The sequence below is a fragment of the Euleptes europaea genome, chromosome 1 (genome assembly GCF_029931775.1).
Source record: "Euleptes europaea isolate rEulEur1 chromosome 1, rEulEur1.hap1, whole genome shotgun sequence".
In the NCBI taxonomy this organism is placed as follows: Eukaryota; Metazoa; Chordata; class Lepidosauria; order Squamata; family Sphaerodactylidae; genus Euleptes; species Euleptes europaea.
Genome location: NC_079312.1, coordinates 112,224,884 through 112,369,062, shown reverse-complemented (window position 1 = coordinate 112,369,062; position 144,179 = coordinate 112,224,884). Strand labels below are relative to the sequence as shown.

General features: G+C 42.7%; 1 protein-coding gene across 2 annotated transcripts; it reads left to right on the top strand.

Moving 5' to 3' along the window:
- The first annotated feature begins 23,623 nt into the window (after positions 1-23,623).
- Positions 23,624-125,723, top strand: GABRG2 (gamma-aminobutyric acid type A receptor subunit gamma2). 2 transcript variants are annotated; one of them, XM_056857276.1, is made up of 10 exons: positions 23,624-23,758; positions 56,777-56,925; positions 60,689-60,756; positions 61,844-62,064; positions 63,321-63,403; positions 67,818-67,955; positions 116,363-116,515; positions 121,374-121,579; positions 123,908-123,931; positions 125,337-125,723. In XM_056857276.1, exons 1-10 carry the CDS (start codon positions 23,652-23,654, stop codon positions 125,610-125,612), a joined length of 1,425 nt encoding a protein of 474 aa, XP_056713254.1. In that variant the 5' UTR covers positions 23,624-23,651; the 3' UTR covers positions 125,613-125,723. The 2 variants fall into 2 exon arrangements, with proteins under 2 accessions (XP_056713254.1, XP_056713264.1); XM_056857286.1 differs by lacking the exon at positions 123,908-123,931 and having other exon boundaries at positions 125,337-125,722.
- The last annotated feature ends 18,456 nt before the right edge of the window (positions 125,724-144,179 follow it).

The window sequence follows — 144,179 nt, the reverse complement described above, 5'->3', positions numbered from 1 at the left end:
TGTTTTGAATCTCTCACCCTCCAGCTTTAGCAGATAACCCCATGTTCTAGTATTATGGGAGAGGGAGAAAAACTTCTCCCTGTCCACTCTCTCCAAACCATGCATAATTTTATAGATTTCTATCATGTCTCTCCTTAGCCGCCTTCTTTCCAAGCTAAACAGCCCTAAGCATCTTAACCGCTCCCCATAGGACAGTTGCTCTAGTCCCCTAATCATTTTGGTTGGTCTTTTCTGCACCTTCTCAAGCTCTGTAATATTTTTTTAGATGTGACCAGAACTGTACACAGTATTCCAAGTGTGGTCTCACCATAGATTTATATAAGGGCAGTATGATATCAGCAGTTTTATTTTCTATTCCTCATCTAATTATGGCCAGCACAGAATTTGCCTTTTTTACAGCAGCCACACACTGGGTTGACATCTTCATTGAGCTATCCACTACCACCCCAAGATCCCTTTCTTGGTCTGTCGCTGCCAGCACAGATCCCATCAGTGTAGGATTGAATGAGTCTCAGTAGCAAACATGGCTTGAAAAGAGGGTTGCCAAAATGTAACGTTTGAAATTAAAATATGAATATTGTTATTTTTAGCACTGAAAATTGTGTCTTAGACATTGTTTTGAGGGTTCAAATGGTAATACGTTATTGCCAACCCACGTTCACCTGAATCATTGTTTCCCCACAGTTATGTTGTCCGATACTTCTTGAGACTGGCACTGAATATGAATCTGATGTTTTCGATGAATTGTTATTACAAGCCCAACTTGTTTCCAGAAATCACACCTATTTTCGGTTCGATTTGCATGTATGGGAATTTAGGATTCCTTTGTTGTCTTACTATGTATGCATTTATATACTTTGTTTACAGTCTGTCTTTCTCATGAGTATGCATACTTAAATAGTGCCAATTGCAACAAGATCCTTGGGAGACTCTTATGCTTATTTTCCTGACTTCCCTTTACTGAAGCCATATGAAAATGATCTATTATTTAGACAAGATCAAATTGCAGACACTGATTTATAATTTTGGAAGAGGCTATGTTGAATTATTATCACAGTGGATGTCCATTGAGATTTCCATTAACTAAAGTTAACACACCTTAAATTTGTACCTGTATTATCTTGGATGAATTGAAGTTGTGGTACCAGCTCCACATTTTCCCCCCATGCATGTATTTTTTTATACAAAACTAGGGACAGTTTTCATGATTATGGCACAATTTCATCGAAGCAAACTGTCTGCCACTCAGCGTGGGGAAGGTTATGGATGATGAAGAAGAAGAGTTGGTTTTTATATGCCGACTTTCTCTACCACTCAAGGAAGAATCAAACTGGCTTACAATCACCTTCCCTTCCCCTCCCCACAACAGACACCCTGTGAGGTAGGTGGGGCTGAGAGAGCTCTAAGAGCCCAAGGTCACCCAGATGGCTTCATGTGTAGGAGTGGGGAAACCAACCCAGTTCACCAGATTAGAGTCCTCCGCTCATGTGGAGGAGTGGGGAATCAAACTCGGTTCTCCAGATTAGAGTCCACTGCTCCAAACCACCGTTCTTGATGCACACTACACACGCTGGCTCTTGATGCCAAGAGGTAGCATGTCCTGCCTCACTGAAGGAACCTTGGAGGCTCTGGCAGTGTGGTTTAATAATGTCATGTGATACAGTATTCTGTGTTCTGTCACTGGTGCAATTAGCATTGCTTATTTGAGTGAATTATGGTATTCAAGTCTTCCTGTCTTCAACTTTTGCCACGGCTTTCCTTCATTTCCCATGACTCTTCCTTTCATACATGTCCAATTTGTATATTCTGTCTACCAGTTTGGACCAGAGGTCCTGTACTTTGGATTGTTGTCACCACTCACTCAGTTTAAGAACATGACTCAGGTGTATATATGTATGTAAGTTCTACACAGAGAGAGGCCATTATTGCATGGTCAGTTTTGATACTCACTCACAGCTCTTTTTAAAAATGTGACTTTAAAAATGCCTATTCACGGTCCTGGCGCAAAAAGAGAAATTCCACCCCTCACTTGCTTGCTCCTTCGTTCCTGTTTGCAGAGCCATTAGCATGTGCATAGCTAATGCGCCACTATTGTTTTGCATGGTTCTTTCAGGGGATTCTTCTCAGCTGCGGCAGAGCAAACAGAAAAGGTCACGTTATAGGGGTTCTTAAGTAATGCGAAGCAGGTATGTGCTGGCTTTGCAGTCACTTCTGGAATTACGGCTCAGCGTGAAAAATGCAAAAGAATATGCAGGGCAATTCAGCCTGGAACGCGCTGCTAATTACCATGCAAAAAGGGCCAGAGAGAGGTTTTACTGCAATTTCTACAATTCTTGTTTTTTCCCCATCATTGGAGGGAATACTGTAGATATGGAAGGGTTATAAAAATCTGGAAAATATGTATGCATTGATACAATATAGCCTTGGTCACCTGTTCTATGTAGGGCAGCACATCCTGAGTAACCTATAATCTTTTATCAATTTAGCTTTAAATAGTCACTTAATCCTTAACAATCACAGCTTTAAAATATAGGCATTTAACTTGATTTTCATAATGATTGGTCTTTGACATGATTTAAGTGTTGTGAGAACAAGAACACATTCTTCTGATAATGGAAATGCAGGGGGAAAATAGGAAGATCATGGATATATTTTTTTAAAAGGAACAATTTGCCCAACTTGTTATGCCAGCCTTGTATTTAAATACCCCTGTGAGAATTAGACCACTGGCCAGTAAATTCTTGCGTTACCAAAGGAATGAAGAATTTGTTTCCCAGAGGCATAATTTGCTTTTTCAATCAATTGTTCATTAACCTGATGTTTTAAAAAGGCATCTTTCTTTTAAAAGGGGATGTTTTGCTTGAAGATCACATGGTCTTCCTTTCAGACCACAACTCTGGCTCTTCACCATGGTGATCTTTTTTTTCTGAGCTGCAGGACATAGAACAATACCAACAAAAAATGCCTAAACAATAAGATATTTGCAGTTCGAAGAAACACATTTCCCCTGAGGTAAGGCTGTCTTTATTGAAACAGTGCGAAGCCAAGTTTTAGAAACTTCAGAATTAAACTTTTCGCATCCTATGTGGGGGGCGGGGGCAGCTCCAACCACAGGAACCTGCCCAGCCCCTGAAATGGTAATCTAGAGCCTTGCTCTGAGCCTGATTTTAAAGTAAGAAGATACTGCCTGGTACTGGCACAGTTTTGGCTTGGATCCAGTGATGAGCAAGCAGAAATATAAATGGAAATATAAATAACATGTGTAACACTGTGCACTTCCCTCCCTATAAATTATAGTGCCCAGAAATCTGTTACACAGTGCCTTCCAAGAAGTAGAAATGCAAATAGGAATACAACAATGACAGGTTAGTGTAAGTAACTACTGCACAGTAGCTACTCTGTGGCCATTTATGCTTGGTAATTAGCAGCGCGTTCCAGGCTGAAGTGCCCCACATATTTTTTTTTAGTTTTTCACACTGAACCATCATTCAGGAAGTGACTGCGAAGCCAGCGCATACCTATTTCACATTTCTTAAGAGCCCCTTTAACGCGACCTTTTGTGTTTGCTCCACCCCGCCTTGAAGAATCCCCTTAAGGAAACATGCAAAATCACAGCCGCACGTTAGCTATGCAAACGGAGGTTGCTAATAGAAGGAACGAAGAAGCAGTCGAGTGGGGGGTGGGGTGGAATTTCTCCTTTTGCGTCGGGACAGTGAATAGGCATTTTAAAGGTCGCATAAAAAAAAAACAGCTTTGAGCGAGCATCAAAATTGACCCTGCACAAATGGCCTGTGTGTATGTGTGTTTCTGCTGCTTGTGCAAGAGCTTTAACGCAAACAGAAATTTTGCACTGGATCCAACCCCCTTCTCTGTGATAAGCCCAGTCTTATGGAACCAATTAAATCTTGGGACCTGCATTGGTCTCTCATACAGATTTTTTTTACATAGCTTAATTTTAGCATATTTGTTATTTGAAAGTTTTCATTTATTTGTAGTAATGTGCTGAATACTGCGCATTTGTATTTTCATTAGCTATTGTGTTCTCAAATTCCTTTAGAGTTTAGAAAGCGCTTCTGCCGAAGAAGTAGTGTATGGTGGATTGTGATTGCCTTTGGCCAGAGACAATAAACTTTATAACTATCATTAGCTATTGTGGCTAATACTCATTGATAGGTCTATCTTCCATTAGTTTCCCTATGGCCTTATAAGCTATTGGCCATCCGGCAGTGGCTCATGTGCTGGATGTGGTGAGGTTTCCTGGTCCCACCATTGACTACCACTGATGGGGAAAGAGATATGGTGAGAGCATCAGCAAGTGGCCCTCGAGTTATTGATTCCACAGTTATGGTACCATGCAGGCAAATAGCTACTGAATGGATAGCAGAACCTAGCGATAGCAAATGAAACACCTGTGTGTGCAACCAAGATCCATTCAGTAACTGTGTTTCTTCCTCACTGCCTTCTTATGCTCTCTCATGAAGCACCACGTACCTCTCCCCCTTCAGTGGCACTCAGCAATTGGAGCTAGAATCTTCCTGGTGAGCTGCCTTGCAAGCTGTTGATATGGCCATCAACGTAAGTACTTTGACTGCCTTCAATCTACTGTCAGCTTCATTCAATTTGATCGATGAGGGAGAAAAATCCTCTTTCTACAACGACAATGTTATAACCCTCTTTCACCGCCCCCCCCAAGACAACTCCTTTCTATAGAGAGCCAGCAGGGTATAGTGGTTAAGAGCGGTGGTTTGGAGCGGTGGAGTCTGATCTGGAGAGCCGGGTTTGATTCCCCACTCCTCCACATGAGTGGTGGAGACTAATCTAGTGAACTGGATTTGTTTCCCCACTCCTACACACGAAGCCAGATGGGTGACCTTGGGCAAGTCATGCTCTCTCAGCCCCACCTACCTCACAGGGTGAGGAGGGGAAGGGAAGGTGATTGTAAGCCGGTTTGAGTCTCCCTTCAGTGGTAGAGAAAGTTGACATATAAAAAACAACTCTTCTTCTCCTTCTCCTTCTCCTCCTAAATGCTTTCCTCATAGATAATTTTCCAGCCCCTTTCCAGCTCTATAACATCTTTTTGGGAGATGGGGCAACAAGAACAGTCCACAGTACTGCAAATGTGGTTGTCTCCTTGTGCGACACAATAATGTAATTAATCCTTTTATTTTCCGTCTCTTTCCTAACAATTTTGGATACTGAATTCGCCTCTCCCCCCCTCCCATTATTGCTGAACACTGTGTTAATGTTTTCAGTGAACTATCTTCTACAGGCCCAAGGTCTCATTGCTAAATAGTCAGAGCCAGTTTAGACCCCATGTGAAGTTAGAATTTTTTGCCCGAATGTGTGTCACTTAGCACTTGATTACATCTTGCCTTCTGTTTTGCTGACTGGAATGTTGTCTCAGGAGTTTGTGCAGAGAGACTTTTCAAAGGAAAGGAAATTAAGACATCGAGAACAAAAGCAGAGCTGTTGCAACCTTATTTAAATGTCATGCTGTCCCACATCTCAGCTGCAATTGTTCTCTTGAGCACCATTCTTTTCCTTGTAGTGCTTTTCCACAACCACACTGGTCCTTCCATCAAAGTTTTGCAAAAGGTCATTTAGAAAATAGCCAAATCCTACAAAATAATGCAGATCAGGGAAGAAAATCCAATAGGAACACTCCAAGGAGGGGCGAAATGATAGATCAACAACTAGGATCAGGGGTAGCATGTAACATTTCTTCCAGGCTCCCATTGTGGTTGCCAACCTCCAGGTGGTGGCTGGAGATCTCCAGCTATTATAACTGTTCTCCAGGCAACAGAGATCATCACTGATCAGGTCACCTGGAGAATATGGCTGCTTTGGAAGGTGGAATCTATGGCATTATACCCCATTGAAGTCCCTCCCCTCCTCAAACCTCACCCTCCTCAGGCTCCACCCCAAATATTTCCAGGTATTTCCCAACATGAAGCTGGCAACCCTAGCTCCCATAGAGGTTGGCAAGCTGAAAGTATCCACCTCTCTGAAATGCTTCCAGCGTGCACAGATATATCTTAATGGTATATTCACCAGTATTTGGTAGCAACCTTCAGATATCCTTCAGATATCTGATATTCCAGCTGAAGGATTTTATCCCTACACATCATAGATCTTTTACAAGTAGGCTGGGCCCACATTAACAGCCCTTTCCTGAGAGGAAGGGCTGCACCAGTGACTGAAGGCAGCACAGCTGCACTGTCTCCAAAGGAGGTTTCAGGGCCCCCCCCAACACACTGAGGCTGAAACCTTCCCCTTCCCTCAAAAACCCATGCAACCACTCCATAGGGTTGCATGGGGATATGCCACCTAAAAAGGTGATGTAGCTCTGTGGAACTTAAAAAGGTGGCGTATCTTGAGAAAATGGAAAAGGGGCGTTCCCAGGCCAAATGGGCTTTGGAGGAAGCCTAAAGGTGGCCCCTCCCCTGGCCCTGTGCCAGAACACCCGGGAACGCCCCAGGAAACCTCCCCCCCCCAGGAGGATGGTGCATGGAAGTGCACCATCCTGACACTAGTGTGAGGCTGTGCCAGTGTCCCTGAGTGGCGCTGCCATGGGAGCGCTGGGAAGATGGCATCCAGGTCCCCAAGCCACCCTGGCCACCCTGGGTGGTGTAAGTGGTGCAGGCACTGGGGCAGGGAGCTCAAATGCTGCCACAGCCCCTTCCTGGCCTCCAAAGGACTTTCATCCTTTAGGCTCAGGAATGGGCTGTAAAAGACATATATGGTGTATGCACATAGAAGGGTGCATTGGGCCTTCCCAGCATCTGCATATAAGGTGTATGCACATAGAAGGGTGCATTGGGCCTTCCCAGCATCTGATAATTCTGCTGAAGATCTATAATGAGCCCTATGTGTGTATAGGTGAATATGACCAGCATTCTTAGGAGTACATGAAATAGCCTAAATTCCACCACAACTGAGGGCAGCCACTAGTTGTCCATCGTTGCTGACCTCTCCATCTTTCCCTCCACGCTTCTCACCTGTAAGGGTGAAATCTGCTTATCCGGTGCCATGATGGCTACTATTGTTTTACTTGAATGCCATTTTGTTTTTAGTGTTTATCACTGCTGTGTTTTAAATTTTGATGTTTAATGATTTTTATGTGGTTTTAAAGGTTGTTACCTGTCCTGAGCCTGGTTTGACTGGGAATGAGGGTGGGTTATAAATTTGAAAAATGAACGAATGAATGAATGAATGAACGAACGAATGAACGAACGAATGAAGGGCTCTTTGCAGATGTTCTCCTGAATGTGTGGACACTAGGGCAGGGCCAGGAGGTGCGATCTCTCTCCCTTTTATTACAAACAGTGTATGTTGTCTCCAATATTTCTCTTGAGGTCCCTTTAAGTAGATATTCTTTTTGCAGTGCCAATGAAGGCTAGCTGTTCTGTTGTTAGAAGAATAAGTTGTCATTTAATTTCCTTGTCCTATTATGGATCAGGTTTCATGTACTGTTCCCTTTTATCACATCATCCAATTGTGCAACAAATGGAGGCAGGCCATGTGTCTTCCATCCCCTTGAACTGATTGCTAGAGCACAGCTTGAGTCGCTTAATTACAGTGACTTTGCAGACTAGTGAACAACAAATTGGTATCTCTTGGAATGAACTGGGACAAATATATATTGGGAGTCTCATGCTGAGACCACTCGAAAACATTCCTTGAAGCAAGCCAGTGTCACCACAGGCCCAAAGTGCATTTCTCCATACCATTATGTGTTATTTTATTTATTTATTAACATAAATTTGCTCCAAGTTTTCCTAGTTACAAGGGACAGTTTCTATTTTCAGCTTCTCATCCCTGGTGAAAGGCAGTTGCTATGTGCCTCTGGGGAAGAAGTTCCATGGGATTTACTCCACTTCTCCACTGAGAATCAAAGTAAACGTTTTTTCAGCCATGGTTATGCCCTCTGATAAATGAGAGGCAAGACAACACATCTTGTTTGACCAAAGCTGCAATCATATGCACACTTACTGCCGAGTGAACATGCCTAGAATCATGCAAAAACATGTGCAGAATGAATGCACATATTCAATGCATTGAATATAAAACACATTATGGGAACTTTATTAACAAGCCTGCTTTAGAAGCCAGTGAAAGACCGGCTGATGCAAAATACATTCAGCACACAGTAACTAGAGAAAAATTGTCTGCAATGTGCAATGATAATGGGGGAGGGGAGAGCAGTGATTAGTTGTACAAGAACTGGGATATTACACATTCACAAAAGTGACCTATTCTCATAGGGGGAAAGGTGGTAGGTAAGCCATGGCCATGCTGGCCCCTAACTATGCAGATGCAATTGATTTGCATGCTGGGTATATTAATGGCTTGGTGTATGGTGATAGTTAGCATGTGGAGTAATGTAAAGGGGCCTTCAGATGGCAGCCCTCAAGAAAGATCTTGCCACTGGGGTGGTAACATCTAGCTTACTGCAACATAATCTTTGTGGGGCTGCCTTTCGAGACTGTCAGAAGCTACAGTTGGTTCAGAATGCTGTGGCCATAAGTGCCATACTACTCCAGTCTTATTCCACTGGCTTCATAAGTGCCATACTACTCCAGTCATAAGTCATAAGCGCCATACTACTCCAGTCTTATTCCACTGGCTTCCAATTTGCCTCTGGATCCAATTCAAAGTGCTGGTATTGACCTCTAAAGCCCAATATACAGCTTGGAGCAGCATACTTTAAGGACTGCCTTCTTTTACATGAACCTACCTGGTCACTCTGGTCATCATTGGAGACCTTGCTTCAAGTGTCCCCACCACCTGAGGCTAGATGGATGGCAACCTGAGAAAGTGCCTTCTTGGTTGTGGTGCCAAAACTTTGGAATTCCCTCCCCAAAGAGATTTGTCTGTTTCTCTCTATATCATTGTCTTCTGTGAGCAGGTGAAGACTTTTTTGTTGTGTTTGGCATACCCCCAGTAACTGTTATTGGCCCTCCTCCTTTATTATGGTATGTGTTTGTGTGTGGTGTATGCTTTTATTGAATCGTTTATGTGATATGTTCTTTATTTAAATGTTGATTTAATGTTGAAATGTTTTAATGTTCTGATTTTTCCTGCCTTGGTGACCCTATTTGGGTGAAAAGGTGCCATAGAAATGTTTTAAATAAAACCTAAGATAAAGTAAGCACTGCATATATGGAGCATTTGCAAGATGGTCTCCTACGTTATCAGCTGTAATGTGTACCCCATACCAACCAACATAGTGTTATGTGATGCTAACACCTCAGGGGTTAACATCTATTTCTTTCAGATAATTATAGTTATAGAACTTTCTGGGATTGTAAAGTGATAAAAATAACTAAATATGGCTATACATGATGGAGCAAGTCCCTAGACAGATTTGAGTGTCTGGCATTGGCCCTTTAATAATTCCCTTGTGCAACCTCTTTTGAGTGATAAAAGAAAGTCCCTTCCTCGCCCTACAGATACAGATAGCTTGGATATCTTACATATTTCATTTCCACAAATGGAATAACAATTTCTGTTTCTTTTCACCCTGCTTAGATTGTATTTTTAAGTACTTTCCAACAATCTACTTTGACACACTGTGGGTGAGGTAGAATAGCTTCCATGCCCTTTCTTTATGCACACAAGTTTTGAAATAGAAGTCTGTGGGAAGAAATGCCCTGCAAAGATCACAGTTGTATTATTTACAGATAATGAAACATGTTCCCAACTTAATTTAAATTTGACAATGTTAGCTATACTAAAATTAGGGATAATATTAGCAGTAGCAATCACCAAAACAGCCTCAGCTTTTAAACATCTTTAGGCAGCTTTGAAGATCATTACAATATCACCTGTAAAGCTGAAATCGAAACCCTAAAGGAACAACTGATTAAGAAAAACATGAAAGATGAAAATAATGCAAATAGCATGTGCTAACTTAGAACAGATTCATTATAACTTACAGTCCACATTCATTATAACTTACAGTTCACATATGATTATAATTGTATAGGAGCTTTCTCCTGACTGCTAAGTACTATCTAGTAAGCACAGAGAAACACATGCATGCCACGGGGTTTTAAAAACAGGAGTGTATACACCGTAGGGGAACCAAAAAAAAATTCCAAAGGAGCAAATTAGGACTAGTTCTTGTAGGTTATCCGGGCTGTGTAACCGTGGTCTTGGAATTTTCTTTCCTGACGTTTCGCCAGCAACTGTGGCAGGCATCTTCAGAGTAGTAACACTGAAGGACAGTGTCTCTCAGTGTCAAGGGTGTAGGAAGAGTAATATATAGTCAGAAAGGGGTTGGGTTTGAGCTGAGTATTGTCCTGCAAAAGTATTGTCCTGTAAGTATCAAGATAATGTGCTAATGAGGGTATGGTATGTTAATATGGAACCATTGTATCCTGAAGTGATCTGTTAATGTGTGTAATCCAAAACTAATCTGTATGGCTATTGTTGAATGTTGTCTTTGTCTGGAGGTTTTTCAGGGCAGGAAGCCAAGCCTTATTCATTCTTAAACTCTCCTCTTTTCTGTTAAAGTTGTGCTGATGTTTATGAATTTCAATGGCTTCTCTGTGCAATCTGACAAAATAGTTGGTAGAATTGTCCAGTCTTTCAGTGTCTTGGAATAAGACCCTGTGTCCTGTTTGTGTCAGTCCATGTTCAGCCACTGCTGATTTCTCAGGTTGGCCAAGTCTGCAGTATCTTTCATGTTCTTTTATCCTTGTTTGTATGCTGCGTTTTGTGGTCCCGATGTAAACTTCTCCACAGCTGCAAGGTATACGATATACTCCTGCAGAGGTGAGGGGGTCTCTTTTGTCTTTTGCTGATCATAGCATTTGTTGTATTTGTTGTACAATCAGCAAAAGACAAAAGAGACCCCCTCACCTCTGCAGGAGTATATCGTATACCTTGCAGCTGTGGAGAAGTTTACATCGGGACCACAAAACGCAGCATACAAACAAGGATAAAAGAACATGAAAGATACTGCAGACTTGGCCAACCTGAGAAATCAGCAGTGGCTGAACATGGACTGACACAAACAGGACACAGGGTCTTATTCCAAGACACTGAAAGACTGGACAATTCTACCAACTATTTTTTCAGATTGCACAGAGAAGCCATTGAAATTCATAAACATCAGCACAACTTTAACAGAAAAGAGGAGAGTTTAAGAATGAATAAGGCTTGGCTTCCTGCCCTGAAAAACCTCCAGACAAAGACAACATTCAACAATAGCCATACAGATTAGTTTTGGATTACACACATTAACAGATCACTTCAGGATACAATGGTTCCATATTAACATACCATACCCTCATTAGCACATTATCTTGATACTTACAGGACAATACTTTTGCAGGACAATACTCAGCTCAAACCCAACCCCTTTCTGACTATATATTACTCTTCCTACACCCTTGACACTGAGAGACACTGTCCTTCAGTGTTACTACTCTGAAGATGCCTGCCACAGTTGCTGGCGAAACGTCAGGAAAGAAAATTCCAAGACCACGGTTACACAGCCCGGATAACCTACAAGAACCAATGAACTCTGACCGTGAAAGCCTTCGACAATAAATTAGGACTAGTTGTCTCACCTTCAGAATCCAGGGCTAAAAGACCTTGATGCTGGAATAACAAAAGCAAGATTGCTTGTACTTTTGTGACCTTTCACATGAAACTACTTTATACTGAATTAGACCCCTGGTTCTTAATGTTAGGTATTGTCTACTCAGACTGGCAGCAGCTCCCCAGAGTCTCAGGCAGAGGGCTTTCAGATCACCTACCACCTAATCCTTTTGACTGGAGATGCCGGAGATTGAACCTGGGACCATCTGAATGCAAAGTAGGAGTTCTACCACTGAACTACAGCCCTTTCCTTTTGCTGAGCAAAATCATGAATACTTATAAGTATCAAGTATGACTGGTATGACTTTTATTTTATCAAGTATGACTTTTATTATAAATTAAGTATCTGCATTGAATGTTAAACCATAATGTTATTATCAGGCATAGCTGAAGGGCTCCAACACAACTAATGATTGAAGGAGGAGCTGTTGATCAGAAGTAGAGTTTATGGTTTTCATGTACATGTTTCCTAGTTCAGTTCTTGGCTTCTTCTGCTAAATGGAAACAGGTAACAGGTACTGGGAAAGAAATTTCTCTGCCTGATACGCTGGAGAGCTGCTTCTAATCAGGAGAGCCAATACCTATCTCAATGAACCAATGGTCTAACGTAGTATAAAGGAGCTTCATATGTTCAAGAGCTTGGTTCTATGGGCACTGACTGAGTTTGTGTTAGTGGTCGAGAACAATTATTCACTGGATTGTTGTTGTTGCTGCTGCTGTTTTAGTCTTTTTGTAGTTTGTACTCTTCAGAAAGGAAATGAGGGTAAGTTGTGCTGTGTAAATGGATCTGTGAGGGACCAGAATGTTGTTCTAGGTTGGAAACAGCCAGTTAAATAGAAAGCTTTTCTGGGTGTGATTCTACTGCTAGTATCTGAACTGGAGACATGAATTCATGTAGCAATATCTTAAGTCTGAACAAAATCTTTAAAAAAAATCCCCACTCAAAAAACTGAAGGTACCTTGGAAGTACTACTTCTAGTAGAAAATCAAATTATTTTACAAGAACATAAGAATTGCTTTACTGTATCAGGTAAAAGATTCATCAAGCTCACCATTCTGTTTGCTACAGTGTTGCCAGGCAGATATCTCTGGGAATCTCACAAGCAGGGTGTGCTGATGAGGATCCATTTGATCCAAAATTTCGGTTACCAAGAACTGTAATCCTTGCTTATAGATTCTTCTTGTTTCATTATACTGGAGTAACTTTGATAGATTTATAAGAATACTTTCCTGGGATTGAGCCCCATTGAATAGACTTGAGTAGGATTCTGAATAGGATGTTATCCTAAGGATGTGATCCTAAGAAAAGAAATGGTGTTTTATTTAATGGGATTTACTCCCAGGAAAGTGTTCTTAGGATTGCATTCTTAGAGTAGCACATTTTATTTTCCATGGCCACTTGTAGTTGTGAATGGAAGATGTCGTAATATCCGGATAAATGAGCTTTCTGATCATTCTTTCCATGATCATTTTCATTACTGTTTTTTCTTCACTCGCAGTGATGAGCTAGCCATCAGATACTCCCACTAGATAAGGGAGCTGAGGGAACAGGATCACACTGGGAACAGGTAGGAGTGGACATGGCTGCTTCCCTCTCTCCTGTTTCAAGTGGTAGCTTAAAGGAGGGATATCCTCCAAAGTTTTCCTCATGTAGATTTCTCCTTGTGTTTTTTTCTAAAGTGATTCGCATTGTTCTATTCTTTAAAAAATGTTCATAGAGTACAATACATTACAGAAATGTGTATAGAGAACAATGTGGTGTAGTGGTTAAGAGCGGTGGACTCTAGTCTGGAGAATCGGGTTTGATTCCCCACTCCTCCACATGAGCGGTGGACTCTGATCTGGTGAACCGGGTTTGTTTCCCCACTCCTTCACATGAAGCCAGCTGGGTGACCTTGGGCTAGTCACAGTTCCCTCCAAACTCTCTCAGCCCCATCACCTCACAAGGTATCTGTTGTGGGGAGAGGAAGGGAAGGTGATTGTAATCCAGTTTGAGACTCCTACATGTACAAGAACAGAGGAAAGATCTATGAGCTTTGTGCCAATCAGTCACTGGGTCCAGACCACTAGCTTTAGTTTCCAGAGTGGTGGCATGAATAAATAGTAAAAATAGTAAATGCTAATAGTAAGAATTAACAAAAATACCAACTGTATATATGTTTTCAAGTCATGTATTTACCTCAGGTAAATATTCACTAAAACAACTTTTAAATCATGGGGCCAGACAAATAAATAAATTGTCAAGCTGCTGATTGATATGATCCACTGATAATTTTATAGGGTTTATATAGGTATATGATTATACATTAGGAAGTAGCTCCCAGCTCATATCAAATGTACTCGTTTTATATCATAGTATTCATTTCTACCATGTAATATTGCTCTGCCTGTTACCTGTAAGATATGTCTGTAACATTCTGGTTACTAGTATAAGACTTTCTGATAATTTGCATGCAGGTGAAGCAGTGAACCCATTTGGCTCCAATATTTATGAGATCACTTGTTCTCCATAACCTAGAAAGAGCCCTGGATGGTTGGGACAGTATCTCAATATAGGCAGTTGGACAGGTGGTAATAAAATCTCTTTTTTAGAGCAAGAAGGAACATGGCACATGATCAAAATCTTCTGGATGAATCTAGAAACATAACAAAGTAGAGTCAGAAGATCACTGCTTGTGGCTGTGATTGCTGATCCCCTTGTTCTTTCCCATAGTTACCTCCTAAGCTAGTGGCTCCATATTGCATTCCTAGAGAGGAGATGACAGCTCAAAACGTACATATACCAGATGGGAATACTTTCACTTTTCAATTAATAATTGAGCTGATGCCAACCAAGAGATTGGTCTCGAGCTTTCTTGCAAGTATACGTTATAGTAATGATATGTAGCATCCTTCTTCAGAGCATTCCAAAAGCACTTTACAAACTGATACACTGAAATAGCTGGGATTGTTGACGTGCAACTCCTTCTTGACTTCATATACTAACTGTTTGGCAGTACTTGATTACAAACATAACGCCACTTCATCAAGTGACTTTTAGGCTTCATAAATACTTGTATGAATTCACTCTCATAGAAAAGAGAGAACTTCAAAGTGAAGCAAGGATCAGAAAATTGTAGCCTCTACTTAGAAACGTCAGTGCGTTGAGCAGGTTGGAAGTCTGCTGGCCTCAGAGTAACAAGAGTTAGTGGTTGTGTAGTGCAACTGGAGAAAGAAAATGAAAACAAATGTTCAAAGAAAGTCTCAGAGACTACAAAAACTCTTTAATGAGGCCAGAGTCAGAACTGGAAAGATACAAGAAGCGGACATCAGTAGCATTAGTCACTAATGTCTGTGAAAATCAATTATCATTTTTTTATTCAGCACCGGGAGCTGTCCATTGCCCTCTGCCTATGATAGAATTTCTGACAGACTCCTGTAAAGGTGCTCCACATGAGTGGTGAACTCTAATGTGGTGAACAAGGTCTGTTTCCCCACTTTTACACATGAAGCCTGCTGCGTGACCTTGGGCTAGTCACAGTTCTCTCAAAACTCTCAGCCCCACCTATCTCGCTGGGTGCTTGTTGTGGGGAGAGGAAGGGAAGGCGATTGTAAGCTGGTTTATTATTTCAATTTCTAGCCTGCCCTCCCTGGCCGAAGCCAGGCTCAGGGCGGGTAACAACAATAAAATCAACATATTTCCAATATAAATATTGGAAGTTTGTGACTCCATAAAGGTAGAGAGAATCGGGGTATAAAAACCAACTCTTCTTCTTCTAAAATTGTCACAGTTAATTTTGAAATTCAAAGAGCTAGGATAACAGTTGTTTAAATAACATTATGTTTAAAGACAACCTCAGTTTCCATATGTATTACATACCATCATTAATTCCAGGTCTTGTGGAATTAAATACATGTGGGAAGAAACTACTGCTGCCCATCCTGAAGAAGAATTAATTTAACACGTGACATCATTACTGCTGGTGACCAGATGTTGTAGTACTAACAAATACAGCATAATCCAGGATCTGTTTTACAAAGGTCAGATATAGAGGCATCTCCCACGAAATCTGGGGAAAGAATCTCCTGATGCATGTTCCATTAATTCTCTTTAGTGGTGTTTTTGATCTGTGCATTTTTAACTTGCACATTTTTTAACCTGTGCACTATTTTTATCTTGTCAATGGTAAAAGGTAAAGGTCCCCTGTGCAAGCACCGGGTCATTCCTGACCCATGGGGTGATGTTTACTAGGCAGACTTTGTTTATGGTGTGGTTTGCCAGTGCCTTCCCCAGTCATCTTCCCTTTACCTTCAGCAAGCTGGGTACTCATTTTACCGACCTCGGAAGGATGGAAGGCTGAGTCAACCTTGAGCCGGCTACCTGAAACCGACTTCCGTTGGGATTGAACTCAGGTTTTGAGCAGAGCTTGGACTGCAGTACTGCCACTTACCACTCTGTGCCACGGGGCTCGGTAGCTTGTCAATGGACTGCTATGTTATTCTGTCCTTGGAACTTTTTTTTTTTTTTTGGTAGCTGCTTTGAGACTGAGCAGATAAGGGTGGGGTATGATATTTTAAATGGATTGTTTGAGGAGAATTTCGGCTATGAGTAACAACCCACCAAAAGAATGTTCAACGGGGAACAATATGTCATTCTTGTGACTATAGCCCTGGCTTGTGCCATTATAGTTCCAAGGGAAGGAGTAACAATATTAAATATTTTTTTAAAATGGAGAATGAATAAGCATTAGATGCTATCAAGGAAAATGCTCTGTCACACAGTCCTTGGGCAGAGAAAAAATACAGAGATCTCTTCTGAAGTTTATTATATTTAATTTTATTTATAAAATATTTACGCTGCTTCTTCAGAGACCTGCTCAAGGCAGCTCACAACAAAAACAACACAATAAAACTATACGGCCATTAAAAACAAACCATTAAAGGAAGCCAGAGCATAAGAACAAGCCATTTAACACTGAAAACAGTCCTCAGACTAGAGCCCACTATAAAAATAATTTTAAAAAACCAACCTCTTAATGAAAGGCCTGAGTAAAAAGAAATGTTTTGGCCTTCCCTCAGATCCACAGAAAAATATGATTTTTTTTTTAATGGAATGGTGATGTTAAAAAACACCCATGTGGTAGAGGAGCAAGTGATGGTGGAGGAGGAAAAGCAGAAGGGATAACCTGTGGAGTATTTTGGGGGCACTAACAATGTGAAAATGTGGTGACAATCACCACCTGGAGCAGGCGAGGAAGGGAAGCTGCTGCTGGTTCCAATTTGCCTCCCCATCTCATTTTCTGAGGTGAGTGAGATGCAGGTAGGCGGAAGGATGATCAATTGGGTGGGTGGGCGCAGTAGCTGGGATGGACAAGGCCCGGAGGGAAGGGAGAATGACTGAGTGGGCAGGCAGGAGATGTGGAGCAGAGGGAAAGTGATAGGATTGCCAGGTCCGGGTTGGGAAATACCTGGAGATTTTTGGGGCGGAGCCTGAGGAGGGCAGGGTTTGGGGAGGGGAGGGACTCAGTTGTAATAGCAGGAAATCTCTTGGCAACCCTGGAAACTGTGTAGGTGGTAAGTGGAGGAAATAGAATCAGAGGGAGGGGTGAAGGTAAGAAAAATGAAGTGAAAGCTGGGGGCAGAGCTGGAGTGGGATTTCCCCTCTCTAGCAACTCCTTGGCTGTCATCCTCTTGCATCCTACCATCTCTGAAGTTAGAGGATAGGCATGTGAAAAATGTTCTTAGTGCATTTTTTTAACTACAGACTGACATGACTAATGATGTCACAGAAATCTGTTAACTACCTCATTCACCATACAAATTCATGTAGTCTGTGATGTTTAGCTGTATCACAAATTGATCCTTGTATCTTCAAGTTCCTTTCCAGCTCTGAATATTACAAGGCCTTCTAAGCGTACATGAATAGCATTCAGCAAACCACAACCAATACATCTGCTTTTGTGCACATGCCAAATGTTCTTTAATATTAACTGCTTACTCTTGATCAACCTCCTGTAGATCACTGTGACCTTTTTGTTTGCTGATTATCTTCTTAATTTGGTTTATTCAGTTCTCTTGTTACTTACAAATGTTTTCTGTTGGTTATTGTCACCCATCTAAATCTTTCTTCCCTGGTGTGTTTGTCTGGGAGTCAGGGGAAAGGGTAAATTCCCAGGGAGGTGAAACTAAACTAAAGTTCCATCTGAGCAATACAAATGTGTGCAGAACCATCCATGTGCATTATGAGCTGGAAGAGAACTCTTGGAAAATGGACAAGCATTTTGTCGTGGCCCACTGAGAAAGCTTGTGAACATACAGCCAATTCTAAACCAAGCAGAGGAGAGTTTGCCCAGCACTGGAAAGAAGTATAAATGAATTGGGGGAAGTGTTGGCTAAAGCCTAGTTTTCTGCCATGTGAGGTATCAAATCATTTTCTTTGATAATCACGATTTCCAAAATATGGGACAAATTTCTGTATGGAAGCCTGGGTAGTTTCTAACAATAGCACGGTCTTTTCTGTGCCTCTTCCTAGCCATGTTTTAGATAACTGGATAAAAAAAATTACATGTAACAGTGCAATGTAAGGGACTCTGTGGGGGGCCCTTAGTATGCCACATGCAGTAATTAAAAACATAAATAATGGTTTTTTAAAATAAATATCAGGTGACTTTTTGCAATTCCTAATGATGTCAGCATTGGGAAATTAATTAAAGCACACTGAAGCAAAAAGAAAAATCCAGACTTTACCAAGAGTGTGAATATTACTAGCAAAATTTCTTTTTTTTTTCTAAGCAGAGTTCCCTCCATTATCCTTGCCTTAAGGCAAGGTGGAAACTTCTCAGATGGAAACACCCACCATCACAACACAGAATTTCCTTTGCTCATAAGGCTAGTCCAATTATTTACCCTACATGGCACAGTGATGCTCAAAATCAGACGATTACATACCAATCTTCTTCAGAGGAAGTAGTACTTCACCTAATCTATACATAATTCTCCATTATCAGTCATTTCTTCTTTTCTGTGGTGTCTTAAAATTAACAGTTGCCTATTTTTGTTAATAATATTCCTGTTATTGTTTTTTGTTTGTTTGTTTAATGGTTATATTACAAGAGCCAGTGTGGGGTAGCTGTTAAAGTGTTGAATCCCTGGCTCTGTTATGGAAGCTCACTGCATCATCTTGGACCAGTCACACAGTTGCAGCCTGATCTACCTCACAAGGTTGTTGTGAGGATAAAATGAAGGAGAGAACAATATAAGCCACTTTGGGTGCCCACTGAAGTAAATGAAATAAATAAAAATAAATAAAAATACATTGTCCCTGTTGGTTTACTCCCTGGTCAGTCACACCAAAGGAAAACAAAACCTCAAACAAAACCAGGGTGTCCTGTTTTCTGAGCTGTGAGACACAAAGAAATGGTCTAAGTAACAAGATATCGGCAGATTTTTAAAACATAATGAAGGCAGGCTTTTAAAATAGTATGAAAATTACTTATTTAAGTAGGGACACTTTTGGCATTCTGTGTGGAACCAGATGGTGTATCTCTTCAAGTAAGAGCTTATCTGTCCCTCAGCTTAAGGTAGAGCCCCACTCTAAATTCCTATATAAAACAAGAAAAGCCTGGCTAGTACTTAGGCGGGATCGTTTTTAGTCATTTATTCAAAAAAGCCTATATAGCACAGAGGCCTTTAGACAAAATAATATAACAATAATTCAAATACAAGAGAAAAAGGGACAACAGGATCTTTCATGTGTTGGCTCTCGCTTATGGTCCCAGTGTAACTGGGCAACTATGCAGACTCTCGAGTAGGGGTGTCGAGCTCATTTGTTACGAGGGTTGGATATGACATAAATGTCACTTGGTCGGGCAGGGCCATGTGTGCCATATACCGGAGATACAAACTTTATAGAAGACACAGGCAAAGCCAATTAACAATATGTTTTACTTAATTTTTTACTCAAATTACAAACATACTTAAAGCAATAACATTCTTACAGCATTTTCTTTTATTGAACAGTCTTTGATAATTGACACCTCGGGACTGGGGCAATTGGCTGTCTTGGGTGACTCACAGGCCAGATAAGAGCCCTCAAGGGGCCGGATCCAGCCCTTGGGCCTTATGTTTGAGACCCCTGCTCTAGAGATTTTTTAAAAATTGTGCTAGCATTTTTTAAAAAATTATAATCTACCCTTCCCAGCCAAGGCCAGGCTCAGGGCAATTCACATAAATATAATTATATAATAAAACAGTTAAAACAGTAATTCAAAACAGCCCATACAATCCTAACAATAATATTATTCTGAGGTGCAACTAGTGTGATATATAGGCCGCAGAAGAGCCTGTGGTACTCCACATCCCCCAAAGATAACAATTCAGATTCAAGATTTTTGAGGCTTAAGGGGCTACCATAGATCAGAAGTGTCCATGCAGTGCTAAAACTGTCCAGGTGTTCTAATCTAGATTAAGTAAAATAATTCAGTTATTAAAATAATGGTAATATAATGATAAGGAGCCCCGTGGTGCAGAGTGGTAAGCTGAAGTACTGCAGTCCAAGCTCTGCTCATGACCTGAGTTCAATCCCAAAGAAAGTTGGTTTCAGGTAGCCGGCTCAAGGTTGACTCAGCTTTCTATCCCTCTGAGGTCAGTAAAATGAGTACCCAGCTTGCTGGGGGTAAAGGGAAGATGACTGGGGAAGGCACTGGCAAACCACCCCGCAAACAAAGTCTGCCTAGGAAATGTCGGGATGTGACGTCACCCCATGGGTCAGGAATGACCCGGTGCTTGCACGGGGGACCTTTACCTTTAATATAATAATATATGACATGACTGTGAGTCTTATTTTGCACACCAAGTTTGCCAAGGGTGGCTACTTTTATTGCCCCCCCTCTAGTTACACTGATGGCTCGTTTGAGAATTTATAAGCTGCTTCTTATCATGCATCCATTTGTTTATTTATAGCCCCTTCTTCCGCCAAAGAGTCCAGGCATGTTTTCCTCTCCCCATTTTATCCTCTTGACAATTCTGTGGGGTTGGTGGAGAAAGGATGGCTATCCCAAGGGTGCCCAGTGAGCTTCATGGCTGAGTCAGGATCTGAAACTGGGTCTCCTCACTTATTCAACACCCTAACTACCGACTCTCTGTTCCAAAGCCACGTACAACAAAGTCAAGCTCAACCAAACACACACATACACACACAAGCAAAGAGATGAAATTTGAAAGTAAAGAGGTGGCACCATGGCTCTGGGAGAGAACATGTGCTTTGCAGAAGTCCCCTGGTTCAAATCCCAGCATCTCCAGCTAAAAGGGTTAGGTGGAAGAAGATGAGTTGGTTTTTATATGCCTACTTTCTCTACCACTTAAGGAAGAATCAAACTGGCTTACAATCACCTTCCCTTCCCCTCCCCACAACAGATACCCTGTGAGGTGGGTGGGGCTGAGAGAGCTCTAAGAGCTGTGACTAGCCCAAGGTCACCCAGCTGGCTTCATGCATAGGAGTGGGGAAACTAACCGGGTTCACCAGATTAGAGTCTGCCACTCATGTGGAGAAGAGGGGAATCAAACCCGGTTCCCCAGATTAGAGTCCACCGCTCCTAACCACTGTTTTTAACCACTACACCACGCTGGCTCTCTACCTTTTTTCGTGTCCATTAGTTTTAGTATTAATAACATGAGATGAGCAGACAGCAAATGAAAGGCTTTGATGAATGTGAACAATGTCATTTAAGCTCTTTCTCTAGACACTATATGTTTAAATACATTATACCTTAAAAAATGCAGTGATATGTAGGTGATGGATATCTCTGCCTAAGACCTCTGCCTAAGACCCAGGAGAGCTACTGCTAGTATGAGTAGACAATACTGACCATGGATGTTTGTGTGTATGTTAGGGTTACCAACCTCCAGGTAGTAGCTGGAGATCTCCTGCTATTACAATTGATCTCCAGCCGATAGAGATCAGTTCACCTGGAGAAAATGGCCGCTTTGGCAATTGGACTCTATGGCATTGAAGTCCCTCTCCTTCCCCAAAACCTCCTGCTGGTGGCAAAGAGGGACCTGGCAACCCTAGTGTACAGGGCCGGATTGAGGTTTGATGAGGCCCTAAGCTATTGAAGGTGATGGGGCCCTTTATATGTCCAGCTGTCCTTTGTCAACAACAAATTGTCGCTGTTTTTTGTGTTGAATATATGCTATATGGTCATTTATGGACCTAATAGGTATCTAAAGCCATTTACACATAACAAAATATGTATTTTTATCAAAGTAATTGTTGAACTGAAATACAATTAAGAAGTATATTAATAGTGAAATAATTATTATTTCCTTTAATTTTTTGGGAGGCCCCCAAGAGTGTGGGACCCTAAGCTATAGCTTGTTTAGCTTATATGTAAATCCGGCACTGCTAGCGTATGTGTTAGGGTTGCCAACCTCCCGGTACTAGCTGGAGATCTCCTGCTATTACAACTGATCTCCAGCCGATAGAGATCCGTTCACCTGGAGAAAAGGGCCACTTTGGCGATTGGACTCTATGGCATTGAAGCCCCTCCCCAAACCTCAGGCTCCGCCCCCAGAAGCTCCCGCCGGTGGCAAAGAGGGACCTGGCCGCTCTAGTGCATGTGCCCATGGCACTCTTCTCCCTGTGTGGTTCTGACCATGATTGGGAAGAGCAGATCCCCTTGAAAGGCTGTCTCGCTCCTACACCCCCCCCACCACCACCAAAATGCCCCTTCTGCTGAAATCCAGGCCTCTTTTCTCTGTTGTGACAAACCGGGGGTTTGGGGGAGAGAGACCCAAAGACCATTGTTTCAAGAAACAGTTATTTATTTGGAGCAGCTGCGACCCAGAGGCCCTAATGGGCAGAAATCTCTGAGTCCCGATTGTACTGAGGGAGAGATATTTATCCAAATTCAAGATCTGACAACCCATCAACATTCAGGGTGAAGCTGATAGCACGACAGACATAGAGGGGGCAGTAAAGTAACAGTTTCACCCAGTTCTTGTGATGGTTCACTGTAACCCTCCGTGACTCTTGCCCCAATGACTAGCCCACAGACCCACAGAGATACCCTGCCCGGCAACAAGCTCTTCCCTTGCGGTCCTGATACGTTTCAACACATTTACAGCAAGGGAAAGAGATGATTACAAATTGCTAGACCAGCGGATCTTCCCTAGTCAGGGGAAGTCTACCTTGCTGCCTCATGTCAATTACGCGAGTTGCTAAGCAACCGTCAACATTCTCCCTCTCCCCAACCCCCCCCCCCTCACCCCCGCCAATAAAACGCTTCGAAGAGCAGGGCGCCCCCCCCCCGGGCGGCCCGATCTCGCTCCTCTGCTTGGGAAGGCGGCCAGGTTTGGCTCTCCCCCCCCACCTGCCCCCGTTTTGGACCCCCCCCCCGCCGACGCCAGCTGGCTCCCCCAACCCAACCCAGCCCCGCACATGTGCAATCACACGATCGAGCCGGCGGGGACCACGCATGTGTTGAGCTGGGCGGCTGCCGACCCGTGTGCAGCGATTCCCCTTTGACCCCCCCCCCCCCGACTGCAATCTGCAGCGAGGCTGACGCTTGTCGGCTTCGCTCTCCCTCCCTGGGCGCTTCCTCGGCCACCCCTTGCCCACCCCCTGCCTGCGATGGATCTCCCGGGATCCTCCTTCCCTTTCCCCGCTTAGCCGGTGTCTGCTTGAGCATCCTCCCTCCACCCCCGGTTATGTTATTCCCCTAAATTTGCAAGGGGCCGCCTGAGCGGATGCTTGTAGCACCCCAGGCAGCGTTTGTCTTCGCAAAGGGTGTTGTGTCGGTCTGGGTTGTGGTTGTTTTGGACACCCCCCCCCTCTCCCAGTCTTCGATTCGACCGAGCAATGTCTCATTCCACCGGGGGGACCCGGTAGCAGGCGAGGGGAGGGGGGGGGTCACCACCTCCGCCACTACCACCCATCGCCAAATAAGAAGGGGAAGGATCGGTCTGCGGCTAAGAAGAGAAAGGGGCGGGAAAGTGTGTGGGGAGAAGAGAGAGAGCGAGAGAGAGAGAGAGAGGGCGGGAGAGAGAGAGAGAGAGAGAGAGAGATGAGTCCTCCAAATCCACCACGCCAAGGGAGCCTTCCTCTCCTGGATGCAGCATCGCCTCTCAAAATGATGCTGCGGGCGCTGCTGGTCCTCTCTCTCATCCAGGGGTAAGCGGAGCTTTCTGTTTGCTATGGGGTATGGGGGGGGGGAGGGAGAAAAAATGCCGATTCTAGAGCTGGGAGCAGCATGATGGAGGGCTGCGGAGAAGCATCTTTAAAAAAAAAAAAAAGGCTTGTCTAACTGTATGCGCTGCATGTGCTGCTCGTAGTAATAATGCATACATCCATGATGCTCGTGATGCCCTTCTCTTGATGCATGAAAGAAGGGATGTGTGTGTGTGGGGGGGGGGGGAGCGCTTTTGCAATGAAGGCTTCTTCTTTTTTTCCCCTCCGCCGTTTCCGAGGGGAGGAATTACAGCCCAGCTTGGCTGGGAGGACAGAATGTGCTGCTGGAGCAGCAGCCATAGTTGGCTTCCCTCCCCCCCCCCCCCCCCGCTGAGTGCTCTGGATTCTGCTGGGCCGAGAGCACCGAGCAGAAGCCAGGGAAGGACAGGGGGGGTGCTTTTCCCTGGCCGGAGCCCTGGCCCTGAGTGGGGAGTGATGGCATGCCAAGCATCCCTGGAGGAGGCAGCGGCATCTCTCCTGATGTTAGCCCCCCCCTCTCTCCCTCCCTCCATATCGTCCCATTAGGCTAATGTTTACACTGACGTTGTGATGGGTGTATTGCTTTCACACGGGCTTTGTCAATGACAGGGTGCGTACAAGCGCCACGCTGGCTGTGTGCATGTGTGTGTGTGTGTGAAACAGATAAATGGGCACAGCCGCAGGGCCGAGAAGAAAACAGGCATCCTACAGCAAGGATGTAGGGTGGGGGTGGAATGGCCAGTGCTTATTACCGCAGTGCCAAGCAGCTCCGGGCTGCTGAACTAGGCATTTTGGGCACACAAATTGTGGACTGTGCAGGTAAAACATTTTTTGCCACCCCCCTAGCTGGTCATGGCCTGGCTGCCTTCCCCATAGTGACACCCGCTGTCGTTCCCTGGGTGCCAGGCAGCAGGAGGTACCCCCCCCCCATCCCTTTGGTTCTAATATCTGATCGCGGTAAAAGCAGATGTGATCCTTTTGTGTTCACCGGCTTGCTTCACTTTTCTTGTACCTGCCATATTGGAGAACTCCCATGATTGTTTGGGAAATGAAAAGCACAGTGTGCTGTTCCGGGCTTAGAGTATAGCACTGTCGTGACTTCCTAGCACAATGGAACAGGAGAAAAAGAAATTGAAATACCGATTTGTTTTCTCGTCACAGCCATGCAAGTATTGTTATTATGCTCATATCTGTAGGACAGCTGTGTACAAAGTGCTTTACCAGGTTTGTTGTTCTCATATACACACTGCCCTTAATGTGGGAAGCTCTGACATACAAGGGGAACACTGTTTAATGATAAATCCAAAAAAGGAATTGAGAGAATGGGGGAATGTATTTCTCTGAGTCTGAGGAGTATTGGAGGTCTGTTTGGTTTCCTGAGGAATCAAATATTTCTAGCTAAATTTCCAGCAGAATTTCCAAGTGCCTTAAACAAACATATGGGCCGGCCTTTGGGTGCCTCTGTTTGAGCTATTTTTTTTACTTAACTACTATTATATCTCTTCCCACCCACCCCTAGAAGGAAGGTGTTGCACACAAGAGTTCCAACTTAAAAGAAAGATGCGTAAATGAAGAGAATATCTGCTGGCTTGTTTCTGTAGCCATTTTGAACCCATTCCATTAGTCTTGATGATAAATCTTCTAAAACTGGTTGTCCTGAGAGCTGTAGGCTGCAAGTTGCAATCACCATCCATTTGGCTTCATGAGAAACTTGCTGAAAGTTCTCACTCCCCCCCCCCTTTAGCGACTGCAGCCATTCATTTCCAGTCCACTCCTGGAAAGGAAGATCTAATTACACTTTTCTCAGCCATTGTACACAACATGATATTATTTGAAAATGATTTCCCCTGCTCCTGTGACCTTCTTTACCTCCCTGTATTTGAGAAAATGAAGATGCAGTAGATGGTCGTCCTCAAACTTTACGGCATTTTCAGCAAACCAGCGTTTGTAAATTTCAAAACAGCATGCTAGTATTTTTAAGAAGAAAAGAAATCAGCACAACACTTTAATACTATTATGCTATTATTCCTCATTTGTATTTTCTTGTTCATCAGTTAAGCACTTAAGCCCTATTGATTTCTACGCAGGACATATGAACATATGCTATAAAGTACATAACCTTGGCTTGATCATGATTATTTGTAATAATAATGCATTGGGACACTGAGGCTGCTCAGAGCACAAAATGCCAGATCTGATCCCTCCAAAGTTAAGAACTGTCAAGTCCCATTGACAGCCAGACCCCAGTGTAGGGAACGTAACTCCTCATCTGTCCTCTCCTTTGTGTATGAAGTTACTTAAAAACCTCTTCAGCTGAGAAATCCCAGTACTCCCTAAACTACTGCCAATGTACTTCTTAGGCCTTTTTTTTTTTTTTTAGTTAGGACCTCTCAGCCACATGATTTTCCCCTCCAGCATTTAATCACAGGTGAGGCTGTATTAGTCTGTTCACTTGAAGTCTCAGAGGGCCAGCATGGTGTAGTGGTTAGCGTGCTAGACTGTGATCTGGGAAACTGGTTTGAATCTCCACTCTGCCATGAAAGCTCGCTGGGTGACCTTGGGTCAGTCACTGTCTCCTAGCTTGAACACACATGAACACACATGAAGCTGCCCTATACTGAATCAGACCCTTGGTCCATCAAAGTCTGTATTGTCTACTCAGACCAGTAGCAGCTCTCCAGGGTCTCAGGCAGGAGTCTTTCTCATCACCTACCTGCCTAGTCCCTTTAACTGGAGATGCCGGGGATTGAACCTGGGACCTTTTTCATGCCAAGCAGATGCTCTACCACTGAGCCACAGCCCCTCCCCGACCTCACAAGGTTGTTTTTAGGAGAATGAAATATAGGAGGGGAGAATGAGGCAAGCTATTTTGGGTTCCTTCTGGGAAGAAAAGCAGGATATCTGTAACTTAATAAGTCAACAAAATGTCTCTAAAAGGTTGTGTAGGGTGAATGCACAGTGGGGAGTCATTCTTTCCCCTATTCTCCCCAGTGGGTATCAATTGCCCTCACTTATTAAGGTCCCTGACAGTGTGGTATCAAGAGAAGGGAGCAACTGCTGAGATAATAAAATTGAATTCCAAGGCTATATTAAGTTAAGAACCAGGGTTAGGTTTCTGTACGTGTATGAATTCTACTATTTAACCCCACAGAAATAAAGCAGCTCCTGGGATTTTGTCATCAGTGCATTGGACTAACAATCTGATCCTGGGTGTACTGATTAAAAATGAAATCTACAAAGTTTGAATTGAACTGTCCTCAAATAAAATATTTTCCCAAACTGCTGTCCACAGTACCCCAAATTTAGTAGATCTACAGTGCTATTTTAACCAGAGTGACACCCTTCAACCCCCATTGACTTTAGTGGACTCTGAAGGGTGTAACTCTGCTTAGGATGGCACTGTTATTCTCGTGTATGTAATGCAGTTATTACACAGTTTTTTGTGGAGGGAAGTGTATAATGAACTTGCTGCCCAATGAACCTTCTTTAGCTGTGAGGGCCTTGTTGGTCTTACAGACACATCGTAATTCCTTCTGAGGTCAGGCAGTTGGTGACCAAGGACAGGGTCTTTTTTGTGGTGGCATTCTTGTTGTGAATTGACTATTCAAATGCTCGTATGGTTCCCACTTGATTTTCCTTCTGGGTGATGTCTTTAAATGTCCTCATTTTCCCCCAGCTTTGGTTTTAGTGTTTCTGATCTAATTGCTCTCATATGTGCGTTGTATGCTATTGTGTGTTCTTTTAATATGGTATCCTTGTTGTGGCCTACCTGAAGTGTGTGTAGTGGGTATACATTTTCTAATGAAGCACAAAACACAAAATATAAATGCTTTCTCTCAAGGTAGTGCTTCAGTTGTGAGGAAATGGCATTTTCCTAACACTCAGAATGTATGATTTTGTTACTAGGTGAATGCCATCCCATGTAGTGCAATGCTGAGTGGGCTATAGTTGCATGAATACTATGGGCACCGATAGTGTTTGTGACATCACTAATTATGTGTGACATTAGAGAGCCAGTGTGGTGTAGGGGTTAAGAGCGGTGGACTCAAATCTGGAGAACCAGGTTTGATTCCCCACTCCTCCCCATGAAGCCAGCTGTGTGACCTTGGGCTAGTCACAGTTCTCTCAGAACTTACTCAGCCCCGCCTACCTCACAAGGTGCCTGTTGTGGGGAGAGGAAGGGCTTGTGATTGTAGGCTGCTTTGAGACTCCTTAAGGTAGAGAAAAGCAGAATATAAAACCCAACTCTTCTTCTCCTCTCCTGAAGCCCATACTATTTAATGTACTATTAATAAGTTTTCATTTTTGATTATGTTTAAAGTTTTCTTTCAGACATGGCTGTAGCGGGGAAATGCCAATAGGAGTGCTGCCCCACATGGTGCAATACTTTGTCCCATGAGGCAGCTTCAACCAGTAAAAAATGCTGAGCTATGGCCTTGTCTGCTGCATCACTCAAATGCTCTCAAATCATTCAAACAACCTGGAAAGTGGCAGACACCAACAAAACTACCTCCTGCCCCTGAACCAATGCTCTTGCAAATCCACTGATTTGTCCCTTCTTTATATGTGTTTTTAACTAGTTGTTAAGTAGGATTGCCAGGTCCTTCTTTACCACTAGCGGGAGGTTTTTGGGGCGGAGCCTGAGGAGGGCGGGGTTTGGGGAGGGGAGGGACTTCAATGCCATGGAGCCCAGTTGCCAAAGCGGCCATTTTCTCCAGGTGAACTGAACTCGATCGCCTGGAGATCTGTTGTTATAGCAGGAGATCTCCAGCTACTACCTGGAGGTTGGCAACCTTATTGTTAAGGGTTTCCTGTGCATTTTCTACTTCTCCTGCCTCAGACAGGTCCGCTGCATGTGAAAAACCGAGCTATTTTGCTTCCCTGTTCAAATGAAATAGACAAGGCTCCGCACAAAGTCATTCCTCTCAACATAATCTGTTCTGTAGGAATTGTAAACTATAATATTATGGCTTGAAGGAAGATCATGCAAAGGAAAGTACAGCCAGTGTACAGTTTGCAGGTTTGTGTGGATAACCTTTGAGGGCGATTATATGTTAATGGTAAAGATGTGTGCTGCTTCTACTTGTTCTGGTCTCATGCCCAGACACCTAGAAATTTGGACTTCTTTTTATTTATTTAGTACATACTTGTCCTGCCTTTAGTTCATGGAGTTCAGGGTGTGGTACATCCATCTCTCCTCTGACATTTTATCTTCTCAACAACCCTGTGAGGTAAGGGTGCATAGATACTACTATAGATACTGCATAGATACCGCATAGATATTACCACCCACTAAAACCTCTGTCACACAGGTTCAGGGGTATAGGTAGGTCAGGCAGTTATAGTTCTTTACCCACTTTTGTTTTTTGGCTGCCAAGTCACTGCTGACATGGCAACCCTGTAAAGTTTTCAAGGCAAGAGACGTTCAGAGGTGATTTGCCATTGCCTGCCTTTGCATCATGCCCCTGGTATTCCTTGTAGGTCTTGGGGGCCCTGACCCTTTCACACACACTCTCATTCCCAGAGACACTACCGAACAGGGCAGCCCAGTACCTTTATCCAGCACCCCTCACCCAGATAGTTCACAGAGCTATTAGTGTTCGGAACCAAGTACTACTCCCCTTTCACACTTCCACCATTTGGATGGATGGATGGATCGACAGATGGATAGATCGATGGATCGATAGATAGATGTGCATGTGTAAAGTGCCGTCAAGTCACAGCCGACTTATGGCGACCCCTTTTTGGGGTTTTCATGGCAAGAGGCTAACAGAGGTGGTTTGCCAGTGCCTTCCTCTGCACAGCAGCCTTGGTATTCCTTGGTGGTCTCCCATCCGAATACTAACCAGGGCTGACCCTGCTTAGCTTCTGAGATCTGACATATCAGGCTAGCCTGGGCCATCCAGGTCAGGGAGATAGATAGATAGATAGATAGATAGATAGATAGATAGATAGATAAAGTTGTTCCCACTTCTTGACAGCTTTTAGCTCTTCCTCAACTCACCTAATGGTTCTAACTGCCAGTTCTCCCTCCAGTATTCTGTCAGCTTTCGTTGGCTGTTCTAATAGAAAGGTCACAGTAAGTTAGGCTGAGAGAGAATGACTGGCCCAAAGTCACCCAAATGAGATTCATAGGTGAGTAGGGATTTAAATCTGGGTCTCCCAGATGCTAGTGTGATGCTCTGACCAGTACACCAAATTGACTACAAAGATTAAAGTCCTGAATTTCATTCCAGCCTTTGGAAACTATCAGGGGCAATGAGAATCTCGCTTGTGCAAAGTCACAGAGAAGGGGAGAAGGGTGGAGTAAAAAGGGACTAAATAAACAAAACCTACTCTGCATATCAAAGAGAACTTGGAAAGTGGCGTATTTTTCTCTCCCACCCAGCACACAGTAACCCCCCCCTGATGCCTCTGCAATACTGGAAGAATTCAGGGAAATAACAGGGTTCCTCATCAAGTGAGGGAGATGAAGATAGTTGGATGCTAGGGGGGAAATGTGGCAATGGAAGGCCCCTTAGTGAGTACATTTATGGAACTCTGCCCTGTGTAATGTGTGTGTGTGTGTGTAAAGTGCCGTCAAGTCACAGCCGACTTATGGTGACCCCTTTTGGGGGTTTTCATGGCAAGAGACTAACAGAGGTGGTTTGCCAGTGCCTTCCTCTGCACAGCAACCCTGGACTTCCTTGGTGGTCTCCCATCCAAATACTAACCAGGGCTGACCCTGCTTAGCTTCTGAGATCTGACGAGATCAGGCTAGCCTGGGCCATCCAGGTCAGGGCGCCCTGTGTAATACCACAGATTTTGTTCAGGAATCACTTGGGGTTGGTAGATGGTGCAGTTGCTTCCTGTCCCAGAGTCACTAGCTCCCAGCATCATACACCCATATCTACATGGTGTTGCATGAGGCCAGCTGCTCACCTGTGGCTATCATGCTGCAGTAACAACAAATGAATTCATTCTCAACATGCTCAGGATAGCAACCAAGTTGGCTTCTGAATATGATGTGCAAGATTGTACATCATGCTATAAGGCTATCATCCAGCATCCATCCTAAGGAATGTTGCTCACTGGTTAGATTTTGATGGCAGTTATGGTCATGTAAATAAACTACAGAACATTGGAGCATTCTTCAAGAACTGTATACTGAGATTTACAAAATGTTCTCGTGGACAGCAGGTAGCAATATAGTAGTATAGCCCAAGTTACGTATATGATGTTGAATAGCCTCATGCAATTTAAATAATGTTAAATATAAGCAGTATTCATAATTTTAAAATAAGCCAGGCACTGGTCATAATGATTATTAACTTAATGTGCCCTAAAAAATCTCATAACTAGAATTCAGAATAAGGCAATGTTTTGAAAACCCAAAGCATAAAATTGAACTCTAAAACCATAAAGCTTTTAAATTAACAGTGTGCCCAAACCCCAGACTATTCACATGATAACTAGCCCAGTAATATCAGAATTACGTTATTTATTACTTTTTTGCCATCAAGTCACAGCCAACGTATGGTGACCCTGTAGGGTTTTCAAGGCAAGAGAGTTCAGAGGTGTTTGCCATCGCCTGCCTCTGTGTAGAGGACCCTGGTATTCCTTGGTAGCCTCCCATCCAAATACTGATTAGGGTCAACCCTGCTTAGCTTCCAAGATCTACTGATATCAGGCTAGCCTGATATCTCCATATCCTCTGCCTGTAGTACAGAGTAGGCACCAATGTGGTCTAGTGGTTGGTGTGTCAGTAGGGTTGCCAACCTCCAGGTACTAGCTGGAGACCTCCTGCTGTGTGTGTGTTTAGTGCCATCAAGTCGCTTCCAACTTATGGCGACCCTATGAATGAAAGTCCTCCAAAATGTCCTATCTTTGGCAGCCTTGCTCAGATCTTGCAAATTGAGGGCTGTGGCTTCCTTTATTGCGTCAGGACATCTCTTGTTGGGTCTTCCTCTTTTCCTGCTGCCCTCAACTTTTCCTAGCAAGACTGTCTTTTCCAGTGACTCTTGTTGTCTCATGATGTGACCAAAATACGATAGCCTCAGTTTAGTCATTTTAGCTTCTAGGGTCAGTTCAGGCTTGATTTGATCTATAACCCACTTATTTGTTTTTTTGGCAGTCCACAGTATCTGTAACACTCTCCTCCAACACCACATTTCAAAGGAATCTATTTTCTTCCTGTCAGCTTTCTTCACTGTCCAGCTTTCACACCCATACAGAGTAATAGGAAATACGATTTCCTGCTATTACAACCAATCTCCTTCCGATAGAGATTAGTTCACCCGGAGAAAATGGCCGCTTGGGTAATTGGACTCTATGGCATTGAAATGCCTCCCCTCCTCAGGCTCCGCCCCAAAAACCTCCCGCCGATGGTGAAGAGGGACCTGGCAACCCTATGTGTCAGGCTATAATCTGGGAGACCAAGGTTCATTTCCTCACTCTGCTATGAACCTTGCTGGATGTCCTTGGTCCCCTACGTCTTTCTCAGCCTAGCCTACCACAAGGAGCTACTGGGGGCATAAAACAGGGAATGGAGCGTCATGTATACTGCCCTGAAATCCTTGGAGATAAAAGTGTACCAGATAGCTGAGGCAGATTAGAGGAAGCCCACAGTGACCATTTAGCTTTGCCAGATTTTTGCCTTCTAACTTTTTAAAGGGAGAAGTGTGTTTCTGAAGAAAGGGAAAAGCACCACAGAAATCCTATTGTTTACTTTTTTCACACTGATCTCTCCCCCCCCCCCAATTTCTACGGAGATGCCTTTTTTATCTGCTGCAACATCTTCTCATTTTAAATACTTTCACAGGTCTTCTGCCTCATTCATCCAGAGCCAGTCGGGGATCACATCACGAATGTGATAGCATCATGGAACAATGGAGCTAATCAGCTGAGGTGATAGCAGTGAATGAAGCAAGGGTGCTTTCAGTCTGAAATCCCAGGCTGGCTCCAGGCACAGTAGAACATGCATTAGAGAGGACAGCCCACTGACAGCAACAGCCACGTTTAGACACATGCTGATGTACATTTCAGTGCATGGATGAGTTCCAAACAGCATGGAAATTGGTGCTCCTGTCTCTCTTTTCTGTTTTTCCATCTCCTCCCACCAGACTCTTTTGTGCTCTTTGGAGTCTCTGTCAATAATCACGGAAAATGTTACTAGATTTGACACAATTTGACGGGCTTGGCTCAGCTGTACTTCAACCTCAGGATGGCCCTGGACAAATTACTCTGTCTTTGCAACATCATTCTCTCCAGATGTGTCTGGATAAAATGAGAGAACATTGCTATGTATGCTTCCAGTGCTCCTTGGGAAAGGATAGAATAGAAATACATCGCTTTAAGGCTCTCTCAGGAATCTCATTCTTTCTCTTTTCCCTGTCCTATTGCTGAACGGGAACACGAACGATATCTTCTCCCTCTCACTCCTTCCTCAGTGGCTTGAAGAGAAGAAAGGGTGAAAAGATTAATGTATATAGTTTAGTGTTTCTTAAACAAGGAGAACATTTGCCTCAGCACAGAGGTAAGAGGATATGTGGGAATAAAAAAGCATTCCTGGAGGAAAGGATCCTCTTGATTAAGAAATCCTCTTCTATACACCTGAATCTTCCCTTCTTCCCTCTTTTCCAAATGATTCAGAGGGAGGGAACTGAACACAGTAGCTGTGAATTTTCAGAGATTATAAGAGGCAAACAGGCACAAAGTGGTTGTTTTAGATACGTCTACACAAGTATGCCCACACTGTTTTGCCATATAAATAGTATATTCTGGTCATATGAGGCTTTTGCTAAGCTGCGTGAGGCTATCTTCAGATATAAGCAAAAAAAGTCTGTACTCTCCGGCAGATTGAGGATTAACAACCGAATTGCATTTCCAGTTGCCCAGTCTTTTAGCATAATGTGAACTTGTCAAGACTTGCTAAATATAAAAGTGGCTGGTAGGTGAATTAATGAGAATGACATATTCCATCTCAGGAACCGCTCCTCCTTTAGAATGACCTTGTTTGCGTATGAAATCACAATGGAGTGAGATTATGTGAAACAACCCATGTATGTTTTCTGTTCTTTTGGTCTCATTTTAAAACCAAAATACTTCTGATGCATACATTATTCATCTCTTCCAAGGGTGTCCACCACAATCGACTGTATGGCCAAAGCTGAATCGTTCCTTGATTAAACAGCAAGTGACATCATGGTGGGCCAGTTCAGCTGCTTGAGTCCTTTGAGAGATCAGAACAAATCTGAGTTAATATACCTGAGAGCATCAAGAGAGCAGAACTGTTGAGAGAGGGGGAACTTGGCCGCAGATGGCTCTGGGGTAGGGTTGCCAACCTCCAGGTGGTGGCTGGAGATCACCTGCTATTACAACTGCTCTCTAGCCAATAAAGATCAGTTCACCTGGAGAAAATGGCTGCTTTCGCAATTGGATTGAATGGCATTGAAGTCCCTCCCCTCTCCAAATCTCGCCTTCCTCAGGTTCCTCCCCCAAAATCTCCAGGTATTTCCCAACCTGGAGATGGTAACTTTACTCTGGGCCCCCCAGTAATCTGGTAAACACAGTTCTGGTGGATCAACTCCCTCCTGCTCCAGAACTAGTCCACAGAGCAGGTTTCAAATTCAGGGGCTTTCACTGCAGCAGCCTCCTCCCACGGAAGAGGTTATTAATACACCTAAAGCAGTAAAGGTAAAAGGTATCACTTCCTTTATTACCAGAGAGTGAAGAGAGGCTAGCAGCAAATCTCTTGCCATGCTCCACACCAAAAGAAAAGGGAAAGAGAAAGAAAGCCATGGATGTGAGGCAACCTCTAAGATCAGAAATGGCTGAAAGGTTAGATTGGAATCCAGGATAGGGTTGCTAGGTCCCTCTTCACCACTTGGAGTTTTTTGGGGCGGAGCCTGAGGAGGGCGGGGTTTGGGGAGGGACTTCAATGCCATACAGTCCAATTGCCAAAGTGGCCATTTTCTCCAGGTGAACTAATCTCTATCGGCTGGAGATCAGTTGTGATAGCAGGAGATCTCCAGCTAGTACCTAGAGGTTGGCAACCCTAGTCCAGAAGCATGTTAGTGGTTGAAGGGGTGAGGAAAGAAATGGAGTGAAGTTCAGTATGAGAAGGAATGGTGGAAGTGTTTCAATGCATATTGTGCCATTTGCCCTAGGGATCAGCTTCTCTCCCCACCCCCAGATCGCCAACCTCCAGGTAATAGCTGGAGATCTCCTGCTATTACAACAGCTATTACAGTTCACCTGGAGAAAATGGCTGCTTTGGCAATTGGACTCTATGGCATTGAAGTCCCTCCCCTCTCAAAACCCCACCCTCCTCAGGCTCTGCCCCCAAATATCCAGGTATTTCCCAACTAGGGCTGTCAAAAAAAAAAAAATTCGGTACAGTTCGGATTCGGCCGAATTTGGCCCTTGTGGGTTCAGTACGTGCCGAAGTCCGAACTCCCCCACTTCGGATCCGTTCAATTCGGCGGGAATTCAAAGTTCGGGAAAAAAATTCGGCCCAATAAAGCCATTAAAAACACAACCGCGCCTTTCCGCGGCTCTGGGGGGGCATTTTTGGGCTTAGAGGTCCCAAACTTTCAGCAGAGCTTCAAAGGACGTATATTGAAAGACTCCCCAAGTTTTGTAAAGATTGGGTCAGGGGGGGCTGAGATATGGGCCCTGAAAGGGGTCCCCCCCCACCCTTAATGTGGATCTCTCCGCAGAGCTTGCCGCCCACGCACAAAGCTCCCGCCCGACAAACAGCTGATGAGAGCAAGGGCGGGGCAGGTGCTAAGAACTTTGCAAAGCAACACAACTGCAGAGCAACCCCTTTGCAAATATGCAAAGGGCGGGGCAGGTGTGAAGAATTTTGCAAAACAATACAACTGCAAAGCAACACAAGCACGCAATGCAAAACCTTTGCAACAGTGCATAGCAACACCTGACACCTGGGAGTTTGCATACCATGGAAAGGGACAGAGGCAGCTAGCTATGCATAATGAGCAGGAGGGGGTGGAATGTCTCCTTTTGCATTGGACTTGGGACCAGGCAGATGCATTCTTTAAGTCACCATTTGAAAACCAGTTTTGAGCAAGCATCAATAACCTAACTGATCTTATGAATGAGGAAAAACCTGAAGAATAAAAATGAAGCCCCCCCTCAAACCAGGGAGAGAGAGACTGGAGGGGGAACACACACCCCAGGCAGAACCGGCAAAAGCCCCCTTTGGCTTCCCCCCCCACCCACAGAAACTGCTCCCTCCCCACACACACACACACAGACTCTGCTTTCCCCCCCACACACACACAGAAAAGAAAAAATATAGATTAAAGCCCCCAAAGGGGTCTTACTGTGGCTGTCTTCTGTTCCAGCAGGAGGGGCTGGGAGGCTGGGTAATCCAATATGATTCCATTTGTATCCAATATAAGATCCATATGTATGCATCTCTCGAGGGTGATCCATTCATCCCAATAGGGGAAAGGGGAAAGCCCATATCTCGGGGGGCCCTGACCCAATGTTTACAAAACTTGGGTGGTCTCTTAAAAAGCCTTGACTGAAGCTCCGCCGAAAGTCTGGGATCGGCACACCCAAAAATGCGCCCCCTGCAGCCATGGAAAGAGAAAAGGGGGGGAGCCAATATTTCAGCCCCCACTGAACCCATCTTTACAAAACTTGGGTGGTCTCTTAAGAGGGATTCTCTGAAGCTATGACAAAAGGTTGGGGGCTGAACCCCCAAAAAAGCGCCCCCTGCAGCCACGAAAATGGAAAAGGGGGGAGAGGAAAAAGGGGTGGAGCCCATATCTCGGGGGCCCCTGACCCAATGTTTACAAAACTTGGGGGGTATCTTAAGAAGCCTAGTCTGATGCCCCGCTGAAAGTTTGGGGTCGGCACACCCAAAAATGCGCCCTCTGCAGCCATGGAAAGAAAAAAGGGGGGAGCCCATATCTCGGGACCCCCTGACCCAATGTTTACAAAACTTGGGTGGTCTCTTAAAAAAACCTGTCTGAATATCCCCTGAAAGTTTGGGGTCGGTACCCCAAAAAATGCACCCCCTGCAGCCACGGAAAGGAGCGAATGTGCATAAGCACCGCCTCACACACACATGAGGATTTCCCTCTCTCTCTCTCTTTCCCCGGCCGGCCGCACATCAGCTGATTCCTCCAGCACTCAATCCTGACTGATTGGCCAGAAGAAGACCCAGCTTGGCCACCGATTGGCCGGGGGAGGAGAATGCTGCTTACTGACGGCCGAATTGGCCGAATTTATTCGCCGAACTCCCGAACTCGCTGAATTCGGCCCCCCCGGTTGCCCGCCAGTTTTGAGTTCGGATCCGTCCGAACTAAAAACCGCCGAATCAAGGGAAATTCGGCTGATTTTCAGTTCGGGCCGAACCGAATTGACAGCCCTATTCCCAACCAGAAGCTGGCTACCCTCCCCCCAGTTGCATTTGCGTGAAGATGTGCTTCAATTAGGGGAATTTTTCATGGAGATTTGCTGTTGTTTCGACGCTGAGTTGGGTCGGAGTCAAATTTTGGTTATTCACTGCAGATCCGGCTTTTCCCTGACAGAGGTATAAAAGCCGCATTATGTCAGCGGCAAACCAAACCACTTCTGAGCCGTACTTCCCAGTAGAAGCGCGTTTTGTTGCTCGGATGCCCATGAAAAAATGTTTGCTTCGGTTCCGCTGTCCCTCCCTGTGACGTCTCCTTTCTCCTCCCCCAAGAACAGTGATTGGCTGCGGGAGTTTCTCGCTCGGACAAGAATACCACCCCTTTTGCTGCGTGCCCGCCTGCCTAGAGTCCTGGCACTTCTCTCCCTCCATTCCAGAGGCTGGCTGGCGGGCAGGCGGCATGCCTTCCCCGCCCCTTGCCCGGGATGGGCCTTGGAGCTGGGCCCACATCTCCAAGCCCAGGGGGACGTTGGACGGATGGCTCCAGGGGGAGACTGGCGGGGCCACGCCATGTGCTCCTCGTGCGCTGGGGTGGTGGTGGTGGTGGCAGCTCGGTCTAGGGCAGCTGGACCCATGGGGGGGATGTTCAAGGGAAGGGGCTGTTGGCCCCTCTATCCCAGTGGAAAGGGGGGATTTTTGAGAAATTGGATGGGGAAAAATGTGCATCCTGAGAGCGGAAAACCCAAGGCAAAACTCCCATCACTCTTCTGAAGAGGGGCGGCCAGCCTGCTCTGGGTCTCTCTCGATACACTGTGGCCGGATCATGGCCGGCGCGCAAGCCAGGGGCCTTCTTTCCTCTCTCCCCCCGCCATGCCCCTCTACCCCAGCGGGGAGGGGGGATTTTTGAGAATTCGGATGGGAAAAATGTGCATCCTGAGAGCGGAAAACCCAAGGCAAAACTCCCTCCCATTACTCTTCTGAAGAGGGGCTGCCAGCGTGCTCTTATCTCCCTCCTCTCTCTCAATGCACTGTGGCCGGATCATGGCCGGCGTGCAAGCCAGGGGCCTTCTTTCCTCCCCCCCCCGCCATTCCCACTTTCAGTTAAACACTTCTCTGGGCACTTGGATGCAATTCCTGCCTCCCCCCCCCCAATCCTGTCTATCATTAAAGGGCAATGGGTTCCACACCTATAGAAAATAGAGGGAAGCTTTGAGGAAAGCGCTGCCTTGTCCCCCCCCCCCAATTTGGAATCTGACTGTTCCAAAAGCAGAACAGAGTGAGGGTGGAAGAAAAATGGAGGAGACCAGAGGGACTGGTGCTTGTTTTTTGCGCTGGGGCTGGTGAACCGCACGAGGTAATCTGCTGGGCGGAGTTGGGGCGGAGCTGGGGGCAGGCATAAACAATGAGCCTGTTGGAAGGGGAGGCCTCCTGCAAAAGGGACAGACCAAACCGTTGTCAAATACAGCGTGCTTTGTTCCCATGAAAAACCAAAACTACATCGAGATTGACTGGGATAAATCGCGGCCATGAAAAAAACATTTAAATCGTGTGTTTTTTTTAGTCCATGGAAAAACAGAAGCAAAATCTACTGTGAAAAATGCCCCTTACTTAAGAATGAGCGGAAGGCATTCTGTGCATGCCTGGAGGAACTTTTCTTCATCCTTACCATATCTCATTGTAACTCTGAGGCCAAGCATTAATTAAGGGAGGTGGGGTTATGAATTTGCTATGGAATGCTTGCAGAGGGCAGGGAGGAAAGTTACCAAAAAAATTTTTTGTTTTAGGATGGTTTTTGTTTTTGTTGTTATTTTTGGTAGATGAAATATTGACTGGAATAAAAATCTGGAATTGATTTTTGTGGCCAGGAATGGACTGTGTTCAGATTGTACAGTGTACTAACAAGGAAGGAGTGAGCAGTGCAGGAAAACAGACAGAAAGGCTCCATTCAATACAGTTGCCCTTCTACCTTACATTGCATTGGGGAAGGGCATTGAAGTTCCTTAGCTGTTACTATGCTTGCCAATTCCTAGTTGGGAAATTCCTGGAGATTTGGGGGCAGAGTCTGGAGAAGGCAAAGCTTCAGGAAGGGAAGGAGCTCAGCGAGAATGTGATGCAGTAGAGTCCATCTTCTAAAACTCCATTTTCTCCAAGTAACTGGTAACTGGTCCATAGTCTGCTCTGCAGGGGCCGTGGTTCAGTGGTCGAGCATCTGCTTAGCATGCAGAAAGTCCCAGGTTCAACCTCTGACATCTCCGGTTGAAAGGACCAGGTAGGAGGTGATGTTAAAAACCTCAGCCTGAGACCCTGGAGAGCTGCTGTCAGTCTGAGTAGACAATACTGACCTTGATGGACCGCTGGACAGATTCAGCATAAGGCAGCTCCATGTGTTCATGTGTTCAACTGTAATTCTGGAAGAATTCCAGGCTCCGCTGGGAGGCTGGAAACCCTAGTTGCATGGGAAAGGCAAGCTGCTCAAGATTACATGTGATGACATTAAATACAAATCATCAGTTGATGATTAATTGACAAAGTTGACATGATGAAATGAATTTGTAAAGGCACTCTTGACAGTCTTTGTCAGATGTCTAAGCAATAAAAGTTATCTTAGTTATCTTAGCTACTCTAAAACTGGAAGACTTGGGAGCAAACAAATGGAGTGTGGAGAGCAAAGCATTTGGGATGGTGATCTAGTGACATTCATGATCCTGTGCATGTTTGAAACATCTGTTTGGTCAAAGTGTCAGAATTCTGTAAAAGGAACCCAACAACAAAAATGCTCAAATATCCAAAATTATTGTTAAATATAATTTGCTAGCAAACATTTCAGGCTGCCTTCTTTGTGGATTTTAAAATATTTATGAAGATAAATATCAAATATGTATAACTGTATTTGTTACAATGAATTTCAGATACTGGTGAACTTTAACATCCCACTGTAATTCTTATATTATAGAAGGCTAGTAGGAAGTATTACAACATGCTGATATCAAGAACAAGTATATTGATTGTGACCATCATTTACTAGCAAATATCCAAAATAAAAATTGTTAATTGCCATTTACCAATGTTTAACAAGGCACAATAGGAGCCCTGTGGCACAGAGTGTTAAGCTGCAGTACTGAAGTCCAAACTCTGCTCACGACCTGAGTTTGATCCTGGCAGAAGTCGGTTTCAGGTAGCTGGCTCAAGGTTGACTTAGCCTTCCATCCTTCCGAGGTCGGCAAAATGAGTACCCAGCTTGCTAGGGGTAAAGGGAAGATGTCTGGGAGAGGCACTGGCAAACCACCCCACAAACAAAGTCTGCCTAGGAAACGTCGGGATGTGACGTCACTCCGTGGGTCAGGAATGACCCGGTACATGCACAGGGGGACCTTTACCTTAACAAGGCACACTGGACGTTGAGATTCTTCAATCAATCTTCCAGGTCATCACAATTAATATACAAACTATTTTTTAAGATCTTAGTCAGATTTGGTCTTAAAACTACTAATTCCAACTGCAGGTTTCCCCACTTATTCAATTTGGATGAAATGTCCAGGCATTGTACCCATCACCCAAAGGATTCTTCACAATTCAGGGTTCTTAGGAAGTGATAGATAGGTAAAGGTGACCAGCTTACTGTATGATAGGGCTTTCTACTACATGATTGCCTGGCCATCTGTATTACAATAACTGTTGTATAAATCTTTTCTGCCATTAATTCATATGTGCAGTAAAAGATAGAATGACATGGCTTTCCCATGTTGTATTTGCTAGAAATCCAACACTGATAATATTGAGTGGAGAAGGCATTCCCCTAAAATGCTGAGCTTGATTTGATTTGATTTCATTCATTCATTCATTCATTCATTCAAATATTTGACCCCACTTTTCGCTTTCTCTGAGCACTTATCCCAAATGCTCTCTTCAAGTAGGTGATAAGCCACAAATAGGGTTGTGCATATCGATATACCCAAACCAAAAATAAACCCGAAATTAGCTGTTTCAGCAATATTTGGGTTTCGGGTAAACCAAATACCCAAATCTGGGAATCTGCCCGAAGCCGAATAGATGGTTCCTGAAAAAGCAGACTAGATGTTCGGCTTTTAGAATAGATTTTTGTTTTTTTGCACAACCCTAATCATAAAGTTATCCCAGGGTGGTGCTAGCTTTGCCACCATGATACATACAGAATCACTGCTGTGAGCCACAGACTATAAATTAAAAAGCCAAGAACTCCTTGGCTTATTCCAAAGGCTCCTGCTTCTGGTTATGCCAAGGGTTTAGATTAACTACAGATGGGGAGGGAAATGCAGAAGCCAGATCTTATTCAGCTGGCTTCAATGTTTCTAGGTTCTCCATGTGCTACTGGCCGGCCAGATTCACATCAAACTGTGGACTCTACAGAGTCCTTATTATTATTACTTAATCGGCAGAGACAGAAGTTGATATAGCTGGAGGGTTTTTCCCCCCTCCAAGGAATGGCTGCCTTTTCTCCATAATTCCAGTTTTTAAAACATCATCAGCTGTTGTTTATGTACTGAGAGATTTAAAGGACGTATGGGTTTTGTAATTTTTTTGTACTTTTAGTTTTCATTTATGTATTGATGTGTTCACTTCTTTTTAACAGTTGAGAAACTATTCCGATACCTCTTATGCTTATGCATTGTGTCATAAGGGGTCTGGCCCTATCCCATAGAGCCTAGTAGCTGATATAAGCTGGCCATGTCTCTTAGCTTTGTTGTCCATCATCTACATACCCTAACTATGTAAATATTTGAGATTTTTTTGGCTAATTTTTTTGGCTAATGGCACCGTTTAGAAAAATAAACCAAAATCCACTTGAGTAATAAACGTACACAGGCAATGAACCTGGGTAATTTAAATGATACACAATAGGGGCTTGTTTTAACTATCCATGCAACCATCTCGTTCTGTAAAAAAACAACCAGTAAACGGTAGTAAAATGCTGCAGCGATGCATGTGGGGATAGGTAGGATTAACACCAATCCTTTATTAACTGCAATGGGTCCTTGGACGAATTAGGATTCCAGCTTCCAGGTGGGGGCTGGAGTTCTCAGAATTACAGCCGATGGCCAGTTGACAGATCAGCTTCTCAGAATACAATGGGAGCTTCAGAGGGCAGCTTCAGTGGTATACCATAGAGTCTAGGACAAAGGGGAGTCCCTTGCCATTTAGTGTCGCCAAATCTCCAGAAATTTCCCCAGCCAGAGTTGGCAACCCTAGGGGCAACACCACAGATTATTACGTAAACAGCCACATTTGTCTATAGTGCAGCACTTTAGCACACATTGCAGAAGTGGACAAACTTGGGTTGCATCCAGTGCATGAACTAGGGCTGCCGAGCTCTTGGAAACCCTGTGGTTTTACCACATCGTTTTTGCCGATTCCTAGAGCTACCCCACCGGCATTCTGGGTTTTCCCCAGAGGTGATGTTGTCGCACCAGCAACAACACCTCTGCTCCATGTGTGTCCCCCCACAACTTTCCTGCTGGTTGCCGGGCTCTGCCTGTCAACTCTAGCAGGAACTGTATGAGGTTTGTATTAGGTCTCTGTGCCTCTCTCACACAGGTGTTTCACTTGCCATTCACCTGCTCTCCCACAGCTAGGTGCTTCAGGCCTGAGCAGTAATTTTTTGGACTTCCATCAAATTGAAATACTGGGATTTTCCCCCTCTTGCTTTGTATTTTCTTGTTTGGGAACAGTTACTGTTAAATAGATCTGGGCCATAGACATTGGTGAAGCCCAGGCGAGGTTGGCAGGAATAGTGTGGGTTACTACAGCATCCAGGTAAGGAAAAATGGCAAACAGCCTGTGGTATCTAAGGTTTGCCATCCAGCCATGTATTAGTTGTTATGACTAAAAGGTTTGGAGAGGGGACTCGCTTGATATTTGCCAGCATCAGCTGAAAGTTAACTGGTCTATAGCTAGGGTTGCCAGCTCTGGGTTGGGAAATACCTGGAAATTTTGGGGGTGGAGCCTGAGGAGGGCAGGGTTTGGAGAGGGGAAGGACTTCAATGCCATAGAGTCCAATTGCCAAAGCTGCCATTTTCAACAGGGGAACTGATTTCTATCGCCTGGAGATCAGTTGTATTGGTGGGAGATCTCCAGCCACCACCTGGAGGTTGGCAACCCTAGTACAAGATTACAGCTCTTTCTGAATTTCCCCTTCCCCTAGCAGCCTTCCCTTCCCTCCTGCCCCTTCTGTGAATGAAGCTGCAGTGAGAGAAGAACAATTTTGTCCTCATCCCCTTCCTTCCCCACTGCACCCTCCCAGCATGCATGGCTATGACTCCAGGCGAGTCTTGTGACCCCAGGAATGGCCACTTGGGAGAAGGGAAAACCAGGAAGAGTGGTGCTTGTCGCGAGTGGCTGAAGTGTAGAGAGTGTGCCTAATGGAATTTAAGAGACTGGGTCCCTGCCCATGGAGGCCAGTTAGGGTTGCCAACCTCCAGGTACTAGCTGGAGATCTCCTGCTATTATAACTGATCTCCAGCCGAGAGAGATCACCTGGAGAAAATGGCCACTTTGGCAATTGGACTCTATGTCATTCAAGTCTGTCCCCTCCCCAAACCCTGCCCTCCTCAGGCTCCACCCCAAAAACCTTCTGCCGGTTGCCAAGAGGGACCTGGCAACTCTAAGGCCAGTAGCTGATGACAGCTTGTTATGTCTCTTGGCTGATTTGCCCCTCACCTGAAATAAAACATCTACCTCAATTGAATTGGTGCAATCCAAATTTCTTAGAGCTGCCCTTCAACTCCCGAGACGCGTGTCAAATTCCCTGATCCGATTGGAAACTGGTATGATGAGGGTAGAGGCAAAGGTTTGCTTATCCTCTCTCTACATATGGCTTAGGATGAATCTTAATCCTAGGGGTCTTTTGCCGCTGGTACTGAGTGACTCCTTTAGGTCAAGATGGATCATTGCTAAAAGGGATAAATTAAATATTTTGGGACTTGCTCCGTCAGCACTTTTGCAAATGGGTATGGACCAAGCTACACTAACTATAAATGAAAGAGTCAAAGATACTGAGCATCAAACAGATCTCTTGAGATCCCCTGCATTTATAGCACCTCAACATTCCAGGTATATTCTAGCACCAGCTGCATATTTATACTCCCTGGAAAGGAACACACATAGGAGGGCCTATATGCTGGCCAGATGTGCAGCCCTACCATCTGTAGGGTTGAAAGGTCCCTCTTTTGGGGGAGATTTTGGGGGCGGAGCTTAAAGAGGGCAGGGTTTGGGGAGGGGAGGGACTTCAATGCCATAGAATTCAATTGCCAAAGCGGCCATTTTTCTCCAGGTGATCTGATCTCTATCGGCTGGAGATCAGTTGAATTAGCAGGAGATCTCCTGCTACTACCTGGCAGTTGGCAACCCTAACCATCTGCCATATTAGAAGGGAGATTTAAGAAGATCCCCAGGGTGGAGAGACGTTGCCTGTGTAACACAGGGTTGCTGGAAACCATTGATCATGTATTTTTTAGATGTCCCCTTTACAAGTCAGCCCGCTTCAATATTATTGAGCCTTTGATTAGGGAAATGGGCTCTGTTGATGAGGGTGAATGGGCAAAAAGGTTTCTGCTGGGAGACAGCTCACCAATCACCACCCAGGTTGCAAAATATTGTGCTGTAGCAATGAAGCTACGTCGCCTCAATGTTCCCTGAAGGAAAGGCACCCCGAAAGTGCCTTGGGGAAAGCATGCACGGTGCTTTGAGGGAAGATGCTTACAGTGTCTTGAGTTCCAGAGATCAATCTGAATTGCCCCAGTGATCTCTTAGTTTTATTAAGGAATATTACAATGGATAGCAAAGGTCAGTCAGTGATCACACAATGGAACTTAGGCAAGGCATACCACCATTAATGATTAATGAGATCAAGGCATAGAGAAGACAATGATACATTCTATCTTGAAGCCAGCATCCTTTGAGCAAACATTGGCTGTCTGTTACATAGTATGATGAGATTACCCGAAGCTAATCCCTTTAAGGTTACCGAGGTAAGGAGGTCACCTTACAGTCAGTAGACTTTGGCCAGGAGCATTCCATAGACCCAGAATTTGTTATAATCAATATTTCAATATGGCAAGAATCAGGGTTCTGTGGAACCAATATTAACATGGCGAGGGTGTGCCCAGCTGCCAATAATTAATTAAGTTTCATAAATCTCTACAGTTCCCTAATCTGTGGAAGCGTAAAATTGGGTGATTCCTAATTTTGTTAACCTGGGTTGTAAACATCTACTCTGTATGGTCAGTTTCTGTTTTATCTGGCATATTAGCCGCAAATAAAATATTTTATTTATTTACCTCAAAATGATTGGTTTGATAAAATTAAGTATTGTGAGGCACTTTGCAGATCAAAAGTTGTTCAAAAATTATAATTAAGACTGATTTTTGCCACTGGCTATGAGGTTAGTTCTTCATACCTTTTATGCATTGTATGTTGTGTTTCATTTTATATCTTCGGTTTTTGATTGCCTTTTACTTGCTTGAAGTTCGTAAAGCTGTAAATGGCATCATCATCTAGATAAATTGTTTTTGTTTTGGTGATGTCCTTGTAATATATATATATTACTTTGCTGTTGCTTCTCCTCTGGCTGCTCCTCAGTAGTCAACTAGTACAACAGAATGATTACTCAAGTCCTTGAATGTGTCATTTCCCCTTACTTCCTTACACATAGTATGTTATTTTAAATAATTTATTCTTGCAATGCATCACAGCATTTCTCAACTCCTTCCTATAGCACCGTACTGTAGTTTTTGATGCTTCTAGCAACTTGTCAGGCCAGTGATCATTCAAAGTCAGTTTTGTTACCGCAGAGTACCAGCATAGTTATTCAAGGTGTAAAAGAAACGTCTCATGAAAATGTACTTGGTTAAAACCCCCAGTAAAACTAAAACTAAAAATGGTTCTGAACAACCATCCTTTGAAAAAGTTTTAATGTGATGTCAGAGAGCACATGGCTTAATGTTTTCACTCTCTTGTATTATGGGTTTGAAAAATTAATTAAGATTTATACATTATCCAATGGGCCATGTCTTCCTCCATGAACCTGTCCAAGTGTTCAAATATATATATATTCCACCTTCCCAAAACCACCTTTTTGCATTTTTTTTTTTACTTTGATAGGTTTTAGGCATGATGGATGTCATTCATTTTTATGCTGTGCTTTCTGCTTTTATCATTGTTGGTGGTTTTTCTGATTTGTTGCATTTATGTTTTAATTGATTTTGGGAGCTCTGAATAGATAGGATCAAAAATGTTAAACAAGTAATTGCAAAGAGGAATTGTCATATTTTGTGAGCCAGCATGGTGTAGTGGTTAAGAGTGGTGGACTCTAATCTGGAGAACCCCTCCACATAAATCCTGCTGAATGCCTTTAGGCTAGTCACAGTTCACTTAGAACTCTCAGCCTCACCTACCTCCCAAGGTGCTTGTTGTGTGTGTGTGTGTGGGGGGGAGGCAATTGTAAACCGCTTTGAAGCTCCTTAAGGTAGAGAAAAGGGGGTATAAAAAACCAATGAATTTCCTGTCTTGAGCAGGGGGTTGGACTAAGTGACCCTGATGGTCCCTTTCAACTCTATGATTAGGGTTGCCAGGTGCCCGGTGGTGGCGGGCAAACCCCCAGCAATTTGCCCCTTTTCCCGCTGACCAACTGATGGTTGGCGGGCAAACGTGCACGCGCATACACGCCGCTGCAGGTCACTTCCGATTGTAAACAGGAAGTGATGCACATGCACGTCGGTGCATCCACGCGTTGCTGTGCGATCCCGAGATGTACCTTAAAAGACTCCCGCCGGAGGAGAGGTAGGACCTGGCAACCCTATCTATGATTCTATGAACAGTCTACGTCAGGGACAGTAAAGTTCCTTTGCCTGGGGTAGTGATATGCCTCAATTACCTCAATTGCCCAATAAAGTAATGCAGGAGAGGTTATCAGGATCAAGCAATTCTTTTATTGGCCAATAAAAGAAATAGCACGTGTGGAAATGCCCTTAAAAAGTGTCAGAGCATTCCACCAAGAACAAAGAAAGACATCGTGTTTTATAGACTTTAGCATGAAGGGCAGTAATCAGCATTGTGTATAACAATCAGAGCCAATATGCATTAGATTAGTGTGTGTATACAACCATTTGCATGTCCTATGAGCGTGGTCTTAAGGCATTCACTTAGGTGGCTATATGATCTCTGCTGAAGAAACGAAACTTAACATTCTTATCTGACACTTCTGGTGTCTTCAATCACTGGTCTTAGGCCTTGTTAAGGCGGTTGGCTGTACCAGCCGAGCAAGGATGAAATCACTGGCACCTGATTTAGTAATGGCTGCCAGCTTATGCTAACCCAGTGATCACACACTTGTGAATCTGAACCAAAGATTAATTCTTTACCCCTTATACATGAGACAGTGCCTTTACATATGTGTGCAGTATATATATGTGCCTGATGCTATGCTCTTATACCTGAGCATAGCACCTCATAAACCTGTGAGTATTCATACATGTGAAAGAATATATGTTTTCCCATATATGACGTTTATAGGCACTTCAATAGCAAACTGTCTCTGGCATGTCTATGCCATTCCTGATCCTCCCTAGTCATGTCATCATTGCTGCTTTCCCTCAAACATGTTGGGTGGGGAGACTCTAATGCTACTAATTTTTTTGCTGCATTCAACCTTTCACAGAAGATCTGACATGCATTTAGAGGGAAAATATGTCCTTTATCTAATGGACTGACAATTAATTACACAAGCAGTTTGCTTAGATTGGAGGGAGAGAATGGCAGAGGAAGAACTGTGCTGTGATTCCTTCATTTGTGGTATTGAACAGTTAGCAGTGCAAGATCAGAAGGAACCAAATGCACTGGGAGTGTGTAAAAACTGCAAAGCCAAAAAGAGCGGAGACATAATTGCATGGGGAGTAGCTAAATCTGCAGATGCAGCAGATATGTAGTTGATAAAAGGCTCTAGAGAAAAGGTCTATCTAAAAACTGGATTGGACAGCTTGCTATTCTCTAACTAACCAGACTGAAAATTTGCTTAGTGCTTTCAGGCTAACAAGAATCAAGCTGACCATTGCTAGTTGTGTATGTGTGCAAATGTGCTAATGAAGATTTAGCAAACATATTAAAGAGTTCCTCCTCAGGAAGAAGTGTGAGGGAGGAGAATGAAAGTGTTTCAGTAGTTACAGAACAAGTCCCAGCAGTGCAATCCTAAACACAAGGGGAGGGGGTTTGCCGTCAAGTCACAGATGACCTTTGGTGACCCCATAGGGTTTTCAAGGCAATAGACATTCATAAGCGGCATTCCATTGCCTGCCTCTGCATTATGATCCTGATATTCCAGGGTGGACTCCCATCCAAATATCAGCCAGGGTTGACCGTACAGCTTCTGAGAGCTGACTAGATTGGGCTAGCCTGGGCTAGCTAGGTCAGGGCGAGCACAGTTACATCTTTAGAAGTCCATTGACATCAATGACTTCAGAAGGGTGTAATTCACGTTAGGATTTCAGTATAAACATCCTCGTATGCATTTGTGCCAAGGTCCCAGAAAATTGATCTCTCCCTTTGAGATGGCAAAAGGGACATGTTTCAATTCAACTATTAACACCTTTTCGCATGAATTCTTCAAGCTTGCAATACCAGCGGAAATGCAAGTGACTGTATTATGGTAAACATCATAGAAGCTCTTGCCCACATTTGTAAAATGTATTTCTCACTCAGAAGGCACAATTCCATATAATGTGCCATTAATCCTTTTTGTAGTGTCAAATGAACCTTGAAACAAAGAGGGGGGAAACCAACCCTCCTTATCCACCCATGCACATTCTGCTCTGTTAAGCAAGAGTACAAGTTGTAACTACATCTTTAATGATGTCAACTGTAGATTACACAGACATATACAATTTACTATAGCCCATATGTTAAAATGTATGCAAAACCAAATGGCTTTTGGAAAGATGGGGCAGTTTTGCAGTGTGTCTATTCCATTTACTTGAAACTTCTTGTCATTATTAGCTTCATCATCACATGCTGGTCAGAAATATCTTGTGGCCTGTGACTGTTGAGTAGCAAGGGACAAGTGGGTCAGGGTATTCTGGCTTCCAATTGGCAAAGGTGTCCGACAAGGATGTATTTTATCTCCCTATGTGTTCAATCTATATGCAGAACGTATTATAAAGAAAGCTGGATCAGATTCAGATGAAGGTGGAGTTAAAATTGGTGGAAGGAACATTAACAATTTGAGATATGCAGATGGCACAATGTTATTGGCAGAAAACAATGAAGACTTGAAACAACTAGTGATGAAGGTTAAATTAGAAAGCACCAAAGCAGGATTACAGCTGAACATCAAGAGGACAAAAGTAATGACTACTGAAGAATTACACAACTTTAAGGTTGACAATGAAGATACTGAAATTGTTAAAGATTTTCTATTCTATTCCTTGGCTCCATCATCAACCAAAAGGGAGACTGCAACCAAGAAATCAGAAGGCGATTGATACTGGGAAGGACTGCCATGAAGGAGCTAGTACAGATCCTTAAATGTAAGGATTGTTGCCGGCGATCAAGATAACTCATATCTTAGTATTTTCCATTACTGTGTATGAGTGTGAAAGTTAGACAATGAAGAAAGCTGATAAGAAGAAAGTTGATTCCTTTGAAATATGGTGTTCAAGAAGAATTTACGGATACCATGGACTACCAAAAAGACAAATCAGTGGGTTCTAGATCAAATCAAGACTGAATCCTCCCTAGAAGCAAAAATGACCAAACTGAGGCTATCATACTTTGGTCACATTATGAGATGACAAGACTCATTGGAAAAGACAGTAATACTAGGGAAAGTTGAAGGCAGCAGGAAAAGAGGAAGATCCAGTGTGAGATAGAGTCACTCAATCAAGGAAGCCATGGCCCTCAGTTTGCAAGACCCACTTAACACACACACACACACACACACACATGCTGGTGTATTGGTATATGGAAGTGCATGCCAATCTGTCATTGTAAACCATATATGCCCATATGTTTAAAAAGTATATAATCAGAAGGCGAAGAGCTCCATTGAGCCCTATGACAATGGGGGGCAGGATGGCTCAAATGTTGAGTCCCAGAGAACAGTGTTAGGGGTCACTGTGGCATGCTGCTCTCAAAGTATGTTTTGTAACACTGAAGCCAATTGGTTTGAGCATCCATAACTAGGTACAAAAGTGCAACCTAAAAGTTGCATGAACAGACCATTGGATGTATGGTCCAACAAATGATGAAAAAGAGAGGGGTTTCATTTGCATATTTTAAAGTTTTTGTAAAATGTTTCCTTCTATACATGGTCTCTTGGCATTACAAGTACAAAACATAGATCCATAAACTACCTATGTGCTCTGTGAGGGTTTTGCTAAATTTGTTTCATAACTTGAAAAGGATGTCAAAAATAGGTCAGCTTGTTGCTGGGCCATATTAAATCATGATGATATGAGTGGGCTACAGTTGCATAACTTCCCTTGGCTTAAATGACATTTTCACATAGACAATACCATGCATCTGTACATTTGCAGATGGGAATATGCTAAACACTGTAAACAACTCTTGTAAAACATCTGTTTTGAAAATATACTTGCAAGTCTTTGGGTCATTGAGCATTGTGAAGAAATGTTCAACTGCTTCCTTTTGTGATTTAGGTTTCTTAGGGTGTCAGAAAAGATCGATAGTTCATCAGAAGATGGTTAAAGCACTACTGTTAAGAACAAAAATGGTTCCTATTTTATCTCTGCTTAGTATTCTAGATTTTTCACCTTTTGTTAATTTTTTAAGTGCTCTCACTCCTTTATTTGGGTACCAGAAGCATGCTCGTTGCAGACTGCACATAAGCTTGAAAGATGTGATTTTACACTGCATATAGAATAACAATTTCAAGGAAGATGTTCAACTTTTGGTGGCATTGCTAACTGAGATACAGAAACTTGCCATAGGATGCTTCTATGGTTGGAAATGAAACCTTTATTATTTTACTTACTGTATTTGAAGATAATGTAGCATTGAAGTCTGTAGGCAACATGTTAGTAGAGCAGGGTTGCCAGGTCCCTCTTCGCTATCGGCGGGAGATTTTGGGGGCAGAGCCTGAGGAGGGTGGGGTTTGGGAGGGGAGGGACATAAATGCCATAGAGTTCAATTGCCAAAGCTGCCATTTTCTCCAGGTGATCTCTATCGGCTGGATATCAGTTGTAATAGCAGGAGATCTTCTGCTATTACCTGGAGGTTGGCAACCCTATAGTAGAGTTATCTTTAGATATGATGAAAATAATGTCTGTGAAATATTCTTAGTGAAATTCTGTCCTTGGCCTGAAGGGACAAAGATTCACAGTCAGAAACAATTAAGGAACCAGATGTTTAAAAAAATCTAGGCATAAGAACATAAGAAAGGCTCTGCTGGATCAGACCAAGGCCCATCAAGTCCAGCAGTCTGTTCACACAGTGGCCAACCAGGTGCCTCTAGGAAGCCACAAACAAGACGACTGCAGCAGCACCATCCTGCCTGTGTTCCACCGCACCCAAAAATAATAGGCATGCTCCTCTGATACTAGAGAGAATAGGTATGCAGCATGACTAGTATCAATTCTAACTAATAGCCATGAATACCCCTTTCCTCCATGAATATGTCCACTCCCCTCTTAAAGCCCTCCAAGCTGGCAGGGCTTTAAGGCACACAATAGAGTTTCTAGTGGGAAGGGCTAAGCTCCTGCACAGTGTATATATGATCAGTTAGTCTGAAGATTCCAGGGCTGATACAACACTAACCAAGGAATGAGCTTTTCATAAGCAGCGAATAAAGCATCACTGAAGATCAAATGGCAAGAACAATACTTATTTTCGCCTGATAAGCTGCCGAGATAAATTGTGTTGACTTGAATGCCTCTACACCACTCTGGGCCAGCCAGCAATTTCTTCTTGGATCAAGTTCTCCTGTTACTATAGGGGAACTATGACTGGAAAGCTCCTTCAAGCTGCTTTAGAATTCCCTGTGGAAGAGCCTGTAAGGGCTTGGAACATATTGGATGCTTGCAAATAAATTAAAGATATGTTTACAAGCACCTTTGGGACTTTGTTTCTTTGTGGCTTAAAGCTTTTGCAGTCTTTCTGTTTGTTTAAAAACATTAGGACAAAGTCACTGAAGGCAGGCTGTAGACCAACAATAGCTAAATGAAATTACCATGCTCCCCCCATCCTATGTCAGTCCTCAATGCCCTGCATGTTGGAACCACTAACAATGAAAGACCATTCTCTTTTCACATGCATTTTTGCTTAAAGAATAAAAAAGAGATTGTTTTGTAAAACAAAAAAAGCACATATGCCCCAACCCTAAACACATTTATTCAAAAATATATGTTATATTGAGGGCCTAATATGCTTAGGATTTCACCATTTGTCACATGTAAAATACTACACATAGTTGTTTATCCCATGAAAACAAAATTTCTACTGTCACCATAATTTATCCAGAATAACAATGCAACTATATAATCCAGTGTATGCATGGCTCATTCTCAAACCACTTCTCTGGAGCCTCTCTGTTTTATTTTATATTGTAAATATCAGGTCTTCTGTGTATTAAAGTATTTGAGAACAACTTCTTCAAAATTTAACCCACAAAATACTTCATTTAAACCTATATAGTCCTAGTCGGCATAATCCAGCATATGTTTGCCTACTGAGGCCCACACTTTCAAAATGCCAGATTTCAGCTAAATTTAATTTAAAACATATGAGTTAAAATATTATTTATTTTTAGATTCTTCGACCCTCTGGGTATAAATTGCCTAGAAACTCTTCACGTTGGTAGCCTCTTGCGTGACACAGAAAGGTCAGGAGAAATGCTTTTTTCTCAAAGTGGTTGTGATACAGCAGATGCCATATTGCTATTGGAAGGAGTCACTGATGTCACAATTGCATTACATCTGTCATAACTACTTAACAATTGATTTTTGACCTCTACTTCTATAAGAACTATAACAGGAAACATCTGCAACTGTGGTTATTATCATCTCTTTTCTTCTCACATTTTGGAGGCATAAAGTCATTTTGTTACACATGCTGAAGAACATACTACAGCCAGTATCATAACGAGCCATACCAGGGCCCCTGGCTCTTTTTGTACAAATGTTGATATTCCTTCTCCTTCTGTTGTTGATTTCTATGTAGAAATGTTGATTTTTGTACTTTTTTCTCATTTGTTGTTTTTGTAGTGTTCTGTTATTTTTGTAATTATATTGGATGGATTTATTATACATATATCCCTCACTGTGAATCAGATTTATTAGTATGGCATATACCAGTAAAACATTTGTACCATCTGTACATGAGATATAAGATTACATAGATTTTAAAAAGACAATACCTGGTTAAAATTCTTGATGAATATTTAAGAAACTAAAATTCACTAAATATTAAAAGAAAAAAGAAATCTAGTTGCCACGACCCAACTTTAAGCAGCAGACTTTATATGTGACTGCTAATCAGATTTATGAATATGGCAAAGCCATTAAAATATTCACATCAATTACAAAATAGAATTAAAAGATACAGTATCTAAAACTATGGGATGCATAATTCTTAAATAGATAAATTAGCTAAAAACCTCAGATTAGAAAGAGCATTTGAAGAAAACGTGCACAATAGATTCGACAGCACTGTGATATTCTTAGTGTCACACAATTTTATGAATACAAATATTTTTCACTTATATAATTATTCATATAATTATTGCTTGCCTTTCTGTTTAGAGGTCCTTATTTTGTTCCCCACCCACCCATGGCACTGCCAGGAAACTTGCTATAAAGTTGCAGCCATTATATGAGTTACGTGTTGCATTTTCCTGCAATAATTGTTCTTATTTCTATTGAAATCTTGGTATTATGTGGTGTATGCCTTTGGTAATTTCTGTCAGAAGGAGGTTAATAAATAATTTCTGGGAAAACTTAGGCAACTGACAAATTAAAGTGATGTTCTGAACATTTCTTACGGAGTGCAAATATAAAATTCTGTCCAGCTATGTTCAAAGAAGACATTGCAGCAGATAGGAGGACTGGTGCTTCAGAGACAGTGTAAAATGTGTCCCTCTGAAATGCAATTAGTTTGTTGAAATTGCAGACAGCTTCATAAACCCGCTTACATCACTGGTTTAATTATCTGGGCCCTCTTTTGTCTGGACTTAGCAGTATACTATGTAGCACAAGGCCAATTAAAAACTTTCCTTTCTGGTAGTCAATAACAGAAGAAAGGCTCAGGTACGTGCTGTGCTGTGGTTGCAAAGTCCTGAGCAATGGGAGCTGGGGAAAACATGGTAGCTAAATGACAAAAGGGCTGGGGCAATGAAGAGATGTCTCAGAGACAAGGCACAGTGTATGGCTGTTTATGCATGGCTGATTCCTCGCGGTCACCCCGCCGACAACTTCGGGGCTTGGCTTTGATTATGCTTGAATTTTCTGACCTTCAGAGGTCGCCATGCTCTCCCCGAGCATTGCCACCGTTTTCTGGATTTGTGTATAGCCAGCATCTAGAAAACTTGGGGGAGAATGTGTGGAAACGCACGGGGACAGCAAGGCAACATCTGACGATCGGAAAATGCAAGCGTACTCAAAGCAAAGCCCCAGAGTAGTCTGCGGGGTGACCGCAAGGAAACAGCCGTGCATAAATGGCCTATGATAATTGCTAAGCAATTTTTAATGGCACACCGTTTTTAACCTAGAATGCCAGCTTTTTAGTGCCCAACACTATGTCAGGCATATTATTATACCACCCTATGCAGAGCTTCCTTTGAACTCATGAACTAACTGAATGCCAGGTGGCCTTCACCAGCGTGGTGTAGTGGTTAAGAGAGGTGGACTCTAATCTGGAGAACTGGGTTTGATTCCCCACTCATCCACATGAGTGACAGACTCTAATCTGGTGAACTGGGTTAGTTTCCCCCCTCTGACACATGAAGCCAGCAGGGCCAGTCACAGTTCTCTCCAAACTCTTTCAGCCCCACCTACCTCACAAGGTGACTGTTATGGTGAGAGGAAGAGAAGGAGAGTGTATGGCGGTTTGATTCTCCTTTAAAAAGGTAGAGCAAGTCGGCATATAAAAGCCAATTCTTCTTATTATTATTTGGGTCTCCAACTACATTTTGTGTGGCGTTTCGTGATTCTTTTCCATGTGTTCTTTTTAACTTCAAGCCTGGGGCAAGCTGTCTGAATGGGAGAAAGGAGAGTGAAAAGAGGTTGCTTAGCCTTTTCCCGTGCTGACATTTTTTCAGGTTAGAATCACACTCCCAAAGCTGGGTTTGTTTTTGTTTTTTTTTTGGGCCTGTGAAGAGAAAGATATACAAATCTATCCTTTCCTTTCCATTAATGGGTAAAAATCAGTTTGGCAAGTACAATTAAGCAGCCTCTCCTTGTCCACTCTTTTTCTTTCTCTTCTTCTCAGGTGTAGCTTAACCCAGGCTGTTATATTTTCCTCTGAGGATATCAGACATAGCTTAATGGAGCATTCCATTTGCCACTTGCTAGACTTATAGTGCTGTTTCTCTGTGGAGCAGTACACACTGCTGTTTGTGTGGCCCCAGCGCAAGCAGATTTATAGACGGTAGCTACTAACCACATCAATACAGCGCCCTTCAAATCACCCTCTTTTTTTCTTTGTCACACATTGTACGGAGGCAAACTAATTTCGTTTGGAGGTAATGCGAGTAAGGGCTAATGGTTTGAGACTGTAAATTATTTGACATAGTCAAGTCTATATTTGGTGATCCTATCCTGCCATTTTCACATGAGGGGGAATGTTTGTGTGAATCATCTCTTATATAAGAAACAAAAAAATGTACGACGCAGGACAGAATGTAAAGCATAGCAATGCGAAGGCACTGTGTGCAGGCAATGACATGAAAACTACAAACATGTCAGAAATTGACACAGAAATTATGGGTGGCATCCAGACTAAACTGGCAACGTCCAGCAATTTCCCCCTTTGTGCTGCAGAACCCCTCATATTTTTCCTAAGGATTCCCTATCCTTCAGGAGCGTAATCTGAGGAGTTGAGTGGACTGCAGTGTGAATGTGTTGAACGGGAAGTTAGGAAAGTCCCATTCTACTGAAAGAAAATTTAGAATCCATCCAGCCCCATATTTAATACATAATTTACATAATGGCCAATAAATTACAGTTTAACTTGGTTATGTTTTCTCCAGTAGGACTTGTGTGACTGTCATACATAATCCTGTTGATACACATTGATGTACTGATGATGCACTGGGTTTTTCCCCTAAAATCCTTAATCTGGACTAGAAGAAGAAATAGCTAAATTGAAAAGACTCACTGACTCATAGGACAGAAGAGAAAGTATGTCTATTCTGGCACCTTGAACATTCACTAAAATTGAGCTGTAAACATCAGTCAATAAATGATATCCCCTCTGTCATTCCTTTTGCTAAAACCATTTCAGTGTTTTGTACAGCGGTATCATTATTTAAAAGGGAGTTATCCACTCGTCGTGGTGTCTAATGGAGCTGTCAATGAGGTAATTGCCACAGTCACCCGTTATGTGTCTCCAGTGTTTTCTCCCTTTTCTTTTTCAAACAGTTCTAGCCAAAAAAGTGATGATGACTATGAAGATTACCCAACCAACAAAACCTGGGTTTTGTCTTCCAAAGTCCACGAGAGTGACGTTACACTCATCTTAAATGGCCTGCTGGAGGGATACGACAACAAGCTACGGCCAGATATAGGAGGTGAGTGGTATTTTTTTTTTCTTTTTTAATGGTAATGAAGTGGAATGGGAAAAGAAACTACAAGTTATTTCCTCTGATGCACAATGCACAGAAAAAAGGGAATATGAACCAAACTCAATACAGGTTGAGTATCCCTATCAGATATCTGAAATCCAATATCTGAAATGCTCCAAAACGGAAATATTTTGAGCATGAAAGATCCATTGTAGGGTTTTTTTGTTGTTGTTTTTGCCCCTGGCCCTCAGCAGCACACCAGGCCTCCATCATCTGCAATGCCCTACCCACCTCCATCTGCCTACGCTCCCCCAGCCTGCTCTTGCCAAGCCGGGAGAAACTTCAGTGTGCAGGATCATCAGCCCCTGCTAGGACTGCCAACCTCCAGGTACCAGCTGGAGATCTCTTGCAATTACAACTGGTCTCCAGCTGACAGAGATCAGTTCATCTGGAGAAAATGGCCACTTTGGCAATTGGACTCTATGCCACTGAAGCCCCTCCCTCCCCAAACCCCACCCTCCTCAGGCTCCACCCCAAAAATCTCCCACTGCTGGTGAAGAGGGACCTCGCAACCCTAACTCCGCCCCTTCCAGGCACTTCAGATGGGGCCAGAAGGAAAAGCTGGCAAAGGTCTCCACACAGCAGAGCCCTGTCCTGCCCCTTGGCCTGTCCTGCCTCTGATACACACAGTATGCAGGGCTTTGACGAGGCTTCCCCCCTCACTAACCTTGGCTTTGCTTTTTGTTGGCCGGCTGCAGCCAACGCCTTCCCGGCCATGCATCTTGCTGCCACTACTGCATTTAGAGCAGAGGTGGGGAGGAGGCAGTGAGCCCGGTCGGCTCCAGACCAGCCCGGCTGCAGCGCTTTGCCCACCACGGAAGGGGAGAGGCGGCTAGGGCTGCTGGTGAGTGTGGTGGTAAAGAGGTGGAGCCACAGGAAGACTGGCGGGTGTGCAGCCACCTGTGCCGCTGGTCATGTTCCTGCTTGCAGACTGAGGAAGTGATGGCAGCTGTAGAGCCACCAGGTGTGTAAGCGGCGGTCAGAGGCGCTCCTGCCCGGGCTGTTGGGCTGGGTTTTCCAAAATCCAAAAAAACTCCAAATCTGAAACATTTCTGGTCCCAAGCATTTTGGGTAAGGGATAGTCAACCTGTATGTACCCTTACAGCTATCAGGATTTGTATTCCAGATTTTGTAAATAACGTTTTTTAAAAACAAGTGGATTAATTTTAGGCTTCTTACTAGAATATTTTTAACAGTCACAACTTGTGGTTTTTTTTTTTTTTTTTTAATGGTATCATAGGATATTTACGAACTGTATCACTATGGTTTTGATCAAAAGAAACACATATAGAGCTCTGTTCATGAAATGGATTTTTCCCACCTTCCTTGCTAACCAAAAGATGCTCCTAATGGTCAGGAGAATCTTGTGAACAGCACTGGATGCAGTATAGAGGGGCTGTAGCTTGAGAGAGGAATTCAGACAAACCATAGACCTCTGCTTTTCTGTCAGAAGAATTGTCTTCTACTTGCACATCTTTGGAGCCAGCACTGTTTGTTTGACCACATGTTCAGGAATCTGTGAGTGAAGTGTGACTCAAAGTCAACAGCAAAGGGTCCATTTGGTAACTGTACTATGCTACCTCAATATAATAATAGACTGGGTTTAGACTGGAGTAAACTCTGCATAGGATTGCACTGTGACTCCTTCAGTACTGTGGATTAACTAGATTATGGGCTGCAGGAACTGGGGAATGAAGGATTGGGTTGGGTTATGGTTATCAACTCTGGGTTGAGAAATTTGTGGAATTTTAAGGGTGGCTGCTGGGAGAGCAGGGTTTGGGGTAGGCAGGGACCTCAACAAGGTATAATGCCATAGAGACCACCCCCAAATCTGCCATTTTCTCCCAGGGAATTGATCTCTGTAGTCAGGAGATCTCCTGGAATTACAACTGACCTCCAGACTCCCCCTGGTGGCTGGCAACCCTGGATTGGGTCAGTATTGAATGCTTTTCACAGAATGAAGACACAAGACAACAAGTATATGTGCTAAAATAGGTTTTATTTGTGGCTGATCAATATTATCAAAACACCATCCAAACAATTTAGTGATAGATGGTGCTAATGGACAGACTATCATGGTTACCAGCATTATGAGTAAACTCACCCTGCCTCCAAAGTGGGCCACCATTACATCCAGCTTTGCTTATTCTAGTTTACACATAAAACAGAACAGAGAGGTATCAGTCTTCATCTTCCTTCCTCCATGTGTTGCTGCAGCAACTAGAGTGTCAATAATGCTGCTCAAAATCAAAAGTCCCCTGCCCCAACCCACTTGGCCACACAAACCAGTGATGGGTTGGATGGAAAAAGCCTTTCCTCCTTAGATGCCTCTGGGTCCTCACCAGTTAACCCTAACTATGCTCTAGCAACTCACACCATTCCTGCCATCCCTAGATATATCTTTGGCTGCCACAAAGACCAGGGATAGGGACATAGAAATGTAGAGCTGGAAGAGACCTCAAGCATCATCTAGTCCAACCCTCTGCACCAGGAAATTCTCAACTACCGTCCCTCCCACCTCCCCCAGTGACCTCTGATTACTCCGAGCCAATATTGCCATCCTCCAGGTAGGGGTTGGAGATCTCCCAGAATTACAATTGATCTCCAGATTACAGAAATCAGTTCTCCTGGAGAAAATGGCTACTTTGGAAGGTGGGCTTTATGACCTTATACCCCTCTGAGGTCCCTCCCTCCCCTTCCCAAACCCCACTCTCCTCAGGCTCCAGCCCCAACTCCCCAGGAATTTCCCAACTCCCGGTGGGGGTTTTTTTGGGTGGATCCTGAGGAGGGTGGGGTTTGGGGAGGGGAGGGACTTCAATGCCATAGAGCCCAGTTGCCAAATTGGCCATTTTCTCCAGGTGAACTGATTTCTATCGGCTGGAGATCAGTTGTAATAGCGGGAGATCTCCAGCTACCACCTGGAGGTTGGTAACCCTAATCGGAGAGGAAAATGAGTTCTTGCCTAGTGGAATATTTTTTTTTTATGGCAGAATTACCAGTACTCAATCACAAGAGCAATGAGTGAGGTGTGCAGGACCAGTTGACTGCCCAAATGGCTTGAGGAAACCCTAATTAATCTATATTTTTATTTGCAGGATATAGTTCAAAGAATGCCTGTTTTAAGAATATCTTCTGTCTTATTATCAAACACCTATTCATGAGTGTCTTTTTGTATAGCATACTGGAACACTGTTTCGAAACCAATTGAATTAACAATGACATTGCAATTTTCCAAATGTTGTTCTTGTGAGGGCCTTGTATTATTAGATCTTCAGCTCCCTCTTTGGCCTAAGTCAGTCATTTTGCATTCTTCCTTTGAATGTGAAATATCGGATGTGATGTATCATAAGTGACTTTAGAAACACAGTGTCCTTTAAAACAAATGAGGCTAGCTTTATAATCATACAAATACTTGCCTGATTGATAATCTGGTAGATGAAACAGCAACATGTGGGATTGCAGCCCCTCCCATTGGACTACGACAGCAACTCTCTCTTTCTCATGATCATACCCATATCAACACATAACGAAGTTCATTTTGTACATGTACAGGTTAATTCTGCGCTTTTTCATTTAAAAGTATCACACGTGTCACATGGGAAACAAAACATAGGTGTTCTTTTTTCAGACATCTATTTAGTGTATTACATTTAGATCCATGTTTTATTTTCTGCAGTGATATTAGCAGCTCTTATTGTTTTTGTTACAGTGCAACCAACAGTTATTCGCACTGATATGTATGTCAATAGCATCGGTCCAGTGAATGCTATTAATATGGTAAGTAATATTTGTTTATTCATTTAACAGTATTGTATTGCATGGTATTATCTCCTTGCTGAATGGCAAAAGATACTTTAGAATATAACGTATACATCCTTTTAGACCACATTATCAATTTAAAAGTCTTTTAATGCTACAACAAGTAGAAGTAAGACTTAGTTTTATGAGAAACTGGAGGCAAGCCAATGCACTGAAAAAGATGCTTAGCATCTAATATTTTTGCACAGATGAAATTTCCATTCACACAAGACATCAAAGTTGTATTCTTTCCTGTGCACTCTCCAACTCAAGGGCACCCCATTCATATGATTTAGCAGAGAAGGGAACTGTGCATGCAAGAATAACCTGGTCAGTACTTACATTGTATAATTCCTGTAACTAACATTAATGTTTGCCTGTTAGCATTATTAGCTGATATGAGCAGGACTTTCTGCAGGTGCCAGCCTGCAAATGGGCAAAATCAACAATCACCTGTACATGTGCTTTCTCCATTGTGGTCCCTTCCTGATGGAACAGTGTGCATGATGCGTTAGGAAAGCTTCCACTCTCCTGGGCTTGCTGCAAACTATGCAAAAATGAATTATTTAAGAGGGCTTTTCTACACAGTAGATATACTGTACAGAATAGTTAGAAAGTTACTTGTGTAAAGGTTTGGGGACTGTGGTCTGTACTACCGTGTATCGCTTGTACTACCTGTTGCTGTAAATAGGATCCTACTGTGTAATTCTTCTATCATTGAACACTTCATATTATTAATTATTATTTAGTTTAATCTAAAACCCCGTTCAAGTAAAATATTTTACCCCATAGTCCACGATTTGCTACACTAAAACATAATGCTTTATGAAAGGGCATGCTGTCGTTAGATATGGCATTATGTCATCATTGCGAGAAGGTGACAACAGTAGCATGGGCAATCAGGTGCCCAGTAGTATTGTGGATTGGGTTACTGATGTGACTTTGTTTGTTTGTGTCTAGGAAAGTGTTATGAAAGGCTTGGCAAGCAAAACTATAGAGATTTTTAAAGTGAAATCTGGTTCTGACTTTACGTAATTTTGTTTAATATCTTTCATGAACACTGCAGGAATATACAATAGATATATTTTTTGCCCAAACCTGGTACGACAGACGATTAAGATTCAACAGCACTATAAAAGTGCTGAGGTTGAACAGCAATATGGTTGGGAAGATCTGGATACCTGATACATTTTTCCGAAACTCCAAAAAAGCTGATGCTCACTGGATAACAACTCCCAATCGGATGCTTCGGATCTGGAATGATGGCAGAGTACTATATACGTTACGGTACTTACACTATTCAAATTTTGTTCAGCATGTGGGTCCAATATGAATCAAAAGATATTTGTCACACTTACTATATTTATGAGGTATATATATTAGGTTGCAAAATTAAACAAGAATAGAACCATATGTTGTAGTCCTTGGCGGAAAGCAGATCTTCTCTCAGGTTTTTCATTGAGGGTATTCCCAATGAGTGAAAATAACACATTGAGTCTCTAGATTATAATAAAAGCAACCATATTTACTGCAGAATGACCATAAGGAGGGAAGGCCCTTCCATGCAAAGTCCATGCAAGTACAGAAAGCTGAGCCTACTTGAGACACTGAGAGCTCATAGACCAGATGATATTCAATAATTGGTTGCTGGAAACTCTTGGGAGAAAACAATTCCAAGAGTCAGCAGCGTTGGCCTCTGATGTGTAGCTGCTGGTCCATATAGTCTCTCAATCTCAGGTATGACTGGAATTTGCAGCGGATACAGGAACTGAGGACCAAAGTATAGCTTTCTGCATTGCTGCATGACCCAGCACAGCTGTGAATCAAGACTGCGCATTACATAATTTTAAACCACTTTAGCTGTTGTGGCTTTCCATAAGGGAATTGCTGTTTTTTCAAGAGAGTTGGTAGTTCTATGAGAGACCCTCTCATAATTCAATTCCCAGAATGATCTCAATGGAAAACCAAGGCAATTTAAAATGTATACAAAGTGAAAGTGAAGCTTGCTGGTGCAGCTGTCCTCTCTTGTGGGCCCAGAAGAGGGCACATCAAAGTAGGGAACAAGATCATGCAAGGCTAGGGTTGCCAACCTCCAGGTACTAGCTGGAGATCTCCTGCTATTACAACTGATCTCCAGCCGTTAGAGATCAGTTCACCTGGCGAAAATGGCTGCTTTGGCAGTAGGACTCTATGGTATTGAAGTCCTCCCCTCCCCAAACCCCATCCTCCTCAGGCTCTGCCCCAAAAATCTACCGCCAGTGGTGAACAGGGACCTGGCAACCCTATGCAAGGCCATGGCATGTTTTAGATACTCAATGGGCAAGACTCCATAAATGGTTACAGATGTGCCCATTTCTATCTTTAAGAAGGCATAGGTTGGTGGGTTGGATTCTACCTTGTGGTCTAATCAAGATACACATTAAAACACAGGCTGGACAGAAGAGTTCCTCTGTGGACTTTGAATATTTTCTGAGCAGAACGTTTTGAGCAATGAAAATTAGGATCGATAGAGGAAATAATGTTAACATTTTTTTTCTTGCTAGATTGACGATAGACGCTGAATGTCAGCTTCAGCTACACAATTTCCCAATGGATGAACATTCTTGTCCCCTGGAGTTTTCAAGCTGTAAGTGGTAAACTAAAAAAAAGTTATTAAAATAAATAACAATATATGGTTAAGCCCATGTGGTGTAATCATTGAACTAGGATCTGGGAGACCAATTTCAAATCCTTACGCTGCCATGAAAGCTTGCTGGGCGACCTTGGGCCAATTACTCTCCCTCAGTCTAACCTACCTCACAGGGTTGTTGCTGTAAGGATAAAATGGGCAGAATGCCGAGAATGATATCATCAAGTGGGCCTTGGGTCCCACTGGTGAAAAAAAAGGTGTGGTTTAAAAAAATAAAATAGATCAATAATGGTGTAGCCCTCAGTCGAAATAAGTTTATCAATTCTTGATGCCATTTGTTTCTAGATAAAGTCACTCGTAGCTTCATATTTTGAACAACTGATAATCTGCTGTAATGATGAATAATATATGATTATTATCAGGTATTGGCAGCTTCTCCCTATCAGTCATCAGATATGGCCAAATGCAGACTGCTGTATAAGAGATGCTCTCAGATGATGACTGCAGAGAATTAAATGGTGAACACAACTGCAGAATCTTCAGATGTAACTTGCAGATACTGAATATCATATATTCAGATGTCCACAGAGTACTCAGCATCAAAATCTTCATTAAAAAGGTCATCTTAGCACTACCAGCTTCCAGATTTCTACTTTTCTGTGCTTTTCTTGTTTCCTCTCCAACCGTTTTTTTTAGATCCCTTTGCCTGAGAGCTGTTTTCATTGGGAACTGATAGCCAGTGGAGGCAGCCTAGGTTTTACTGTTTCCTTTTTTTATGTGGAAAACTGAAAATCTACAACTTCATTTTGTGAATGAATCCAACCCTCATTTTAGTTTCCTAATGCTGCTGCTGCCGCCACTACTACTACTACTACTACTACTGCTACCACCACCACTACTAGTAGTAGTATTTATTATGGTCATTTATACCCAGTTCACTTCCTGTAAAGCATAGATTAACTTTCATATGTTCCTCTGGCTTCCTTCCATCCAGATGCTATAAAATCAATAGTGCAATCGTAAGTGGAGTTATACTTTTCTAAACCCATTAACTGCAATGGAAGGGTGTAATGCTATTTAAGATTTCACTGCAGATCTTCTGACCTTCAGGAGTAGAACTATGGGCCAACACTAAACGTAATGCTCCATTCAAAGCTCCAAGTGGTGTATTATTTGTAAATAGCAGTCATGTGAGAGCCTAAACTAGATTAGGACCTTGGTCCATGGATCAGGAGGATGGCTGGTTAAACTTTCTCCTCTGTGCCATTTTCTTGACCTGAAGGGCTTCCACAGAGCTGCTGTTTAACCTTTGGGGAAAAGATGCAGGCACCACTGTGTGTTGCCTGTAACTTTGTTCCAACATGCCAAAAACAATCGCTGTGGTGCTAGTTAGGGTCAAGACAGAAAGAGTTAACCTTTTCTTCCACCTATGACATATTGAAAGCTGGACAGTGAAGAAAGATGATAGGAAGAAAATAGATTCCTTTGAAATGTGGTGTTGGAGGAGAGTGTTACAGATACCGTGGACTGCCAAAAAATCAAATCACTGGGTTATAGATCAAATCAAGCCTGAACTGACCCTAGAAGCTAAAATGACTTAACTGAGGCTATTGTATTTTGGTCACATCATGAGATGACAAGAGTCACTGGAAAAGACAGTCATGCTAGGAAAAGTTGAGGGCAGCAGGAAAAGAGGAAGACCCAACAAGAGATGGATTGACTCAATAAAGGAAGCCACAGCCTTCTATTTGCAAGATCTGAGCAAGACTATCAAAGATAGGACATTTTGGAGGACTTTCATTCATAGGGTCGCCAGAGTCGGAAGCGACTTGACTGCACTTAACACACACACATGACATATTTGCTCTGACCTGGATGGCCTGAGCTAACCTGATCTCATCAGATCTCTGAAGCTAAGCAGGGTTGGCCCTGATTTAGTTGGATAGGAGACCAAGGAATACCAGGGTCGTTATGCAGAGAAAGGCAATGGCAAACCATCTCAGTCTCTTGCCTTGAAAACTGTACTGTGTTGCCATAAGTCAGTTGTGACTTGACAACACTTTACACACACACAACATGTTTGTTATTTACAAAGAAGAAAAAGTTGTGAACTCCTAACATAAGACAGTTCAGTCTCTCATCAAGTCTGACATTATGTCATCTGGCTTCAGATGTTTGTTTTTGAACCAATGAATAAAAGGCAACCTTAAATAAGAATTTTTACATGGCATCATAGAGCTGCAAGATTCCTTTCAGAAGACTTCTTCCATGTAGAGTTCACTGCAGGGTAACTAAGAATCATCTACCGGTATATTGTGCAAACTAGCAATTGTATGAATCATTTCTGTTGTATAGTTCATAACATTTCTTCTGCTGTTTCTCTTCTTTCATCTTTTAGGGCCAACCTACACAGCACTTTTTAAATGCATCCTCCCCAAAGCCACAAAGCAGCTGTAAAGAACATCCATTTATAATTCTGTAACGAGGTCAGCTTGGGACCACAGCACAGGAGGAGGAGGGGCTCCTGCCTCCCCTCATGCCATTTTCCCAAGCCAAATGGCCCTTGCCGGGGGGTGGGGTTATTTGTTCCTGTTTGGAGCTGAATGTGCCATATTCTGTGCATTTGCAGCTGCAAGAAAAAGGGGGGAATAACACCCCCAAGGCTGTTTTTGCTCAGGAAAATGACATGGGGAAGGCAGGGACCCCTCCTCCACCTACATTGCTCCACCTGTGTTGCTTTGTTTAAAGTTGAACAGGGGGCAATCTTCCCTGTTGATACTTTCCCTTTGATACAGTTGACCACTCCATTCTTAACCACTGGCTTGAGTATGGAGTTGGTATTAAGAGTGTAGCCCTTCAGTGATTTCACTCTTTTCTGTCTGACTGGACACAGACAGTCTCCACCAGAGGTGCAGAATCAACTGGGTGGAATTTATCTTGTAGGGTACCACAGGGTTCTGTTATCTTGCCCATGCTTGTGTGTGTGTGTGTGTGTGTGTGTGTGTATGAGGCCGCTGAATGAGATCGTCCAGAGCTTTGGCGTTGGGTGTCATCAATATGCAGATATATATATCATTGTCCAAGTCTCCAGATGCAGGTAATGCTGCTTGGGAAGGCTGATATTCTAGAGGGACTGAATCCATTTGTCCTCAATGGAGTGGTGTTGGCTTTTTCTGAGCAGGTTAAGAGTTTGGTGGTTCACATGGACCCTGCCTTGCTGTTTGAAAAGCAGGTTGGCCTGATGGCCAGGAATGCCTTCTAACAGCTGCATTTGATTCACCAACTTTCTTATTACCTGGACTCAATTGATCTGGCCATGCTGATCCATGCTTCTGTAACCTCATGATTGGATTGCTGCAACAAGCCTTACAAGGGGCTGCCTTTGAAGACAACCCAGAATCTACAAGTGGTCCAGAATGCAGCAGCCCAACTGCTGTCTGGGGCTAGGTGCTGAGAACATAAGTTGCCCATTTTGAAACAGCTACATTGGTTACCAGTCTCTTTCTGATTTCAATTCAAGGTGCTGTTTATGACCTTTAAAGCTCTTCATGACCCAGGACTCACATATTTGAAGGACCATATGTCACTGTGCACCAACTATGGTCACCAAGGAGCCATCTGCTGGCTATCCCACTACTTAGGGTGGCCTGTCTGGCATTTACCAGAGCCCAGGGATTTTCCTTTGGGGCTCTACCTCTGTTGAATTGGACCCCTGAAGAGATGGGTGTGTGTGCTTCCTGGATATTTTCAGGAGGCACTGCAAGGCCTGCCTGGTTGCTAGGGGGTTTGAAGGGTTTTAAATGGCAAGCATTTTTTTAAGGGGGGAGGGATTTGGGCTTGCTATTAAATCTTTGATTTTATCTGGTAACGTTTTAACGATTATTGGAAGCCCCCTTGGACCAAGAGGAAGGATGTGATATAAATATGGTTGCCAGCTCCAGGTTGAGAAATACTTGGAGATTTTCAGGGCGGAGCCTTAGAAGGGAGAGGATTGGGGAGAGGACCTTAGCAGTGTATAATGCATAGATTCCACCTTCCAACGCAGCCGTTTTTTCCAGGTGAACTGATCTCTATTGGCTGGAGATCAGTTGTAATCCCAGAAAATCTCCAGCTACTACCTGAAGGCTGGAGACCCAGGATATAAATGTTTCAATAAATAAATAAGCTGAGCTGAGCCTGCCTAAAGATTAAATGGATGTTCCCTGCAGCTTCTATGTGGCGGTGGAAAACTGAGAAACCTGAACCCAACTTTTTTTAAAAGGTCTTGTATAGTTTGGCCCTTGAATGTACTGAACCTCTGTGCATCCATAAGCAATTCTGTATACAAGCTGCAATTAGTTGTACATCTACAGGAAAATTACAGTGCATTGATGAAAATATTGATGGATTTGTGATCTTTATTGTTTTGAAGATGGTTATCCAAAGGAAGAAATTATTTACCAGTGGAAGCGCAGTTCTGTAGAAGTGGGAGACACCAGATCCTGGAGGCTATATCAGTTTTCATTTGTGGGGCTCAGAAATGCAACTAATGTGATAGGAACAACTTCAGGTAAGTGAAGTACTCTAATGAATCAATTTGCTATTTTGTGAAGGCTTCTGCAAAACGTATAACTGGGAGAAGGACAACAGTGTGCTGGTTGTGCAGTCGAAATGCATGGTTGAGAGCCTCATGGGATTTTTCTGTTGCTGGACTGTACCACTTCAGACTTCAAGTGTGGGGGTCACTTAGAAGCTCCCTCATATAAAAATAGTTTGATTGGGAGAATGTTCTAGCTTAATCTAGCCCTGACATTCAGCATTTCCACATTGTTCTAGCTTAATCCAGCCCCGACATCCAGCATTTCCACATGTGGATAGCGTGCCTAGATATATGCATTCAGATGTTTGATATCCCATCTACAGTCTGAAATTGTATAGTCCAGAAACAGATGCATCATGTGAAGTTGCTGATTTTCAGTTCAATCGTAAGCAGAGTTACCCTCTTCTAAGTCTGGAGAAGTCAATGGGCTTTGAAGGGTAGAACTGGGCTTAAGACTTCTATAACTTGAGTCTTAGATTCTCATAATAGTCTTTTACGTATGGGCATTTTGACTTTCTCCACTGGTCCAACTCATTTTTTCATTGAGGTTATGCATGAGTTTTCCATCCCTTAGAGATGACATAGTGCCCAGCCCGCACAATGTCCAGGTCTTCCCAATCCTGTTGTAATGTGATTCTTCAATCTCCCCTGAGATCATCTTGGGTCAAATCATCCCCATTTCCATGCATAAGCCAAAGTGTGGGAGAGGGGAGCTGGGAGGGTGATATTTTTCTTACAGTAAGTACTACAGCCAATTACAAAGCAGCGTATTCAAGGGGCGGGGACTCAAGACGGTTCTGGATTTCTGCTGGTGATTCTGCAGTACTCCAGAGACCCCGGGACATTCTCCAGGGCAAACAACAACATGCATAGCATTTTTAGGATTCAGAACAGAAAAGTGTGGGTCAAGGGAGCTTGAACCCCAGGTAAAACTCCCATGCATAAAAGACCAATGTCTCCAGGGTTTCAACCTGGGTTAAATCAAGCACATTCTATGTGGAGAGGATAGTCGCTTGAAAACAGGCTCTGATTTAGAGCATGGGTGAACAGGATTAATGGATTCTTGGTTGTGACTGCAATGTCATCAGATGTGCTGCAGGATAAAGAGATATTCAGAGGGAAGGTTTTGTGGCATTATCTCAGAGCCTTTTGTGATAAAGCAGCAATGCTTCATTCTGCCCTTTCCTCAGGGTCAGCAGTAAATCGAGCAATCTAATACTAAATTAGGGATAGTTTCTGTGTGCTGGATGGAACTATATGTCTTATCTTTTTTTCTTCTGTTTGTATCACCCTCAGTGTACAGACAGAGAAACTGCAATGACAAAAAGACAGTGACTCAGAGCAGCGTATTATCAGATTACTTAACTTGGCAACACACACACACACAAATTAGGATTTAAGAAAGGATCGCCTGACTGAAAATGAATGACATATGCTTCAAACCTGTGCATAGTGGCCTGGGAGTAAATCCCAATGAATTTGATGGGACTTACTTCTGAATAAACCTGCATAAGATTTAAATGCCTAAAGGTATACTATGTAATAAAAGCAGCTACACTGGATCAGACCAATGTCCCATCCAGTCCAGTATCCTGTTTACAACAGTGGCCGATCAGATGCCACAAAGAAGAGCACAAGCAGGGCCCACAGGCAATAACCCTCACCTGCTGACTATTTTTGAACATGTGACTATCAGAGCCATTAAGCCTCTGAAATGGAGGCCCTATTCAGCTGCCATGGTTCATAGCTAACAATAGACATACCCTCTATAAATCTGTACAACCACCTTTTTATATTCCTCTCAACCCAGGGCTATGACCACATGCTATGGCTGTGAGTCCACCAAGTCAAACTATCTGTAATATGATGTAGTACTTCCTTCAGTCTGTCTTGAGTCTCCTGAAAATCATTCATGGGGTGACCCCAAATTCTTGTGGTATGGGAGGAGGAAAGCTGATCTCCATCCACTTTTGCAGACCTCTATCATGTCACCTCTCAGTTGCTTTCCCCCCTAAAATAAAAACTCCAGATGCTTTAGCCGTGCCCACAATGCAAGCAGTTCAACCCCATGATAATTTTGGTTGTTCTTCTCTGCAATTTTCCTGCTATTTAATACCTGTTTTATTTGTTTTTTATTTCATTTGAGTTATAGCCCACCCTTTCCCGGCAAGCTGGGCTAAGGGAGGCTTACAACAATAAACCATACACACACACACACACACACACACACTCATATATACACACAGTTAAAGCACATAATTAAAACCACAGCCCTAGTCTAACTAATACAGTAAAACAGTGCCCTAACTATACTTCTAATGTGGCAGTGATGGGCTAAAGATGGTAAACAGGGAAGCCAACCAGGCATGCAGCAGTCTCAGACGCTCAGGAGAAAGGAGACTGGGACCAGAAGGAAAGAAAAGAAGGAAAAAGGAGGGATGGCAGGGGAAGGGAAGGGGGAGAGGGAGGAGAGGGAAGGCCAGCCAGTATATAATACTGTCACAGTCCTCAGCCATAGACCTGGTGAAACATCTCCGTCTTACAGGCCCGGTGGAACTGTACCAGATCCCGCAGAACAGTATACAGCATTCCAAATGGGGCTGTAGACTTTGCTGACAGACTGTCCACCCTTTAACTCCCTCCCTCATGAAACTCCATTTATTCCCACTATCTGCTTTGAATTGGTTATCCAGTTACCAGTATATGAAAGGACATGTCCTCTTAGTCTGTGATTGTTGAGTTTACTCAGAAGCCCTTGGTGAGCCACCTTGTGAAATGCTTTGGGGAAGCAAAAGTATACAGTGTCGATCTGGTCGCCCCTGTCTACATGTTGATAGATCCTTTGAAGAAATTCTCCCTTCAGATGAAGGGGTAGGCTGGCTATTTAACTTACATGGAAATTGCCTGATGGGCCACTGCCCTAGAGGGCCACTGTTGGCGAGGAGCAAGCATCACCAAGCTCTAGCAACTCTTCCAGAGCCTCAGGTAGGGTTGCCAGTTCCAGGTTGGGAAATACCTGGAGATTTTTGGGGGCGAATACTGAAGAGGGCAGGGTTTGGGGAGGGACTTCAATGCCATAGAATCTAATTGCCATTGAAAAATTGGCTGATGAAGCTTATTGGCGAAAACGTCTCCGGATAAAGCGTTCCCTTTCTGTTACGCGGTCTATTTCCCTGTGGCACCAGGGGTCTCCCAGCTCCCGCCTCATCCAGCAGGGCGAAGATTTCCATCAGCCTTTGGGCGTTTGCTGTTAATTCAGGACACTTCTGAGTGATCACACAGTGACTTTGCCGCTCTTGCTTGTGCGTCTTATCACAGCTTCAACCTCTCACCATTCGTTGGGAACTTTTAATATCTTGGTCTCCTTCGCTTTAGGTTATATAAGAGCCTTTTGTATGTATGATGCACATTGTTTGCACACAGTTTTGATTGTTGTAAATATAGATGTAAATATTGGTGATAGAACATAATAAGAATTATTCACTGTAATATAGATTATAGTGTTTAGTGCTTTGTGATTTATGGTGAGCCTGTGTGCTGTTTTTTCTTTACACTACCTGGAGGTTGGCAACCCTGGTCTCAGGAGCCACTTTGCTCAGACCTTTCATCATCAATAATAACTAGTTTCAGTTCACTAACTGTCTTTCCTTGCTCTAATGCACATTTTCAGGAGGAAGCAATGGATGTGCTAAAATCCGTTGCTTGTACAGTTGATCTGAGTGGCCCCTGCAGTGCTGGCTTGCTGTGCCATTCGGCTTGGCTTGCTCAGGGCTATTTTTACTTCCCAGTCCGGTCCTATACAGAAGCCATGCCCACTCCTCCTCAGGAAGTTTGACTTCCACACGCTCAACCGTTCTTTCTTCAATAACACTCTCTACTGATGTATCTGGGACAGATGATAAGCTAATCACTCTACAGTTTCACGGAACCCCATGGCTGCCTTTTAAAAATTGGCATGACCTAAGTTATTTTCTTCCTTCCACCCAGAAACGGATGTTAATAAGAAATTATATTTGTATTAGAAGATTGGCATTCTCATTTTCTTTAAGAAACCCTCGTGTGCACACCGGTGAGACTCGGTGAGTTGTTAATTTTTAATTTGTCATCCCTAGAACTGCCTCTGTTTGACTCAGTTCTTCACTTATCCTCCCTGAGAAATTTTGCTCAGAGACAGGTGCCTGCCCAACATCTTCCACAGTGAACACAGATACAAAGAATTTGTTCAATTTATCCACAATTCTCCTTACACCCTTCAGTAATCCTCTCATTCCTTTGTCATTGGTCCAACAGCTTCCCTTGCTACTTTTCTGCTTGTGAGGTATTTAAAGAATGCTGTGCTTTGTCATAACGCTTCTAGCAGTGTGTGCCTCACATTCTTTGTTAGTTGACCTTACTGTCTTGCATTTCTTTTGCCAGAGTTTGTACACTGTCAATTTTCCTCATTTAAGGTGCACTTCCACTTTCTGAAAGAGGCCTCCTTATGTTTTATGGCTTCCTTGACTCCACTCAGTAACCATGCCAGCCTATGCTTTGCATTGTTTCTACCTTTTCTAGTTAGTGGTACACACTCCAACTGAGCTTCTATTGTTTCTGTTTATATAATCCTCAGGCACACTGAACAGATATGACTCTCTTAACTCTTCCTTTCAATTTCCCCAATCTCATTTTTGAGAAGTTGCCTCTTTTGAAGTTAATTGTGGCTATGTTGGACTTGCCAAGCAACTCACTGCTCATGTGTATATTGAATTTGATAGCTGCATGGCCACTCTTTCCCCAGTGAGGGGGAACTCACCACCTCCCTAGGCAGCCAATTCCACTGCTGAACAACTCTTAATGTAAAATGTTCTCTAATATTCAACCACTACTTTTCTGCCTGTAATTTAAACCTGTTATTGCAAGTCCTATTTTCTGCTGCCAACAAGAAAAAACCCCTACCCTCCTCGAATTGATAGCTTTTCAAATATTTATAGAGAGCACTCATGTCCCCTCTCAACCTCCTCTTTTCCAAACGGAACATTCCCAAGTCCCTCAGGCTTTCCTTGTAGGGCTTGGTCTCCAGGCCCAGATCATTCTCGTCACTCTCCTCTGCACCCCCACCCCCATTGAAGTGAGCCCTCCAGAACTGCACACAATACTCCAGGTGTGGCCTGAACAAAACAGTGTACAGAAGGACTATGACATCTTGCAGTTTGGATGTTATGCCTCTGTTGATGAGCCCTAAGATCTCATTAGCCTTTTTTTCTGCTGCATCATATGGAGCTTACAGTCCACCCCAACCCCAAGATCTTGCTCGCACACAGTGTTACCCAGCAGCGTATCCCTCATCCAGTATGCGTGTTTTTCATTTGTGTTACCCAGAGGTACAACTCTGCATTTATCCTTGATCAATTGCATCTTGTTCACATCCATCTACTTTTCCAGTGTGTTCAGATCTTGATGAATTCTATCTCTATCTTCTGGTGTGTTTGCTACTCCTCCCAATTTGGTGTCATCTGCACCTTTAATGAGTTGTCCCTCCACCCCTTCATCCACATCATTTATAAAATATTGAAAAGTACCGGGCCCAGAACTGAGCCTTGTTGAACCCCACCAGACACCTCCCTCCAATCAGATGAAATACCAATCAGATGAAATATGTACATGTACATGAGATATGACATCCACATCCTTTGCACCAGGCTAACAAGTCACCCTGCAACCATAATACCGATCACATACCCTGCCCTATTGGTTTCTATTGATTGAATGCCTCTCCTTGGAGGCATATCTTCAGTGTAAAATGACTTTTGTTCATCAGCCAAAGTATGGACCCCTTCTTAGGGATCATCTCCTGATGGCTCAAGGTGGTGCACTCTTTGATCAAGATTCTCATTCTCTCCTGCAACTGCAGTTTAATTCAAAGTGATGGCTGTATTTACAGCTCCTGAGCTGCCAGGCTGCCTTTCCCAGTATCAACCCGTGGGCCAGCTCCATTCCTCTAACCAGTACCCATTCACTTCTGAAGTGTTGTCAGGTAGATAACCCACTGCTAAAGCTAAAGCTTTTCAATGGCTGTTGCAGTTCTACAGAACAGCCTTTCTGAAGCTGTTAGAAAAGTTTCTGCTTTCCAGAGGTTATGTAAGGCAGTGTTTATTCAAAAGAGCTTTCAACACTGCCACCTAATTAGCTAACTTGATAGCTTGATGTTTGTTAATTTTAGTATATTGTTTTTCTTATCATTATCACCTGCCTTAAAGGATCCCAGTTTCACAGAAAGGTGGGTTAAAGTGCTCTAAATCATTTGATTAATGTAGAATGATGCTTCTTTGTCTGTGAAGGAGTGAAATCCCCATGCCCTGCTTTCCAAAATCTGACCCCTGACAATTGGCTATCTCTTCCTAACTGTGGGAAATGCCAGCTGCCCATCAAGGTCTCAACCCAGAGATGGATGCTATGCCAATTCCTATAAATCCGAGGAACAGCAATGTTCTGAATGCATTTCATGAGTTCACACAGGCACCTAGTGCTCCTTGTGAGATATGCCATCTTGCATGGTGTGCAAAAGATCACTGGAGATGTAAGGTCTATTAGGAGATAGAGCATTTAAATACATTAGATTTTAAGCTTCTTTTTGCCGATATCCTTCCCTCTTTTGGTGCTGCCACTTAACCCCCTTCAGTCTTTCTGCTACGAGCATGCTGTCCACAATAATGGTAGTTTACAATGCCCCTATGTCCATGTTCTCTTAGCATTCCCCCTCCCAAAGCCTTTTGCATCCCATTTCTTATTTTATTAAAGACCCTCTTTAAATTCCTCATGGAGTCTCCTTCAGTAAATATCCATATATCTGACTCCCTTGTGTGTTTTGTGCTTCTTCATTCATTGTAAAAGATGCAGTGCAAAGGGGGAGCAACGGGTTTGTCAAGTGGCCCTTTAAAGAAAATGCCCAGCCCTCCCCCGGCACTTTATTGGTGGCAACTGTTCCACCTCTTCTCCTTTGGATAAACAGACACTGAGGGAAGGGTAGGATTGCCAACCTCCAGGTGGTGGCTGGAGATCTCCCGCTATTACTACTAACCTCCAGCTGATAGAGATCAGTTCACCTGGACAAAATGGCCACTTTGGCAATTGGACTCTATGGCATTGAAGTCCCTCTCCTCCCCAAACCCCACCCTCCTCAGGCTCTGCCCCAAAAATCTTCAGGTATTTTCCAACCTGGACCAGGCAACCCTAGGGAAGGAGGCGGAAGAACGAGGGAGGAAGTGAAACTTTAAAAAAAAGTGAGTGCCAGTCATTCAGTCATATGGCTCTGGCTTGCATTTCTCTCCCACTTATCACTACAATTGCCAACAAAGAAAAGGATAATAAAATAAAATAAAATCCATCAGTCTAGTTTCTCACCTTGGACCAATAAGGTACAACAACAAAAAGTCTTGCACACAAAATTGCTTGGTTCAGCATCCATTCAAGCGGCGTCAGTAGAAAACATTGCAGTGGCATCAATGAAAACTATATTCCATTTTTATCGAATTTGCATTTTTACCAGATTTCTGTCCTTCTTGTATTTGATTATTATTATTTTTTAGACAGCACAAGCCTGGTAAATTTTTGAAAATGTACAAGTTTTGTATCCAGGGCCTTTTCTATTTTGGGGTGGTGGTGTGTGTGAATCGATTTTATAAGGTTCTGTGCAACATTACAAGAGAGTGATCATTGGAGGAAATGATCCATGCACATTAAGCAAGCACAGCCTTCCCAAGGGACCATTAATCTCATTTCAGAAACCACAGTAGTGGTCTCACAGTGCCAATGTAATTGAAATATTTGCCATTAATGCACTTATGCAAACTGGTCCTGTCCACTTACTTAAACAAAGAAAGTGATCAATATTAATTGTGCCTTTGTATACAGTAAAAGCTCATTTTTTTTGCCAATATTTTAATCAGTAATAAAAGATGCTTTCCAAAGATGATTTAGCCCAGTTGAATTTTGCCTGCTGGGGATACACTGTAAACCTCTGAAGTACAGTCACCATCTCCCCCCTGGAAGCATCTTTTCTTCTCTTATGAAAGTGGGCATTTCCATCTACTATCTATAAATGTGAACTGGGAAAAGAAGCAAGCAGACCCCACTGCGAGCAATGGGGAGCCTCTGCTGCTCTTTCCTCAACCCAGAACAAGAGAGACAAGTGTTTTGTTATTGTGTTGGAATTGTCTTCCACAAGTGTGTGCCCCCAGAGTGTTTGGAATTAACTCCATTTGGTTCTATTCATTTGGGTGGGCCACCGTGGTCTACAATGGGTCGATCTGCAAAGTTAAAGGGACTTAAATGCAAACACTCCAGCTTCAATGATTTGTGAACTAGACAGGCAATCTGTGTCTCTCCCAAATACCATCTGCTGTTTTATCGAAGAGCTAACCGGAGAGAATTTGTTCACCCACATGCAATTTCTCTGTGTTCATAATCTTAGCTATCTTCTTGCCCCCACACCTCAGAATAACAATGTCAAAGACAATAAAATGGGTTTGGTGAGGGTTTATCTATTTAAGGCTGAAATGCGCAGTTAGTAAGCTCACCCACAGCTTAGTGCAGGTTCCCTAAAGGGCCGTACAATATGGTTGCCTACTCTGGGCAATCTGGCTCTGAGACAAAGCTCAGTATGAGCCAAAAGTCGCTCCTCACTCTTCTTCATGTGCACAGAAATCTGTGCTGAGATATGTTGATCATCATCAGCCCCCCACAGGTCAGCATAAGGGTTCAAATGGTAATGCCTATCCCCAATGGGCCTCTATTTTACCCACACAAGTGGGGAATTGCTAGCCCCAAGTGTTGTTGTGGTTGTTTCTTAAATGTTCTTTAAACTACTGTTAATACTGGTTACTGTAGCTGGGTTTGCCTTCTTCCACGGATGCCATTGCTCCATTCCTGGTGACTAGTCCGTTGCCGTGCTATGATTGAAAAGAATCATTCTACTTTTCCCTCCATCCATTGTTGAAACGGTTTGTCAGTGCTTCCTAGTTCTTTAATTACAGATATAGTTGGTTAAATGGAAGGTTAAAACAAACTCCTAATGTGGATAATTTAAATTAATGAAGCACACTCTCTAGGCATTCAAGTAGATTTTGCTATATTTTTAATGTTGTCTTCATTGTACAGTTTCCATGTAAAAATCAGTACAATTAAACAAACAAAAATTACCTCATGGAAACTGCTAGTTAATTATTTCAGGCTGCGTAAATAATGCTTGGCACCAGAATATCTGAAAATTATAGAGAGAAAAGTAGGTAAGACAAGCCATTTGTTCCTTACAAGAAATCTACAGCCTCAAGATTCTGCAGTTTGTGGTACTACCTCCTCTATTCCTGCTACGGTATTCCAGCTACAGTTTGCAAATGCAGACAATCATCCAACCATGTGGGAAATGTAGGGAAGTCTTGCCACTTTTTAAAGATCCCAGCCTTTACCACACATAAGTATGCATGGGAGAAAAAAACTGAGGTATTATTACTAATACAGATGATCAAGCAATCATATGGCAACTATTACAACCAATGATAAACTGGTTGTCTGTATTGATTCAGTGTATAAGTGGTAGTTCTGATTTCTGCCAGATGCATATATTCTGGTTGGGATTATATTACTCTTATTACAGATCGGTAGGAGAAACGTGGCCCCAAACCCCAATTTAGAGATTGCTGAAACACACCTGAGAAATCCCAAGGAGTTCCCAAATGCATCAGTTCCACTTGATCCACAATGGAATAATGATTCCTGCTTGAGATACAGTAAAAAATGGATATGTTTTTCAGATACATCAGTTTTATGTCCCTTTCTCTAACCAATTACCTAATATCATGTAACTTAGGTCAGTTGCTGGAATCAGTTAGAGAGATTTACTTTACTGATGTGGTTATGTGGTGTATGGAATTTTAACTGCAGCACATTCTGGTTTGATGACATGAGATGATAAGTGTCATGTGTGGATCATTTGACAAGATTATCACTTTTGTCCAACACTATTATTCTGTGGTTTGGGGAAAGCATGTGCAGTATAAATCTCTATCTCAAAACAAACAACCTCACTAAAAATACTGTTCTATCACATGAACTTCGTTTGCCCCTCTTTTTCTCTTGTTCTCATTCTCCCGCCCCCCAGCAAACTATTTGTGCTATCTTGATATTTCTATTGCTTGTGAATTCATTATACTGTTTATAAAAGCTTATCAGTCTGTTCTAATTATCAGAGCCCTAGAATTAAGAAAACATTGAGAAATTGTATAGACCCACTGTATATATCATTTTTGATGTGTTGCAGATTTTATGAGGGATATGTATTTTATTGGGGCTTTTTTTTTGTCTTGTCATGTTATACAGGTTTGTTTATTTTGATCTGTTGTCATGTATTGGTTTTATGCTTAAGACCTTTGGTCATATAAGCTTAATAATAAAAAGAAAGGGAAGGAAGGGGAAAAAAAAACACGAGAAAAGAAGAAAACGTCTCAGGTGCTGCAGTAGAGAGAGAAAGATTTCCACTCACGTTACATCCATTCATACTTTCATCCTATCTATGAAATACAATGGTCTACACAGATAAAGGTGTTGATAGAGTAACTAATGTTTCCTGTCAGAAGTTATTTGCCACTCAGTGTAGAAGCAGGAAGGTATGCTAAGAAGAATGTAGCCAATTAGATAAGGGAGGCTGATTTTGGTTCTGAAAGTATGCTGGATTTGTTGGAAAGAGATTGTAGAAATCAGTTGTTGATAAATGACAAAATCCTCAGTAAAAGTAATTTGGAAAGGTGGACTCCTATGTGGTTGTGGGTTCCACTTAGTGTATTATTTATAACAAGAACTGCAGTGAGTATATGAGAACCATAGCAGACTGGACCTGGATAATGAAAGGAGCCTTTTCAATTCTAGTCTTTCACTCTGTTTGTATTATTAGTTTTTCTCAAATCTCTCTGTTCTATCATTAAAGTTAGGTGGTTTTTCAGCTTTGGGATGCTTAGGGAATGGGAGAAGGCTGCCATATGCATGAAGAGCTCGGCAATACATCTGGAATGTGCAGTTGTAAATTTGGTAATGATTATCTGATTTGAACAACGTACACTTCACGAATGTTGTAAATGTTCCAAATACAGACAAAATTATTTTGGATATCCAGGAGCCACCTGACACCATCTAAGTTATTATTGTGTCTTGCTGTCTGGGATTGGTTTCCCAGGCAGCAGTGGGAATCCAAGAAGGGCTGAGGAAGTGAAGGGAGACAGTGACTCAGCATCAGCAGACATGTATCTGATGGGGACTTTGCTCAGAGAAAAGGGTTCTCGCTAAAGAGGATAATTCTGAATGTTGCTTTTCTATTCAGTGTTTTTACCTTTCTGCCAATCTTTGCTCAATTCATGAATGCTAAATAATCCTATGTAACTGTGGGTCTTGGTTGCATATTTCTAAGAATGGTGAAAGCAAGGCAAGGCAGGCTTTGGGGAGGAAACATAAAGACCATGGCTTGTATCCTAAGGTGCTGCTTTGGTGCACCCCCTTTTTTGTCTAGACTTTATATCTCCAGATCAAAAATATCATGAAAACAAAGAAGCCAAAAATAAATACAGGATTGTTTGTTATGATAGTCTCATACTTTTTCATTAACAACTATAAGCAGGTTTAACAGAGAGAGAAAACAAGAAGTCTATAACTGCAGCACAGAAAGGAAAAGCTCTATCCCCAAAGCATGAGTCACAACAGAATGATAAACAAATTCAAACTCAATCCCCTTGAAATCTTTTCAGTCTCAGCTTCTATTTTCATGCCTGCAGAATATGTCAACATAACCAAATCTGTACGTGCTTTCTCAAATACTTTCTCTCCAGCTTTGTTCTTGCTCACCATTTAGTGGAGCATAGTTCCATGATAAGTATGCATGATGGTACACACTATTTTCCACATGATAAACTGTAGTTATCACTCGATTGCTTTGATATTTCATGAATCTGGAATGGTGGGTCAGTACTTTCCCCCCTCTTTTAAGCTGCAAACTTCCTTGCTTTTCTTCAGTAAGCTGAAGGGATAAGTGAGAACAACCTGTGAGAGCAATTTTTCCCTATATAAGTAAGCTGTGATTGCTCTTTTGGAAAAGTGAGCTTGTGGATCAGCTCTCGGGTGTGTGTGTGTGTGTGTGTGTGTGTGTGTGTGTGTGTGTGTGTGAAAGCAACCAGTGTTCCGCCAGCTGTACTGGCTCCAGATTGAATACTGGATAAGGTTCAAGGTCTTGGTACTGACGGTTAGAGCCCTAAGCAGTCTGGGACCATCGTACCTGCAGGACCGCCACTCCCGATATGCCCCCTAAAGAGTGTTATGCTCAGCCAGGAATAACCTACTAGTGGTCCCTCGCCCTAAAAGCATCCGGCTGTCCTCAACCTGAGCCAGGGCCTTTTTGGCTCTGGCCCCAGCCTAGTGGAACACTCCGTCAAGTGAGACCTGGGCCCTGCGGGATGTGAAGCAATTTCACAGGACCTATGGTTGAGGACAGAAACGGTTTCTATCTTGCTAGCCTCCCTTCCCTCTTTCCCCCTCCACCCACCCTCCCTTCCTTTCATTTCTGCTTATCTTCCTAGTTATGTAATTCCCATCCCTCCCCATGTGAGAGTATTATTGTTTTCCTTCTCCCTTCCCTCTGAATGGATCCCCACCAGTAGTTCGTGATTTGGTTTAAGGGTGCTTTGGAAATTTTTAAGTGATTCTGTAGTTCTAAATTGCAAATTGTTGGAGTTTAATTGTATTAATATGATGCAAACCTCTCTGAGCCTGACCGGAAGTTGGGGAAGGGTAGCATATATAGATTTGTAGAGGATGCAGTAAGAGTCAGACCAAAGCAAGCATTATCAAGGCCTCAGCATGGATGCAGGTGGAGTAGGGTTGCCACGTCCCTCTTCGCCACTAGCCGGAGGTTTTTGGGGTGGAGCCTGAGGAGGGAGGGGTTTGGGGAGGGGAGGGATTTCAATGCCACACAGTACAATTGCCAAAGCAGCCATTTTCTTCAGGTGAACTGCTCTATATCGGCTGGAGATCAGTTGTAATAGCAGATCTCCAGCTAGTATCTGGAGGTTGGCAGCCCTAAGGTAGAGGCTCTTAAAACTGCATAAGAATAGTATACAAAGTAGAGCAAGAAAGTTAATATATTAGAATAGGCAAAGATCAGTGGTGTCCCTGACCTGGCTAGCCCCATCTAGTCAGATATCAGAAGCTAAGCAGAGTTGGCCTTCGTTAGTACTTGGATGGGAGATGACCAAGGAAGTCCAGGGTTGCCACACAGAGGCAGGCAATGATAAACCACTCCTGAAAGCCTCTTGCCTTGAAAACCCTACAGCGTTGCCATAAGCCAGTTTTGATTTCATGCACTTTCCTAGGGTTGCCAACTTCCTGGTGATGGCTGGAGATCTCTTGCTATTACAGCTGTTCTCCAGGTGACAGATTGGTTCACCTCGAGAAAATGGCCGCTTTGGAAGGTGGACTCCATGGCATTCTACCCCACTGAAGTCCCTCCCCTTCCCTAAGCCTGCCCTCCTCAGGCTCCACCCCTAAAACCTCCTGGTATTTCCCAACCTGGAGCTGGCAACCCTACACTTTCCACCACCACCAAAGATTACTGGTAGTCATGTTGTTCGGTTAAGAAAAAATCCAGAAAAGAATAGCAGTATATTACCTTTTATTAGGACCAAACCAAATGCCACAATGTAGTGAATAAGCCTTTGAGTCCCCTAGAACGGTTCGTCAGAATTTTCAGTATCAGCAGGGGGATGAAATTAAATCAAAAACAAAAAACAAAACAGGGCATGAAATGGTCCTCTGCTTCTAAATGGCTTAAAATGAAGCATAGAAAGGTTTACCATTTTAATTTGGTTAGACAGTAAGGAAATGACTACTACCTTTGAAAACAGGTATATTATCAAAGTAAAGTAGCATTTTTTTATTTTTTACTTCTTTTTAAATTGTACCTGTGTAGGCTCTCCCTGCATGTTTGGGGACATGACATTTTGCAAATTCTGGATTGTACTTACAGAGGCTACATGCTTAGAAGTTGTACACATGCAGGGCTCATGCAGAAGGAAGAAGAAGAGTTGGTTTTTATATGGCAACTTTCTTTCTCACTTAAGGAAGAATCAAACTGGTTTACAATTCCCTTCCCTTCCCCTCCTCTCAACAGACACCCTGAGGGACATGGGGCTGGGGGAGCTCTAAGAGAGCTGTGACTAGCCCAAGGTCACCCAGCTGGCTTCGTGTGTAGGAGTGGGGAAACCAGCCCAATTCACAGATTAGCTGATGGATCAATTGAGTGGATCAATGCATGGAGGATAGGATGGGGCCTGCAGTAGGGTTGTCAGCCAAGTGCTGTCAACCAGTTTGCGAGTCTAGGGGCTGAGGACAATGTAATTGGCGTCAAACCAATGCCATTTTGTCACTTCTGGAGCGAACCTGGAAGTGATGTCATTGCACTGGGACAATACTCCAGGATTCCATTGAAACAATAGAGTTTCAGTGCAATCCTAGAATGTTGTCCAAGCGTGATGACATCACTTCTGGGTTTATGCCAGAAGTGATGTATCAGTGTTAGTGCCATGCTGATTTATTTTCCTTTTTTTTTTTACTGCTACCCTACTGAGTGGTGGCAAGGGCTTGGGAGCTGCCAGAAGGAGGTCTTCCACTATTGCAGGAGCCCTGGCAGCTCTAGCCTGCAGCCATGCCTGTCCACACATTGAATGCCCATTCTTTTAGTTAACTAAGTAGCCATATCTTGGTATTATGAAATGCACTTAGCTTTTGTCATTTACAGCGCATTCTATTAAAATATTTCAACAAATGCATATTATGAGTAGAGTGACACATTTATTTCCTGGAGTAATATTAAGTTTCTTCCTCTTGCAGTGGTTGCTGAATGTGATGCATACTGACCATGGTTTTGAAAAATAGGAACTTTATAAAAAATGAGAAGAGAGGGCACAGCTGCTCCATGCTTTGTTTAGGCATCTAAATAGAGCAATAAAGTGGTGGCAGCTCAGTGACTCTTTTACAATCCTTAGGCGTTGTTCAAGTCAAGCTTGTGTCAGGTCAGTCCAAAGGATCCTTCTTGGATTTTAATTGATTAAAATACATAGGAAGGATAAAGACGAGAATGCAGTGAATCTTGTGATAAAAATAAATAAATTTGACGGATTGAGTGGACCAATCTTATATTAATTAAAATTGATGCATTTGTATCAAGAGGGAAAGATGTCTGGGGTTGATGCCTCTCCCTTCGCACTTACCCCAGAGGGCTGTAAGCTCCACTAAAGGCATGCCACATCAGCCTGGGGAATTTGCCTGTCAAGTTGCAGCAGGGTGCCGCCTTTGCAGAGTCTATTCAGGAGTCAGCCAATGTGAAGGAGTCCAGCTGGCTCTCAGAGGCATGCTCAGCAGCAGAACCCAACCTACTCAAGTTCTTACCAGAGGTGACCCTGGCACTGAGACCCAGGAGAGCTCTGACAAAGGGGCAGGGAGAACAGCACTGACTTTCTTAGAGGAGGTTGGGTGGGGCAGCCAGCTATTTAAAGTAGCCCAGGGGAAAGGGCCAGAGAGCTCACCACTCTAAGGCAAGTATCCATTGGCTTGTCACTATCCAGGGCTAGATTGGGCGGGGGGATTGGCTGAGCCCAGGGTTGGCCCTCCCTTGGGGGAAGCATTTAAAGGGTGTGCCAAGAAGCAGCCAGAGGGGAAGATCCAGACCCATTTCAAGGCAGGTGGGAATAGGTAAATGGTAGAGCAGAGCGGGGAAATTGGAGAGGAATTTTCTCCTCATGCTCTATTCTTGGTTTTTAGGGGAAGGGCTGCAGCTCAGTGGTAGAGTGTCTGCTTGGCATGCAGAAGGTCCCAGATTCAATCCTCGGCATCTCCAGTTAAAGAGACTAGGCAAGTAGGTGATGTGAAAAACCCCTGCCTGAGACCCTGGAGAGCCGCTGCTCGTCTGAGTAGACAATTAGACAATACTGACTTTGATGGACGAGGGTCTGATTCAGTATAAGGCAGCTTCATGTGTTCATGTGTATTCTGAGGCACTATCCTGCAGCACTTATCCAACTAAAAGTATCTCTGGAGTTGGAGGGTGAGACAATTCTGTACTCAGACCTGACCCCAGTAGAACCTGATAAAAGAACAGAAGGATTTAATGATGGCATTGCTGTTGTTTGTACATACAAACCAGTAGCACCTTGGCAGTCAAAAATCAAACAACAATGGATTCGAGCCTTAGTGCTGCAGCTCACTTTGCTTTGGGCGAGGCTGCCCCCAAATTTCTACCAAATATTATGGGAACAACTCAAATGACAAATACAGAAGTGTAGGCCCGTCTTCTCTGAATTATGGAAGAGCCCTATTAAAGGAACGTTCTTTGTGACTATCCATTGTAGAACACGGTGCTTATTGCAGAGGATGAGTCATTGTCTTTTAATATTTTGCTGACATGCTAAAGAAGGTGACTCTATAAATGTTCTTAATATATTTAACTTCACAGAGCCAGAGTGTGGTAGGAGAACTATTATTATCTTCATTTGTCACAGAGGAGAGAATCTGAGGCACAAAGAAACTTGTTAGCAAGAGTTATACAGGAAGCCACAAGTGGAGCAGAAACTGATACCATATAGTCCCAACTGTCCTTTCATCCGTTAAATAATAATTCACTGGAGAGTATATAAACTTCCACTTTTCATGCCCCAGTCTATCACGTTGAATACATTCTTCTTTTTAATCTGACATGGATTATTTTGCATGTACTTCTTACTTAAAGTTTTTAGACCAGCAAATGTGTTTTATTTAAATATATTACAAACTGATTGTGGTGTAAAGAACTCTGTGCCTGGGCTTCTGCCCACTTCAGAAATGTCCACATATTGGTGGTACATTTAATCCTCTGACCAATAAGAAATATTGGTCAACTGAATTGCCTTCCTGTTGTCTGTAGAGATCATGGGTACTGGGGAATATTTTTAGATCAGTAGGGGCTTTTCCACATGCATTTTTTTCTGGTTCAGTTCTGGCCCCATGCTGCTTTGGTTTATCCTGATTTCCATACACATTTTTGTCCCTTTAGTTTTCACTTTCATTTTTTGTTTGTTTGTTTGTTTGTTTTTTCTCCATTTTCCCCTCGGTTCTTTTAAGACCACTTTTACTCTGATGTTTTTTGAAAAGCTGATTTTGAGTCGGCTTTTTTTGGGGTGCATAATGTTTTTATCTGTTCTCTCTGTCCCACTCACTTTTCAATGATTGGACTATTATCATGGAGATTATCATGTTATCCATGGCTACTATTCAAAATGAATACTAGTCATGATGCATACCTATTCTCTCTAGTATCAGAGGAACAAGCCTATTATATGAGGTGCTGTGGAACACAGACCAGAAAATGCCGCTGCAGTTGTCTTGTTTGGGGGTTTCCTAGAGGCACCTGGTTGGACACTGTGTGAACTTGATGGGCCTTGGTCTGATCCAGCATGGGTTTTCTTATGTTCTTGTGTGCTTATAATTGTTAAACCCCTCCAAAGCTCCCCAAAACCCCCTTTCCCCCAAAAAAGAATGATCTAAATATTTGTTAAATGGCCATAAAATATCGATATAATGCTGTAGCGTTGTAATGATAGCTTAAGCAGGTTCTCTGAATTCTCAGCTTTCATTTTTTCAAAAGTAAGTCTCTAACCTCTTCACTCATGGACATATGCCTTTTATGTGATAGCTCCACAAGGCAAGGGGCTAGAGTCTTACTTTTAAAAAAAAGAAAGTTGGGAATTTAGAGAACTGCTTAAGCTGTCATTACAACACCATAGCATTATATCGATATTTTAGAGATTTTTTTAAAACAAGAGGGCTGCTGTGATGCCACCAATAATGTCATCAATGATAACCACATATGGAAGAAAATAAACTGATTCCACAATTTTAAAAATGCACAAGGAGGGTAGACATGTAGAAGAACCCTGACCAAACCAATCCCAACGCTTGTGGATTGACTCCAAAAAAAATCAGCAGTAACTCCAGTGTGCGGAAAAGGTCTTGGTCACATTGACAATTTTCAGGTATCAGTAGTGAAATATTTATCCTCATACTCAGCGAAACTTCTAAAACAACAAACAAATAAGGCATTACATGGTTGGTGTATTAATTTACTGTGACATAATGGCTCACCTATTTGCCATGTTATAGTCCACTATTGGGTAATGTGTGGGCTCTCCTAGAATATTTCCACTGTCACAAGAGTTCTTGTGTAAGCAGAAACACAAGTAAGACACTGCAAGAAGTCCTTCTGGTCAGCTTGACAGTATGCTGCCTTGTATTTCCACTTGCTCAAGACATAGTGAAAGGTTTATATCAGCAACCCCTTCAATCAAATTATATCACACATGCAGATTTGATTGTAATGACTACCGTATATACTCGCGTATAAGCCGAGTTTTTCAGCCCAAAAAAAGGGCTGAAAAAACCAAACTCGGCTTATACGCGGGTCAATACGGTAGGGGGGAGGGAGGGGGAGGGAAGGAGGGAAGAGGAACTTACTGCCGCCACCGCCGCTGTTGGCCCGCATGCCTTCTGTGTGGTTTGGAAGCGGCCAGCGGGGCCTGCCTGCGCTCAGGCAGGGCCCCGCCGCTGCCCCCGCTGCCAGCTCGCGCGCCCTCTGTGTGGTTTGGAAGCGGCCAGCGGGGCCTGCCTGCGCTCAGGCAGGGCCCCGCCGCCGCCCCCGGCTCGTGCGCCCTCTGGGCGGCCTGGAAACGACCAGCGGGGCCTGCCTGAGCTCAGGCAGGGCCCCGCCGCCCCCCCGCTGCCGGCTCGCGCGCCCTCTGGGCGGCCTGGAAGCAGCCAGCGGGGCCTGCCTGCGCGCAGGCAGGCCCCGCTGCCACCGGCTCCAGCCCTGGGAGGGCTCCGCTGCCGCCTCCAGCTGATCAGCGGGCCTCCTCCTCCCACCTCTCCCGGTAAGTAGGGGGTTCAGGGGCTCTTCCCCCTTCCCCCCCCCCAGGGTGGCGCTGGGGTCGGGGTGGGTCTGGAGGGCCCGGGAGGGGGTGGCACTGGGGTCGTTCTGAGGGCCCAGGAGGCCGGGCGGGAGGGTGACCTGTTGTATAAGCCGACCCTCGGCTTATACGCGGGTGCCTAATTTTTCCCCATTTTTGGGGTGAAATTAGGCACCTCGGCTTATATGCGGGTCGGCTTATACACGAGTATATACGGTATGTGGTATAGACCTTTGCTTTTTGTATGCAGCAACTTACAGTACCTATTCTACATCTTGTGCAAACCTAACTACATTAAGTAAAACTTCTCTTCCACTTTTGAATGACAGAATGCAACCATGTATTTGCAGTGTTGCCTAGTATTTTCCCTAACAGTTAAATGGCACATTTCTGAGATCAAATTCTGATTTACTCTCATGCAGTACCACAGGTACACAACAGGAATGATTTATTTTCTTTATTAATTACATTATTTATATCTATGCCTTTCCCTGTAGCTCAAAGCAGCTTAAAAATCTCAATTCCAACATACAGAATACAATAAAATCCCAAATAACCCTAATTTTGCCCCCTCCTTCAATATTACAAAAGTCTTTTAGAAAGGATTTCATAGTGGACCATTTGGAGCAGAGCCCAGTCTATTGAAATTCCATGGATCCTCCATTGAGGGTTCGCACTCTTTTTCCTCGTAGAGTCTCTGTACAGTGCATGGGCACAGGGGAATTTCTTTTTAGGTCAGTAGGCGCACATTTCCATGATTCAGGGATCATAGGAAAAGTACACTGGAGGCTTGCTAAAGTTCTCCAAGGACTGCCATGCATGGACTCAGGAAAAATATTTTTGAGGTCTGTGGGACTGCAATCCTGCAATTCATTTGGCTTTTCATAAGGTGAAATGGGGTGATACTTTAATTTGATGTGTGTTAATGTCACATAAAGAATCCAGGCAAGGGAATATAATATACCGTATTTTTCGCTCCATAGGACGCACCGCTCCATAAGACGCACCTAGTTTTTAGAGGAGGAAAACAAGAAAAAATCTTGTTTTCCTCCTCTAAAAACTTGTCTTATGGAGCGAATGCCGGCTGGGCGCTTGTGCGTCGGGACGGCGCGAGCCAGCGTTTCCTGCCCCGACGGCCAACTGGGAGGCGGGCGGGGCCGCACAGAGCAGGCTCACGTCGTTCCAGCGCGACACGCACTTGCCCAGCCAGCTCTGTGCGCCCCGCACCGCCTGCCAGCTGGCCGTCGGGGTGGGGAAAGCCGGCTCACGCTGGAACAACGCGAGCCGGCTTTTCCCGCCCCGATGGCCAGCTGGGAGGCGGGCGGGGTGCACAGAGCCGGCTGGGCGTGCTGGAATGGGGCGCACAGAGCCGGCTCGCATCATTCCAGCGTGCCCAGCCGGCTCTGTGCGCACATTCGCTCCATAAGACGCACAGACATTTCCCCTCATTTTTGAGGAGGAAAAAAGTGTGTCTTATGGAGAGAAAAAATCCGGTAATATTAGAATCTATGGATACTTAAATCTGGAGCCATGAACAGACAAGACAGATCTTTCTGTGAACCTGGAAAAAAAACCCATGTTTGAAGGAAATTCAGAAATTAAAAAAATACATGGGGGGCAAAGCTCTTCAAAATAATGGGGGGAGGGAGGCGGGAAAGGAAGGCCCTTTCCAGAGGTGTTTTTGCTGAGGGAAGAGTCATTGGGGCCAGGCCAGGTGATTTAGTACCATGTGACTTGCATGGTTCTTCCAGGATAGGCTGCTTGCTACTGTTCAACTGTTCAACAGCAGCCCCCCCCCCCCAAAAAAAAGCCAGTGTTCTGAAGTGGTTAGAGTTTCAGGCTAGGGTCTGGGAGGCCCAGGTTTGAACCACCATTCTGCTGTGGAAGCTCACTGGGTGATCTTGGGTCAGTTATTCATTCTCTGCCTATCATACCTCACAGGGTTGTTGCCAGGATAATATGGAGGAGAGGAGAATGATTTAAGCTGCTTTGAGTCCCCATTGTGGAGAAAGGCAGGTTATAAAGGAAATAATCAATATAGCAGAAGATGGGGGAACATCAAAGATTGTTGGTTGGTAGGCAGAGGAGAAGGAAGCAGGGAAAACTGAGGCTATGGAGGTTGCCAAGAGAAAGGAAAAAGGAAACAATGTGGGAAAGGGGATATACGGGGAAATGAAGTGCCCCCTGCACCAATGGGCCTGGAGGCTGAAACTGCACAATGGGGCCACAGTTTTCCCAGTTAGGGGAGGGAAGGACTAAAAGCTGAAGAAAAGGCAGATAAAGGTAGGTTGGGTGGTGTGTGGGAAGGAGAGAAAAAAGCAAGAGAAGAGACGTGGCTATGGGAGGTTTCAGGGAAAGGAAATAGTGGGGGAGGGGAAAATAAGATGCCACCCACAAGTTGGATCAGGGGAATGCTGTATTGCATCAGAGGATGTTGTGGGCATAGTTTATCTTGATTTCAGTAAGGCTTTTGATAAGGCTTCATATGATATTCTTATTGACAAGTTGGTAAAATGTGGTTTGGATCCTATTACAGTTAGGTGGAGCTGTAACCGGTTGACAGATCTCACCCAACTAGTACTTGTTAATGGTTCCTCATCCTCTTGGAGAGGAGTGCCTCAGTGATCTGTCCTGGGCCTTGTGAGGTTCAACATTTTTAAAAATGATTTGGATGGAGGAATGGAAGGGATGCTCATTAATGAGCAGGGGTAGCAAATACAGTAGCAAATACAGGGGTAGCAAATACAGTAGAAGACAGAGTCAAGATACAGGATGACCTTTCTTGACAGGCTGCAAAACTGGGCTAAAACTAATAAAATGAATTTCAACAGAAATAAATGTAAAATTCTGCATTTAGGTAGGAAAAATCAAATGCATAATTATAAGATGGGGGGGGGACTTATCTTGGCAGTGTTACATGCGAAAAGGACCTAGGAATCTTAATATACCATATACTAAACTTGTCAACAGTGTGATGCAGTAGCTAAAAAGGCAAATGTGATTTTGGGTTGCATCAACAGAAGTATAGTGTCCAGATCACGCAAAGTGATGGTATCACTTTGCTCTGCTCTGATCTCACTTGGAGTATTGTGTTCAGTTTTGGGCACCACAGTTTAAGAAGCATATAGACAAGCTGGAATGTGTCCAGAGAATGGCAACGAAGATGTTGAAGTGTCTGGAGACCAAGTCCTATGAGGAAAGGTTGAAGGAGCTGGGTATGTTTAGCCTGGAGAGGAGACAAGTATTTGAAGGACTGTCATATAGAAGATGGTGCAGAGTTGTTTTCTGTTGTCCCAGAAGGTCAGATTAGAACCAACGGGTCGAAATTAAATCAAGAGTTTTCGGCTAAACAATAGGAAGAGCTTCCTGACAGAGCAGTTCCTCAGTGGAACAAGTTTCCTTGGGAGGTGGTGGGCTGCCCTTCTTTGGAGGTTTTTAAGTAAAGGCTAAATGGCCATCTGAAACCAATGCTGCTTCTGTGGCCCTTTCTTACATGCCCAGGTAATGCTGATCACAACTTTGCGGTCAGGAAGGAATTTTCCTCCAGGCCAGATTGGCCAGGGATCCTGGAGGTTTTTTGCCTTTCTTTAGGCATAGAGCATGGGTCACTGGGGGAGTGGGGGGTAGGTAGTTGTGAATTTACAGCATTGTGAAGGGGGTTGGGCTAAATAACCCTTGAGGTCTCTTTAAGCTCTATGTTTCTGTGTTTCTATGTTTCTAGTTTCTTGTGGGTCCCCACATGTGTGCGTTTTTCTCCCTTCTTCCCATGTAAAGAGGCCTCAGAGCAGCTCAGAATACTTTGATAGCCACCGTTCGAAAAAGGTTCTTGGAAAATCAAACAACTATATAATAGATGAGCAAACATCATTCATAATAAGGTATCTGTTATACTTTGTACACATCTCCATTCTTCCTAATGAGAGCATATTGAAAAGAGCTATAATCCTACCTGCTAGCATAATTTTCTGAATGCACTAACACTGACTTTCTGAATGAGGGAAAAATGACAATATGGTGTCAAGGACTGAAATATAATTTGGTCCCACAAACCACAGGAAATTTGAGCTAGACTAATATACAGTGATAAAAGCAGTTCAGTCTAGACTGCTTTGTCTTTTGTGTTTTGTCTTGTTTTTTAAACAGCAACAATTGCAGCCTGGGTGTATATTAAGAATAATCTCCTCCAATGCTGGCAATTTAAAGGATGTGAAACATTTTACTTCTCTTACTTCAATTGTGAATGTGTTGCACTAAGAACTAATGACATTTTGTGACACATTCTGTAAATTGCCTTCTCTCACAGTCAACAGTTTGTATTGAAATCATAACACTGAATCTAAAGACTGATTTCCTTCTCTGTAGTAGGGGTAACAGAGAAATACACTGTAATGAAAAATTATAGGTTCCCAAGTAGCCCTATTTACAAATAACAGAAATACATGTACAATTCATGTACTGTGTACACTTGATCTTTCTTTATACGTGCATCAAGTAATTCTTATGCTACATTCAACACATGAACAGATGAATGTGTGATTGAAACCACACATTTATGCAGGTCCTTCTGCCTGGTTTTGTTTGCAAAGTAAATGCATGTTGGCTCTTTCTTACAAACAGATGTATGCCCCTACATATAGGATGTATGTATGTTCACTGTGACATGTGAACGGGGCTAGAGTGGAAAAACACTGCTCAGTTTTTTTTAAAAAAATACAGGATTGGCTTCTGGCATATGTATGTTCTCATTAATAAATGCAGATGTCTCCAAGGCAGCTCTTGCCCAATTAAATCCCTTCACATTATAACTCCACTTGCTAGCTTCTCAGCTTCATGTTGTTACATAGCATTTTGGTAACCTACTTAGCTGATATGCTTTTTTTAAACCACGGTCACAGAGGAAATTTAACTTACAGTTGGGCTGAATTGAGGGCAGTGAAAGAGGATGCTCATAAACCCAAACGTGGTGGTCCTAAGTAAAAACTGAAGTCTGCACACATACACACAGCGAACAGAATTATATTGGCTTAAATTCTATTAAATACCCCCACTTAAGTGGGTTATGGATCCAGCTGTTACTAACACAACACTACCACCACCAGCGCTAATGGATGTGAACGAATGAAACAACATGCTGTGAAAATCTGTAGTCAAGTGGATGTAATATTCTGAAGGACCCAGAGTGCCAACTGCTCCAAATTACCAAATCCTAAATGGGCCTGGATCCACTCTTTTATTCTTTTTAAAGGAAAACAGTTCTAATTTAATCAGAAATGGGTACATTATGTGCACTAATAGTTTACCTTCCCGGTAGGTATGCATTGCACATGCTGCTACTTTCCATTAATAGAAGAGAGCTGTGAAATTCCGCATAATGGCTTGCCTTGCTTTTGTAACATTTTCATCTCCAGGCCATGCAAGAGACACTTCCTTCACTGTGGTTTTGGTATGTTTTGTTCTCCCTTTACATTTCAAAAGATGCTTATTAACCCTCAGTCTCTTGCTTTGGTTAACTTGATTATTTGCAGCATGTAGGAACTTCCCTTCTCTGATCATAAAAAAGGTCCTTTTCTGATTTGTAGATGTTTAAAACCGCATCATAAGATGTGGGCCATTAAATGAGTATCCTACACTTCCAAGCAATGTGCATAGTGATTAGAGTCAAATGGCAGCTATATACAGGTGTTATAAAAACCCCTGTGGGGTTTGAAACATTAATAATCATTTGTCTCTTTGAGGAAACAAAAATAATAAACAGTTTACAGCAAAAAGGTAATTTGCACACTTCACAGGGGGATTAGTGTTGTGGCTTTAGGACAGTTCTTCCACTTCATTTCCCATAGAAAATGTGCATTGCCATCCTAAGTAGAATTATACTCTTTTAAACCCATTCAAGTCAACGGGCTTAGAACAAGACTGAAAATGTTTGGATATAATTCTAGATTAGAGTAAACAATAGAAATTAATATTAAAAATAAGTTAGCACTAACGTTGAAACTGTATTTTAAGTTGAATATTTAGCGAAGGCAAACATTATTATGTAATTGCAAAAGTATTAACATCATATAGAACGAATGAGTAAGCAACAATTAAGAGTATCTATTATTAAGAAACTAGAATAGTCTATAATAAAGGGTAATTATTGTCATGTATCAGAATTTTATATGATCACCCAGAAATGGTTTCTTCTTCTTTTTTTGTTCTATGTATTGAATGGTATTGTTTTCTATTTTTCGATGTATTTTATTATTTTTCTATTCATTATCCTTGTTGGTATTCTTATTGAAATGAAATAAAAATCTTTTTTTTTAAAGGGCTTAGAAGGGCTCTCCCATAATACTAGAACATGGGGTCATCTGCTAAAGCTGGAGGGTGAGAGATTCAAAACAGATAAAAGGAAGTATTTTTTCACACAACGCATAGTTAAATTGTGGAACTCCCTCCCCCAGGATGTGGTGATGGCTGCCAGCTTGGAGGGCTTTAAGAAGGGAGTGGACATATTCATGGAGGAGAGGGGTATTCATGGCTGTTAGTTAGAATGGATACTAGTCATGCTGCATACCTATTCTCTCTAGTATCAGAGGAGCATGCCTATTATTTTGGGTGCGGTGGAACACAGGCAGGATGGTGCTGCTGCAGTCGTCTTGTTTGTGGCTTCCTAGAAGCACCTGGTTGGCCACCGTGTGAACAGACTGCTGGACTTGATGGGCCTTGGTCTGATCCAGCAGGGCCTTTCTTATGTTCATATGTTCTTATGTTCTAAGGGTGTAACTTTGCTTATGACGGCACTGTTGGTATAACAGTTCTTTAGCCACTGAAGCACAGTGGTAGATAGATCCACCTGGATGTAAAATTGTTTGGTCTACAAGGTTCTCAGTTTTGATTTATTGCACAAATATTTATGTCCCAGATGCAACCCAGAGATATTGGCTAGACTTAGCAATGACCAAAATCCTTCCATCTTGAGCTGTGATTGGGCTGCCACTCAAAAGCATGATTCTCCAATGCTCTGTAAAAGCTTGCCTTTTATCAAAAGTTTTAAATGTTTTAAACATAAAGAAAAATGCACAGAATGTGATGTTAGTTTAAAACTATTTTATAGTTGTTGGCATGGAGCTGGCCAGACATATATGGTAATAGGTTTGCCGATCACCAGGTGGGGCCTGGAGATCTTCTAGAATTACCACTGATCTCCTGCCTACAGAGATCAGTTCCCCTGAAGAAAATGGCTGCTTTGGAGAGTGGGCTGTATGGTGTTATCCCCAAACCTCGCCTTCCCTGGGCTGCACCCTCAAATCTCAAGGAATTTCCCAACCTGGAGTTGGCAATGCTACATGGAAGGCATGTAGTTTTTCTGTGTTCCTCTCCATTTCTTCAGCCCCTTCCAACCACCAGAAAGATCCCCCCGGGGTCATAGGATCCATGCAGAGGAATAGCCACATGGGTCAGTGAGCTAGAGTAACAAGGGGTAAAATCCAACCCTTTCCTCAAGTACATCTGTGCTTGCAGAAAAGAAAGGAGAAAAAGTTTTATCCCATGTCCCTCCTCATTCGAGCCCCCCAGCTGTGGCCGGGAACAACAGAGGCATAAAAATCTAATAAAATAAATAAATAAACCATGCATGGAATGGCCTCATGCAAATAAACCATGCATGGCCTCTAAGAGCAGCTCACAAAGTCACGTGTATCCCATAGTGTTTCTGTGGCTCCAGGGAACTGGCGACAAGTTAATTTCACACTTAAATGTGTTGTTATTATTCTTATATTTGATGCGTCATACGCTAAAAGTAGGAACAAAATAGAAGCTTGAGAACAGTGAATAGGGATGTGCCAAATGGATTCCGAGTCAGGTTATATTTCAGTTTAAAAAACTGAACTGGATTCTTTAATAATGGCATTAAAGCTAGTTGTATTAGGTGAACAATCCTTAAATCATTTCCATCTTTTTACTGGGTGCGTGTGCGTGTGAGAACATAACCGACAATAGCTTTCCCCAGCCAAGTAGGATGAAATTCTCAGGGATTTCATCTGTAACTGAAGGGAGATTTTCTCAAACCCAAGCAAACAGAAGAAAGTATCCCCCTTTTATTGGCAATTACAATTGCAGAGCAAGCATGCGGAGGTCAGAATTAGCACGTAGATAAACCTCTCCCACCACTGAGGCTAATATCAGTTGGAGGTTTTTTTAATGGCAGCTACTAAATGATTTTACATGAAATTACAGCCCTTGAAGAAAGCAAGTCCAAAAACTGCACTGCTTGCTCATACTGGGAGAGAATCATCATTCGCCATCTTGTCTAGTGTGTTGTTTGTTGCAATGGAGATGGAGAAGATGTGGAAGAAGTGATAGCCTCTGACTCTATCCCATCTATCTACAGGGCAGAGGGCCTGCCTATCATGGGGAGAGGGAAGAAGTCTACTTAATATGGGAGGGAAAGCACACCATTCTGTGACTCTGTTGCCTCCATCTGTCCTGCTTGACTGCCTGAATATGCAAAACCTTTGCCTCAATCCCCAGCAGTTGGGATTGCTTTTGTCAGCTGCCTATTACAAGGGAACAAGCTATAGCATCTAACCCCATTCTTCCCATCCTGTCCTGTCATGCTTCCAGCATATACAAGCAACACCTTTTCCTGTCATTCTAGAACACATACAACTAGGTTCTGTAGTTACAATTAGACTCCTTCCAGAGCCACTCAGATGGTTTAATGATAAAGGAATGGTGTAAACACTGAGAAAATCCTGTTTAGTGTGACCTCGTCTGGTTGGACGAGATGTCTGCCACACACATACATGTATACATCTGCTGATGTTGATTAACTTTTCAGAGAGATTTTGGCTGCATTTCTCCAATAGCTAAGAGATAATACATTACAAGCCTTTGCACAAATGATTGACAATAGGTTGAGAAGCCATTCCCCCAGGTGCACTACCATGGGCTGGCAACGCAGGCCACGGGGTATCATCAAGAGGCCACTCCATGTCACCATCCTTGTCTCCATAGGTGCTCCTGGACCCACTTTCATTTGGTGATTCCCCAGGGCATTCTGACCTGCCGTTGCTGGCTCTGGTGGCCCTTTCCATGTGTCCCTGGGTGAGGGGCTTCCCCTGGAACTGACAGAAAGTTACACCAGCAAAATCTGTGGTGTAGCTCTAGGCACTTTGAGATATGCCAGTGTAGAAAGTAGTTGGTTCCCTGAATGAAGAAGAGTTGGTTTTTATATGCTGATTTTCTCTACCTTTTAAGGAGAATCAAACTGGTTTATAATATCCTTCCCTTTCTTTCCCCACAACAGACACTTTGTGAGGTAGGTGAGGCTGAGAGAGCTCGAAGAGAACTGTGACTAGCCCAAGGTCACCCAGCTGTGTAGGGGGGGAACCAACCCGGTTCACTGCTGTTCATGTGGAGGAGTGGAGAATCAAACCTGGTCCTCCAGATTAGAGTCCACTGCTCCTAACCACTACACCATGCTGGCTCCCCCCTCCCCCCAGATTGTGCTGTTAAACTAAAAGCACATTCTGCATGCATGTAGGCTCTCATATTATGAAGAATTGAATGAACAGTATATATGAGCTACGCATACTAAGTAAATTCCTAACCACATATGAATTATTTTAGCACCATTATCTAGAGTTTTGATTGGGACACCTTTGATACTAACTAGTCCAAAAAGGTAATGTCTTCTCAAGGCTTATCCTGATTTACTGGAGTTATGTAAAGTTTAGCCTTTTATTTAACTATCTTAATGTTTTGATTGGCTTTTATTTTTTAATTATTGTCATAAGCTGCCCTGTGGACGTTTGACATGGAAAGGCAGAGATTGAATGGATAAACAAGCATGTTCATCCAGTTTTGTCTTCAATGATAAAAAATAAATAAAACAGATACGCTAGAGAGTAATAGTGCAGTACAAACAGCCTTATGACCTTCAAAGTCGAGTAAAGTCAATGGATTTAATGGGTGTCTTTCTGCTTATTATTGCATTGTCAGTGTGATGTAGAGTTAAAGTGTCTGAATAGGCCCTGGGAGACCTTGCTCCAAATCCCCATTCTGACATGAAGCTCACTGGGTGAAAGGGCAGCAGTCATGCCCCTTCAACCTAATTTACCTCACAAGGTTGTTTTGAGAACAGATGAAGAAGGAAGAACTATGTACGTTGCCCTGTTCTGCCTGAAGGGATAAACAAATCCACTAGTTAATAATAGATAATGCCATTTAGTATTTTTTTCCAAATAAAAAGTGATGTAAATAATAAATATGAATGATGATTTTCAACTGAAGACTATGGACAACATTAACCATTTACAGCCTGAAACTTGGCTTCTTCCTTTTGAAATAAACTGGGGTGTTCAATTTCATTTTGGTCTTGTGAGATGTAGGTAGCAATCAACCCATATACATTCCAGCAAATCACTATGGGATTTGCCCTATATTTGTAACTTATAATGTGACAACTATTATTAGACTGGTTATTGGAAAAGTTAGGATTAGATTTAGGGAATGTAACATCAAACCCATCACCACCATTTGGCTAAGCATACTGTTTGGTTTGGCTTACCCCATAAATTGGGATATAGAATAACAAAAACTCAGGGGATCCAGTCATTTTTCTGGAAGTCTGAATTTCTCTGGCAGATTTATGGAATATTTTATTGATTAGGAATATATTTTTCCCTTTCCAGGAATATTTTTCTTTCTTTCCAGATATCCCGTCATGTTGACCCATGACGTTCACATAACCTTATTTCATAGAGTACTCAGCATTGCAACAGAAGCACTAACTAGCATGGGGAAGAAAACTAATTTTCCAATAATATCTTATATACAAAAAGTACTACACTGGAAGAGTCATGCAACTAACTGTACATCTGGAGTATGGGCAGACTCGCATAGCCCTTTCCCAATCTTCTCCCCAATTATAAAGTCAAAAGGAAAATACTTTTTTGTTTTTAACTAGAGCACCACCTGATTGGAACAAAAGTTGGATCCAGTGATCACAATCTATCAGCAGAAGGGCATTTCTGCCAGCAGAGCAGGAGGGAATGTTTACTGTTTATCCCCTTCCACCTCAGATTCTCTACATTGTGTCCCGTTCATTTCCTGGACAAGAAATGAATTGTGGGGACAGCATTTCAGGGATCATGGAAGGTTATAGGGAAAAGTATGAGATAGGAAAGCTCTATTCTACAAGGATATCTCCATTCGCAGTCATTTGGATCCAATGTGTGTTTTAAAATGTGGACTTTATATACTCCAGCCATTGAGCACAGTTCTAAGTGGTGTCAAAAATCCCGTAACACAAGTAGGCACATGAATACCCCCAACGGTCAATATTGTGAATCTGAAAAAAATAATCCTGTTTTAAAGAAATGTATAGTCTTGTACATGTTTATACACACACACACGTAACATGAATGTTGGCAGCATTATTTAAAACATTCTGGGTCACCTTACCTGGAGATATGGGTGCGACCCAGACCCTCATTGTGCTGAGGCGAGATAATAAAAGTTACCAAAGGCTGCCTGAAATAACAATGAAATAACATGATTTTAAAAATGTATCTGGATGCCCCCCCCCCATCTTATGCAACAAATCAGATTCTCAAGACTGAAAACACAAGTTTCTACCTTCTGAATGCTAAAATGTTTGTTATTGGCGTGACAATCTTGAGGCCTATTTCTGCCTAATGACTTTGTTTGCAGGATTTCTGTTTCTATTCTTGCTATTTAAAGAAATGGATATAGTCCATATTTTTAAAGGGTTGGAATGGTTCTCTTCTTCTTTTGGTAAAACATACTAGATTGCAAGACCCAATTATAGTATTTGTCATACAGATAGGGAGTGGGAGTATACTTCAAAAAAGCTGATCCACTTTAAGAAGTCTGGCTGCTCTCCTTTCATCTTCCATTCTATTTGGTAGAAGGGGGAAACGAGGATTCTGTACTGTTCAGACCACAGGCTTGTTTGCTCTGTCTTGGCCAGGTAGCCACTATCGGGGGGTTGCATAGGCCAGACTTTGGAGAGAGTTGCCAGCCTTCAGTGTAGGGTTGCCAACCTCCAGGTGGGGCCTGGGGATCTCCTGGAATAGCAACTGATCTCCAGACTGCAGAGATCAGTTCCCTTGGAGAAAATGGCTGCTTTGGAGGGTAGACGCTATGGCATTATATCCCACTGAGGTCCCTCCCCTCCCCAAACCCTACCCTACATTGGCTTCACCCCCAAATCTCCAGGAATTTCTCAACACAGAGTTGGCAACCCTATTTGGATCTTACCTGGCACTGTGTTAAAGGACCAGTTCCTGCCCTGCCCCTTCATGGACTTTGCACCCTTCTTTATGCATGATTTAATCTTTATATTCTATTCTACTTGCTTTAGTTCCCTTTGCTATAGGACCAGGAGGCAATTTTACCTGCACCTGAGTGGTTGCCCATAAGTAGTGTGTTTGGCCTTCCTCACAGCAAACAGCTCTTATCAATTTGTAGTAATCACACCAACTAAATGAGGCATTGAATCCACTGTTTTCTTTCTGAAATCTCTTTGGGACCAAGATAGAGACAATAATCAAGGGTAGGTGGAGATGGGCTCCTCATATGCCTCTTAAGGGCACCTACTTTAAGGGCCTAGGAGCAAGGCTCACGAGACTGACCGAAGGAGGGGTAGTTGCATCAACTGTGTCCCAGGTCACTGGCAGCATTGGAAAAATTAGCATATACTTGATCTTATTCTTAAACTAGCCAACTGCCCACAGGATCTTCCAGCAGGCAGGCTAGGGGGAGTTGCCCTGGTAGAATGCTCCTGTAGTCTCTTTACTTGTTAATGCCTGACAATGCAAGATATGGTAATTAATACAGCTGTCTTCTTCTGAGTTCAGGCATTGAGAACTAAAGGGATCTATCCCGTAGTGGGTCCTTAAAGTTATTATCAGCATAATCTTAAGACAATACTAAGCAAAATCACATAACAGAAAGGCCATTGACTTCAATGGGCTTAAAATGTTATAACTTCGTTTAGGATTGCATGGCATAGACAGTCCCCCTTCTTTCTCAAAAATCCCCCTCCCCCTCTTTCTGAACGTTTAGTTCACCCAGCTGATGTGAAGTTCAAGTTAAGCTGCCTTGAAATGCTTGACACTTGCCTGACTAAACATACTGAGCTTCCAAGAAAGATGGTTTTGATCTGCGCTGTTTTTGTCTTGCCTACCAGAAGCTTGTCTGGAGAGAAGGTTCCCTCCCCCTTTATCGCTTACTTGCTTAGATTGTTTTCCCAGAGGGGTTTAAAATAAAATGGTCTACAGAATTGGTGATGCAGTCCTCTGAAATATTTAAACAAGTGGAAGTAAAAAAATACATGGGATTGAGATTGTGAAAAAAATATTACAGGAATTTGAGCAACCCGCCCCCCTGCTTTTCATCTGGTCTGCATCCCAGGATCCCTCTGGTCTTCAGCTTATGAAACCATCTGACTAACTTGATGCTGCCGTGCTTTCTAATGACACTTCCTTGTATTTCTTCTACTGAGTTGAGGCGTGCTGAATCTGTTAATATCTATAGCCTCTCTGTGGAGCAGCTCCTTGAACTTGAAGGGAAATTTCCAGTTTTATTATATAATCATATTCCTTGACTTTGAAAGTAACTGGAAATTTATACAACAAAGATGTCCAGCAACATTGTGATTCCCTGCTGTCTGGGAATAGAAGGAGTGCTCAGCTAGTTTTTTTATCTGACCTCAGGCAATCTAGAGAGAATTGGAAGAGAGTTGACAAAGAAAAATTCTGAGCATTAACCTCCTTGTGTAGTTGGTGCCTGGATTGCCTAGTAACCCCCAAAATAGCTGAGAGCTCAGTGGGTATTTTTTCCTTAAAGCTACAGCCATTGTTTTAAATTATTTTTTATTTTAGTCCTTTGATGTGTTTTTCTTTTCAGAATTCAGTTTTTTCTGCAAACCTTGGACTTCCTGCAGGCTTGTAGAGAAATCCCCTCTGTCTGTTCCTGTCTCCATTCTGAGGATTTTTTGATCCATGTTCTATGGCCCAGTTCAGAATTAGATATTATTTTGGAACTAATTTATGCTTGTCATGGGGCAGAGGGAAAAGATATATTTCTTTTTGCTGGCTAAAAAAAGTGGCTGAGCAGAACCTGTTTCAACTGGGGCTGAGCAGAACCTGTCTCAGTTTCACACGAGTTATGAAACAGCAGATTGGACCCAGTGTAAAATTTCGCTTGTGCTAGAGCCTTTGCACAGGCAGAAATACAAGAAAAAAAACCATGGCAGCTGCTTGCACTGAAGCACACTTGCTGACCCAGCACTTAACTGGGGAGTGACTGGAGCCAGCTACACAGAATGTGATGTTGCAACAACAACAACCCCCCCCCCCCACGGCATGCTGGCATGCAGTAAAAGGCACAGACCATTTGGTGGGTTAAAAATGGCCGCAGCTTTTATTGGTTACAGCATAAGGGCATTGGCATAGCTTAGGGGTTGGATCCAAGGCATCGGTTGACCTGTCTGCCAACCGATGCATCTCCTACTCCCAACCTGACTGCTGGAGAGTAGCCTGGGATGACAGTATGCAGGACTCACTTGGACATGAGCCTGCTGTATGGCGAGGGCTCCTTAAATCCAGGGGTGGCGATTGGCTGGTGGGGTAAAGGTCCTGCTGGGGAAGATGCCACTGCCACAACGAGCCTCTCCAGCCAGCCGCCATTGTGTGATGGCCTTCAACCAGCCCAGCCGAGCCCCTGCCGTCTCTGCAAGGCCCAGGGATGCCTTGCCCGGCGCCTGCTTCAGCCCCCCCCCCCCCACCATGGGCTCCCAGGTAAGTTGAGAGCCCCTGCTTATTGTATCACACTTGTGATTCTGCTTCAGTAAGATTGTGTATGGGCAATATAATGTATAAAGAGGAAAGCCCTAGGTGTTGCACCACCTCTTGTGCAACTGGAACTGTATTAAATCTATTTAGGTTTCTACTGGTACAGCGCTGGACCAAGACCATCATATCCAGGTTTTAGTGGTTTCTTTGTTCCATCATGATCAATTAATGAATAATTCTTCCTGGGCTCATGGAGTCCCCAGGGAAACCTAGGAAACTTGGCCAAAATTGAAGAGTTGTGTCCTGGCAAGGACCCCCGGAGGAGAAAATCATCTTGCAAATAAAGGTTTATAGCTTCTGGAAAAGGAAGAAAACCATGAAAATATTCATAGACCTAATTCAACTGAACTTGTATTTAATCGTATGTCTGTATTCAATATCACCCTTCTTCCCATCATTTCCCTCCCTGCTTGCTGCTTAAATTAGAACAGTAAAAACTAAGAGCCATTTGTTAGGACATCTGGTATATATTTGGGTTTCTGCATACCATGTGGGCATTATCAACTGTGCCAACAAAATTGTGCCTACTAGTGATCAGATGGTAACAGTGACCCATGTTTACTCCAGCTGTTAACCATTTGATCAGTCCTTAAAGAACAATTGATAACCCATATGGAAAAAAACTTTGAACCTATGTTGTTCATGCATCATACACTTGTCTTCATTTCTTTCCCCATCCATCTGGTCTTCTGGCATTATTTATTACGGAAACCACCAAGTGGAATGCTGAAACCATGAAAAGTAGAGCAAGGCATTTTGTGTTTTACAATTGCCTGTTGTCTTTTTGTGAAGCCTCTTTAATTTGATTAGCTCCAGATCTATGCATAAACGTATTGGTTAATTGTAATTTATTATTTTTATTTAACAGTGGAGCTTATAAAAGACAAATGTATGCCCAGTAAAATCTAACAAATGCATTTCCCTTCTTCCCCCTTCGGTATATGCTAAAGGTAGTCTGGCACTGCTGTGTAATAATCTATTAGCAACACATCCACCCATCCTATTCTTGCACGATCATCTTTCAAAGCATTCTCCTTCAAATAGTGGCAGTTTCCTTGAATAGTGGCCAGTTCCTTGCAGTTGCTTGGGCACTGTTCTGCATTGTTTTATTTATTTTTCATGTCTGTTTTGTTTCTGGGGTTTTTCCCCCCATAAGATTTTGGCTGTGTTTATTAGGAAGGAGTTGGCAAGAGGTTAGTAAGGAGTTAGTAAGGAAAAATTCTGGTCTGCAGGTTAAATTTTAATTAGGATGCTCCTTTGGGCACGGCTGCCAGTTTCCTTTTTGCCTCAGTCAAACCAGCCAGCGGGAATTCACTTATCTGAGTGATAGGCATAGCCTCCTACACTTTCCTTTCATGTTTTATGTCAGTAACAGTTAGAACACAGTGTGTTTTAATATAAATTATTTTATTTTTATGTTTTGTAGTTGAAACTGTATATTTTAACCCATGACCTTGGAGCTTATTAGCAAATTCTAGGTAGGATGTTGACCTCTATAGGAAGGAGGAGGAAACTAAGCTTCTCTGTATTCGATACTATCTAGAGGAGCCAGCTATGTAGAGGAGTGGTGGAACGCTTAAGCAATTTTATAGTTCATTTCTTTTCTTTGAACTCTGGGGTGATTTTAGAATGAGTTTTGTGTTAGAGAGTGTATTGTTTACTTAGTATTTGTTATTTTATCTGGCTTTATTTTTGGCGATAGCACACTTGGTAGCCAGTTTATTTTCTCCTTCTCCCTCCCAGGTAGGGGAGTAGCAGGTGGGTTTATAAGCTTAGCTGCCTTTATTTTAGTTCCAGATTTTAAAACTGGCAGTTGTTGCTAGTGGAGGTAGAGAGGAAAGAATATAATATCAGCAAAAAGAGGAGAAATCCTTTTGAACCCTCGAGTCCCCCTGTAGGGAAACAACTCAGAATTGATGATTTTTTAAATATACCAACTACTAACAGATTTACAATATTAGAGGGAGAGCATGGGAAAAATGAAAGGTGTAGAGCTAATAATGTAAGAAATAAGAAGAAATGCTCTTTAGAGGAGATAAGAGTAACAGGGAACCAACATAAATCAAATCAGGAAGCCCTTAAGTCCATTGTTTCACAGGTGACGGTTATGGCCACCTTCTTATTGAAAATACAAGATAACTTAGAATTGATCTCAGAATCCTTTTTATGCTCAAATAAAGGGACAATATCGGGGAATGTTCCTAATTTCCCAGACAGAGATGATAGAATAAGAAAGCAAGAAGAGAAGTATAATGTAAAAAGAAAATATGTTTCATCACAGACTGGTCCAAGAAAATATAATGTTTTATTACAGAATGGCCCAATGTATGCAGAGGTTTTGGACAGTCTGACAAAATATTGTATAATCAAGAAACATGAGCAATAGAGAAACCAAAATTACAGGTTATATTTCTTTTCATTCACCAGCAATAAATGATTTAGGGCTTGAGAAATATTAATTACCATGACTAAAGCAACTAATGTGAAAGGTTTTTGGCAAATAGTAACAGCAGGGACACAAAACAGGGAACCTCTGTGGGTTGGGGTGATGCCCAAGGAATGGGAGTAGCATTATAAAGAAGTATTTAAAACATCAAACATAGTTTGTAGCCCCATGTCTTGTATTGGACAGTCATTGGCATCCAGTTACTCCACATGAAATTAAACAACTGATATCAGTAATGAAGGAGGGAAAAGCACTTGTGGATCTTCTCAAATCAGATCCAGAATACTGGATGAGAATTTTTGCTCATGTGTTTACGAGAATAAATGAAACAGGGTCAGTTCCCAGCAACATGGACCAAGTCCATAATTGTTCCAAGTTTTAAGAAATGTAATAGAAGAGATCTCTCCTCATTCCGTCTAATTAGCCTGATTTCAATTGTGGCAAAATTATATGTGCTATACTTACGTGGGAAGCTGTTAGATCAGGTTATAGAACTTGGCATCTTGGGCTCATAGCTGGCTGGTTTTTGTAAGGGCCATTCAACAACTTACTGATGTCTGGTACTCTCTCATTTAATATGTAAATATGCTTCGGGGAGTCATGGAAGTTTCTTTGTGGCCTTTGTGGTCTTTATTGATATGCAAGGGACTTTTGATATGGTATCCCACCCGCATCTTTGGGGAAAAGTACCTCAAACATCTTTCTATTGGCACCTACTATGGCTAATAATTAAGCTGTATGAATGCCCTACAGCCATAATTAGATGTGGGAAGGGGGGGCTGTCTAGAGAGGTTCCATTAAGACAAAGTTGTCCCCTGGCCCCTTTATTATTTATTTTATATATAAGAGATTTACCAGCTCGACTGCAAATAATGAGTTCTCAACATCATCCCATATTGGCCAGTAATAAGATCTCAATTCCGTTGTATGCAGATTATATGGCCCTTATGTTGTGGACAGCAAGTGGGTTGCACAATTGAATCTCTAGTTTAGAGGAATATTGTGAAAATATTGATCATAAATGCCCAGAAGACGAAGATCATAGTGTTTAGTCAGAAGAAAAGATACCAGAAATTATCTTGGAAGGTGAAGGACCAAGAGCTTGAACAGTTGGACAATTTTGTCTATTTGGGTGTTTTCTCCACCACAAAGTATTCCAGAATATATAAATCTGCTAACCTTTCCCAAGCATAGGAGAGCCTGTATGATGGCTTGATTGAATGCTCTGCCATCACCTGAGTTGAAGCGCAGATTTAATAATGTTCCATTTTCCAATAGGATCTGCTCTTTTGGGTCTGGTAGTGTAGATACATTAAGTCACTTTTTTTCATTGTCTATAATTTGAGGTTTATAGACAGAAACTGGTTAAGTAATTTGATAAGGGAAAGAAGGCACTCACCCTTTCTGACATTTTTTTTAAAAAACAACAACAAATAAATTGGAGATGGTAAAGATTGCAAAATTTTATGTGTATTATATATATATATTAGTTATTAGTGTATTTTATATATATATATATTAGTATTATATATATATATATGTGTGTGTGTGTGTGTGTGTGTATATATATATATATATATATATATATATATATATATATATATATATATATATATATATATTGCCTATTTTAAAGGATAAAGGGGAATATGTTAAATATTAAATATTTTGGCCATTGTGCTTTAGTGTGGTCCTGCTTAAGACCCTACTGGTCATTTGAGTCGAATCATTAAAGTAAAGTAAAAGTCCACTTGTATTACAGTAGTGATGAGTACTGAAACACAAATATACTGTTGCTGTTAATTTGTACTGCATTTTCTGGGCTGATGTGTAATTACCATCCGTGTTGCTTGCACATTCAACAAAATGCAAGAATAACTTCATTGCAAAAAGCTTAAGAGCTATTTATTCAAATAATTCAAGGGAATTAAGATTTACTGAGTGTTCTGACATGGAGCAAGCACGTGGCTTTATGTTGGCTCAGGCACAGCATGATGGCTTTAAACAAGTGCTGTGACAGCCAAGCTAGTCTACTGAGTCAATTGCCTTTCCCTGAAGAAATAACTGATCTGTAAATATTCTGTTTATTATACAAATATGTTTTATGTAACAAATGTTCATTTTCTTTAGAAAATTACAAACAATTTGGTAAAGCATTACACTTTGGTCTCATTCAGTACTCTTTCCTGTGTGTGTAAAGTGCAGTCAAGTTGCAGCCCACTTATGGCGACCCCTTTTGGGGTTTTCATGGCAAGAGACTAACAGAGGTGATTTGCCAGTGCCTTCCTCTGCACAGCAACCCTGGTATTCCTTGGTGGTCTCCCATACAAATACTAACCAGCGCTGACCCTGCTTAGCTTCTGAGATCTGACGAGATCAGGACACTGTTACCAAAATCATTCACTATGCAGACTATATGATATCCCTCATCAAATCCCTACAATAGTTTCCCATCCTCCAGATCTTCAAAAATGGGCATTGGAAAGATACAAGCAGATCAGTTCTAAAGACCATAATACAGACCCATCAATATATGGCTTTATACAAGTTATATAGGCCACTAAACTATCATTAGCTGATATGATATTATATACAAGTGGGAATCCGCAAGGACATGTGGGTGAATTTCCTTCTGCCCTACTATTTATTTTTTCCTCTTCTTTGGAAGCTCCCATAGTCTCTACCCTTTCCTGCCTTCTGTCCTTTCTATCCACCAAGCAACCGACCTTTATCTTATCCCCATCTTCAGTTTTTTGCCCTACCCTATCCCAGGCACCTTCAACACAGGAAAACTATAGCCCATTTGCACGATGCCAGTTGCCATGGCACCAGTTGCACAGTGGGGAAAGAGCAAGGGCACCCATCTTCCCCTGTCTCAACTTCCCCACCTTATGGGTCAGCTCCTATATTCTCAAACTTCTCTGCTTCCTTCTCTCCTTTCCATCCACCCACCAAGCTTTTATCTGCCCCTCCATCTCCAGCTATACTTATTTATTTACATCATTTATAGCCCACCTTTCTCCCCAATGGAGATTCAAAATATCATATTTCGTTCTCCTCTCCACCATTTTATCATCAGAACAATCATGTGAGCTGGGTGCAGACTAGGAATGAAAAACCATGGGAAAGGCCTCCTCCCCCACCCTGTCCTGCCCTAAGGGAGGGAGTAGAGAGGAATAGGCAGTTTGTATGTCCCTGCCTCTCACTCCCAAAGGGGAGATGAAAGGAAGAAGAGGCAGTGTGCCTAACCAATTAGCCGGGTGCTGCTTTCCTCACCTCAGGCAGGCCAGGAGCTGCTTCCCTTGTCTCATACAGACCAAACACTCACCTTGGCTGGCTGGGTGCCTCCCTCACCTCGTGTGGGGCTCATCTGGGTCAAGACAGACACCACCCTCTGCCTTGTCTTGCAGGGGGCATGGCCATGAACCCTGTCTGCCTCACCTTGCATGGGGCTCAGCTGGGCTGGGCTCCCCCATTTGCTTCATTTTGTGCAGGGCTTGGCTGGGCCGGGCACCACCATGTGCCCTGCCTTGCCTCTCATGGAGCAGTCTTTTCTATCCTTATATTTCAGTGACCCACTTTTTAAAGCTACAGGCACTCTTTTTTATCATTTTGCAGTTTTATACCCCCTTTATTTTTTAGTTTTCAGATTTTTCTACAAACTTGTGGACAGCTCATACCACAGACGTTTCTGCCATTTCTCACTATAATAATTTTATATTTATACTCTAAATCAATAAGGGCTGCCCTTGAGACTGACCCAAAAACTGCAGCTGGTTCAAAAAGCTGCTGTGCAGGTTCTTACTGGGACCTCGCTAAGCCAGTGCTTTGTCAACTTCACTGGCTCCAGGTGGAGTACAGGATCAGGTTCAAGGTGCTGGTTTTGACCTTTAAAGCCCTAAACAGTCTGGGACCATCATATCATCAGGACCATTTCTCCTGGCATGTCCCCAAGGGGGCATTACGATCTGCTAATAACAACTTGCTGTTGGTTCTCAGCCCAAAGAGTGTCTGGCTGTCCTCAACTAGGTGGAACTGGTATGTCCCCAAGAGGGCATTATGATCTGCTAATGACCACTTGCTGTTGGTTCTCGGCCCAAATAGTGTCTGGCTGTCCTCAACTAGGAGGAACTGTCTCTCCAGTGAGACCAGGGCCCTGCAGGACCTAGTGCAGTTACACAGAGCCTGTAAGACAGAGCTACTCCACCAGGCCTATAGTTGAGGGCAGCAACAGTGTATATACCATGGCTGGCCACCCTGTTTTCCCCCTCCCCACTTCCTTTTTTGTGTTCCATCTTGTTCCATCTTATGAACTGCGGTGGTTCATATGGTTGCCTTCTTCTGACCCATAGTAGCTTACTGTCTTATTACTGTGTGCCAATTGGTAAAGCTAGGTTTTAATAAGTTATATTGTTGTATTGAGTTGGAGTGAATTTTATGGACTGTTCTAATCATGATTGTGCCCTGTCCTGGATGGCCCAGGCTAGCCTGATCTCATCAGATCTCAGAAGCTAAGCAGGGTCAGCCCTGGTTAGTATTTGGTTGGGAGACCACCAAGGAATATTAGGGTTGCTGTGCAGAGGAAGACACTGGCAAATCACCATGAAAACCCCAAAAAGGGGTCGCCATAAGTTGGCTGTGACTTGAAGGCACTTTACACACACACAATCATGATTGAAAGCTGCTCTGAGCCCAGCCTAGCCAGGAAGAGAGCAGAATATAAATTGAACAAAATAAATAAATAACTAAATAAGAAAATGATATACTTTAGAATAATATTTCTGAGTGTCCAACAATGTTTGTTCAAATATGGTAAGGTCTCTCCTTACTTTATTGTTTCTCAGTTGCCAAGCTACAAAACTTACAATTTGCGGGTAATTAGTGACTGCTATTTTTAGATTTTCTGTCAAGAAAATATCTTCATAAGTGTTAGCCAAAATGCTCGGTTAAGAATTATTATATGGGGGAATTATATATCTTAAGTTAACTTAAGTTAACTTAAGCAGGGATGCAACCTTTGTATACCACAGTCCGTACCATGACCAGAAAATGAGGCAGAAGCAATGGAATTAGGTTTAAAAGAATTTTACTCAAATTATATGTTCACACACGCATACGAAATTACACATACACATCACACAACACACAGAGTCTAGGAATCAAAGGTGTTAGAGTAGAGACATTTGCCAATGTGGCAGGCCCTCTGAAGACAGGTAATACTGCACCTGATCCAGAAGTGGATTTCCGAGGTTCCATGCGGCTAAAAGAGGAGGAGGGGGTAGGGATTCCCGTGGCTAAACCAGCGAGGCTGGAGAGATGGGTGGTCTGGCATTTCTACCCAGACCGACAGAGTAACAGCAAGTATGCAAGGGGAAGACCTAAGGTAGTGTATGGACTAAGGAGACCCCAGTTATACTCTCTCAGGGGGTGGGGGCTGATTGGATTACCCAGGTGGTTCCCTGTGTGAGCAAAGGAGATAATTACCCTAATGGTCGGCTGCCGGGGTGGGGCAAAAGGGCAATTGAGATGGGTAAGCTAAAACCTATGGCTTGCACAATTCTGGGAGGGTCAGGAGACGATTGTTGATGGGATTATCTGGCTGGATACAAAGACACGAACAGCTGCGTCCGGGCGAATCACTTTCGCAATAACGGAGGAGCAATCTTCTAGAGCTGATAACTCGGAGGCTTCCGATGGGCCATTAATCATGCATGAGGAGGAGGAGGAGGGGGGGAAAGGGCTGCGTCCATGCCTGGTCATCTCTTGCAAAATGACAGCTTGCTGGAGACTGGGTCAGAGAAAATGGATTCCCTCTGGTTCTCCCTGAGAGGCTTCTCTGCCCGTGGTTCCTCCTTGTCTGTTTCACTGGATGGTACGGGAGTCTTCCCCATTGCATTTGGGGCTTGGCATATGTGTGGAATGGTGGCGGCACGTGTCTCTTGGGGCTGCCATGTAGCTAGTCCGGGAGATGGCACCCGCTGGCTTACATAAGAGGTAACCCAAATGCTACTTATCAGATTAATATAACCACCAAATCCTTCTTTCTCCCATTTCCTAAATCCTTCTATGCTCATATTGTGGGTGAACCCCTTATCCTTTACAGCTGATACTAATGGTGGCATGTCCAGAGCCAATAATTTACTGCATTTGCCCCACACATACAGCATAAGTTTCATTCCACTCACATTCAGTAGTCCTTTCTAGTCCTGGGAAAGTTTATTCCTAGGGTTACAGGACTTGCATGATCTAATAGCTGGGTGAGTCAGGAGATTGCAGTGATTCCTTGCTGATTTCTGCTTGTCAGGGCAGTGGTTGGACGACTGGGTGCTAGGGTTGTGCAAAAAAGGGTTTTTTGGGGTAAATTTCGGGTTCAGTTTTTTCAGCCTGTTTTTTTCAGTAAACCCGAAATAAGCCAAATACCCATACCAGTAAATATGAGTATTCATCTTATTTTCGGGTTTTCTGAAAAATTTGGGCCCATTACAATCAATGGGGGGTTTTTTTCAAAGCTCCTGGGGGGCATTTTTGGAGGCAGAGTTGACAAATTTGCAGTGTGGCTGCAAGGGACTCTCCTTTGACGGTCACCAAAGTTTGGTGAACTTTGGGACAGGGGGACCAATTTTAGGGACCTGCAAAGAGGTTGCGCCCATCCTCCAAACATTTGCGAGCCAAGCTGTCCATCAGCTTCAAAAGTTCAGCACTGCCAAGGAATGGCAGAAAGAGGCGATTCCAGGCTGGTGCCTCAAAGTCTGGGATCTGCCTTCATTTCTCGGTTGCTTTGCATGATGTCCATGCAAATGAGCTTCCAAAAAGAGGAGAAAGGGTTAAATGCAAGAGAAATAAGGCACAGAAAATATTTCTTCTGGTGGCAAATGACATCCTGTGAGCAGTCCTTTATTGTGGTCATGAAAAATCTGATTCAAAGAGATGCTCACCATGCAGGGAAATGAACCCTATACTAAGGGCAACCTTTTGGAAAGCAGGTTTTCATGGGTGGTGGTGGTATCGGAACAGGCTGAAGTCATGACCACAGGGGCTTTCTGAAGGAGATTACTCATCCACGTGGATGAAGAAATCTCCTTTGGAAGCCTGGTGGTTTGCAGCTCTCTGGCTCTTTTTAGTTGGGGGCTTTATCCCTCCAGATGGGACTGGGTGAGCCCCATCTTTTAAATAACCCTATCTCAAAAGGGCCCCAGCTATGGGGCCCTAACAAAACCAGTCAAAAAAAAAAAGGAAGAAAAACGGGAGAAAGCACAGAGCCATGCCTCTGAGCAAAGGCAAATAGCCGAACCTGAAAAGCCAAATATCTATTAGGCTTTTTTGAGAATAGCCTATTTCAGGGGTCTGCAAACTGTGGCTCCCGAGCCGCATGAGGCTCTTTGGCCCCTTGAGTGCGGCTCCCCGTCCCCCCGTCAGTCCCCCTGTAAGTCCCCCATCCCCCCATAAGTCCCCCCGTCAGTCCCCCCGTCCCCCTGTCCGTCGGCTGAGCTCTGCCCCGCCCCTCCACCTTGGATGGGGGAGGCTGTGGCAGTTTTTCTCTCTGGCCTCTTATCCTCTCAGCTCGAGAGGTCCCTCCCCCACCCCCGCCCTCAATCTCCCACCCGGAAATTCCCCAAATGGCTGGGAGGCGGAAGCCTCTGTCTCCTCCTCGCCCCGTGGTGGCGTGCGTGCGGTGCTGTAATTCCAGCCCCAGGCCCGCCCGCCCGTCAGCTGTTGAGCGGGGTGGATGTCTTCTGCCCGTGCCTTCAAGGCAGCGGCTGGGGCCTGCACCGCCCTGGTTGCCGCTTCTTCGGCACCGGCCTGGTTTCCCTGGCCAGGGCCCGCCAGTCAGCCACCATGGGGCGGGACTGGACGGAGCTTATGGGTGCTTCTCCCCGGCTGGCAGCCTCGAAGGGCTCCCCTGGGGCGGGGCCCCCTCAGCCAGGGGCATTCCAACCCCCCCGGACCCATCGAGTGCCCTTTCTGAGTGGTGGCGGTGAGCGTCTTCCGCTGCCTCCACCCCGGGATGACCTGCCACCCTCCCGCCTGGGCTGAGCGCGCCCTTCCTCGCCCCGGCAGGCCAACCTGTCGCTCATGTGGCAGAACAACCTGGGCTCCCAGATAGTCATCCAGCCGCCCGATGCCACCGGCGCCTTCCACAGCACCTACACCACCGCCGTGGCTGCCTCCCAGGCGCCCAGCCGCCAGTCGCCCCTCTACAGCGCCCAGCACCTGGACGGCGCCCACCAGCAGCCCACCTTCGGCTTCACTGTCAACGGGAGCTTCTCAGGTGGGCACCGGGCCGCCGCCACCACTCCCCCCCAAAAGGCAAAGACACCGCCTCCCCCCCACCCCGAGGTTGCAATCTAAGTTGCTAACCAGGGATGAGAAGCAGCCGTGGCCAAGACTGACAAATAAGTGGGGGGTTAGAAGCAGGGAGAGAGAAATGAAGGCATCTCACAGAAGGAGGAGAACAGAATGAAGGAAGAAGAGTGTAGTAGACAACGACACTCTTGCATTAATCAACTTCATTCATACCCCCCTTTCTCCCCAGTGGGGACCCCCAGCAGAACTGGCCATGTTTGATTCATGCACATTTTCCCCATCCAGATTCTCAAAACTCTGCATGGGGGGGGTTATTGGCCATTTATGAATGGGAGGTTTTCCCTTGGATTTGCCACTCAGATGCACGACTCAACAGTAAGCCCCCCTGCAGAGTTTTGAGAATGCAGATGGGGAAAATGTACAGTGTTTGTCAGTCATTGTCATGATTTAATTTTATGGATACCTTACTTACTTTCCCCCCTCCTCAGAGACCACATCTACCCACTTTCTTGTTGGTAGACCTGGACTCCGAGGAGGGGAAAAAGTCCCCCTTCAGAGGCCAGGTCTACCAATTGGCTTCTATGGGCCTCCGGAGGCCAGGTCTACTGCCAAGAAAGCCAATGGTTAGACCTGGCCTCCCAATGGGACTCAGACGGAGGCCAGGTCTACCAATAGGCTATTATGGCGGTAGACCAGGCCTCCAGACGAGGACTCTGGACGGGGAGAGGGAAATGGCAGGGACTTACAATTTAATTTTTATCAGTAAATAAGATCACTATTAAGTATGATATCAAGTTTTATTCAGTATACCTATAGTTTAATTAAGACTTAAAACTTTAACTAAAGTTTATTAAGTTAATAAACAGTGTACCTACCTATATAGTTTAAGTTTAAGAAATTTGGCTCTCAAAAGAAATCTCAATCGTTGTACTGTTGATATTTGGCTCTTTTGACTAATGAGTTTGCCGACCCCTGGCCTATTTGGTTTTGGCTTTATCCCCAGGTTTTAGAGTTTGGTAAACCCAAACCCAAAATTTACTGAAACGGCTAATTTCGGGTTTATTTTCAGATCAGGTTTATCGATATGCATAACCCTACTGGGTGTCTTACTGGGGAAACCCTACTTTGGCAACTCTTTCAGAACAGAATCCATATCTTTAGAATAGTGCCGTTTCCCACCACACCATTAAAATACTAAAGAAGCTTCAACTGCCTTCAGACTTTTGTTTCTAGAGCTGTTCATTTCTGTTTGATCTCTTTATTTCTCTCTATGTGTATGTATTGTATTTTTTGGCAGCTGTTGAACTAAAGACACTCACAGGTCTGGGTGCAATAGATGTGAAGTTGTGCTGCTTTTGTGATAATCTTCCAACAAGTCTTTGTTCTAAAAAAAAAAGGCTTTGAACACTGGCAACTGTGAAGATGTTTGCAAAAGGGACATAAAATCCAAACCAGTTGGATCAGCGTGTGATCCCAGTGAATATGTTGACAAAGATGTGATATTTGCAAATGCTGCTAGTTCCAAATCCAGCTGCAGAAAAGTAAATTAAACAAAAAGGAGCCTTTTCTCTCAAGTCTAGGAGGCAGTGTTTTAAGCTTTGTACTGGGACGCTGTGATTTTCTATTAAATCAGTGTGATTTTCAAGATGCTTTCAATCTGCTCTCCTTTTATATGTACAATACAATAGCAGTATAATTTTCCCCCCAATATGCTTTTCTGAGAACTTGCAACACATAACTTTCATTTAATTCAGTCATGGCTGATGCCTGCCATTTAGCAAGCATATCCAAATGGAAGTAGTACTCAATTTAAAACCCACAATGTAGGGAAATTTAACATTCAGCTAATATTGACATTTACAGACACAAAACCTAAATTCTGTCTTATGAAAAGAAAGGTGATGGAAAGCAACAATTCTACAGAATGAAAATGTAATTTAGATGGAATATCTGCCTGGTAATAATGCAATAAGTATATTTTTCCAGCTTTGATCTTTTACCATTTGATTATTATTATTTTGCTCTTAGCTACAGAACAAAGTATCTTAAAGTGTGATGTTTTTAATAGATAAGCATTTTCTTGGAAGACCACATAGCAGTTCAGTGACTGTAGGGTCAAGCTTACTTCCACATTAGGAGAGGGGCCATGACTTGGCTGTAGAGCATCTACTTGGCCTGCAGAAGGTCCCATGTTCAATCATTGGTGTTTCCAGTTAAAATGATCAGGTGATCTGAAAGACCTCTGCCTGAAACCTTGGAGAGCCACTGCCAGTCTGAGTAGTCAGTATTGACCTTGATGAATAGGGTTGCCAGCTCTGAGTTAGAAAATACCTGGAGATTTTGGGGGTGGAGCCTGAGGAGGGTGGGGTTTGGGGAGGGGAGGGACTTCAGTGGGGCGTAATGCCATAGAGTCCTCCTTCCAAAGCAGCCATTTTCTCCAGGTAAACTGATTTGTCGGCTGGAGATCTGTTGTAAGCAGGAGATCTCCAGCCACCTCCTGGAGACTGGCAACCCTATATGGTATGATTCAGTATAAGGCAGGTCTATATATTCAAGTGTTCTTGGAGGGTTTTCTCCCTGGTCTCCACAACTGCCCCAGGTCTTTTTGGGGGGGAGGGGGGGGTTCCAAATGGTGTTGTTTTGTGGTTACCCTCCTTTAATGTTTCCCCTTACTTCACTGCATTTTTTATTCAGACGCTTCTCAATAAAAATCATACTCCAAGCATTGTGGGGGAAGGTGTGGATTTTCACTCCTCTTTCTCCATATCCAGAGCTTTTTATATTCGCTCTGCATCCTTTCCATCAGTGGCCTTTTTGCAAATTAAAAATAATAATACATAAGAACACCAGAAAAGCCATGCTGGATCAGACCAAGGCCCATCAAGTCCAGCAGTCTGTTCACACAGTGGCCAACCAGGTGCTCTATGAAGCCCACAAGCAAGATGATTGCAGCAATATTTTCCTGCCTGTGTTCCACACCACCTAACATAACCTCCCACCAGTGGCAAAGAAGGACCAAACAGCCTTGTATTATATTGACGGTTTTGTTTCAACCACAATACGCTGCAAGATCCAGCCAGTGATCTCCTGTGTCATAATACAAGTGCAAATTGTTCCATAATCTGTCCAGCAATGTGGGATTCATTTGCTAGGTTACAGTTACTATATTAGGCACTGGTTTCCAGCACAGTCAACATCCAGAGGGTGACTTCTTGTCTTATCTTTCATCCAGGATGACTGATGTAAACTTCCTTGATGCAACAGACAACTAACTATAAGCAAGATGTGACAAACAGTAGTTCTTCTGAGCCGTCTGGAAGTATAATAAGAAAATAAGATCTGCCATACCAAATTAGACTTAGTTAGACCACTAATATGACATTGAAGGATAGTGTGCCAATGGGGAAAAGTAGCAAGAGCTGGGCAGCTATAGAATGGCCATCCACTGTTGTTCCTTTGCAGCCTGTGGTGGGCAGAAGGTTAATTGTACCCAAATTAACTTGGATCATTGCAATTAATTGGGCAAAACACTTGTATTTATGCATACCGCTCATGGGGGTACAATTAGCAAGCAAAGATCTAGTGAAGCAGGCTGAAAGTGGGGGGGGGGAAGCATCCTCTGCTGGCCAAAAAGATTAATGCTTCTCAAAATCCACAATTTGTAAAGCTTGAAATTTCAATAATAAATGGTGAACGTGCTGCATTATTATGTTGCCTTGTACTATCATGTTGCCTCTTATGAAATATATTTTACAGGAGATTATGTGGTCATGGCAGTCTACTTCCAGCTGAGCAGAAGGATGGGCTATTTCACTATTCAGACTTACATCCCCTGCACACTCATTGTAGTGCTGTCTTGGGTCTCGTTCTGGATTAATAAGGATGCTGTTCCAGCCAGGACATCTTTGGGTAAGTTTATTTATTTTATTAAAATATTTCTATCCTGCCTCCTTGTAGCTCAAGGTAGTTTAAACTTCATAGTTAAAATATGACAATTTGAAGCCAGTCCTCTTTCCCATGTCCTGAATACTGCTACCAAAATCATTCACTATGCAGACTGATACTTCTCATCCAAACCCTCCACTAGTTTCCCATCCTCCAGATCCTCATTGGAAAGATTGGAAAGATACAAGCAGATCATTCTAAAAGACATTGTACAGATCCATCAATATATGGCTTTATAAAAGTTATATGGGCCACGTGTAGAAAAAAGCCGCCCTGCCTCCGCTGGGCGGTCCACTGTAAAGGTGGTCCCAAAGTTACTTCTAACCAAAACACTGAGCACAGAAAGACTTCCTGAGCTCAGCAAGTAAGCTGCCACCAGCCCTTATTCGATCGTTTAGCCGCAGGCGAGGATAAGGGCAGCCTCTGCCTGCTGATACCAAATCAATACGCAACGCTCTTCCTGCAGAGTAGGAGCCCCGTCAGGAGAGAATTACACTAGCAAAAGGTTTAGGTTTTGATAGGTGGTCAAACAAACAATAAGGCACTCGGATTTAGAGCTCGAAACCCACAAAGCCAAAAGACACAACCAAAATATAAGTTAAATATTTATTCCAAGGATTTGTGCTCGTTACAGAAACAAAAGGTTCGTGAAGCAGCTGAGCAAAAAACAACAAAAGGCTTAACACAGCTAACTGCACTTTAAGGTTCTTAGGTTCAAAAGTTTGGCAAAAGCTTTAGGCAAGTTTCAGATAAGTTTACCAGTTCCACAAAGTTCACAGTATCTTGGTTCAGCATGTGAAGTTGCTCCAAAAGTCAGTCTGACAGAGTTTCCCCCTGAAAGGGCAAATCAAAATGGGTTTTGATGAAGCGGGGCATGGAACCAGCCATCCCCAAGCGTTTATGATTTTGGTTAAAAACTGGCCTACTTTTATCGTCGAAATCCCAGTAGCATGAGCTCACATAAGCCAATGAGATTGCGAAGAAATCCATAAACCAGTAATTAAATGACTTGTCAGACATTGCCCCTCTATTGCATCAGGGTATGTCAAAGGTGCCTTGAGCCTGCAGAACTCAATTCACCTGGACATCCTCAATGATAGATAAGGCCTTGTTCCACAGATTTGTTACCTTAGTAACTAACGATCTTCAATTTAGGGAGGAAAGAAAAGGCTGTAAACTATTTGCAGCTGTGTGCTATCTCTCCCCCCACAGGAGTGAATCCTTCAGAAGTGAAACTGTTCCCATGGTTGTAAATTGCAAGCTGGCATGTTTGAACTCCAACTATTCAGAGTCTAATATCAAACCAAAGCAGGCCAAGAGCCTGAACCAAGGAAATTACAAAAACAAGGAATTATGGGAACCCATTTCCTTGACACCACTAAACTATCATTCACTCAAATGATGTTATAGAGTTCATGTAGGAAACCGCAAGGACTTGTGGGTGAATTTCCCTCTACCCTACTATTTCCTTTTTTTCTCTTCTTTGAAAGCCCTCATAGCCTCTGCCCTTTCCCTGCCTTCTCTCCTTTCTATCCACCAGCCAACCAACCTTTATCTTCTCCCCATCTTCAGTTTTTTGCCCCACCTTCTCCCTGGCACCTTCATCCCAGGAAAACTATAGCCCAGTTGTACTATTTAGTTGCCATGGAGGACCTTCATTCATAGGGTCGCCATGAGTCGAAAGCGACTTGACGGCACTTAACACACACACAAAATTGCCATGGTGGGCCCAGCTGTACAGTGGGGAAACAGTAAGGGCATGTGAAGGGCACCCATTATTAAAATATTACAATTTTAAACCAATAAAATTTAGCCACAGCTACACCCTCCCTGCAAAAGACGCCTGCCGTTTGTATCCCATTAACAGCCTTGGCGAATGAAATGTCCTTGCATCATCTCCTGAAGATTTCTAACAACAGCACTTCCCTCACCTCCAGCACTTCCCTCACCTCCTCTGTTTCACAGAATGGGAACTATAGAGGAAAAAGTACAGGTTCTGGTTGATGCCAAGTGGGCCACCTTAAAGGGGGGAACTGCTAGTAGGTGGCAGCCTGAAAATTGTCATTGGTGCATGGGGATATATGGAAGGAGATGGTCCTTTAGATATGTGGTTCCTAGGCCGTGAAGAACTTTGAAAATTACAACCAGGACATTGAACTGGACTTAGAAACAAACTGCAGCCAATATAGCTGCTGTAAGATGGACAAGCTGTGTTCCCATCGGCTAGCTCCTGACAATAATCAGGCTGCCAAACTCTGAACCAGCCATGGTTTTCACATTGTATTCAAGGGCAGCCAAGTGTAGAGTACATTTCACTATTCCAGCTGTGAGATCAGCTGTCTCATGGAGAGAGAACCATATGCAGCTGATAAAAGGCACTCTTAGCCATTATACCAACCTGCTTTTGAAATACCAAGGCCGGATTAGTGAGCACCCACAAGAGCTTAACATGCTCGGAGAAAGCCAACTACACTCCATCCATGACAAATGGATCCAATTCCTGTAAAACATCAGCCTGTCAAACTAGCATCCCCTCTATCTTATCCAGATTCCGATTCAGTTTGTTCTGCCTTAGCCAAAGTCTCAAATCACTGGCTTGGAGCCGAAATGGATGAATCTGAGGCTTGGATAATGAACTATAGAACTGGGTGTCATCTACATATTGATGATACCCAGCCCCAAAGCTACAGACAATCTCCTCTGTGCTTGCAGCAAGGGTTGTGTTTCTTTCTATGCTAATGTCAGAAGTTCCCATGTGCAGTGTGCTTAAGTTTGCATTGGACTGTGACTGTGATCTGTGCATGTGGATCTTTAAAAAAAAAAAAAAAACCCTCAGAATCTGGGAGAGTCTTTTAAAACACTGGTTAGCCCCTACTTTTGCATTAAAATCTCCAAGAGTCCCTGTTACAGAATAGCATTAGCCCACTGTAGTCCTAGACATTATGATGATGTTTCAGCAATATTAAAATGAGCTTTGGAAAATCCCTTAGTATCTTTTTTGCCTAGATTTCCTCACTCCTGAAATTATGTCACTTTGCCTACTGGTACATTAGTTCTGTGGCATGGTGGTGGTGGTGGTGGGAAGCCAGTACTTGACACAGCAATGGAACAGTGGAAGATGATGCACTACAAGCTTATCTGAAATGGAAGAGTTGGCTCTTTTAGTCCAGACACCACAGCGTGTAAATGCTGCCTTGGGTATATCAACATCACCATTTACAATTTTGTGACATTGCTTACACATTGAAGCTAACTTGAGTGAGATGTTTACACGGGCCAGTGGTCATACATAGACCTTAAGTGAAAGAGGGCTATTTAGGAGCTCAGCTAATCAATAATTGAAAATGCTTTGGAGAAGCTAGGAGCCAGGGAAAGGGAGGCAGCACTCTCTGAGACCCAAGGGCATTATTATGCTACATTGCTTTACCTTGTTCGAAAGCGCTGAGACCCCTGTGTGTGATTCTCACAGGGATTTCATAGATATATCATGGTTTATATGAGGGGACCTTTGCTAGCTTTAGTGAGCTTGTATTTCTCTTCATTATGACTCCCACACTTCTCAAGCACATTCCACTAAAATAAAGTCGTTAGTTTCTATGTGTTACAATGGTGACTGATGGTAATTGATTTTGTGCTGCTGTACTTGTGTCTCTTACAGTGAGAGTAGTTCAGCAGTGGATTCGGCTGCCCAGGGAGGTGGTGAGCTCCCCCCCCCTTTTGGCAGTCTTCAAGAGGCTGCTGGACAAACACTTGTCAGGGATGCTCTAGGCTGATCCTGCATTAAGCACGGGGTTGGACTAGATGGCCTGTAGGGCCCCTTCCAATGCTACGATTCTGTACATGAAAGGGGAAAGATGGGGCATTCCCACTTCAGTGGTTCCCTCACACCCCAAATTGGGAGACTCAGAACAGTTACAGAAAGGTGTTTTCCCCACTTGCTCATTTTGCCCTACAAATGCCTTTGAGCCATTTTAAATATTTCCCCCCTGACCCGACATACTTCCATTTTTTTGAGTCTGACTAAGCAGAAAGATGTTTTAGAACAGTTGGGGGGGGGAGCATTTGCAGAGGAGAGTCACCCATTGCAAAAGGAGTTACATCTTCTAGCAATCTCATTATGGTAATGAATCATCTGGAACTTCAATTATATGAACATTTACACAGAAGTAAGCCCCACCGATCTTGAATGGCCATATTGCCCGTTGCATAGGATTGGGCTGCATCACGTCGTAGTTCAGAACTATTATGAGGGCCATAATGGTAGGATGTACCTATCTGAAATTTTGTTAACAGACCATTCCTCACCTTTTTGCGGCTGGGGACAGTGTGGCCGAGGTGCTGCCACGGCGCCTCCAAACCCATTTCCCGACCGCTGAAAGGCTTTAAAGAGCCTTTTGCCGGCTTTTAAATTTTTAAATGGGGCATTTTGCCCCACAGAGAACAGCAAAAAAGCAGGCGCAGCAGTGCCGTTCTCCCCACTGGCGTGCTGGGCTGAAAGTGGACAGGAAGCTGCCTAATGGTAGCTCCACCCCTGGCATGCCCCAGGAACGCCCCCCAGGACGCCAGCGTGGGACTTTGCATAAGTCATGACGACACCAGCGCAGGGGTCCCAAATGCCGGCACAGCCCCTTCCTGGCCTCCAAAGGACTTTCGTCCTTGGAGGTCAGGAATGGGCTGTAAGAAAAAACAAATATACATGTATTTATACATATGGTCCCTGCTGATATCTAAACCTCATAGCAAGTTGACCCCACAAAGGACAGAACAAGAATGTTCACATTAAACGAGTAATATTTTCTTTCCATTTCTGTCTCCTTACTAGGCATTACAACTGTCTTGACAATGACCACTCTCAGTACAATTGCACGCAAGTCTCTCCCCAAGGTCTCTTATGTGACTGCGATGGATCTCTTTGTATCAGTTTGCTTCATTTTTGTTTTTTCGGCCCTGGTGGAGTATGGGACACTTCATTATTTTGTCAGTAACAGAAAGCCAAGCAAGGATAAAGACAAAAAGAAGAAAAACCCTGTATGTATTTCGTTACTATGCACGTTGAAACCCTCATTGAATCATGCTGTTCTGAAGGAAACTTTTGTGTGTATGCGTATGTTTGTATGTGTGTTAGCTGTACAAGAGATTGAAACTGTGAGAGGTTTGTGTTGTGAACATATAAGGGTACAGAAGTGCTTAAAACGTATCCTTCAGTATGTTCTCACAGGATCCCAGGGGTGGGAGAGGTTTTACAGAAATGGTTAGAGAATTGTGTTATTCCCTCATTTGCTTCATAGAGAGAGAAGTGCAGTTTTTTCTATCCTTATATTCCAGGTGAATAAATCTGGGAAGTCATCTTGCTTTCTTTTTTTAAACCATGGAGTTCGTTTTGGGAACTCCATTATGTGATTCATGTGGAGTTCACTATACTGATTATGTACCGCCATTGCAGGGCAGAAAATTTCTCTTGCCTCTGTATAATGGTAATTATGGGTATATTAGCACAGCAGGATCCAAAGGGCTATGCATGCATGTTCCAATGCACATAGCATGGCTTTTCAGAACTACGCCCAGCCACTCCTCAAGTTGTCAGACCCGCAGTGGGACAAGCAATGTGGTTCCCAGTGATTGCATAAAGCATGGGAAATTGACCCCCCCCCTAAAAAAAAAAATGCACATGGAAGTGCCCTAAGTATGTGAAAGTTCCTCTTTAGATGCCAGCCATAGTAAATGTCATCATATAGCAATGTTGAGATGGAACGCTACCAATGGATATTTAGTTGAATTGCATAGGCTTTGTTAGAGGATAGTCCATCTAAACAAAGTATCTGTCTCCATTCTCTAAACAAGCCCCACAAATGTCACTTTATTTTAAAAAATGATGTGTATAAAATTATTATTAACAAGAAAATTATCAGTTTTCCTGTGGTCCATATCCTGCTGGTGTAGAATGGTCTACTTTGTTTAATTATGTTAATTATTTTAATCACTTAGTAAATAGCTAGGAAATTCTTAAAATTGAATTTTAAGTTCCCCCCACCACTGAAAGCTATTTGCTACAACTAGCTGATGTGATCAGCACTTAAACCGTGTGACAGATGTGATACTGCTCCCAACCACAGATATTAATTCTAGTTGGTTGGACTAAGTGGGTCCAGTCAAGAGCACTGGGGTGTGTTCATTACACTGTCATCTCCAGTTTAAGTAATATGTAAATGGGGAAGGGAACAACATTGGGAATTAGCAGCTAAGCCATGCTATCACTCCTTCCTCCCACTCTCTCCCCAGGTTCTGCTCAGTTTAAACTCATTTTTTTAAAAATACAGGACAGGTCTTTCACATGAGCTTGTGAGCAAAGAGACTCAAGCCTTTCATGGATTTTCCTGACAATGTCTATCTAAAAGACAGAAGTAGGGAAGAGAACCTCAGTGGCTTCCTGTAATCTAGAGTGCCCCAGTGTCATTGAGACCCCTTTGCAATGGCTACAAAAATTTGGAAGCCCAGAAGAACAAGATTAACAGCTCAGGAATGGCAGAAGATAAGAGAGCACATGATTGTAGTCTTTATTTAATATAGAATATATGCTCTTGTGTTCCTTTTTTCCGCCTGTGTTCTCCCTTTCTCATGTATTTTCTTAACAATATAGTCTCCTTTCTCGCTTTTACTGTTTTCATTTATAAGGTTGCATTGACACAATGCAACTGCATTACAGTTAGTAACTTCTTATTTATTAATGATTCGATTACAGATTTCCCATCTACATAAACCTATACTACCTGCTCGAGAAACTTCTTGCAGATCACTAATAAATGTTGATCAAAAACTAAACAACTAAAGAAGATAAATTAGTAGAAGAGCCTTGTGTACATTCCAGCCTCTGCAATTCAAGTGTTATATCCACTTCATGAACCTGGGTGGAGCAGGAACAAAGACAGGAGTGAAGCATGGAGAACACTAAATGGGTAGAAAAATAAAGACTGTAGGCTGCAGATAGGAATGGCATCTTGGTAAAACTAGTGGGTTTCTTCCCCCAAGTAGATGAAGACCCACAAAACTGATAGTATTTCAGTATTTTGCTGAGAATGTAGTTTCTCTAAGATATCTCCCACAGCAAACATAACCCTCAACATGTGTGAAATCAGAATTCTAAATCTGGCAACTATGATCTTTCTTTACTTGCTAATCTCTTTTAAAGTTCTTATTTAAATTCTCTGCTCTTTTTCCTATTTGATTTTTTTTATACTTGATATAGTTTGGAAAAGTATATTTAATTTATTCTACTTTTGTCTCCTTCTTCCCTTTTCTTCCTTTCTTTAATTAAAAAAAAACCCTTTGATTCTTTTTTCTCTGTCTACAAAACAAAAGCTTCTTCGGATGTTTTCATTCAAGGTATAATATTTTTGGTATGGAAATCCACTGCATGTGACTGCTGAGTTGAGCAATTAGAGCTTCAAGTCTTGTGAAGTAGAATGGTTAAGAATTAGAAATTAACTTGCAAAGTTGATTCAGCAGCCCAAACACCAATTCACAACTGTTTTGAACTTATCACAAGTTCTAATGACTGTAATATGCTTGGATCGCATGCATGAAGAGAGTTTAGTAGTATCCCCCTAACATCCGTGTTGCTCTCTTCATTTGCTTATCCATGGGATCCAGTTCAGTGTCACCAGCTACACCAAGAGTCCACGATAAACCCTTTTAGAACTCAATTCTGATCTTCCGGGTGTTCTCATTTGAAGAAATAACAGACTGAAAATCTGACAAGGTTCTGCACTAAACAGTTAGATGTCATTGGGATGATCTGAACATTTGTTCTTACACAAACTGTCCGAGTTTTGAAAGGGTATACGCTTACATTTTAATGTGATCACTATCACTCAAATACTTGTTATCCAAAGTGGCAAAATACAGGTAGCTGTATAGAACCTTTCCATATTCCTCATTCTGGAAAACCATTTCGGGTGGGGAAAAATGTGTACAAAAATTAATTGAAATTATTATTTTAATTAATTTTTTTTAAAGTTTTCTATTTCCAGACTGAATCTTGAGCAATCCACCTCCTTCAGTGTTCTGGCTGCTGTCAAAAGTCGTGTATTCACCAAAGGGTCAAAATAGTTCTTTGGTAAAACACATTTCAAGTGAATATACATGTACAGCTACTGTGTACAGTGTTGGCATTACAAAGCTTTTAGATAGCAAATGTAAATCCAGAACTGCATGTTTTTAAGAAAGGCTAATATTTGAGATCATTATAAAACCCCACTAACCTATGTTCAAGCAACTCATCTGATATCCTTTTACCCCTAAAAATGTTAGGTGACTACCTAAGAAGTAATATAAGCTGACACTTTTCAATATCACACTTACAATTCCATTTTTCACTTATAATGATTTGAAGAAAAAAATATGATTGTCTCCATATATCAAGCACTCGTCTAACAGTTAACAAGGATAAATCAATTACAGTGCTGTTTAATTTGCATTTTTGAACAAACTCTATCAAACTCTATACAGCTCTATACAGCTCATGCTACTAAATAAAACATGGTAGTTGTACTTACCTCCAAATACAAAGTGTAAGTGAAAATGCTGGATTGCTGCTTTGAATAAGTTTATCACCGCATTAACAATTTAGGATTATGCTTCAAGGCCTTAGAGATCCCCTCATTTAATGATGAGGGAATCACTGTCCCACAGATTTCTACAGGCCAAATGTTAGTTGAAATGAAAGTTGTTACAGATAACACACCATTCATTCTCTCTTCTCCCCCTTCTTGCCGCTCATTTGTCTTAGGCGCCTACAATTGATATCCGCCCAAGGTCCGCTACAATTCAAATGAACAATGCCACACACCTCCAAGAAAGGGATGAAGAATATGGATACGAATGTCTTGATGGCAAGGACTGTGCAAGTTTTTTCTGCTGCTTCGAAGATTGCCGAACAGGAGCATGGCGGCATGGAAGAATACATATCCGCGTTGCCAAAATGGACTCATACGCTCGCATATTCTTTCCAACAGCCTTCTGTTTGTTTAACCTGGTCTACTGGGTGTCATATCTTTACCTTTAAGCAAGCAGAAAGGAAATAGGTGATATGAGCCTTATTTTTGGAATTTATCAGTAAGATGGTTTCCTGTAAAAGTCCACTTAAGCTCCATGATCCAGTGGTTGGAGTGCCCATGAGGAGGCCCCAGCATGCACATGGAGTTCCTAAAAGCAAGAGCCCTCCCATTCAATTCAGTGTTAGGGAATGTTCTGCATAGGCACCATTACGCACGCAGAGCATTCCTTCAGATGTGAGGGGAGTGGGTCAACTCTTGCTCATCTAAGTTTCCTTGAGCATCAGAGTGTCATGGAACTTTGGTCTTTGCAACATACATTACAGCGGTCTGAATTCTTTAGTGCCATAACCCACTAAATGTCAACCATCATAACATTTGTACAAGACTACTGTAAAATTATTGTGATTTGAATGCTACCATTCTATATTTAAAGAAAGAAAGAAAATTAATATAATGTAGAAAATTACCGATGAAACAGAGATATATGACAAGGAGAGGACCCACAAACTATCCTTAAGGTTTAGGTATTATCATTACAACTGTGAATGATGGCTGCTAAAATACTATATTGTTGATAGCATTAATTTAAATATGTGATACCTTTGTCCCTATGGGCTTTTCTTTTTGGAAGAGTCATTCCCTCTTAAGAGCAATGTATCTAGCCTAGAAAAAAAGTAGTTTTTCTTCACACCAAGGTAAAGACAAATCTTTCGGGTGCCCTCTCTTAAAGAGCACATGTACAAATGCTGTAAATATTTCACTACCTTGTAGTTTTTGGGTCTAGTGCATGAAGACCAGGAAGGGACAAACTAAATGAAGCAAATGTACCATATACGGTATTGTCTTTTATTTTGTAACACCTGGATTTGTTGTTGTAACAGAAAAAAATGTGGATTAAAAACCATCCATTTTTTTTCTGGCAGAACTCCAACACATGCACAAATGACAGCACCTACTGTAAGAGAAGCCTTAAGAAGATGAGCAAAATAGCATCCGTAGAACAAAACAGGGAGGCCAATAAATAATACCTTGATCTATAAATTAGCTCCAGGTGTTTGCTGCTGTTTTATCCCCCCCCCTTCTGAAACAATTAAAATTGCGAATGAGATGCCTTGCAAGGCTGGCTGCAGTCTTTGGAAGCATTTGTTTGCGGTGACTAGACCTTCTCCACCCTGATCCTGGATCATCATTTGCACCTAGAATCCTTTTGCTGATGTGCACTATTTGTCTGAATGAAACAGGCTGACTATAGCTCTCTCTTTGAACAAATGCAGCAAGCATTTGTTTTTTCTGGGATGATGTTCGGCTATTTTAATTTGTGCCAATGCACATATCTGCTGTTCACCATACATTCATGTAATATCAGTGCTTTTTTTTCTGTCCGTACTCTTTGATTATTATATCAACTCTACCTATAGCTAGAAGCAACACTGAAACACACCGTTTTTAAAAAGGGAAGAGAGAATGTCTTTGCTAATTAACCATACCTGTGTCGTATGCGTGTTACAAACCTCAAGCTTCACTTGGGCAAATCATGAAATCCATTTAGCTACTGGTTTTAAAACAGCTGCAAAATGTTCAGTTATGCAACCTAAGCACATGTAAATATTACTGACTTTTTTATTGTCACAAACTGAAAACATCAGTTCATGTCAAGTAGGTTTGCAGCTGAAAATACCTATATGTATATTATCGCAGAATTAATGATAGCCAATACAGAGGCATAAGGACAGTTTTCCAATGTCTGTATAGTTTTGGAAATAAACATGTATAGAAAGGTATAACTAATTCCTGATCATCAATTGCTTCTTGTGTAATGTATTTTAACGAAGGAAATGCACACACTCATAGATTTTTTCAATAAAATTGCTGCACTCAGTCTTCAATGCTTATGTGCCTGACTTCTTAAAAATCATAGGGGGTGGGTTGTGCGCCTGAATTCAAAGTCCTTTTGAAGATCTTCATTTTGTGTTAAAGGACTACTTGTAAGATGGATCTCCTGCAAGTGTCATCACCTGGTAAAGGTTCATGTTCTAAACAGGATGCAGGTAGAATTGGTAATGGAAATGAGTAAAGGAATAACTCAGCCCCGATGTAATGGAGAGTGAAGAGAACACATGGAGGAAGTGGGCATGGAGATTTACTTCCCATCCTTCAACACACGCACACTGAAGAGTTTTGGAAAGAGAGTGGCTCTGACATCTCTTATCACCAAATCACCCCATTCAGCCTTGAGTCCTTTCTCTAAAGGCCTTTTGGTTACAATACTCCTCCCACTTTTCCATACAGCATCAGTATACCTTGGATCAGCCCATGTGTCTCCCTCCCACAAGCTTTCCAGTACAGAAACACAGTGATTATTCTGCTAGCATGGCGTAGTGGTTAAAAGCGGTGGTTTGGAGTGGTGGAGTGTGCTCTGAAGAACCAGGTTTGATTCCCCTCTCCTCCACATGAGCGCCGGAGGCTAATCTGGTGAACTGGATTTGTTTCCCCACTCCTACACACGAAGCCAGCTGCGTGACCTTGGGCGAGTTACAGCTCTGTTAGCGCTCTCTCAGCCCCACCTACCTCACAGGGTGTCTGTTGTGGGGAGGGGAAAAGAAGGTGATTGTAAGCCGATTTGAGTCTCCCTTAAGTGGTAGAGAAAGTCGGTATATAAAAACCAACTCTTCTTCTTTAAAGCCTTCAGCCGCTGATAAGTGAACATGCCTCTGCTCAAAGAGCAACTTTATTACAAATGGTGAGCAGCTCCCTGGAACAATAGACATTTTCTTCTGAATTGCATTGCAAGTATTTTGTACACACTTTCCCGATCCCCTTCTCTGCTTACTAAATTAATCTGACAGGGAAAAACTATTAAAAAAAGAAGTTTCTCTAGTACTGTGCGCGTGCGTGTGCTATCAAGTCACAACTGACTCATGGCAACCCTTTGAAGTACCTCCTCATGGCATTTCAAGGCAAGAGATGAGCAGACCCCAGTCTTCCTTGGTGGTTTCCAAGTCCTCACCCTGCTTAGCTTCTGAGCTCCGACAAGATCAGGCTAGTCTGGGTTATTAATATTGTAGCCTTGCCCATTTTGCTGACCGGGCTCCCAATGCCAAGAGTGTTCATGTCCACTGTTTCTAAATCAGATCCTTCAGTACTTTGTAATTTCTCATACCTGAGAAGTGCAGTTCAGTCTAAGAAGTTCTGAAAATGCCCCCCAAATAATAAATTCCCCCAAAGTGACAAGCAGCATCACCTCTGAGGGTGTAAAAGTAGCACATGCATTCAAAATGTACTTATTTTTTGTTTTTGTTTTTTTTAAAATAATAATTTATTAGATTTTTGAGGGTACAGAAGAAAAAAATATGGGAAGGGGGGGAAAGAATATAAAAGAAAAAATATATACATCATTTCTTGCCATCCTCTAGAGCGACCACAGCCCTCATCGCTTCTTTAATTAAAACCCTATTTCTTTTCTTATGTGAAATACTCACTAATTCCACTGAAGCTACTACATATATTCAGTTATTTCTCGTTGACTACTATTATGAATTGTGGATACCATAATTAAGCCTTTTAATTTCTGGTTCTATTTCTACTACTTCAAAACATTCTTTGTACCCTTTAGATTATCATACATATTTCTTTACTTTTAATTTTTGAGTAATCACAGCTCTTTCATTATCTTTCACTATCTGATTAGTACTACACTCTTTGCAAAGTGTACTTATCCATATGATGCACATCCTGCTTATTACATTCCTGTCCTGCATATAAAATCTAAGCAGATGAATAAAGCGTGATCACATCTGGCCGGCTACCATGCTGGATGATGCCTACAGCAGAAAGGTTAACACAGTTGAAATGCTGCTTGTTATTTATGGGAAAGAATGATCAGTGTGATCATACAAGGTGCTTAACTTAAGAAGAACATGCATTTAATTTGACCTTCTGTACAATGCCTATGTTTACAGTTCTAACAAGCCCGAGGGTGAAAGTCTGATCCTCCCCTCCACTTACACATTTCCCTTAAATGTTCCATTTCATCTTCTCACCTTCCCTTCCCCTCCCCACAATAGACACCCTGTGAGGTAGGTGGGGCTGAGATAGCTGTGACTAGCCCAAGATCACCCAGCTGGCCTTATGTGTAGGAGTGGGGAAACCAACCCAGTTCATCAGATTAGCATCCACATCTCATGTGTAGGAGTGGGGAATCGAACCCGGTTCTCCAGATTGGAGTCCACTGCTCCAAACCACCACTCTTAACCACTAGAGCTCGCTGGCCATCCACTACTTTGTGCAATTATGTGGGCAGAGGGAAATCTGTGAAAGGAGAATTTGCAGCGGTAGCAACTCTTTGAGCTCCTTTGTTTTTCTTTCCCCTTATAGAATTACATTTTAGGAATGTATCTATCAAGACAGTGATCATGGCCATGGGAGAGTGGCTTCACTGACCTATGCAGAAGCGTAGTCCCATCCATCACTAAAAATGCATTATATGGAAATGCTAAATGGAGCAATCTAAGCCACTCTCAACCTCACCTATGATCTATATTAAGTAGAAAATGTAATCTATAACATTCTATAGTACTTCTTCACTGAAAAAGCTATTAATTGGTGGAATTTGCTGTTGTAATAGCTACTAGTTTAATTAGGCTGAAAGGGTGATTCGACAAGTTCATGGAGGGAAGGTTCACAATGACTATATGGAATCTCCATATTCAGAAGCAAGAACCCTGTGAATACTAGTGCTGGGTGGCAACAACAGAGGCAAGATTGGGCTTCAGTGCCCTGCATCTAAGTCCTCTAGGGGCATTTGTTTATCCACTATGTGTAACAGGATACTGGACTAGATGGACCATTGGTCTGACCAAGCATGACTGCTTTTATGTTCTTTTATGTTTATTGCCACTTTCTCTTTGCTAGCTTTGAGGCTAGAGGACTGGCAATTTTTATTTTTAAGTATCTAACAAGATACATTTACCATTATAGGACACAGCTTGCTGCCAGATCTAACTTAATTTGCAGTCTTCCCTATGGTAACTGAATTTTCATTTTTCAGATTCTCACGTCTATTGCTTGCTCCTAATTACCCAGCTATGTGCATTGTCAGGCTGCATGTATGTGTTTGTGGGTACACATCTAATAACAATCTATATACTAATAGCCACGTTGGCCAAATCTGCAGATATTTAAATCTGCTCACTGGAGCTTTGAACGGGCAAGATGCATCTTTCTACAAACCTGAAAAGCGCCCAGGTTTTCAGAAAAATGTAAAATCTAAAAAGCAAATCGATTGGTTAAAAAAAAAATCCGAAATGCTAAGAGGAGTGAGGGAAACGTCGGGATGTGATGTCACTCCATGGGTCAGGAATGACCCAGTGCTTGCACAGGGGACCTTTACCTTTACCTTTTTAAAATAAGTAAAGGGGACTAAGGAAAAAAATTAAAACTCCAAACAAGCATTTTGACAAGCAGTCTATCTCTCTCCCTCAGCATGCACATGAGGGGTCATGATACTAACATTGCATTGCATTGCATTCTGAATCATTCCATGATGATTCTTTCCCCAAGATCTTTTCTTTTGCAAGCTGAAGCCACAGACTGTGATTTGAATGGAAAATCCAGTGCAGGGGGAGCAGGGCTTTAACTTTTCACTCTCAGCCCTGTTAGATCAGAGGAATTGTATATTTCCCTTTTTCTCTCAGAACATGTGTCTGGGATTACAGACAGAGTCACCAGATTTTGTTCAGCTGCTACAGTCTATCATCGTACTGTACTAATTTAATGAATTATATTTGCTATGTTTAATATAATCTATGTAACTTCTTTAATGCCAATCTTTCCAGTTCTGTATCTATTTCTGTGCTGGCCTTTGACTGTAAAAAAGAATTCCTTCAATCATTTCCTAATAGGAAATGTTCTATGGAACAAAAATTAGGCAATAAAGTGAGATTCTGTTGCCAGGGTGGAATTCAGCTGAATTTTTTGTAATCTTAGTTCTCTCCTCCTGTCCTTATAACAGGTTATTTGGGTTTCTTTTCTCTTAATTATATTTTTATGTGACCTCTACACTGCAATTCCTTGTTAGGTAAAGAGAAAGGAATCTCTTCTGCTAGAGGTGGAAAATGTTGGGACCGTTCTATTGTAAGCTGAAATATATATCTTATTTTATCTAAACAATTTATCTGATTATGTCTCAAATACAGCCTGGTGTTGTTCTTCTCAACGAGGCATCATCAATTCACTGTAGGGCTCTTATTTAGGAGAAAATGAGGGGGGGATTGTGTATTGTATTTAGTTAAACCTTATCAGTGAAAGAATAAGAAGGCTTGCATCAAGAACGTACGTCGCCAAAATTGTTCTACATCATAGGTACTTTAATGAGCTGCTTGGGTAGGAACTGTCTTTGTGTTGCTAAGATCACAAAGCACTGAGAAGTATGTTCTCATCTCAATGATTGAAAAATCTATTCATTGCAGTGATGCCATGCAGTTTAAACCAGTGGCTTGAAAATGTATTTTGAGCTTAAGGGCAGGTTTGCATCTGTGCAATTAGCATTCACCAGACTAGGCAGTCAAGGCCAGTCACTGTGTGTACAGAAGTTGCGTGTGTTGCATGTGCACAGAAGTTACTTTCTTGGTCTTTATAAAACTGTCCTGACTTCTGAAATCGACTTTAGTTTTTTGTAGATATAATTGTGAAATTTGTTGGCGCACCATTGTCCCCTCCTCTATGAGTAGGGTTGCCAGCTCCGAATTAGGAAATACCTGGAGGTTTTTGGAACAGAGCCTGAGGAGGGCAGGGTTTGGGGAGGGACTTCAATACCATAGAGTCCAATTGCCAAAGCAGCCATTTTCTCCAGGTGAATTGATCTCTATCAGCTGGAGATCACTTGTAATAGAGGGAGATCTCCAGCCAGTACCTGGAGGTTGGCAACTCTATCTGTAAGAGGCCATACTACTACAACTACTACTACAACAACAAGAATAATTTCCTGTGCCTTTTCTTTCTTTTCTGTTAGAACTGCTCTGTTTTTATTGATGGAAGGTATTATTTTAGGATCTTACATTTATTATATGCTGCCTTATGAACTGATCGTTGAAGGGCAGAACAGAAATAATCTAAGTTGTGCTGGCCTGTGTTACAGTTTTTCACCATAAATAAATGTATCTATTTACCTGTATGCATAGGATTGAGCTTCTCTTCAAGCAGATAGTACTAGCACTAAATTGTTTGGCATACAATAAAGAATGAAATATCCATATTGCCAATCCATGCATCATGCAATGTCTTGTTCATTGCCTGACTTGCCAGAATATCCAAATTCTATTTGACATACTGCATGTGTTTCTCTCTGGTTCCAGTGATTTACTTCATACATCTTGATTCCTGAGCATACTAATATAATTTAATAAACAGAAATTGAATTAATTTTAAACTTTCTTGCCACAAGACATATTATTTCATTTCCTAATGAAAAACAACTATATTAGCAATTTACATGTCCAAAGATGATTTTTGCAATGGAGATTAAAAAGACGTGTTGAATTGATAGGCATTTAATTCATTTAATTAATTCATTTTAATGTATGTAATTCATTCTTGTTGCTTTGATGGAGTCCCAAAATCCTTTCAATTGACTTCTACCCCCACATTAGTATCAACCCTACGCATCTAGAGTTCAAAGTTTGCTTTTAATTAATATGTATTCTGGAAAAAAATTACTCACCAAGATTAATAACAAATGAAGGACCAAGGGTGCAGTTATAAATTAAACCAAATTATCTTATAGTACAGATGCTTAAAGTGTTACATTAAGGACTCAGGGAGATTTAACTACTGTGTAAGTTTCCTTCCAAAAGTGGTAAAGAATCTCGAACACCATCGTTCTTGTTCCCCACAAAGCAAAGCAAGGAATAAGCCAATGGAGCTCATTTGAGCCTCTGCTCCTCGTGCTGCCTCAACACAACACTCTCTATCATTGGATGGGAACTGGATTCACAGTAAGGCCTTCTCATACATCTAAATTTGACAGCCATGCATTGGCAGCACATTTTGCTAGGACATTTTGAGGGTGATGCCTGGGATAGTGGATTTGGGGGGCATCATTTCCTCAAGCCTCTCTAGGAATTCTCCCAGTTGGTGCCTTTGTTATCATAGAGTTTGGAGGGGAATTCCTAGAGCATCACCTGGAAGTTATGTCACTCCTGGGTGATGGGGCTGCTGGCCCTGATGTCACTTCCAGATCTAGGAATACCTACAATTTCTATGTTCTTTACCCCAGAGATGGAGGGAAATTCTTAAAGCATGACCATCAACACCATTTCCCCCTACCAATTTTCCTCCTGCTTCTAAAAAAAGTACATATAGTCACTGAGATTTACTTAATCCAAAATTTGAATTAACATTTCAGTTTCTACTATTGTGGGATTGTGTTCTGAAGTGCAGACTATGAAATGACCAGAAATAGTTCTTTTTTCTTTTCTTCTTTGGTTCTTATTATTCATCCATCACTGCTGAACAAAGGTTTAATTTGCTCAATGTAATCACAACTACGGCATAGCCTCATATTGCTACCAGGCCTTTTTGTCTCAGTATCAGTGCAGAACCTATTCTTTCTCAGAAAAAGGACAGTCACTTGATATCCCCCACGTTTAATCAATCAAACAACAGAGTACAGTTGAGGAAGAAGGTCCTTATTCATATAGTCAGAATAATTTAAACCAGCTTGTTGGATGCCCATGAATGAACTCTGCTGCCCTGAGAAAGAAAATGACCATATTAAAAACTGAATTAAGTGTATGTGAAGAAAAAAAATAGGTCCAGTTTTGCAATGATTATTGCATGAAAAGGGTGATTCAATCTCCTCTTTTCACTGTCATTTGTACACACACATGCCAGATTCATCACTCTGAGTAGATCAGGTGAAAAGGCAGCATAGACAGTTTTAAATGAATGAATAAATAAATACATAAATAAATAGATTAATTTGTATATGTGAAACCAAAATAGTCCACCCCTACACCCAATACACTTGACAATAGGGCCACTGGGTTTAGGCATCGACCACTTTGTTGTAGTCTCATACTCCAAACAGATCTCCTTACAAGGGTGAATCTGGCATCCAGTAATAGCCTCCAAGGATGCAGGCATGGAACAGCACTTCCACTTGCCATTGCCAAGTATGATAAACAGCCTGCAACAAAAGAACATGGTAGGAAAACCTGAGCTCTGAAACGGAACCCCTTGGTCTGCCATTTCATTAACCTGAAGAAGAATCCTCTAGAACAGCATTTGAACAGATGCATTTAAACCTCTGGCACACAGCTAGCTTCAAGGTCTGCCCATATTCAGTATTTTCCTGAGTCAAATATAGGGAGTCTTTCATGGCACCAAATCCTTGTAAGTCACACGGATAAGTAGAGCTGGTTTCCTGCCCAGCTGATGGGCAGAAGGGGATCATGGCAAATTTGGAGAGCCTGTTTCAACAAAAGATGCAGCTTAAGCATGCATTTCTTTTGCATCTTACAAGGCTTGGTGGGGAATTTCTTCTCTGTGCAAAGATAGGAGCAGAAGAGATTCATTGTGATCAGTCATCAACCTAACTTGTGGGGAAGTGTGTCTAGATGGCCAAACTGCTTTTGTCTCATACTACTTTTTCCCCGTCTTTTATACTGTAGATTTATACAAATCTAGTTTGTTATGTTATTGGAAGAAGTGAGAAAAGTCAACATGGGTGGGTTTGTTTGTTTGCCAGCACACTGTTGAATTAAACAGGTTAATTAGTAAAAATAAAAGCAATGTTGTAGGTCACAATTTAAAACAGTAAGCTAAAGCCAGAGAGGGGATATTGCCTCATGCAATTACACAAATCACTCACACATAGGGTTACCAACCTCCAGGTAGTTGAAGAGAAGAGCAGCACCAAGGCTCACAAACTTAATATGAAATTTATGTAAGACCTCATTAAACAAAGAAAACAAAGATATATCTAAGGTAGGTACTTAACTTGCTATAATTTTTCAACAGGTTACAAAGATACAGTGTTCCAATGCCTGGTTACTTCACCAATCAGCACAAAATTTATATATGTATTTCCACAGTTCAATCAAGTCCATTCAATAAAGTACCATTCCAAATCTCGTCCAAGGTCCAATTAATTCGAAGGTGAATCAAGTCCAAACAGAAAAACAAATTGAATCCAATTCCAGGAAAATAAAGTCAAAACGACACTTCCGGATTCGTGTGCGTTTCACAATCCGGTTGCTTCTTCAGTTGATTTATTTCTCCTCTTAATGAAATTTCTCCGTTTCTGTATATTTTAAGGGGTACAGTGACCTCTGAAACAACACAATGGTCTAACTGGACCCATACAAAATTTATATCAACAATTTTTGTATACACAATCTAAACTTAGTTCCAAGCAGCGTTCATACTCACCCACAGCGACCAGCCGACCTTCAAGGTTCAAAACTATTCCATAGGCTGGTGTGAATGATCAACATTTCTTAGAATAAATCCCCATTACTCAGCTGCCTCATATTAGGTAAAACACCGCACTTGCTTCCCAGATACTCAAGGAGGTATACCGCAACTACTTACATTGAGATGTCTTACAAAAAACTACTCAGATCAAACTCATTGTTGAGTCCCGCAGGGGATAAGGTTTTGAACCAATAAACAAACTTCATTTCATGTCTATGCAAGATTTTAGCCACATCTTCACGATGGTACTTGCGGGTTTTATACTGCCACAGTGCAAAGAAGAGCAAATCTGTGTCAGAATGTCCCTTGTCCAGATAGTGACTAGTGAGAGGAGTTTCTAAAGTCCTAGAGCATATGCGCCCTATGCTCACCAATCCTTAATTTTAATTGGTGACATGTGGACTCGATATACATTAATAAACATGGGCAAATAATGGCGTAAATGACATTTTTAGAGGAGCAGTTGGTAAACTGTTGTAAGGTGTATTTAAAATTGGAACTCGTAGAGCTTACTTCCTTGATAGGCAAACTAAATGGACAATACATGCATGCGCCACACTTGTAATGGCCCTGAATGTTAACCCTTTCTTTGTCTTGTAGCCTGTCAGTCTTCACTAGATAATTCCTAAAGGACTTGGTTTTTCTCAAACCAAACAGTGGGGGTTCTGAGCAGCCAGGAATGTTGTACAGCACATGCCAGTGATGGCAAATAATCTTCTGCAACTCATGAGTGAGGTGATTAAACTCAAAAGAGGCATACAGCCTCTGAGGTTTAACAGCTTGATCAGCAGAAGGGTGAAGTAGGATGCCCCGGTCTTTCTAGGCTACTTTAGAAAGGGCATTCATGATTGTCAAATGCTGATATCCTCTGTTCAGTAGGTTTTTGTTTAATATCTGGGGAGCCTCCATGAAGTCTTCTTGGTGTGTAGCGTTGCGCTTCAATCTCAAGAGTTGACTGTACAGTAAGTTCCGCCTTAGATGAAGTGGATGATGAGACAGGAAGTGAAGCCCCGCTCCCACATCTGTAGGCTTCCAATATGGTTTCACTGCCACTCTGTTGTCCTGGGTCCTAAGGACCGTCACGTCAAGAAAGGAAATGGCTTGCTGATTTATCTGTCCCGTGAATTGTAAATGAGGGTTAAATGAGTTCAACCATTGCAAAAAAGAATTATAAACGGAAGCTGAATCCAGAATGCAGAACAAATCATCAATAAACCTAAAATAGGAAATTACATGGTTCTGAAAGAGATCATGGCAAATTAAAGAATTTTCCTCAAAGGAGATCATGTATATGTTGGCCACTGACGGGGCGCACACAGCGCCCATTGCCACCCCTTGTATCTGTAGGAAAAATGAATCTGAATACCTAAAAAAATTATGATCAAAGACAATGTCAACCAGACTCATGAGAAAATGTGTAGGGACCGTAGGACTCTCCCGGAATTCCAACAATTTCTCTATGACAGCTCTAACATCATCCAAAGGTATGTTTGTATATAAGGAAGCCACGTCCAAAGTGACAAAGACTGCATCCAGTGGTATAAAAGTGTTTTCTATTTTGCTTATGAAGTCCCGTGTGTCCTTGATGTAGGAACTGGTGAGTTTGCTAAAATGGTTGTAGAAAAAAATCCACAAAGCGTGAGATGGGTTCTAACAGACTCCCAATTGCCGAAATGATAGGGCAGCCAGGTGGATTAACCAACGTTTTATGGATCTTAGGGAGGGAATAAAAAATAGGTACCCTCGGAAATTGCACCATAAGAAAATCAGCAGTGGTTTTGTTAATATAAGATAAGGATAAGCCTTCATATACCACTGTTTTAATAATGTTGATTACTTTTGTGTTAGGATCCGTGGCTAAAGGTTTATAAAATTTTTGATTGCTAAGTTGCCTTTTGTTTTCCCGGTCGTATGATGATGTGTCCAAAATCACTATAGCCCTGCCTTTGTCGGCAGGCATACATGTAATGGACGGGTCTGAGGAAATATTCCTAAGAAGTTCCAATTCATTTTGCGATAAGTTGGTGTTCTTCTCCTGCCATCTCCTTCTTCTCTCCAATTTGTCCACATCTCTTAGGACTAGTGCCTGAAAGGTGTTAATTTGAAATCCCGGGTTCTTGGGTATGAAAGTAGATTTGGGGCAAAATTGATTATAAATTTGGAATTGTCTCTCTTGCCCTTTAAAGAATTCCTTCAATTTGATGTTACGAAATAATTTATACAGGTCTATGCGGGTTTGGAAGCCTGAGTATTTCGGGGTTGGAACAAATCCAAGACCCAAATTTAAAACTTTTTCTTCCTCAGATGTAAGTACCCGGGAGGACAAATTCACTACGAGACTTGATTTTGTTTCCTCCGGGGTCCGCGGGGGCCCATCTGCTGACGTGGAGCATAGGAAAAATCCCGCCGGTTGGGACAAAGATAATATGAGCAACCATATGAACCTCCACTCGATATGCTTGAGTTGCCTCTGTCAGTGGAGGTTCCTTCCGAGTCCGAATTTCTGTCCTGGCTTTAAATGAGCATTGATTTCCATTTTTGTTGCGCCAAAAATAAACCTTGTCCTGAGTGTAATCTTCTTTGTCTCTAAGAAATTTACGATGTTTATATGCTTCTATATCAGCTCCGTACTTGCCTAAATCCTCCTCTAATTGAGTAAGTTGCGTCTCAAAAACTTCCTGTGACACTGAAGTTTTAATCTCTTGTTTGAGTATCTCAGCTTCCTCTAGAGCAGCTTCTGATTCCTTAAGGGATTTCTCTATTATTAACATCATGAGATCATATGAACACTTATTTAATATGGCTATCCATTTTTCGTTAAATTCCCTATCGGAACGGTAAAGGGCTGGGGATTTTTGTATCCTCAAACCTCTTGGTATAATGTTGTTGTCAATGTAATCCGACAGAGTTACTGCATGGGATTCTGAACGAATGTTACACTTAAGAGTGTTCCAAACCTTAGTCATATCTACATTATACGTTTTTTTAACATTCTGTTTCTTAGGTAACATTTAAAAAATCCTGTCTTTAAAAACCTTGGACGAGATTTGGAATGGTACTTTATTGAATGGACTTGATTGAACTGTGGAAATACATATATAAATTTTGTGCTGATTGGTGAAGTAACCAGGCACTGGGACACTGTATCTTTGTAACCTGTTGGAAAATCATGGTGAAGTAACCAGGCATTGGGATGCTGTATCTTTGTAACCTGTTGAAAAATTATAGCAAGTTAAGTACCTACCTTAGATATATCTTTGTTTTCTTTGTTTAATGAGGTCTTAAATAAATTTCATATTAAGTTTGTGAGCCTTGGTGCTGCTCTTCTCTTGAACTAGTGTTTGCTCAGCACACGTATCAATTGATTCAGGTTTAACCTCCAGGTAGTAGCTAAAGATCTCCAGCTATTACAACTACTCTTCAGCCAATAGAGATCAGTTCCCCTGGAGAAAATGGCCACTTTGGCAATTGGGCTCTATGGCATTGAAGTCCCTCCCCTCCCCAAACCCCACCCTCCCCAGGCTCCACCCCAAAAACCTCCAGGTATTTCCCAGCCTGGAGCTGGCAACCCTACTCACACAGAGAGGGAAATCAAGATGGAATGATTTTTTTAATTACAAAGACATTATAGATGTAAACACAATATGTATAAATTGCACAGAAATGTGTAAAAGTAGGAAGCAGATCACCAACACCAGAAACAAAAAGGACCAGACTAGGGCTGTTGAAAAAACAAATTCGGTAAAGTTTGGCTTCGGCAAAATTCGGCCCTTTTTAATTCAGGACATGCCAAAGTCCGAACTCCCCCGCTTCGGATCCGTGAAATTCGGGCGCGATCCAGAGTTCGGGGGGAAATTCGGCTGGGTCTTTGAAGTGCTGGGCGCCGCCTGCCCAGGCGGCGCCCACCACTTCAAACCGAGAGTCGGGAAGGGGGAGGGGGTCTTTAAAGAGCCCCCCCATGGGCCTTCACAGGGATTCCATGAAGGCGCGCGGGGGGCTCTTTAAACAGATCTGCGCCTTCCAGCTGGAAGGCACAGATCTGTTTAAAGCGCCCCCCGCGCGCCTTCAGGGAAGCCCCGTGAAGGCGCATGGGGGGCTCTTTAAACAGATCTGCGCCTCCCAGCTGGAAAATGCAGATCTGTTTAAAGCGCCCCCTGCCCGGCTTCAGGGAAGCCCCGTGAAGGCGTGTGTGTGGGGGAACAGATCTGCGCCTCCCAGCTGGAAGGCGCAGATCTGTTTAAAGAGCCTTGCTGGAAGGCAAGAGTCCCTGAAACCTAAGTGGGGAGTTTAAAGACACCCCCCCCCCCCGCTCAATTTCCCGGGAGTCTTGGGAAAGTGGGCGGTGGGTCTTTAAAGGCGGGAAAAGGCAGGTTCAGGAACGCCGAACCTGCCAAATTTATTCGGTGATTGGCCCAAATTTGCTGAATTCAGGGCGTCGTTTTCCCACCTTTTTTCAGTTCGATTCCATCCGAACTGAAAACCCCTGAATTGCGGAAAACTCAGCTGTTTTTTCGGTTCGGACAAACCGAATCGACAGCCCTAGACCAGACCAAAAAGCTTCATAATTGCACTATGCAGAAACAGAAAGAATGAAAAGGGACATTTCTCCCTAAGATAAAGGTAGATGTTTACAAACTGACATTGCTGTTTCTCATTCACAAGGTGCAGTGATCCTCCCTCTAATATTAGTAGTATTACACTGCAATCCTAAGTACATTTTCCTGGGAGTTAAGTCCCACTGAACAGCCCTGGAGAGGATTCTGAGTAGACCTGTTTACGGATGGTCTCTTTGTACCCATAGTCTGATTGGATTACACCAGTGCTACTCTGATCTATAGAACAGAATCTATCTTCCAGGTTGGTTCGCATCTGGGGGAGCACACTTTCTGTGAAGCCAATGGGCTTAGAAGGGTGTCACTTCATTTAATATTGCACTGATTACAAGTTAACAAATCAAGCTCAGAGTTTAACATGAAAAATGCTCATCAGACTACTGGCATGCCTCAACTGGCACTGTTTTCTCTACTTTTGCAAGAGAGAGAACAGAAATTCATATCTTGTGCAAAGTACCTCTGTCTCTGCAAGTGAATCACCTCTGCCATGCCCCATGATATAAGTAGCTTGGATTTCCTGATTACAGGACTCTGTTTTCATGAAGGCTTGAATTTTGGAACCAAAATGGAGCAACAGCCTCTTGAGCCATTCAGCTCCTAAATCTGGCTGAATTTCCAGTTTCATGCTTCCTTGCGGTGATGCTCAGTGATGTCAATTTGAAGAAGTATTTCCTTTGGTCACAGCTCAATCTCACCAACTTTCAGTGAAACCCTATCCCCAGCAACTATATATTGGAGGAGGCGGAGCAGTTGGGTTTTATACCCCACTTTTCTCTACCTTTAAGGAGTCTCAAAGCAGCTTACAAATGCCTTCCTCTCCCCACAACAGACACCTTGTGAGGTAGGTGGGCCTGAGAGAGTTCTGAGAGAACTGTGACTAGCCCACGGTCACCCTGCAAGGTGCATGTGGAGGAGTGGGGAAACAAACCTTGTTCTCCAGATTAGAGTCTGCTGCTCTTAACCACTATGCCATGCTGGCTCTTTTACAAAACCAACAGAATGGTAGTCAAAAAGGGTAAGAGTCCAGTAGCACCTTAAAGACTAACAAAAATATTTTCTGGTAGGGTATGAGCTTTCGTGAGCCACAGCTCACTTCTTCAGATACAGCTAGAATGTGAATCCATCGATCTTTAAGTAGAGGAACAGTATGTAAATGTGAATAGCAGGCTTGATTGGATTAGGTGTGATATGCAGAAGAGTCTGTGATGTCCAGGGGAGAGATGGGTGTGGAGAAATCAGCATTGGTAATGGGCCATGAATGCAAGGTCTTTATTCAGCCCAGGTAAATGCATTGACTTTAGTTTGAATATCAACTGTAATTCAGCAGTTTCTCTTTCCAATCTCCCTTTAAAATTCCTTTGTAAGAGAACTGCTACTCTTAAATCTGCAACAGAATGTCCTGGAAGGTTGAAATGTTCACCCACTGGCTTTTGAATATTGTGGTTTCTGATGTCAGACTTATGTCCATTTAATCTTTGTCTAAGAGACTGACCTGTTTGTCCAATGTAGATTGTGGAAGGGCATTGCTGGCATGTGATGGCATAAATCACATTAGAAGATGAGCAGGAATATGAACCTGAGATAGTATGGCTGACATTGGTGGGTCCAGAGATGGTGTTCCTAGAATCTATATGAGGGCAAAGTTGGCACCTTGGTTTGTTGCAGGCCTTGGTGCCACAGTCCATGTTCTTGTTAAGTAGTTTATCATCATGGGTGAGAAGTTGTTTTAGGTTAGCCGGCTGTCTGTAAGCAAGAAAGGGACATCCCCCCAGTGTTTCAGTGAGGGAAGTGTCACAATCCAGCATTGGTTGTAGGTCCTTAATAATACGTTGGACTGGTTTTAGTTGGGAGCTATAAGTGACAACCAGAGGTGTTCTGTTGTCATTCTCTCTGGGCTTATCTTGTAGTAAGTTGTGCCTGGGTATCATTCTGGCCTTCTCAATCATCCTTCGCACCATATCTGCAGGATATTGTAGTTGCAAAAATGTTTGCTGTAGGTCTCCCAAGTGTGTATCTCTGTCTGAAGGATTGGAGCAGATGCGACTATAGCGTAGGGCTTGTCTATAGAGAATGGATTGTCTGATATGGTTGGGGTGGTGGCTGGACGCATGTAGATACGTTTGCCGATCTGTCGGTTTCCGGTACAATGTGGTGCTTGTGTGTCCCCCATGGATCCGTACTGTGGTGTCTAGGAAGTTGATTTCTTGTTTGGAATAATTCATAGTTAGATTGATGGTGGGGTGGAAGTCGTTGAAAGCCTGGTGAAATCTTTCAAGGGCTTCTTTGCCATGAGTCCAGACAAAGAAAATGTCATCAATGAACCTCAAGTAAAGGAGAGGTGCCAGTGGGTATGAGTTCAGAAAACGTTGTTCTAGATCTGCCATGAAAATGTTGGCATATTGTGGAGCCATGCGAGTGCCCATGGCAGTGCCATTGACTTGAAGGTATAAGTCCTTACCAAACCGGAAGTAGTTGTGAGTGAGAACAAATCTGCAGAGTTGTGTAGCCAGATCTGCAGTGTTGTTGTCAGGGATGGTATTTCTAATGGCTTGTAGCGCGTCGTCATGGGAGATGTTGGTGTATAGAGACTCCACATCCATGGTGACTAGAATGCTGTTTTCTGGGAGACAGTTGATGGACTGCAGTTTCCTTAGGAAGTCTGTGGTGTCTTGGACATAGCTAGGGGTATTAATGACATATGGTCTCAGAAGGGAGTCCATATATCCTGATACTCCTACGGTGATGGTTCCAATGCTCGAAACAATGGGGCGTCCAGGGTTGCCAGGTTTATGTATCTTAGGTAGGAGGTAGAAAGTGCCTGCTCGAGGTTCCTGAGGTGAATCCATATCAATTCGTTCCTGTATATGTTTTGGTAATTTCTTCATGATTTTGTTGAGTTCTCGCTGGTATTCCTGAGTGGGGTCTGTGGATAGCAGCCTGTAGAAACTGGTGTTTGAGAGCTGTCGTTCAGCTTCTTGTATATATTTAGTTTTGTCCATTATGACAATGGCTCCTCCCTTGTCAGCTTGTTTTATTATAATAGTTGGATTGTTTCTCAGGCTGCTTATGGCATTCTTCTCTGTACAGCTGAGATTGGATCTTGAGTGGTGTTTTCTGTTGATTATTTCAGTTTGGGCTCGGCAGCGGAAACATTCATGTCCAGTGTAGTGTTGCGGCCTTCAGGTGGAGTCCACATGGAGTTCTTCTTTTTATGGTGTTGGGTGGGAGCCAATTGATCATCCTTATATGGTTCAATGGTGGGAATGTGAGGAGGTTGTTCAGGAGTAGATTGTTGAAGCTGTGAGGTCTGTTCCTGTGTATTCTGTTCTGTATTGTGGTAGAAATATTCCTTCAAACGTAAATGGGGAAAAAATGCTTCCAGGTCTCCACAGAGTTGTACTGTCTCTGTGGACTTGGTGGGGCAGAAGGATAGCCCTCTTGAAAGGACAGATTCCTCTGCCAAGCTGAGGGTATGTTGGGAAAGGTTGA

What these genes read in the sequence shown, in the direction of transcription:
- GABRG2 (XM_056857276.1), top strand. Translation starts at nt 23,652, where the DNA reads ATGAGTCCTCCAAATCCACCACGCCAAGGGAGCCTTCCTCTCCTGGAT. An exon ending in GTCCTCTCTCTCATCCAGGG is followed by an intron (nt 23,759 to 56,776) that starts GTAAGCGGAGCT and finishes TTTTTCAAACAG; the next exon opens with TTCTAGCCAAAAAAGTGATG. An exon ending in CAGTGAATGCTATTAATATG is followed by an intron (nt 60,757 to 61,843) that starts GTAAGTAATATT and finishes TGAACACTGCAG; the next exon opens with GAATATACAATAGATATATT.